At 46.1% G+C, this 144,179-nt stretch overlaps 1 protein-coding gene and 1 pseudogene across 2 annotated transcripts; one reads left to right on the top strand and one right to left on the bottom strand.

Moving 5' to 3' along the window:
• Positions 1-37,091: 37,091 nt before the first annotated feature.
• LOC144115686 (uncharacterized) lies at positions 37,092-130,028 on the bottom strand. 2 transcript variants are annotated; one of them, XM_077650154.1, is made up of 17 exons: positions 129,931-130,028; positions 123,027-123,200; positions 121,851-122,063; positions 108,264-110,142; positions 106,714-106,943; positions 105,248-105,337; positions 97,631-97,808; positions 95,128-95,322; positions 90,955-91,137; positions 84,255-84,398; positions 81,679-81,808; positions 74,946-75,013; positions 69,339-69,587; positions 63,452-63,583; positions 55,613-55,721; positions 43,135-43,676; positions 37,092-42,626 (listed from the first exon to the last, which is right to left on the bottom strand). In XM_077650154.1, exons 2-17 carry the CDS (start codon positions 123,149-123,151, stop codon positions 42,162-42,164), a joined length of 4,932 nt encoding a protein of 1,643 aa, XP_077506280.1. In that variant the 5' UTR covers positions 123,152-123,200; positions 129,931-130,028; the 3' UTR covers positions 37,092-42,161. The 2 variants fall into 2 exon arrangements, with proteins under 2 accessions (XP_077506280.1, XP_077506281.1); XM_077650155.1 differs by lacking the exon at positions 129,931-130,028 and adding an exon at positions 129,343-129,477.
• LOC144116485 (uncharacterized) lies at positions 73,174-74,462 on the top strand (annotated as a pseudogene).
• Positions 130,029-144,179: the final 14,151 nt, after the last annotated feature.

Genomic DNA, 144,179 nt, shown 5'->3' with positions numbered 1-144,179 from the left:
ATCGATAGGAAGAGGCACGGAATGAGCGCATGTGAGTGTGTCTCTTCCTAACGGCCCGTGTCTTCCAGTGCTGTCTTTAAACGATGCTTCAGTGCATACAATCACTTATTCTGCTTAAAGAAACCGGGTAACGCTCGATTCGCATGAAATGAGGCAATTTTGGGCGCACCTACGCATTTCAAGGGCGGAAAAATGCGAGTTGAGTTGATGAAGCAATATTTAGAGAAGCGATGCCCGGGTTGCTGCATCGCGCAGCGCAACACCGCATTCTAACCGAGACACGACTTTATGCGCACATCGAAACTGCGTGCTAAGCAGTTTGGAAAAGGAATGAACAGCTAACTCATCTCTGTTGGAACGAGAGCTGTCCCGATAGAACTCAACAGATTTCCATTTTTCTTGGCACGTGGCTATCGGCCTCAGCCCCAAGACATGCCGACATCGCCACAACGTCTCCCTGTTCTGTGACAGCAAACTGGACGGCGGATATCATCTTTTCTGCAAGTCTACTACTGCCACCAACGCCACCATGCGCCCTCGTAACGTCGTCAGGGGTAGCCGAGCATATAAAAGCTCGCTGGTTCAACAACTCGTCAGTGATCTGGGAAGAGCGTCTACGATGCGGAAGCTTGACAAACCGTTCCGCTTCCTTAGTGTACAGGTTGGTAATGGTTCTTCTTTCGTTCCAGCAACGTTTGTACGCTGCTCTTCCCCTGCCCACTTGTGTAAATTGCAACCATATGTGAATGCGTGCATGTTGTGAAGCTCTCGATGTTAGCAGGCTACATGGAATCAAATCGTGGCCCGGGACCAGCCGAAACTAGCCCAAATGCTGATGTGCTTGCTGCTATTGCTGCATTGTTTGCAAAATCAGATGCCCGCCACAATGAGCTGATGGATACATTATCCCAATATAAGGCAAACCAACTTGAGCTATAGCAGTAAGTGCGATCTCACTACCGTGTAGGCTTAGTGCTGTCGAATCCTATGTACAGTCGCCGGACAGTGAACATAGGCCTGCATTCACTGATGTTATATATGTAGCTGTTCATGCCGAGTCGGTTGCATTAAATTCACAGCTAGGCAATCACGAGGATCGGTCTCGTCGAGACAATTTGATCTTCTACGGTACCCAGGACATCTCTGAAACATGGGAGCAGTCCGAACAACACGTCCGCTAGACTCTTTGAGACACATTGCACCTAACTTTTCCTGATGAAAGTATTCATCGTGCTCACAGACTAGGCTCGTACGTATCGCAGGAGTGTCGACCAATAATTATGAAATTCGGATCCTCTAAATTAAGAGGCAAGATATCATCGCATGGTTACAAGCGCAATAATTCCAAGGTATCTTTTAGTTAAGACTTCTTTGTCACGCCACACGCCATTCCCGCAAAAAGGCATCAGGAGAGACGTATTTCTTGCGATCGAACAAAATGTATCAAAACAAAAAATGCTGCATCTATTGCTTGATCACCGATCGTGTTTATGAAAAAAGATTCCGGCGACAGTCGTTTCAGTGCTAACAGTCACACAGAAATTTTCTGCTTCCATGATTAATATCTCGAGTAATTCATGCACTGCTAGCAGCTCTTCGCAACAGCTCCCTTAACGCCCGCTCGTGAAGCCAGTTCCGGTTCTTTTTTCCAATGTGCGCTGTGTGCGTAACAAACGTAATAATTTGTCTGCAGTTATCTATACGTGTTCAACTGACATTTTTATCTTGACGGAAACTTTGTTCTCGTGTGATATTGCCGATAATGAAATCTTTGAGCGTGAAAATGTGTTCATTTTTTCCCTGTGACGGTATCATGTCCAACATTCTTAGAAAAAAATTTTGAAAATTGGAAAGCTGTAACATACTGGTAAAGAAATATTGGAAGGTAAAGGTCTATTCTTCCGATATGTATCAAAATTTTTCTTTTATATTGTCTACATCGCAACATCGAGCAGTTAAGACTGTCATACAAAACCAATGGGAAACGCTTTTGATGACAGCAAAAACGTTAATAGAAAAAAAAATGAAAGCTTGCCGGTGGTAGATCTGAGGATATATTTATCGTTGCAGTGAAACCTTACAGCATATTAAAAAATTTCGCTCAGACTTTTTACCCTTCAAAAATGCTTTTGTCCACAATTGTTGGGTATACGGTGGTGTGCTGACCGCTGTACGTGACGGTTTGAGTTCTTGTGTTTTAGATATCTGCGATATCGCTTCCTATTTAGAAACAGTGTCTGCACGTGTCACTCTCGAATATCGTGATTTCATTTTCTGCGTGTCTTATCAACCGCCAGATTAATCCATGAAGTTAAGTTCCGAGCTACATGATGCATTAAATGAGTATGTCCGGTTCCCTTCAAGTACACTCTTTCTTCTTGGCAATTTTAGTTTTCCAGCTATTAACTGGCATGACTCCTTCCAGGCCCTCCTTTGACGGTCCATCTGAGTGCTCTCTCCATCAATCTCTGCCTAGAATTTAATCTTAAGCAACTTGTTCTTCAACCTACACGATCTACGCATCAATCTGCTTATATTCTTGGCCTCATTCTGACTGCCACACCTCAGCTTCTTTGGTTTGGTTTACGGGGGTTTAACGTCCCAAAGCGACTCAGGCTATAAGGGAACCGTAGTGAAGGGCTCCGGAAATTTCGACCACCTGGGGTTCTTTAATGTGCACAGACGTCGCACAGTACACGGGCCTCCAGTACACGGGCCTCCACGGGCCTCGGCCGGGATCAAACCCGCGTCTTTGGGGCCAGCAGATATATGCGTAGTTTAAGTGATCATCGTCTCATTTGCTTCGAGCTGCATACTTCTGTTCCCGCTACCAAAACGGCCAAAGTGTTCGTACTACAAAAACACCGACTTGAACTATATAAAAAGTGAAATTCGGAATTTCATTGCTGACTTCATTCCAAGTTTCCAAACTCGTTGTGTTGAAGAGAATTTGGTCTCGTTTTAAAACAAAAAGTCGATTTTTAAATTAACGAATTCATCCCTCGGGAACACATGCCACATTCTCGTGTACCATGGTTTAATATGCGCCTGCTCAACAGAAAGAAAAGGCTGTTTAGGCGGGCCAAGGTAACGCAAACGGCCGAATGCTGGCACGATTATACTGCTGTCGACGCTCAATACAAAAAAAAATTCTACCCGATACAAAGAAGCAATTCTATCAGTACACGCTCCCGCCTCTTCTTCGAGATCACCTGGAAAAATTTTCGAGTGCGGCCAGCAGAAATAACGTGATCTCTCTGATGACAGCAACACTCCAATACACAAGAGTGACTGTGCAAAGTGTTAAATGAATTTTTTGCCTGACGTTTTTCATTCACAATGCCGGCCTTTTACCCTGATCCTTGTACTTCCTTCCCGCGGATCTGATAATTGTTGATTTCTTTGGCGTGTCGCGTTTGATTGAAAGACGGAAGATATCAGCCTCCTCAGTCATCAACGGCATAACAACGCAGTTTTTGAAAAGTACATCTACCTGACCGTCAATGATTCTTCGTGAAATCTTTGTACAGTCATTACAGAGTTGTTACGTTCACCATGACTGGAAGCTGGTTCCTGCACATCAATCAGGTATTACTGTTTCAGCACTAAACTATCGGCCCATTTCATTAACCAGTGTACCTTGCAAACTTTTTGAGCACATAATTTACTCTCACCTTGTTGCCTTCCTCGAATCTGACAATTGTTTCAGCTGTCAACACAGCTTCCGAAATTTTTTCACGTGCGAGGCACAGCTCCTATCTCTTACTAATGATTTATTTCGCGCTATAGACGCTAACGTTATTGTAGACAATATTTTTTTAGATTTTGCGAAGGCATTAGGCACTGTTTCTCACGACTTACTGTTCTTCAAGCTATATAAGCTATATTTTAAGCAAGCTATATAAGTGCTCTTAATATTGACGATTAGGTATTAAGCTTGGTTAAATGTTTTCTTTCAAACCGTAACCAATATGTCTCAGTCAAGGATTATGACTCACCTCCTATTTCCGTGACTTCTGGTGTACGTCAAGGTTCTGTGCTTGATCCTCTCCTGTTTACAGTTGATATGAATCACCTTCCTTGCAATGCTAAATACCATATAAAACTTTCCGCAGATGGTTGTGTTTTACATCGTTCAATTTCTGATCCCTGTGATGAAGCATGTTTACAGTCCGACTTAGACGCAGCTTCATCGTGGTGCAGTGACTGGCTTATGATGCTTAACACTACTAAGCGCAAATACATGCACATTTCTAACCGCACTCATGATAACACCTCTCGGTATCTTCTTAATCACAATCCGTTGTCGTCTGTTTCCTCGTGTCACACAATCTATCTTGGAAAATGCATGTGAACCACGTATCTAACCAGGCTAACCACAAACTCTGACTCTTCCGCCATCATTTCGATCCTGCAAATAGTTCCGTTAAGCTTCATTCGTATAGGACATTAAGAAGATAGGACCTTGAATAAGCATGCTATATTTGGGATCCTAATCAGGTACCTTTAATTAACACTTCAGAGCCCATCCAAAACCATGTCGCCCGTTTTATTGTTTTCAATTATTCTCGATAAGCAAGCGTATCTGCAATAAAACCAACCCTTGGTCTTCCAGTTCTTTCTCAGCGCTATAAATATCTTTGCTTATGCCTTTTTTGCAGGATTTTTTATGCTAACCATATTTTCAAACATCAGTTATTCCATCCTTCATATTGTATGCTTTCACGCATTGAACACAACCGCAAGGTAGGTATTCTGCACTGCCGAACCAGCCCTTTGTATTAATTCATTAGTTTCATGCACTGCAAATGGCTGGAACCACCTCCCTGCCTTCATCGCTATCATCAACAACGTCGACAAAATCAAGAAAATTGCTGCCGATTGTATATGCCCCTCCTCTCAGTAACGCCTCCGGTCCCCGAGATTATTGAAAATGAAGAAATAAATATTCGTCGGCTGCCCGAACAGGAGGAAGAACGCTGTCGCGACGTCCGACATCCCTCCTTTGCCAAGTGTGCAGCTTCGTATACCTATACGCTTGGCCACACACGCTGCCCTAGAGGTGCTAAGCTGTTCCGCGTTAGATTCGAACCCACGCCGGGGCGAACTCAGCAGCTTGCACAAAAAGGCAGCCGTACATGTCACTAACAACAACAAAAAAAGCGGACGAAGATCTCACAACCTCAATCGACAAATGCGCGTGTACAATCTCGCCGAGACTGATTCAAAAGATCGCGGCCCGACTATGACCCGACTTAGAATATGCCTCTATAGCGTTTCAGGCTGTCACCTACCTTCAGCGATAAGACAGACCTAATTTCTTTTCTCTCTCTTTCTTTTTCGGAGCGACGAAAGAGAGGCAATAACTCCCCCTCTCGGGCGTGCTTTCGTAAGCGACAGCTAGGTGGCTTTCAATGGCGCCTTTATAGGCACCACTACATAGGTGTGTAGGTGTGTTTGTGCGGAGACCAACTGCGGTTGGCATCAGCAGCGTGCCCATGGATTTTTATCAGCGGAGCGATCTGAGGTTATGCACATTGCCGAAGGTTTTGAAGGAGAGGAGAAAAGTTAGCCGAGTCGAGCAGAAACCTTAAAATGGCAATTGAAAATCGTGATCATGCCGTACACGGTTATGCTCAGGGTATCATACACTAATGAAAGTCCACGCTTAGCAAATGGAAGTATGTTGATTTTTCACACGCTTAATCATGGCATGACGTTTATTCGCGCTTAAAAATCGCGCTTTTTTTTTCTAGCCGTTAACAGCCGCTCTTGACGCTTTGCAACCCCCTCCCCGCTCCAGTCGAGGAGGTTTTATAGTTTATGAGGGTTTAACGTCCCAAAGCGACTCAAGCTATGAGAGACGCCGTAGTGAAGGGCTCCGGGAATTTCGACCACCTGGGGTTCTTTAACGTGCACTGACATCGCACAGTACACGGGCCTCTAGAACTTCGCCTCCATCGAAATTCGACCGCCGCGGCCGGGATCAAACCCGCGTCTTTCGGGCCAGCAGCCGAGTGCCATAACCACTCAGCCACCGCGGCGGCTCAATCCTGTCGAAGAGGATAAATTTGTTCATGTCCTTCAAGGCTCCAGATTATTTCCTCCAAGCGTCAGAAATGGGCGATGCCGTTGATAGCTCCTAACGCGAGTGGTGGGCTCGCTCGGCCAAGACGGGTTGTGGGATGCAAAGTTGTCTTCAGAACACGTTGTATTCTTAAGTGAATGGGGTTCATTCTCAAAAATGAGCATAGAAAAAAATATTCCGATAACGCCACCATTTTGCACGTCGAAATGAATACGGCTAAATAATGAAATCATCCCGAGAAAGTATGCTATCAAAAAGATCGAACACGCACTTCCAGTGCTGTGCACTCCAGGTTTTGCCACTATAGATATTTTCTGTCGCAATATGTAGAAAAAGAGAGAACAGAGAAAGGTGCATACGCGCCCTGCTCCAGACGGCATATCAGCTGCGCGAAAATGTAAAATTTACGCAATGTGCAAAGCCTTGTGAGGGAGAATTAGTGTGCGCACTCTTGTTAAGTTTACTTACTACTGCAACAGCCACGAGCCACCATCATCACCATCCGATTTTATCCACAGCAACAGTATCAGTGTCCAACCCTGCCCGCACCTGCCGCGGTCGCTTTATACGAGCCAGCTGCGTATCCCCGTCACACTATACTTCATTCTTTTTTTTTGAAGCGATGTTTATTGCCTCGGGGCATAAAAACTATGAAGTGAGAGATGAATAAGATATTTAAATAAATGAAATAAGGTGGGCTGATTTGATGAAATCAAGAAGTGAACGATGATATGGACCCTGTGTCCAGGCAATATAGCAATCCGGATTTTCCAGTGAGAGTCCCACTGCCGCCAGGTGCCGAATTCTCGTCGGCTTCAGCGCCGGGCACTCCCACAACAGGTGGTGGATATCCGCCTCACAGTCTCTGTTCTTGCAGACTGGACACCCGGGGCGGGGATATGAATCTTTGAAATGCGGCAACTTGCGTGTCACAGCTGGAGTTAGGGCAACCCCGACCCGTATCCTCCGAAGCGCAACCTCCTCTGCACGTGTAAGACCACGGGGGAGGGATACCGCACACGGAGGGATTAGAGCACGTGTGCGGTGCCGGGGGTGTTCCTTTCTTTTTAAAAGGAGGGTGGTGTCACCCAGAGTGAGGACTCAAGGCAAAGGCGAGGTTGGAGTCGAAAGGCGGGTCGCAGAATCTGCGCGGTTTTGTGCGGTCAGGAGGTCACGCGGGACCCACTGAATGCGGATTTGCTGCGGGATGCGTGCCGCTAGACGATGGATGTCTTGGCAGATTTCTGGGGTGTGACTGACTTGTCGTAGTAGGCGTGTGACGTGAAGGGCGTCGGTGCGAATGACAATGCGGGCCGTGGGTAGCATGGGAACGGCGGCCACAGAGCAAAGTGCCTCTTGAACCGCAAGCATCTCCGCCCAGAAGGAGGAAGGAGGTTCTGAGAGGCGAAACCTTGACGTTTTGTTCAGGGCAGGCTTGCAAGGACAGTAAACTGCCGCTGTTTCGCAGGCCTGGATGCTTGCGTCAATGGAGTCATGCGGCAGACTGGCGTCTTGCTCTGTAATTCGGTCGCGAAACGACGATGCCGCGCGGGTAGATGATGGCCGACGTAGATCAGTTGGCTTGTTGTCGCTTAGCTGCACAAAACGCCAAGGAGGAAGAACTGGCGGGGGCGGCTGTAGAATGGAGTGCGATGAAGCATATGCCCTGAGTGCACACGTTGTGTGTGTAAGGCTTGACTTTAGGTGGCGAGCATCGCGTCGTTGCTGCACCAGCTCATCTAGTGTATTCAGCTGCGCATGTTCTTGGAGTAATGCGATCGGAGTAATGCGGGGAAGGCAAGTGATGACCCTCATTGCCTCTCGATTAACAGCTTCTAGACGATACCATTGAGCCCTCGTCAAATGCTGGAATTGGGCTTGGTAAACGAGGCGCGGTTGCACAACCGCCCGCACCAACTGTCGTGCAACATAAGAGCGGGCTCCGCCTGTTTTAGAAGCAATGCGTCTAATCAGACCCAACGCCTGAATTGCTTGCTTTTTAGCCCGAGAAAGCCAAGCAGTACCTGTTCCTGACTCGTGTACTGTCAGGCCCAAGATTTTTACGGTCGAACTTTCTTGAATTGGAGCTCTGGATAGATGGAGACGAATTGGTGTTGCAGCCAGTTTACGGCGCCCCCAGCGGTTGGCGATTGACACGAACGTGGTTTTGCTCACTGAAAGCTGCAGACCAATTGAAGAAGCAAAACTCGACGTAATATCTATGGCTGATTGTAGGCCTGCTGCTTCAGTCATCAGGTCGTTGTGAGTGCTCCACACCGTTATATCATCAGCATACAATAAGAACTTAATCTCAGAGACATCATGTAAGCGCCAAGCAAACGGGATAAAAGCAATATTAAATAATGTTGGGGATAACACCGATCCCTGGGGAACGCCGCGAAGAGGCACAAATGATCCGACGGCTTCACCACCGAGGCGTATGGCAAAGTGTAGGCCTTCCAGGAAGGATTTAACAACATTGTGCACTCTTACGGGTAAATGGAGCATGTTAAGCGATTCCAGGATGGCAGCATGATGATATTATCGTACGCCTTTTCAACGTCCATGGCCAGTACAGTACGTACATTGTGGCTGCGAGTTGAGGCCAGAACTGCTGGCGCCAAGACAGCCAGTCCATCTTCTGTACCTATGGACGTACGAAAGCCAATTTGGGCGGGATGGTAGAAACCATGGTGCTCAAGCCACCATGACAGTCGTGTGGCAAGCATTTCTTCGGTAAGCTTGCATAATGTTGGCGTAAGCGATATAGGCCGGAAATTTCCGAGGTCTGTCGGCGGCTTCCGCGGCTTTGGTATGGGGATCACAATAGCCGATTTCCAGGTTTCTGGTACGACGCCTTCTATCCATACCTTGTTAATGGTGGCAAGGAGCTGAGGCAGTACAGCGGAACTTAAGTTCTTGTAAACCTCGTACGGTATGGAGTCCGGACCGGGCGCAGTCCTACGGCGGGCCTCGTCTATTGCTGCAAGCAACTCGGGCATTGAAAATGGGCTTGCAATTCCCTCGGCGTTGGCTGTAGATGGGAGCTTATCGACATATGCTGGAATGGCAGCCAAGGGGGCTCCTATGACCCTTGGAGGCAACACATCATACTTGGGGTAAACTTCCGCGCTGCCTCTCTGGCGAAATCATCCGGAGCTAAGTTAACTGCGAAGCATGATGTGGCCGCTGCGTCAGGACAACGGGAACCATGTTCCATTGCACGAAACGTTCGCCAGAGAGCAGCATTCGATGACTTTGTCGAGAACTGCTCACACCACGCATGCCACTGCCGTCACGAGAGATCGCGTTCATATCTGCGATTCTTGGCAGTAAGGAAATTCAGCCTTGTCCGTGCTTGCGCAGAAGTCGGGTCTCGGGAAGCTGCCATCTCCGCTTGTCAGCGAGAAGCCCACTGGTTATGCAGACCCACATCCGGCGTCGGGCGATTCACGTTCGTCCAGGTGACAGCAGTAGCCTTATTCAGCGCAGTTTGTATGCAGTCCACAAGTAGTGTAGATGATTGCAGAGCGAGATCTTCGACGGTGGTGCGAAACGTGTCCCAATTGACCACAGAACACCTACGGCGTAATCGGCGGGCCCTTGATGGATGGAGACCAATGATGATGGGATGGTGGTCACTACCCCAGCAGTCTGGCTCCAGCTGCCACGAAGGAGTCCCGGGTCCTGATCACCACGTAAGGTCCGGAGCATATGTTGGACTGCCAGCATGCGCACAGTCAGCGTTGCTGAATCTGGATGGTTGAGTAAAACAAACAGCGCATCCGCGAATGCGTCCCGCACACGCCTACCACGGGGGCTTGAAGTGAGGTACCCCCAGCCCGGATGAGGGGCGTTAAAGTCACCACCGACTAAAACAGGCCACCCTGGGTGCTGTCGTCGTAGAGTTAATAACCACCCCAGATTATTGCGGGAGGGAGCTCCACCGGCGGGTCTTACATAGTATGACACGACCACAACAGTTGCCTTGGGAAGCTTCACAGCCACTTCGACTACCTCTTGATATGAGGTGCACCAGTTTTCTAGAGAAAGGCGAACTTGAGGAAAACGCGCATCAACGTACACCGCCGCCTTTCCCGGAGGGGCAACAGTGTGCACACGACGGTCCTTCATGGAAGGAGACATGCATCCATTAAAGCCCGGAATGGATGGAATGGCATCGGTCTCCTGCAGTAGCAGGGCCCACACCTGGAGCTTGTTCATGCGAAGTCGAGATTTGAGCTCTCCCAGCTTTGTGGAGAGGCCTCTGCAGTTATATTAGAGCACACCAGAACTACGTGTACTCGCCGTTTTCGAGTAGGCTCCCAAGCGTTGTAATAGAACGGATGTCAGGTTAGATAACTGCATGGTTTACCATAAATCGGAGGAGGGATGTTGTTGAGTTATCCTGCAGTGATGCAGAATACCTGGTAGAGTCGGCGAAAAACGCATGAGGGCTGGACGTAGTCGAAGGCGCTGCAGCATTTATTGGCGTGGAGTGGGATTCCACTGGTTGTCTACGGCGAGCAAGCAGTTCACGGCGTTGCCGTAGCTTAGAGACCTCGGCAAGGCGTGCAATTTGGTCGTCAACTGCTGCCATGTCCTCACGCAGAGGTTCCAGTATGCTGTGCTTTTGTGTAGCTTGAAGGCGACCGCGATCCTTGCGCACTTTATCACTGTACGACTGTTGGGCAGGGGCTGCAGGCGGATTGGGCTCAGAAAGCTCCGGCCAGTCGTCTTCATACCACTGAAGAGCCGCAAACCTTTTGGATGTCTGTATCGGGGCTCTGTTTTCATTAGGAGGCACTTGCTTACGGATCCCACGCCGAACCTTTTCAGTTGCTTTCTGTTTTGTTGCGCAAGTTGGAGAGGTGATCTCGTGGTCGTCAGTCTTGCAAAGTCCGCACCTGTAAGACGGTGTGCCTTGTGGCCGAGCCTCATCTTGCGTTGCAAAAGGGCATGATCGGCGCATGTGGCCAAGTCTGAAACAGCTGTAGCAATAGACAGCACTCGGTTTGTAAGGGCGAGGCCGCAGAATACAGCCACAGTAGTAAAGTCGTTCTGGGAGAGTTGGCAGACCCTGTAGTGTGACAATGCACGAGCGCCCCTTTTCCATATACCGCGCTTGGATGACACAGTGGATTGGACAGTACAGCTCACGCTGAAGGGTCGTCTGGTCTTCGGCAACGTCGACGTTGTAAACAACACAGCGTTGTAGGTCCGAACCTTCTACTAGGTACACCTGGACCGGCACCGAGATCTCGCTTGTAATCGATATGCCTTGAGCGTTTGCAGACGCTCGACAGCAGCCACAGTCGGGAGCCACACAGCGATGGTTTTAGATTTCGTTCTAGACGTGAAGCCACGAAACCGTTTGGTCCCAAGACACGTGTCCAGGTTCGCCTGAAGAATCCTGTTCGGAATGTCTGTCAGGCTTTTGGCTGCCAGAGCTTTAATGGCACTTTATACGATACCTATCACGATGTCGGCACAGCCACCTGGTTGGCATACCCTGGGCAGGAACGCTTGCCTTGTGAGCTGCAGTTGGCCGAAGACGAATCCTGTGCAGTGTCTCCTGATGGGCGCTTTTGAGAACTGCGGGAAGCCGGTTGCACGGATGGAGGTGCTGAAGACAGGTCCATTGGAGGGCTCTCCTCCTCACGCTGCACGGTTGAAGCCCCATCCAGCAGTGGAGGCTGGGCAGCCATTGCCGAGTTCCGCCCAGAGGGCAGGTCGCTCACGGGCTGAGGTGCATTTGGAGAAGGCGGGATGTGCGCTGCAGCTGATGGACCGGGAGCAGGGACCGACGCCGGCGAAGCCACCTCTGCCAGCGCGTCACCGGTGGCTCTAGGCCTAGCCTCGGAGCCCAGTCCAGCTGCCGGGATGACTGAAGGACATGTGCTTGCTGCCACCCAGTCAGAGATTCCTCGATGGTGCTCGGGAGCTTCCTCAGATAGTGCGAAGTCAGTTCTCTTGATATAAGGAACGTATTTACGCGGATGGCGAGATTTTTCACTGGAGCGATGTGCAGCCACCTTAGCAGGGACACTTCGTCTTCTTCCTTCATTCTTTTTCACCCTGGGTACGTCCTCCTGTCATAACATGCCATGTTACGGCACCGTACGTTTCGCGTTCAATCACAACCAGCGAACATTAATTCCCGCACGACGGACCCGCACTTCGACGAGAGACGGGCGCCAGGCTGCAGTTATTGGGAAAAAATACACCAGAATTACTACTGAAACTAAACCATGCAGTGAAAGATAAACAGAGGTGCTCTTCTTATCTTGATGTCCAAAGCGGCCATGTACAGCTTGGGAATATCGGCGACACAGGCATCCAGGCGGGAAGCATTCCCTGGGCTGAGGCGCGACACCTTTGTGCAGAACTAATCGTCCGGGCAGACGCATCATAGGGATAGCAGAAAGCGCCTTCACCTACGTGAATCTGGTTCAAACAACTGACGCTCACCACCACTGCTACAAAGCTCACACAATGGTTGTCACAATTCGAGTTTTTTATAAGTGCTTCTTCGCTAAAAAATGACGATGGCGCTCTCTGAACAACACACTTGGAAACTAACAACATCGAGAATGAAAGCTCCCATCATCGTTGTCGTGATTATTATCATAATCATCATAACTCTTCTAATCTGCAAAAGCCGCCGCGGTGGCTCAGTGGTTATGGCGCTCGGCTGCTGTCCGGAAAGACGCAGGTTCGATCCCGACCGCGGCGGTCGAATTTCGATGGAGGTAAAATTCTAGAGGCCCGTGTACTGTGCGTTGTCCGTGCACGTTAAAGAACCCCAGGTGGTCTAAATTTCCGGAGCCCTCCACTACGGCGTCCCGCATAGCTGAGTCGCTTCGGGACGTTAAACCCTCACAAATCTAATCTAATCTAATCTGGAGGAGAAAGTACTCTCTCATATCACTTCAATTAACCCTAACCTGTGCCAGATGCAGTCACCTGATAGCTACCTGCAAACTTCCTGATATCACAGTGAGCCTGACTTTCTGTCCCTACTTGATACCCTTAACTTCTCTTGGAATCCACTATTTTGCCCTTAAGGACCATCGGCTTCTTGCCTTCGCACTATATGCCCCGTCCATGACCATTTCTTCTTCTTGATTTCAACTTGGATATCACTAACTCGTGTTTGCTCCGTTAGCCACTCTGCCCTCTTCCCGTCTCTTAAGTTCTTAACCGTACACTTGTCATTTTCCTTTCCATATCTTGTAGCGCTGTCCTCAACTTATATTCAAGCCTTTTCGTTAGCCTCCAAGTTTACGCCTTATAGTTGAGTACTGACAAGCTACAACTCTTGTGTACTTTCAATTGTTAAGATCTACTGAGAGTGCCTGCAAAATAGACTCCACCCCATTCTTATTCACCTAGTTATTTCACTCTCGTGGTCCGGGCAAGCGGTTACTGCCTGTCCTAAGTGTATTCCCAGACAGCTTCCAATGCTTAATTCGCTGCTTATCGGGAACTGTTGCGCCCTCTGACACTATTGAACATTTAATTTTCTGCATGTTAATATTTTAAACCCATCATTCTGCTCTGCCTGCCTCCATTATACTTTGAAATTCGTCTCCCGAGTTACATAGCAAGGCGATGTCATCAGCAGGTGAGAAATTACTAAGATATTGTACATAAACTTTTATCCCCTACAGATGTATTCCCAAACCAGTTCTCTGAATGCCTTCTCTAAACACGCGGTGAACAGCACTGCGCGAAAAGATCGTGTCTTCCTTCCTGATTGGGATTCCCCATCAAGCTTATACATATCCGAATACTAAAATATGCGGTCGGCAGCACGGCAGGGCTGCCGACAGCCTATTTTACTATTTGGATATGTAGGTACATGCGTGACGAGGAAAAGGAGCACGCGTGGTCGCAACGATCTAAGCGTGTGTTTTGCGTTTCTCGCGTTTGTGCCGCCTTATGAGGCTCGCAAGAAAGGGGAACGGGCTCTGCTAACGGTTAGATTGAAAAAGTGGCAGACGATCATTTCGATTGATGCGGATAAATATGTGTAACTTTAAGACTCCGATTCCATGACCGGTTTGCGTTGATAAACTGATGAAGCCACTCTCACCAAAGACACGTGAAGTGCCGTTTTTAACGTTTTATTTATTTGATGTTTTTTCAATTATTTAAACCAGATGCCCAGTAGCCATCAATGTCCCCTTCAGTGGAGGTTCTGAGCTTTTCACTCGCTTGCATATTGTCTTCAAACCGCCAACGACGTCAGGTTTTGCCACAATGACCTACTAATGATAGCTCATTAAAGCGTCATCCTCCTCTCCACTTTTCTCATCTTCACGGTGCGGTTTAGGCGTCCAATGAGAAGGGAGAGAGGCACTGCTGATTTCCTTTCCGTTTCTTTTCTTTTTTTTCATTACCTTCATCATCTATTCCCTCACGGAGTGGTTGAGGTCTGCGCCTTTCTTTTCCTTTCCATTTTTAACGCACCACGCACCTGACCGAGGCTTCGGACGTCCCCGGGACAGTAAACTTTTGCGAATATATTGCAGTCCTAAAGCTCACGCATTAAAAATATTACGCCTATTCTTGGTTATGTGGTGCTCAAAAGTTATCATTATGACGGGAAGAATGACGTCACCAGAGCATACGTACATGACGGAAGCCAATAGTCAACTTTTTTCCTTTCTGCTCACCATAGCATGTACCAGATGGCCGTCCCCTTGGAAGCGTGCGCGAGACAGTGCAATATGCAGTTACTCGCTTTTTGACAAGTAGTGCTGAAACACAAACTGATATCCATCGGTAAATGGAGGAACAGTATGAGGCCACCGGTGCGCCACGTCAGTAAGTTTAAAGGGGACAGACACAAAGTTTATTGGTGTCCGTTTTTTTTTTTGGCTTGAAAATTTGTTACGGGCCTAGTAATCATGAAATTGGCTCAAAACGCCAGTGCGCAGCGTTAGTAATCAATTGCAAACGAATTTGTACTGGAAATTTCGGTCTCGGTAGGCGCCAGCGTTGAAGTACACCTTGACGTCACCGTAGGCCTGCCGGTGCCTGGACTACCACAATACTGATGACGTCGGCGTCGTCAGCAAGCACCGGTTGTTGCCGAGAACAACCACTGGGTTCAGTGACATCCCAATAATTGAGGCAAGTTCACCCTGACATCACTCGATGTGGGTGGGAAAGCCAAGCTCCTCTTCGGACAACATTCAAAATCATATTAAATTGCCTGCAACTGAAACTTGCTAGCGGGCATCTCCTTACGCTCATGAAACAACTAATATCGTTTGTTTGTTCTCGAAATTTCGTGTATGTGCCCCTTTAAGAGGTACGCAGCAAGTTAAAATGCGGAGCTGTAGTTTCTGTAGTGCTCACCAAAGAGTGCACTGTGACATCTCTAACAGTGACGGTGATTGTTGCCATCAGAATCACCTTACTAAACTAATAATTACCACCACATACAGAGGCTTGCTATTCTTCTGAAGACCTCATAAATAAAACCCAGGCCTTCGGCTCAATTGCTGATTTCGTTCCGCGTTTGTTGGCAAGGGCAGTTCGGAGTAAAAACTAATGACAATGGGTTCGCGGTTACTAATGGAGTCGTCCTCCTTTAAAATTTGCAGTACAGATAAACAGCAGCAAAGGTTGTATTGAAAGCTTTGTTTATGGTTATCCCGGGATCATCGTGAAACATCGATGCACTCTCTTGTCGCACAAGTTACTTACGATGGCTTCATATGCTTAGGGGACAGCTTATATCAGTTTCATGAGCATGTGATGTTAATATAGCTGAAAATCATGCACTTCCAAAGCACCGCATCTTGCAGTCACTTAGAGCAAACACATCTGATTTCGCAGGATACCGCGGTGCCACAGTGGCACCTTGCTTCAAATGTTTTCAAATTTAACTGCTTTTTTTCACATTAAAGGGAAGGTGAATTGTTTTTTTTAGAATTTGAGGTCATTCAAGAATTCCAAACTATCAAGCTTCTAGGTAAAGTATGCAAAGTAGTTTTACGCTAGCGTTTAAAATGGCGACGTAATCACCGATTAAAACCGCTGCGATGTTCAGGCTTCTCCTCACTGCGCTGGAGGAGTGCGGGTAAACTCTTACTGACGACATTGTTGCCGAAATTTAAGATGTTCGCTGCCTTCGTCTACATGCTGCCGTATGTCTTGCCATGCCGCAAAACAATGCTTTGTGAGCTTCACCTTCGATGACATTCGTTTTCTTCCTTAAAACAACCGCCCATTCGCTGGAATCTTAGCGCCGCCGCACATGACGTCATCGTTGCGGCCTCTGCCTGTCGCTGTACAGTGCAGAGAAGCCTGAACGCCGACACTGCTTTAGTCGGCGATTACGTCACCATTTCATATGCTAGCGCAAAAAGATTTCGCATACTTTACCTGCGAGTTTCACTCATTCGCCCGTTTAAACTCATCGAATTCTAAAACCTCTTCAGTTGATATGCGCAAGGATAAGGTTATCAGACGTGAGGAAAGATTCTGACGCATTGACGCCTCAAGGTCTTACCTCCGTAGAATAAGTGCGGAAATAAGACAAAAAGGCAACGTTCTCGAGAATTTAGCGGTGCTAAAATAAGTGACGCCACTAAGCGTGCGTTCTCTCTACTGAGGCACTGATGACCGGGGCAGCGCTTGCTGCTCGGCATTCCGGTAATCGTCCGCGCGAGAGCGGAACCGCCTCGTCATTTTTGGCGTTCCTCGGTAGCCGTTTTCGGGAGCTGGTTTTTCGCGCTGACCGTATCGCGACGCCGAGTACCCAGCGAAGCACCGAGGAGATGGTCGTATACGATATCCGAACCGTCTGAAGGGGATTTAGCCCTCGACTGAAAACACGAACGAGGCAGAGTAGGTACTGCAGCGTTTTCGCGTCGAACACTTGTGTCACAAAGCGTCCTTTTGAGAGCGGCCATTAGGGCCGCCATCGTCTCCCTCTTGAAGGGGCCGCTCCCTTGTTCTCCCGCGAGGCCCCCTCGCTCTGGCGCGATAACGAAGAGACGGCCGTTGGAAGAGCATTGCAACTGCATACATCCGCCGCGGCGCTGACATCGTTTCCGAGATTTCTGCGCGAGTGCAGTGGGCACGTCTGCAGCGCGCGAAACCCATTAGACTCGAATCAGGCCGCAGTGCAGTACTGCGCGCGGCGGCACTTTTTCTTTTATTCGGCGAAACACAAAATGGACGCGGAGCTTGCGAGCAGTATTTCGACTGAAAGCTCTGGAACGCAGCCAAATGATATAATAGTGTCGTTCGCAGCTTGTTAAGCGGCATGCTGCTATATTATCGAAATTCCCATTACGGTCCCTTTACGCTAACTGCATCTTCGGCGTGTGCGCCTCCACTCACGGCTGTCATTCAGCGTCTGTCAAAAAAAAACGGCAGTTACAAGCCCCATATGTGCACCTGTGATGATGGTGATGATTGTCTGATGTTCCTTTTATGCGTTTCTTGTGTCTTTCGTAATCTTTGCTTCTGTACCGCCGTCAGCACGCTTAACACTAACGGTTGATTGCGCATCCTGCACTGATATCACAGCTTCTGAGCGCTGGCTGCCAAGTCCGAGACCATGCGGCACAGTGCGTTTGCGGCGTTTCGAGAAAGCTCGTGCCCTTCTTCCGCTCTCATATTGTCTCAGACCCAGCGGGCGACGCCCAGCGGCGCTAATGTCAGTGGAAGACACGCGCTTGAGCGTTCGTGTTAAGCGTGCTGACGGCGCTGCATTCAATGACTGCATTGTTCGCCGGCATTCCTGTTTTGAAGCGATAGCTACATTACGGTAGCATTTCGAGCCTTCAGCGTGGCGGCGCCGCCCCGCTGCACGTAGTCGGTCACGTGGCGCGGAGCAGCTGCCGGCGGGGCGGCGCCGTGGCTGGTCACGTGGTTGGTCACGTGACCAATTCCTACTCAGCCAGCTGTAGCTATCGCGTCACTCCGGGTTTAACGAGACCTAAACCACCGCCAATTTTTTTCGTTTCTGCATTTCTTCATCATATTTGTGACAAAATTGATGTGTAACAATTTTTTTGAGATATTTTTCTCTGTCTTTCTTAAAAATCAACCCCCTTGCAGTTTTTTTTTTCCCTGCTGGTTTTCCCTATGTCATTCCACCGATTTTGCAGGCCCTATAGTCCCTCGAGCCATTTTTGACTTTGGCAGGACTCCAACTGAATATGTAACATGGAGACTGGCAATAAAGCTTATTCTTATGTTATAAGAAAACATTTTTTTTATTTCCCTGCTAAATTAGGACAATGACATGCTATGTTCATTAATTTGGTAAGGTTCGGAAAGTGTGTAATATACTGTTGTGCCTTCGCAAGAAATTTTGCATTAAGTGTTTGAGTACATTTTCAACCGCACAGCCAACGTTACAGCAAGTTTCTGGCGTTGCCGGGCCCAGTCACGCAAGTCCTAGTAGGCTTTGACTGGCCCGCAGTATTCTGTATTTCTATCCTCTGGTGGTAACAAATATTAATGATTATTAAAAAAATATTGACGAGGGGGTTTATTAACCGTGCACAGTGACCAACGCAGCCAGCAGGACAGCACAGCCAGCGGGCGGCACTAGCTTCAGCGCGACACTCGCACACTTGCCACCAGCGATGGCGATGAAGTGCGGCAGCGCTGATTGGTCCTCGTCTTCTTCCTTACAATGGCCACGACGGGATGGAGAAGCCACCCTGGCGACTAGCGGTGAAGAGACGACTTGAGGATTTTATAGTAGGGCTTAAGAGCTTTCTTTGTAGGGACACTAACAAATGCGCACTGTAATCATACCTGCTCAGTCGGCCACCCTGCTGGATGAAACTAGAGACCATGGTGTGCTGGCAAGAAATGCGTAGTTGAAACGCAGGTTAACAATCGCTCTTTATACGAGCTTCGAGTGACCTGACTGATATGGTAGCAGAGGCTTGTTTCTCTTGGGCTCATACTACGCCCAACAGGTGTGGCTTTCTGAAAAAGGAGTTCTGCGGTCAAGAAACCGGAGCGATTCCTCCTGGGGGGTCTCATGTGTAAGGATGAGCTTCTGGAGGCACCGTTTTAAATCAGATAAAGAACTTCGTTAAAATAATGAAACCGTTTATCACACATGCAATCATAAAATTATCAACAAACCGAAAATGTTTCAACTGAGTTTCCCTCTGTCGCATTCTAAAGCTTTCTTTTCCAGCTAAGGGTAGCGCAAAATCAGTGCTAGGCCAGAGCCAATGCATATACCAGATTCGTGGCGATAGAAGTCATTTTCCTAGGCTGCAAGGATAGGTTCTAAGTTTAATGACAACAAGCCGATGAAGTACTTCTCGGTCCGCAAGAACATTTTACCATCAGAAGTTGTCGCGCTCTTTGGAGGATTCACACCATCTCTAGGCTATGGATGGCGTTGCTGCAAGATCTTGAAAACTCAATGTGTCGCCAGGCCTGCTTTTAGGAATATTTTCAGCTCGCCCATGTCTTTCAGGGTGCAGAGAAACCCAAAGAGACATCATCGATCGCATACTAGAGAGACTGTTTGGGGCGCAACGTACGATGAAGACCTGCGAGCTATTGTGATCCACATTGTGAACCAGCTTTTTTAATATAATGCGCCTCGGTCGCATCACATGTGGTTTGGGGTCTGCTTCTGCTAATGATCTTCACACTTGAAAATGTGTGTACAATCACTGCAGTGCTCGACAAGTTTGGAACCTGCCCTCGTTCTTTAGATCTTTTGCGTGCAGATTACATTTACGGGCCTCTAGAATTTTGCCTTCATCAAAATGCAACCCCCGAGGCCGGGATCGAACCCGCGTCTTGCAGGCCAGCAGCCGAGCACCATAACCACTGAACCACCGCGGCGGCTCATGTGTACGTGTACTGTTGCACTGGAAAACTATTAACTTAAATCGGTGATGTTAACTAGCATGCAATTAACTTTACTGTTCATAATACCTCTGCTTCTTGTTGCTGGATGGCCAACTAAGTTGTACTCCTACTTTTGTATATTCGTTGCAAGTTTCTGCTCAAAATGAATGTCATATATTTGTGAAGTACGAGTCCAGGTGGTACATATTATCAAGGTGTGCTATTGTGCTTGTGTAAATAGTTTGCTGAAGTGTTTTATATTTGAAGCATGCAAGTTGAGGGGTGCGTGTGCGTTTTCATTCTATGCTAAAGTGCCTAGTAACTGTTCAAAACATGAGCTCTGGTTCTTGTTCCTGAGTAGCCGAATAGGCTCTGTGCTGTTTTGTATATTTGTTGCATTTATTTATAAAGTAATTAAATAAAATAAATCATATCTGTGAAGTGTAAGCCCATGTGGCGCATTTTCAAACTGTGCCAATTTGTTTGTGTAAATGTTGAGTATATGATTATATCTGCTTCTTTTTCTGAATCGGCTGTACTGCTATTTTGTATATTGTTGCAAGTTTCTGCACTGGATAGTTTACTGAAGTGTCTTATATTTGTAAAACATAACTTGAGGGGCATGTGCATTTTGAAGCTATGCTAATGTGTTTAGGAACTGTTGACATTTTCTGTGCTTCCTGTTCTTGAGCAGATAAATAGGCTGTGTGCTATTTTGTACAATTGTTGCGTTTCTGCATAAAATCATTGTCTTCACGTAAATGTATTATATTGGGAAACGGTTGCATGCCAAGCTAACGTGGAGTAATACAATAGTCTGAAGCTTGTTGTAAGGCTAGTTGATTAAGTTATTGACGAAAATAGTGCTATAGAAACAAATGACGGCTATTTGTAAAGAGCATGCATATATATAAATCATTCTAATGGTCAAGAATAAGATGCAGTGGCATCTTCAGGTCATGGCAGCTTGCAGCATCTAAATGATAAGAGCAAATTAAGAGCAATGCTACAGAGCTGATGCATATTACATTTAAGGACCTTGGAGTAAGCGGTCTGAAAAGTATGGAAAAACAATGTGCCGTGCAGTGCAGCCTTGTATTTGTATTGTACAGCAGAGGCGTAATGCTCGGTTGCTCATTCTTGTGACCTCAAGCTGCCGTAACCATTGTGGTATGACGATACCATTGCACACGGTTTAGCCTTTCACGAGACCATTTTATTGAACAGCAACCATTGATAGCTAGTAGCCATTAATGCGGCTGAAATATTTCAGTAGTTTAGAATGTTGCCTGAAAGTTTCTGAAACATTATGACAGCATTTCAGCAAAATTGCAGTAACATTCCCATGGGAATGTTGCATGTGAGCAAGTTTAAAGTTGTACCAATATTAAGAAAATGTAGCCATGTTGCATTAATATTGTTTCCAGAAGTTGTAACATTGCAGCAGAATTGTTTCAGCGTTGTCTTATGTATGTTGCGTTAACGTGGCAAAAAGAGGACACTAGCCACGTAAAAGGTGCACTAAAGAGGAATCTGAACTCGTCTTTTTCCTGCGGGAACTCCATCTGCACGTTCCAGACATTCTTAGAAACTTCGAACTTTTGTCCTGTGCGGCCGATTACCCTAATTAAATAGGATTAAACGTCCCGGCTACCGCCGTTTTTTGAACTCAATGCTGTAGGTAGGAGGAGTCAACCAACGCGTCAGCCAGTCCCGCGGCGGCTTGCCGCTCTGCTAGCGGCGGAGTAATACGTAAATCAAAGAGTCCCCGTGTATTTTTATTCTCGTGGGCCTAATTTGCGGCTATATTGCCTGTGAATGAAATTCTTTATTCACAGAAACCTAAAAAACAAAACAAAAGCGATAGCCAAGCCGCCACTGAACTGGCTGGAAGGCTCTCCACGCGATGGTTGACTCCGCCTGCCTACCGCGTTTAGTTAAAAAAAAGGCGGGAGTCGGGGCGTTTATTCCGTTTAATTAGGGCAATCGGCCGCACAGGATCATAACTTGAAGTTTCTAAGAATTCCCAGGACGTGCAGATATAGTTGCCGTGGTAAAAATACGCGTTAAGATTCGTCTTCAGTGCACCTTTAAGGCAACGTTAGCATCTATACTGAGGCAACAAAGTGTGCTACTAGGGGTTTTGCGGTCATTGCCAAGACTGTGTTCCTACCGAAAGCCTTGAATGATGTGAACCTTGATGGCCATGACGTGTTAGTCCTTGCCAGGGCCAAATCAGCGGCGGAAAAAATATGTCAGGGTCTACAGTTTCATTCATTGCCGCATGCAATCGAGTCCAAAAAGAGCAGTTTGAATAATTTTTTACGGCTAAAACGTACAAGACTGATTTCCCTTTGCGAGTAATAATTTCAGAGAAGGGAACTTGGCATAGAAGATTGCTTTATTTGTACAAAAAAAAACTAAAACTACTGAAGGTTGATTATCTTTTGCATGCCAAGTTCTGAATACAGATTTACAAGACAGTAGAAGTGAAACTTGGCCGCCTTTTTCATCGAAATCAAATATCATTATTATTCTATTCTGCAGGATAAGCTACTTCCTTGTGTTCAGGCAGCTTCACAAATGCGGAGCTATGTCACTTCAAAATGCTACCGGAATCAGCACACCAAGGACTTCATCGATTTGCTGTCACTATAATTAGAATCTACCTTTTCAGTCTGAGACCATGGCTTCTACCGCAGAGAAGCTGCATGGTACATGCATTCGCTCTTGCCTTGCACCGATTTTGAGCGACCTTTTCGCAGCTGGAAGAGAGTCTTAGAACGTGTCCTATGAAGGGTCCCGCAGTCAAAAAAGTTTTTTTTATGATATTGATTGCATGTTCGATGAACGGGCCCGTTATTTTAATGAAACATTATCTATTTTTGAAGGGTGCCTCCATGCAGCCGCTAATCATTGATCGGCAGAACTTCCTTTTAGGATCGGCACGCAAGCATATGGGCGTACAAGCCCACGGGAAAAACGCCTCCGCTTCCAAATCAGTCGGCTCACTCGATTCTCATGACAATATCGATTGCTAACCAGTGCTTCACCAACGCACTTAAGAAGTCTTACCAGCACACTATTATTATTATTTATTGATACCTTACAGGCCCCGAAGAGCATTGAGTGAGGGGCGGATCAAGGAAAAGGAATATAGAGAAATAATAAACAACAATAACGGTACAATGGACGCGGTACAAGGAAAAAAAACACGAACACAGATTTTTTAAAACGGAGCAAAAATAACATCTGAACAAAACAAAATACGAAAAACTGCGAAACGCGAATATGCGAACTATGGCCTCTAGTTTCAACCAGCAGTCTGGTCGGTTAACCAGGGCTCGTTACTCTGCCCATTTTTGTGTTCGTAGCCAAGCGCCGGCCTACAAAGGAAGCTAAAACATGAACGTGGTGACAGCAGTACCCCCCCCCCCCCCCCCCCCCCCTGCTGTCAACTTAGTAATTTCTAGAAGTACACTAGCTCGTGGCGGCCACGTACGGCGTATTCAGGGAAATATAGTTCGCCATTGATTTTTACGCGAGGCATTGAATAAGTTTTTGACACTGCATCAGCCGGGATGGCTTTACTTCGGGATAGTATAGAGAGGGGAAGGGCTGGCGTTGTTTCGGCAGAGTCGCTCCGACACACGTATCGCGCAGTGCGAAAAGTGGGGACAGCGTCGCGTCCCCGATTTCCTCTGTCACGCGTAAGCGCCGTTTTTAGCCGCAAGAGCGCAAGAGCCAGGCCGACTTCTCTCCTTCCCAACAAACACAAAATCTCCTCAAAATCTCCCAGAAACATCTCATCAGGACATTTGGAATCTCCCCAGCAGGTCCTCATTTTTCCGAATACATCCAAAAAACGTCCCCACAACTAGCCGTCTCCAAAAAGTTGTGCGTCCAGGGACAGCCCCAAAAGGTTAATGCTAGATTTCTCGGCTCTGGCTCAATAAAATGATTTCTTTTTCACGCAGACTTCGGGCATCTAAGCGCACATATGTGCCAAATTTCAGGCACATGCTTACGTTACAGGTGGTGTAATACATGTCCACTCGCGTGAATGCTTGCTGGCTAGGCCATTCAGACGCCTGTTTGCATGAAATGTGCTTTAACAAGATGAAAATTTGGACTTCTTGGTGCATGATCTTGTGACGGGAGCAGCGCAGCACGAGACAAAGAGAGAGGCGGGACACGACGCTGAATAACAACCACGTTTTAATGCACGTTCGTCGGATATATACATCTCGCTCGTATAAGAAGGAAAAGAAAGAAGCATGAAAAACGCACACGTGGTGAAATATTAAGACATCGCACGCAGATAATCAATTTCTCTGAAGATAATCAATTTCATCATGAAGTTCAAGGCAGTTTTGACACCCAGAACCTTCGGCTGAAAGCAGCAGGTTGCCCGACGAGACTGCTATCCAGTGTCGCAGAAGGGATTCTGCAAGCACTTAGAGGCAGAAAATATGTCACAACCATGCACATCAGAAGAAAGGAAGCCGTACGCGGTCATTCCTTACATTAATGGCATTTCCCACGGTCTCAAAAAGGTAGGAGCAAGAGCTGGTGTAAAAGTGCTCATGTCAGCACCCAACAAGTTAAGGAGCCTGTGCGCCGAAGTCAACAGCGAGCAAAGAAAAATCAATGCAAGAAAAAGCACCGGGAAAAACATGTGAAATGTGTGAAAAGGGGGTTTATAAAATACCTCTGTCATGTGGACGCACCTACATTGGTCAAATAGGGCGCTGTTTGAATGAACGGCTTCGAGAGCACAAAAGATCCCTCAAGGGCGCCATCAGCAGTGAAATAGAAAAACATTGCAGAGAGCATGAATGTGACCTGCAGCTTAGCAACACAACGGTCATCACGTCATATTTTAATCAACGGACCAGGGAGATTGAAGAAGCCTTCAACATCCGACAAAAGAGCGACGTATGCGTCAGCATACTTTCCATAGCGTTTCGTGACAGCGAAATTGATTATCTGCGTGCGTTTCCCTAATATTTTACCACGTGTACACCTGATGCGTTTGCCATGCTTGTCCTTTCCTTACTGCACGAGCGAGATGTATATATTCGACGAACGTGCATTAAAAATCTGGTTGTTAGCGTCGATTCCCGCCTCTCTCTTCTTTGTTTCATGCTGCGCTGCTCCCGCCACAAGAACATGAAATGTGCTAGAATTTTACAAAGGAAATATGAATTCAAAAAGTTGCCCGATCCCACCCATATAACTGGAAAAAGCAGCGCAATACAGATGTAATTTCAGTTTATTAGATGTGATCTTTGCATTTAAATGAATACAAACGGGAGACGCATATGTATGCACCGTTTAACAATGTACGGAGCACCACGGCACCAGCATATAATAATAGCGAAATTTTTCTCTAGCTCTGAGAAATCAGTATGAAGCAATAAAAACATAATACAGGCTGAAAGTTGATGCGCCTTAAGCAAACTTTCTAAAGGGTACAAAAGCATATATGCACACGCAAAAGCAAACGCATGTAAAGAGCAACCTGGGTGCCAAAAGAAAAGACGATATGGGCGTACGATACAGATACGCGGTTTCAGGTTACGGATATTCTGTAGGGTGAAACTTCCATCTTGCTTTTCCTCTCACACGAGCCTCGGAGTAAGCTTGAGCGTGTTATCAAAACAGGAAAAAAAATTAATTCTACGAGGCGAAAATAAAAAACGAGCATAAACTAACATACCTTGACGACGTGATGAACCCGGGGATGAAATAAAATGCTGCAACCATATAAATTCAACGCAGCCTTCTGTCCTGCGCCTTCTCACGGCACAACGAACGCTAAAACATACGCGTTACATCCTCGTTACGCCCCCGTTTTATTTCTTGTGACTTAAGTGTGGAGATAAGATTGCTTGGAGCCGGATGGAAAGGGTGGACGCCTTGACGTAGGAGCCCTGGCGCGCCGCACCCATGGCACAGCAGACCGCGCGTAAGGCACAATACGGCATGGGAGGCGAGATCAAGGTGATCAAGGCACAAGTAATCCGGTGGGGGTGTGTTGAAAGTCAGCGACGCGAACGCAACGCAAACTATACCGCTGCGACAGGACGGCAATGTAGATAGAGCAGGTTAATCCATGGACACTCGCAGCAAGAGTCTGGTGGGCCTCCGAACATCTCTCCCGCCTATGACCGCAGTGGACGGCCACGCTGCCACCAACAACACGCCACAGTCGTCGGAGGCGCTGAGGGATGCAGAGTGCGCGCAAGGAGTTGCCAATTGCCTCGAAATTCGCTGCCGCGAACGACGCCTGCAAGGGCGCCATTATGGTGTAGGGCTATGAAGCTGCGCAAAAGACTTGCGATGCGCCGCGCGCCGCTGCACCAGTTCCAAAAGGAATTATGTGGGCACGCCGAGGTGCGCGGGAAAGCTGCCATGAATCCGCAGCTACGAAGTTCACGACAGCCCAGTGATGAGAGCAAGAGCTGCCGTGCGCTGGGGCTTGCGCGCGAGCGGCTAGGGGCTGCACGAATACGTGTGCGCAAGATCGCTTCCGTCCAGCGAGGAAGCCGGGCGAGCGACGGGAGGCCATTACTGCGCCTCTGCTAGACAGCGGTGCAACGAGGACTGCTGGTATATAGTTGGAGATGCCTGCAGGGACCGCCGCACCGTGCTGAAGTTGGAAACACTATTGAAGACGGGCACGTTGGTGACCGCCGCTCCCAGCGGTGCGATGAAAATTCAGACCGCCGTCGCCTGCCTGCCAGCAGCATGGAGCCGACGGCCCACGAGAGAGATGCGGGGTGAACTGCGATTCCTTCGGTTGTTCGAACAAAACTGCTTGATCTTTCAAAACGGCGAGTGCAGGAGCAAAACCTTCTCTACCCGTAGCTTTTGGCGCGAGGGAGAGAGAAAAGGTAGCGAGGAGTCAATTTGTATTTTTTGTTGAAAAGCATTGGTCCCAAAAACGCTCTCCCAGTTACCTTTCTGGGACCAAAATGCTATGATTTGTTTTTGTTTCTGCTTAACACCCTCGGAAAAACGTTTCTAGGCCATTAGTGGGCGCACTGCCCTTTTTCTTGTGTTTCTGTGTCCTGCCTCTACGGCCTGGAAATGTTCGATAAACGTTGTACAGGGACTGGGACATTCAATCCTTCCTGGGCGCACCTGGGGAGGTACGTTGTTAGCTGGGTTGTTAAACTGGCCAGTTTGGTGAAACTTTTTATTTCTGAAATTATTTTCTTTCCAAGCCCTGTGGTCTTAGATATGTTTCGTGACAAAAATTATAGCAAAATATTCAGTTGTAATTTATAAAATTACGCTTTTTTAATGTGTGGTCGTCCAAAATTGCGAGGTAACTATACACTTCTGATGGTCCAGTGTGTCGCGAATTCCGTGGGTTTCCGACGACGGAGTACCGTCTTAGTATCACTACGGAGGAGATCAGAGGTTTCTTTGATATCAGTGCCGCATTTCTTTGACCAAAGCAAAAGCGCAGAGACCATAAACGCGGGAATAAACTTTAATGTTCGCTTTCTGACCTTCCACATTTTCTGCGGTTGGCATTACTCACCCCGTCGTAATTTCGTAACGAATAAAATAGAATGATTCGATCTGACGCGAACGATTGCTGATATATTGAGGAGTGTAATAAATCTCTTGGATTTTTTCTACACGTGCCCAGTGTATGTTAGTTATTTTTGTAAGAAACGTTTTCATGTAACTATGCACGCAGAAGTACTGAACATCTATAAAGGAATTAATAGCGTCATCATACAGAACGGCTTAATGAACAGGCCTGCATAAAAAAATTTGCGCACTTCCAACTCAATTATTCAAGACCCAGGGGTAACTGACGAGGATGTTAATTATATTTACCCAAAAACTCTACCAGGTATAGCTGAAAATAAAATTCATTACTAAAATTAGCATAGCAGTTTCATATTTGCACCTGATTTGGTTAAATATCTCATGCCTAAATAAAGAAAACACTTTTTCTTTGCCGCGTCGCCTCTCAATCTCGCTACGTGTCCTTGTTAGTAGCCCACCTGTGGCTGCTCCAAACAAGCTTCGCGATTATGTACTACCTCATGGAACAGCATATGACACATGCATGATGCAATGAAAAAGCATGTAGCTTTTAGCCCACTAAAAGTACACTATTCTAAGCACGCCAACGTGACCTCGCAAGATTGACACAACTTACCAGACTTCTTACTCGAATCAAATAATTATGTCAGTAATATTAAGAAATCGTTTCGTGAATTAAATGCCATAAAACGCGCTGCTATACGTTCGTATAACTTCTACACACGTTAAAGGGACTATGCAATGAATAAAAAGTCCCTTGTAAATGTTTTCAATGCTTAGAAATGATGCTAAGAAGCATTCACACCAAGTATGAGTCTTCGGAACTGAGCCGGCAATTTATGAATTTTTAAAAATTTTAAAATTCGCGGGCCGATTGGTGTGCTCGTAGTGAGCGACTTTGAAACTAAAATCGTGAAAAAAGACGTCACTGTACCCATGACGTCGCCAGGCCACCACACGCTCTCATTCGTTGGAGCCACGGCAGCCACGGCGTCACGGGCACACTTCCGGTAGCCGTGAAAATCGTCTGCTCGTGCCGCCGCGCGACCCTCTCGGGAAGCACGAGCTCATAGTAACAGTTTGTATTAATGTATGTTTCTCATATAAGTTATGTGTATTGCAATGCATTGTTGTTGGGCTTGTTGGCGCTTGCCATGATTAAAGCTTTGTGTTCTCACTATAGGCAGGTCTGCATGGTTCTGCAGGGTGACAAATTCCAGTGTAGGTTGCTTCTATTTTCCTCAATTTTTGGAGTGTGCTTATTACCATTAAGCAACTCTTTAAAACATTTTGTAACTTGTCAGAAAGGTTAGAAATCTAAGGACATATTACAACGATGCTTTATCCAAATAAATGTTCCTGCTATCAGCATGCAATTACTGGTTCCAGTGGCTACTGGTCCCAGCAGCTACAGGGCATGAGCCAATAAACCATTTGAGCTGGGACACTAAAGAATCCCATTTGGAAATTTTCACCTGGGAACCCTGTACTTTGCCAGCTATGCCCACCCTATGCCTGGCAACTTCTTAATCTCATCTGCCCACCTAATCTACCGCCCCCTAGCATGCTACGCTCGCCTTCACTTGGAATCCACTCCGTTACGATCAGCGGTTATCTGGCCTTCGCATTACATGCCCTGCCCAAGCCCATTTCCTCTTGATTTCGACAGGGTGTCATTCTGCGTTTGTTCCCTCACCCACTCTGCCCGCTTAGGGCCTCTTAACGTTACACCTATCATTTTTCTTTCCACGGCTTGCTGCGTTGTCCTTAAGCTGAACCCTTTTCATTAGCCTCCACGTTTCTGCCCTGTAGGTGAGTACCGGTGATACAGCTGTTGTACACTTTTCTCCTATCCTTTTTCTTTCCACGGCTCGCTGCGTTGTCCTTAAGCTGAACCCTTTTCGCTAGCCTCCACATTTCTGCCCCGTAGGTGAGTAGCGGTAAGATACAGCTGTTGTGCACTTTTCTCTTGAGGGATACTGGTTATCTGCTATTCATGATCTCAGAGAACCTACCATATGCGCTCCACCCCATTCTTATCCTTCTAGTTATTTTCATCTCATGATCCCGATCAGCTGTCACTACCTGCCCTAAGTAGACCTTTACCACTTCCAGCAACTCGTTGCCAATTGTGAACTGCTGTTCCCTTGCTTGACTGTTGATCGAACATTACTTCGGTTTTCTGCGTGTTAATTTGTAGACCCACCATACTGCTCTGCCTGTCAAACTCATTGATCATGATTTGCAGTTCATCTCCTGAGTAACTTAGTAAGGCAATGTCATCAGCGAATCGCAGATTATTTAGCTATTTTCTATTGACACCTTATCCCCAACTGTTCCCAATTCAGGCCTCAGAATACCTCCTGTAAACAGGCGGTGAATGGCATTGGTGAGATCGTGTCTCCTTGTCTGACGCCCGTCCCTATTGGAATTTTATTGCTGACTTTATGGAGGACTATGGTAGCTTTGCAGATGCTATATATATCTTCCAGTATTTTGACATAAGGCTCTTCTACACCCTGATTAAGCAATGGCTGTATGACTGCTGAGGTTTCCACTGAGTCAAATGCTTTCTCGTAATCTATGAAGGCTATATATATAGGGGTTGGTCATATTCTGTGCATTTGTCTATCACTTTATTGATAATGTAAATATGAACTATTGTGGAATATCCTTTACGAAAGCCTGCCTGAACGCAGCACCTTCCCTGCAATGAAGTACATTGACTGGCAGTGCCGATCGGCACCCAGGCTTCGAGCTTTACAACCACGGCCTATTTCCTAATGCAGTATTTATTTGCGAGAAACCTATAAAGGCTAATTTCTTTTTCCCGTTTTGTGCTACTACGAGGATCCAACAGTGGTGTAACTGGTCAATACATGCTGCTTCTGCAGTGCGAAGGCATCACACAGCCGCTGGTAGCTGTGGCAGCTGCGGTAGACATAGGCAGGCGGAACGTGTTTTGCCTACCGTGCGAAAGTCTCTACTGACATCAGCGCCACCGCATCTTCGTGACGTCGAGGGGCAAAGGATGTCTGTACAGTACTCCAACAACATAATCTGGACAGGATGTAGGAAGCTTGAATGATGCTGTGTGGACAATTATGGATAACCACGAATGTTCTCAATGTCTGGTGTCCTAGAAATAAGTGTTTAACAGGGAACAGTGCAGTAGTACGTCTTAGTTGGCCAACTAGCTTTGCCTGTTTTTTTTTGGGGGGGGGGTTACTGTATTCTATTTCAACTTGTCTACTCCTGCACCCATTGCTTTACAATGAGTCCTCGGTTGTTAGCACATACTGTTATGAAGATGACTAAGTTGGAAGTGGCGCAATACGAAGCGCTCGCGCTAGGCCAGCAGCCATTAAATCATATCTCTACCATCATACATCACGCCTCATTTTTCGGCTGGCCGCCACGTAACGTTTGGTGGAGGTGCTTGGTGATCATTAGCATCCTGGCCCTGGAGCTTCGGCATCCTCCGCCTGCCGTGGTCATTGGCCGTGTGTGCACCTGGTCCACCCTGCCCGGCTGTGCCCCAGCCTGCCGGACCTGAACAGACCTAGCCGCTCACCCCCGACCACAATACACGAAATGACGATGCTGCCACGACCCAACCGACCCGAGATGCTGCCCACACGTGAAAACATATCGCCCCCCCCTGCCCATGCCATTCGGTGAGTTCAAGAGCCCCGGCCATCTGCTCCTGGCAACCTGGGCCCGAATGCTTAATTTCGTGGACAGGGAATCATTCGCCCATCTCCTCCATCATGGCGGCCAGCACCTCATCACTTTCTCCTTACTGTTGAAGCATCCTCTGATACTCATCACCATTTCGAGCGTCTCTTCGTCAACGATCAGGAAGACTGTCCATGGCCCCGGGTAGTTTTACGAAGACTACGAAGTTGGCAGTAGCGCAGTACGGAGCACTCATCACGAAGGCAACAACAACAACAACTAGCGTTAGGCCAGCGGCCATTAAATCGTCTCTACCATAGTTCATCACGCCTCATTCTTCAGCTAGCCATCAGGCAACAATATTAACTTGCGACTACAGATGCTGATGTGCGCAAGACAAACGAAATCTGCCTAGCATCTACGATAGTAATTGCCACTGTCTGCCAGAAGTGATCATCCACCTGCACTCTGCAGGAACGCATGTTGAACTGATATTTGCCAGTTATGAAACAGATCTTTCTCACAAAACTTTCTCGCTGCACTAATAACAGTTAGCAAACACGTTTTCAGTCTATTCATAGGAAAGCGCAGTTCATACTTCTGGAAGTGGAGATAACTGCTGCATAAATGCCATTGAGTGCAATGCTGTCTACCAGCTTGAATATTTTAGAGTAAACCTGAAATATTATTGGAAATAATGAAACAGCTTCATACGTGCAGAGTTGAGCTTTTTGCCATTCATGGGTTTAGCCAGACATAATAATCAGAATGCAGTGTACACCTCATTTGTGAAATCACATAAATATGTTCAAGAAGTTTATTCTGGAAAGTTTTCTGTATGGAAAGCACAAACAAAAATTCCAGTCACTAGCATTTTGTCTTGTTTTTATCTTTCATTTTATAAAATTGATGAATTTTTATGGCGCAAGGGTAGCTGGCCAAAGAGCACCATTGAAGTTTTTTTCTCGAGGTGGGGTCAAAGACCCATTCCCGAAGCATTTTATCCTAAAAGAAGCAGAGCACCAGGCGGGGGAAAGCTTGTACCCATTGTATCACCGCCGGTTACCCGGCGGCACTGGGAATCAAACTCCACACCTCCAACAGGCGAGGTGGATGTTCAAACGACTAGGCCACTGCGACAGTGGCATTTCATAAAATTTTGAAAACTCCTTCGCATTTGGCATAAAGCTTGATAAAAGAGTGTATATATATATAAATATATATATTGTTTACCACTCACTGAGGTAAAGGAGCTATTTGTCCAAGATAAAGCTCCTCTATGAAAACGTCATGGAGGGGCTTTAGTCCAAAAACACACACCATGTGCATCCAGTTTCGGCCTCTTGCAACTCCTGCATCAATGGCATTGAGTGAAATGCTGTCTACCTGCTTGAATCTCAAGCAGGTAGACAGCAGGTATTTTTGCAATATGCATTGCAAAAATAGCGCACGAGTTGACAGAGCTCAAATGCCACTCTCAATGTGCCTCTGCATATTTTATTGAAAACACAAACGCATACATGCAAACAGCAGGAGCAATAATTGTTCACACAACCAAGTGCACTCAAAGTGAGGTCCATACCTGGTGGTGACAGAGTTCGTGAACACAAATGTAAATTCACATCAGCTGAAGATGCGAATTCACACCTACACAGTAAAAAAAAATGACTAGCAACTAAAAGACCATGTCGCTAACACACTGTGCTGAAGCCATAAAAATACTATGCGAGGTTGAAAAGGCCAGGCTTATTGCATGAGACTCCTGTGCACTCTGGCCTCTTAGCATGTTGGGCATTACAGCACCATACATGCTGCTAAAGACAAACAAAAATAACAGGAACATAATGGGCAGGTAAGTGAGCTTTTTCAATTATGTGAATCGCTTCACTTCTGTACCAACTGAAATGCATAGTTTTTGTCAGATAATATTGCCCATGTTAGCCACTGGGCCATGCAGTGTTGCTCATTTTGCCTTGTCAGTATTCCAAATCTTTTCAGGTTGGGATGAACTGTTGCCCCGACCCCTAAAGCTACTATACACTCCACGATTGCAACAATAGCCCCATTAAATGACTTAAAAGCAAACTATTCGGCTGCATATTTTTACCAAAGGCTACATATTTTACGCAGCAGTTGAGGTGGAAGTTGAGAACTCATGGTTTAACTAATGACAGAAAACCAGACAGAACACTTTTGGGAAGGGAGCAATACCAGTTGCCACACTTAATGGTCTGGGCTTGACTTCATCACTTTGCTTTTTATCCTGGTATAAAATACGTGGTGCCGAGATAAAAAAAAATACAGGAAGAATAAACACATCAGCTTTCTTATTAACTACATTCTTATTCTCTCACACTGCGGCTGGCAGCAAAGGGAAACCACTCCCCTCTAGTAGCTGTCAAACCAGAAAGTGCACGTGACCATTATGACCAGTGTTGTAAGCAAGAGTTTACATTTCCATTTGATGGTGAACTTTTTCCATGACCAGAACCAGTGCCTTTTCTCAGAGTTTAGTCAAATATGTGACAGGGTTTGGCCCATGAACTGCAACAGATCATTTGAAAAGTAAAAAGTATTGCACTATGCAGTGCACACAGCCACAAAAGTACCACTCCAGCCAAGGAACTGTTTTCTAGTTTGAGTGCATCACACAAGGTACTGCTGAGGTACTGCTTACTCCCCTCAAGTAAATTTTAAAAAATGGAAGCAATTAACGAGCATCAGCTTAAATGAAGACTTTATAAAGTTGCCTCAGGTCACAAGTGCACTGCAATTTTCTGATTTGTTTGTCTCAGTGGAAACAAAATTTGAGTAGCATTGATACTACTTTGAAAACAACATTACTGGTGCAAGCTGGCAAACATTTTTTCACGCTACTGCCAGGTGGTGCCATGCCCTCCGGCCCATTTAGTAATATCCTATGGAAACTAGCAATGACCTCAATGGCAGCTGTTGCACCACTTGTACACCCAAGCAGAGCAAATTTATATGTGCCTGTACATTCTCCAAGAACATCTGTGCAATATCCTTATCAGCGGCGTAGCAAGGGGGGTGTTCCAGTGTCAGAACACTCCCCCCCCCCCCCCCAATTTTCAGAGTGCTGCATCCCCCCTCCCCCGGCCTTTTTTCAACCATTTTATTTACGCACCGCATCGATACATTAAAATGTAAAAACGAAGAGTGTCAGTTTATTCTTGAAAAGATTGATGTACGTTGCCACGGCTCTATAATAGGAAGCAGAAGTTAGTGCAGAAAAGAGACTCTTCTTCGCCACCACATGACATATGGGACTCCTTTTAATTGTAGACACAGTTCACCCAATTGAACATACCTTTTCACGGCAGCTTACTTTTTCATCCTTTGCATTCTCCTCAAATGACCATAAACTACCCCAAAATAAAAAGTGCATATTTTTTAAAGCGCCTCTGCAGCCGGACGCAGGTTCACATGAATGAAGTCGAAGTTCTAACTTCTGACCAATGCCATTTGTTTGCGGTTGCATTGTTGCAGAGCAGAAGCTTTTGTGGTGTTGTATATTATGTGAAAATACTGTAAATAGCCACAGTTTTTCGTTGAGTGCTTTTTGTGAGAAAATAAATGTTCTTTATGAATCAAGTCCTTGGAGTCCTGTGTGCACTTGTATATTTATGCAGATATTACAGTGAACAAAACAACTAACCACAAAAGGGAAGATTGTTGGGCCAGTTAGTTTATGATTACTGTCGAAAACAGCGGGAAACACGGGACAGAGAAGAGAAAAGTGCACTATGTCAAGTGGTTTGATACAGCTGAAATTTGTAATATAAAATTTCGTTATAAACACACGCCAGAAAAGTGCAATTTAGTCAGTGAAGGGGCGGCAACTCAGGTTACCCTTAATAGAGAGTAGGGAGACCTGAAATTTTAGCGCCATTTCGAAGGTGCTAGCTGTGATCCTGGAGGCTGCAAAAAAACCCAGCGCCATTTAGGTTGGCTTCCCCGTGCAGCATAGCCAGCACGCAATGCAGCAGGCCAAACACTATTTGGGTGGCTTCCCCGCATTACATTTGTGAAGCGTGAAAAATAGTATGGAAGAGAGAAAGCTATCAGCGTTTTCACTGCTTCCGTGTAAGCCAACATGAATATACAGCCGCACCACAGGCTAGTAACTGCAAGGCTACAACCGTCCACACCACTACTTCCGAGACGGTGTTCATGGGCCCGAGAGGTGGGAACGTATGCCGGCCGCCCGGCTATTAACCGTCCACTGGTGAGTGCGACGAGATAAAGAAATTAAACATGCGCGAACGCTTGGCGCACCACCACTCGTTACTGATGTAGTGCGGAGAAGTCTGCCGTCTACCATCCAAGCGGGCACCACTTGGAGCTGGGGAGTTTGATATATCTGTTTCAGGGCTAATCGTGTTCAGTATATGAAGTTAAAAATTTTACCTTTGCTAAAAATATTTATGAAGATTTCGATACAGCCAATAATTAGTGATATTCGTGTTCGTTATATTGAGGTTCAAGTAAGGGTGTTGGAATGCCTTTCTAAAGACACCCCAGGGTTAAATATGAAAGGCAGGTGCTTGATTCGTGCAGTCAGATTGCAATTTAAACTGACCTTTGGGGCTTTTTAATTCTCCTCACTATTCTAAGCCACATACTATGTCTTGCACCAAAAGACCACCTCAAACACAGTAATCAATTATCTCTGCATGCCATGCACAAGCAACACCAGGTTCTCACTATGAAGGAAACATCAACCCTTACTGCGACTTACGTGCTTCAAGGGCTGCCTTTGGCATCCACTGACATCGCAACAATTGTTATTCAGCTTTAACCACAGCATTCTTCTGACAGCCACAGCCAGCACTGCACAACACACTTGCTGGTTCTCCAAGCAACAAAAGCATCACAGCAGAAACAAATGAATCAGACAACAGGCCTGCTAGTCAACACATGGTGCCAGCACAGTGAGCTGGCTATATGAGTGCACTGACCTGACCTCAACGATAACCAATTCTGAATACAGACAATATAGTACAATGGTTGAACACCAAGCAGCAGCATTTTTTCACACCATATAAAGAAGTTATAAAGGAGAATGAGAATGCAACGCTACACCATCAAGCCCACAAGCCCCCAGGCAGCTTCCTCATAAAACCTCTGGGATGTCATGTGCTGTCAGGACTACGGCAACATACACTGGGGAACTAATCAGAGCCGTCACAATAAAAATGATGTCTCCATTATGCCTCCCAAATTTGTTTTCTGAAATGAAATGTACTAATGGCTTTTAGTGTCAGATGTTACAGAATCCTCTGGAAACATCCTGCGCAGAACTAATGTGATGCTTTGGAACTGGGTAGATGTAGTGTAATGTTGAGTCATCTCAATTTTGCAACATTTCATAACACATGCCACAGTCATGCAACACAGCAAGATCAGCCAGCATTGCAAACAGAGCCATGTGGTGACAGCTGATTACAATTTGTAACCTAAGTAGACAACTGCACTATTCACTTCGCAAGCACAGCCAAAATTTGCTCCAGTGTTCTCTCGGGCAAACAGCCACAGAGAAAAGCCTGCTTGCTAGCACAACAGTGAAAACAGTTCGGCTGGAATGGTCCATGACAATGATGCCCTCCTTTTCATTCTCCAACTGCAAACTTAACTCCTTTGTTCATTTCTCATACGTGCTACATCAGCTCACTGGTTAGTACTGTACTAAGCAGTACACTTCTCAGGTAGAAAATAAAACGCGTGGCGCTGATTCAATTAACCAGCCAGGGCGGCATTATAAAAAATGGCTTGAGCTTTAAGTTGGTTGCATAGCAGGCAAGAGTGCAAAAATATTCATTGCACACCAATAATAAACTTATACAATGGGGGTTATGTTTTTTCTTTTTTTGTGCCTATCTTGAACAATTCTGACACATATACATGCAACAAAGCACCTTACAGGTTAAAGTCAAAAACAGCCCTTGCCAGTCACAGTAATAAATGTCTCTTTTAAGTGCACAGGAAATATCTGGAACACATCAGCTAAGAAAGGGGGAAAAAAAGACCGAGCGCAACATGATTTTTGGTGGCAAGTCCAATTATTCCCACAAGCCTATATTTGAGTTCATTGCATGCCACATCTAATATTTGCAGGTGTGTGATGCTCATAAGTAGTGCCTGCAATGTCATTTTGTTACCATCTTTGACCTTGAACTGGATTCAACTGGCAAGAAAATCAGCCATAATGTGCCTCTGGTTCAGATTTTGTGCACACACATGCATGCATAACATGTAAGCCTATTCAAAGTGCCATGCACATCCAAGTTAATGTTTGCATGTCACACTTGTTTCAATTATCATCTTTTAACCATTACAAATGCAATCATTCGTATGTAGCATTCTTGAAAATAACGCTTAGACTGTGACTATACTTCACAGGCACATATGTGTTAGACTTAACGAGACCTAATTACACACAAGCACACACACACCTTTATGTGACAAAAACCAGTGCTGCAAGTTCCATAGCACAAAGGCAAACCCTAACACATATTGGTCAGATGTGCTACCTGTGACCTACAGGAAAAATAAAGACCGATTTACAGCGCACAACAAATACACTCCAAAGGCACAATGACTTAAAGTGCAGCTCTGCTTAAACAGTATCCTTCCTACAGGAACAATTGCAAAATGTTGCGAGCATCGTTAGAACAGTGTGCTACGATCCTGCAATGTTCACAAAAACTGAAATGAAAAAGGAGGAGTGGGTGCACAGCAGACAATGAGTTACTGTAATTTGTGTTGCAAGGTTCCCACCTTCTCTCTCAACTGCTCTCTAGAATTGGGTTCTCTGCATGCTTTTTATGAACACACTACATCGCAATAACTCTCACTTTTTGTTTTAGCATTCTGATAAAAACATCTTACAAGGTACCTATGATGCTATGTAGCTACTATGTACATCTCTTTGTAAATAGCCTGATACACGATAGATGTCTGAGCAGCAATTTGCTGTTCATACTTGAATGGCAGTTCAAACGGAAAGTGGTTCAGCTTGCTGCATTAAGCATTACTACAGTGAACATAACATTTTACTTTTGTAGCAAATAATGCTTTCAGAGTGCACAGGAAACTAGTGCACATCACCCCCCAAAAAATAAAACAGAACAAGAAGCAAGAAAAAATATGCTCACTTACCCATATCGGCATTAAATGAATGGCAGGCACTGTGTGGGCAACAGCCGATCCTTACTAGGTCCCACAGTGCTGCCAGCATGCTTCAACACATCATTTTTATCAAATGAGGGCTAAATAAATGCGATTTTCACAAAAATTACATCTGCATGGTAACAAACAATATGAATATATGGGTTCAAAGGGTTTGAATCTTCCTTGCATAACCACTACTTGAAGTTTATTCAGAAACTGGCAGTTATGCTCATTAAATAAATCAAACACTACAGTGTATAAATACACTTCACTTTGAGAAATGACTCTGCAATGAAACCAAACATTGTTCACTGTCTCAAAAGACTAGAAACTGAGTTATCAAAGATGACAGGAGCATTTAAGACCTGGCCAGTGACACAAGGTCAGCAACAGGCTATTTTCAAAACCAAATTTAACACCCTGCCATTTCATTCCATCAAGCACTACACAACACAAACATCATAAAACATGTAATGGACAGAAACTAACAGACAACAGGAACTGAGAAAAGCAAACTTTCTCATGGCTGAAGTATGAGGCACATATTTTAAATAATTTTATATTTGATGCCAGCACTTTTCCTACTATGGAAGAGAAGAACATGTTTTTGCATGATGGTGCTGAAAACAAGTACATGTAACAATTCTGACATCAGTCTTGCTCATTCAGATGTATACAGCTGTTGCAAAAAGTAGCAAGGTACAAAAAATATTGGGTTACTGAATGCCACACATCACCAGTTCATGTTCATTGAACCTTTCACTGTTGTGCTTCATGTGTGACATCAATAATAAATGACTACGCCCCAAGAAACACTCCAACTAATCTACAACACACTGAAGACTAACAAAAATCTTTGGTCTCGAGCAGCTTGCTCAAAAAACAGAAAAGAAACCTGCACAAAATGGCAGCACGCACAAAATAGTTGTTAATTAAATCTAGATTACGACAAAATAAATCTCAACATATATTAGAAATTCCTGCATTTGGACCAGCATGAGCACAAGTTCCTTAATGAAGAAACAATACTGAACACATTATTAAATAGTATAACTTAGATAAATATAAAATCCTTTCCAACAACAAGTCATTGCAGCAGAAGGTGTTAATGCAAAGATGAAAAGTGAATGACATAAGCACCTGCACTGATGACTTTCACTCTTGATACTGGTGGTAGAAAACTCCAGGAACCCAGAACCGATACATGTGGTAGGTGTTCCACTGGAGCCTTTTTCATGGGATCATCCAGTGAACCAATTATCAGCCAATACAGGGAAAGGGAGTAGAAGGCATTACCTTGTTCTTATGCTTTCACTCTTTGTACAAAGAGCCTCTATAAAAAAAAATTGCTACGAAATAGGCATGTGCACAAAGATGACTGTAGAAATATCATTTGCTTAGGTTTCACTGAGAAAGAACACCCTTTATGTTGATCAGCGCAACTGAAGCCGTGCAATGAATGACATGTTTAAAAGATGCACAGGGCATGGAATATGCTGCCAGAGACTGCAACTGAACTTGGTTGGCACATGTGTGGGAGGTCCTTCATGTGCATTACATGCAGACTGACTAAAGATCTGTGCTGATCACACATGTGTGTGGCCCTTAAGCCCACCGCAGCTGCACACTTTTGCCATTGCCATAAGTGAGCTGATCACATGACTAACATGTGAAGCCAAGCAATACACTTTCACTGCACTGTGCCTTGACTTGACTACAGTGGAGGTGATGCACCTTCCTTTAGAACCCAAGTATTGAAGATACCTGATGTGTAACCATAATAATACTATACAGTGCTTAGTGAAAGTTCCAGGTTTGTAATGGTCCTCTGGCTAACCTAGTTTAAAAGTTTCTTCTGTGGTCATGACATGGTGAATAAAGAATTGAATTGAAAAAATTGAATTGAAACCAGTAGATTCCTATCACAATGAAGACAGCCTTGAATTTACACAAACCTAAAATGACGAAGAAAAAAATGCAAGCTGAAAACACTGATAAATGCAAATAAAAGAGATTCTCTTTGAGATAGGCTCTATTAAGCTGAACAGTTGGGGCAACTTGGTTCAGTTACCCATGGGCACAATGCAAAAGAAATAGTTATTATAAAGCATTTTGGAACAGCGCAAAGGATGGCACAGCGGACAGATATATACTGGCACTATCGATTGTCTCTTACCTTGCAGGCCAAGTATGTGTCACCTGCAGCATTATGCACCTTCATGCTGTTTTTGCACATGGGTTCTGATGTTCACTGAAGCCAATATATTACATGCCTCTGGAAATAACTCACCAACTGATAGTGTGTGCTATCTGCCTGTTGTCCCATCCTTTACACCCAACTTCTCCCACCTGTGTAGTAGCTTGCATACGCTGGTTGATGCAAACTGTTGCAGTGCCACACCACTGAATGGCCACTTGATTTGCATTTTTGTTTTGCACTCTGTGAGGAAAAACACTGCAACAGACACAGCAACAATGCATAGTACTGTTGCTGTCTAAATAATTGAACATGAGTGATTGAACATGTTTGTATGTACAAGCATTCTTGCAGCCAGTGGATGCCCTTGCACATGGCATGTAATTAGACAGACCCTACTCTTCGAATACATCAAGTTTTGTGAAAGCATGAGGACTATGAGCAATTTTCAGCAAATACTCGTTACATGTCCTCCTGGACAACGATAAAGCTGCTGTTGTAATAAAGGCTCAAATGCAGAACAGCATAAACGCTGACCTCAAGTGATTCGTACGAAAACACTTTCACAGAATGCTCGATTGTTTCCATACAGGCTCCCCCTCCTTCATACTTTCCTCATTTCTGTTCATTAATAAAGCCCATATGCCTAATACTAGTACTTCAGGCACTTTTGTTAAGCTGAACTTTTAAACTGAAAAGACTTACATGGACCGATCATATTCGTCTTAAAGGGAGACTACTGTACATGCACATAGTTCTTGTTCATGTTGATAAGCAAGGTGCAAAGCATGTGCTTAATAATTAGGGATGGACAGGACTTCACTGCAACTACTTCCACAGATGCTGCATATTCTACACAGAGATGCACATCCACACTGCTTGCTGATTCCAAATGAGACAGCAGCACTTAGTACTAGCACTCTATGCCTCTAAAACTCTGCGTGGTTTAGACACACAGAGTAGGTACACATGTGCCATGGCTTGCTAGCCTCTGAAGCAGAACAGACATTTATGAAAGCAGTTCTACAGCAATAGGATCATGCTTTGTAAATGTTTATTCTAAGCATGCTCTAAAATGCTGATCATTTCCTCCAAAGGGAAAGTGAATTTTTAAACTAAAGGCCTTTTCCACAGCTCACAAGCCTATGTGCACATCAATTTAAAAGGCCCACACCAGTCTTTCTATAGACTGACAAGGTCAAAGTGTATACGCACCAAACAAAACTGATTAAACTTTGCTACAGGAAAAAAAAGGGCTGTTCTTTCAGAGCTTTGCAAAACTAGTACACAATCACCCTCGCTGCTCTGTTATGGCACTGACGTAAACTATTCTGAGGCTGAAAAAAACCACTGTGCCAATGCGACTGAGTATATCGTATTTCAACAGCCTGTTTGGCAAAGATGCAGTGAAACAGCTGCCTTTCTGAAAAGCTCAGATTGCACTAAAGTTGCCCACGCCAGCGGGGATGGGGTGCAAAGAAATATATGCTGGAGACTTCCCCAACAAAGCACTCCCTCAGCCAAAAGTACTGTGGGAACAAGGCCCCGCTAAAAAATAAGTTTGCAGCATTATCACCGGCGAATGGCTGGCTTTGTTGACACGGCGATGCCGGACACTTTATGTGGAGGCCGTGACTCTGATCCAGAAACTGCCCGACCCTGAAGGTGCATAGAGGGAGTAGCAACTGCTCCAGGAATCCTAACAACCATCGCTGGACCACCTGAGCCAGAAGATCTAGTCATGACCGCAGACGACCTTGCTGCCGAAGAGTTCCTAGCAGACGGAGGCAGGGGGCCATGCAGTGACGCAGCCCGAGTGTGCGCGGTCAATGCCCCGCCGCTGCTTGGTTTGGCCTCTGATGTGGAAGCAGCACGGCGTCGCTGAGGGAGGTTCCCAGATGCTGCACCAGGTACTGAGGCAGCAGTGCCACCACCTCGAAGAGCTGGTGGCCTGGTGTAGGGGACAGCATCGGGGTCAGGGCCTCGTTTTTGCTTTCGAAGTTTCCGCGAGAGCTCACGCTCCAACAGCTCTGCCTCCTGCAAACATTAGTACTACTCAGCACAGAATACTTAAGCACCCCGGTACAGTGTTGTAAAATGAAGAAAAAAGAATGCAGCAAACTGCCATTTCAACTTGAGTGTTCACACCTACAGAACACAATCAGTGTCTGATAATTATCAGTATGGAAAAAAAATTTGAAATGCGCCTTTTGCTGCACAGGCATTTCTCAGTCTCACCATGCTAAAGCAGAATCAGTGTAATATATACCTTTTGTGCAACAACATCAGGGTTAATTTATAGAATATGCATCTGCAAAAATAGCTACAGTGAATCACCCAATACACAATTTTTCTGCCTGCCTATCCTTTAGGACCAGCACAAACTGCCAGCTTTCTTCTAACATTGCCATCCCTACGGACACAGGCTGGACAGCACATTCACAGGCAGGTAGACAAATTACACAGTGAAAACTGCATGCACTGTACGTGGCTCTCCATCACTTTCTGCACAAGTCTTGTAAATCGACACTATGCGTACACGAACCTGAAGGCAGTGGCTGACCAGATTGGACTCTGCATCTATCTCTGCCATGAAGTCTGGTGAGGCATCTGGTGAAGGCTCGCCCGTTGCTGCCGACGAGTTGTCACATGCTTCATCCTCTTCCTCATCCCCAATGGCACCGCCATTGCCGACCTGATTGTTGTTGTTGCTGGCGACACCAAGAGTGCCAACCTGCTGGCGGCTATGGTGCTGGTCAGATGGTCTCGACACATCTGTCTCCATGGCACCGCTATCTGTGGCGGCAGTGGCTGTTGGCACGTCACTTTTGATGGTGAACGGAGGCACACGCACAACCTGGCCCGAGCAGCGATGAAGGGGCCGACCAGAGTCCACTTTCGACTGAATCTGTCTCAGGCTCTGAAAGTACTGGGTCGGCGGTCGTGACTGCGGATTCGCCCACACAGTCAGTGGAATGGGTGAACCTGAGCCCACAACGCTGCTCCTCTCGGCTGTGATGCTGCCGCCATTTGGCGAGCTGTGAGACACAGGAGCGGCCCAAGTGGCCACTGATTTTGGCCGTGCACCTGCCATGAGTAGAAGTGGGAAAAAAAGATTATGCAGCATTCTTAAGAGGAAATCTGTAAGTGCAGTTGTGTAACCTTAGAAAATACAAAAAAAAAAACACCCACAACAGCCTCATGCATCCCTTTTCAAATTGAAGTATACAAAGCAGTTGCCAGCGTTAATTCCAGGGGTGCCAACAAGTCACTCTAGACGTGTCCACATTTCGTTGGACTGCTTATTGTTAACCAGCAGACAAGCAATTGAAAGAGGTGCTCGTTATGCTAGTAGTTCGTGCTTCCATCATGCTTGTAGTTAAGTGTGCCAGCATTCAGATCGCCTGCTTTATCTGACTGAACCCAGTGTTCTGGGAACACAAAGTAACCTACAACAGATGAGGTTTCTTATAAATAGAATGTAAGCCAATGTGACATATATTAATGTGAGAGCATTAAGCAGCTTGTGAGGTGGAAAAGCCGGCATTGTCATCACCGTCACCACAGTCTAAGGCTGCCGTAACTCAGTCGTGTTGTTAGTGCAGGAAAAATCCCAGGAGCAGCAGCAGCGGAGGCCTTGCACAAGCTTTCCACTTCTCGTGAAGGACACCAGGAGCTCTGAGTGGGCGTGGCATCACCATCCCTCCTTGAGGAAGTGGAGTCGAAAGCTTCGATTGCACAAAGGGGCCTATAGGAGCAGTGTGGAGCCATGCAGTCATGTGGATAGTATAAAGAGCGGGTGCTTGCTTGCTCCTGACAAACGTATGTGATGGAGCCGGTAATGTCTACTAGTGCGAGGCTTTCTTCTGAGTCAGCACCTTCCCTGAATGCTGATGTCCATCCACATTGACAGGTGCTTGACCACGAGAGAACGCTTTTGCATTTTACTCTTAAGGCAGAGCTTAAGCATCTCCAAAGCTTTTTAATACAGTATGCCATTTCAAAAGCAAATATGATAGGACGCTCTGAATCTACTCACCTTACCAGAACTTCAGCTAAACACAAGCGACTATAACATCAGACAGTGTTAGAGCCCAGATGCTATTTGTAAGCTAGGAAGAAGACCAGCATAAATGAGGTGAAGTTTGCAAGGAAACATTTTTTCACAAATTGTACCACCATTCCACGCTAAGTGAGCACCTAGTTCCTAAACCATTTTATGCATCCCATTGACCATCGTCACAAAGTTGGCATCGATTCATGCAGTACTAAATACTTCTATCAATCATTTTTTCTGCGCACCTTACGTGAGTGGAATCACCTTCCCACAGATATGTATGCATTAATAACAATGAGCAGTGCCGAGTTGCAATAGCTAACATTGTATACTAAGGTGCTATTTAATTATTTATGTAACTACTGTTTTCATTTTTCTGTTTTTACCACTCCCTCCTTGAGGAGCACAATAGATGAAATTAAATTTGTAAAAAAATCTGAAAAACTAATATGAGCAATCACACGCTCTTCAACAGCGTTAAAGGTGCACACGCTCCAAGCATTCTTAAAACTTCAAATTATTGTCCTGCGTGTCCAATTTATCTATTAAATTGGATTAAACGTCCCGGCTCCTGTCTTTCCTTTAACATACCTCCGAGCGTAGGAGCAGTCAACCATCATATGGAGTGTCTTTCAGACAGTCGCATGGTGGCTTGTCGCTCTGCCATCGGCGGAGTGATACAAAGTAATACACGGAGTGATCTACGAAAGCAAAGAGCCCACGTATATCTTTATTTCCGTGGGCCTAATTTAAGGCTATGTTGTCTGCAACTGAAACTATTCATTCATGAAAACCTAAGAAACAAAATAGAAGTAAAGGCGAAGCCGCCCCCAGACTCGCTGAAAGGCACTTCATGCGTTCGTTGACTCCGCCTACTCTCAGAGGTCAGTTAAAAAAAAAAAGGTGCAAGCCGGGACGTTTAATCCAATTTGGTAGTGAAATCGACCGTACAGGACAATAATTAGAAGTTTCTAAGAATGCTCGGAGCATGTAGATCAAGTTCCCGCGGTAAAAAGGCAAGCTCAGAATTCTCTTCGTGCACCTTTAAGTTCAGGAGAAGAGTGTACACTGCAAAGCATACATTGAAGAGCATACATTCTGCTTTTCTACAGCAGAATCTGCCTGACTGTACTGCATGCAAGGCTCCGCACACTATTCACTGGAACAACATACTAGCCCATTCATTCATGCTCTCAGCTTCCTTCCTACTGTAGTTCTCTGTGTTGTGATCTCTTTTGTATGTGGCACAACAGTGACACAAACAAATGATGATAATGGTGGTGATGAAGAATTTTAATGGCGCAAGGGCCACTGGCCAAAGAGCACCATGGCATAAGGTGTTTTGGTCTATACAAGATGCGGTCAAGGACCCATCTTCCAAGCATATCACTCCCAAAAAGCCAAGCAGCAGGCCAGGGAAAAGCTTGTGCCCATTGGAAACCGATGAAACACAAAGAAATCATTTGCTTGGTACTGTAGAATGCTAGTCACCATGGCACTACAAAAATTCGCATTAACCAATATGCACAAGTTAAACAGTTTGTGCTAATCCAATTCTTTATTTTTTTTTTGTTGCTGAAAAGTTTTTACTGAGATGCAAACAAAGGTCCCCGACCGTTCGGCTTATCAAAGAATTCAACTCTACATAGCTTGCCTTAAAGAGAGTGAATTGTATTGCAATCAGTAAGGTGTGTTCAGCAGAAAGTGAACCCCTCTAATTAACTTGAAGTCATAAAAAAGGAAAAAGATTTTGGGATAAAAAAGATTTTAGACAAGCAAAGCAACAAATTTTTTGGTGTACTGACCATGTATTGCAAAAATTACAGCCTTCGACCAAGCTTTACATTGCAATGCAAGCATCACTACACAAACTGAGCACTTATTTACAATCAGAGGTGTACTCTGTAGTGGCACAGCAGCGCACGAAGCATGATCGACAAAGACGAGCACACAGTGGCGTCAATTACAGAATGGCAGCAGTGGCAGCTTGCCACCTCTGCTTTGGTTCAGATAACATCAGAACCAATGGCAAGGGCCGAATGCACTGCCCCTTCCCGCATGCCCTCCCTTGGACTGACTGCCCTGCTGCTGTTCCGTGGAAAAGGGACTGGCTTGCCCTCACGTCTTCAAGCTTTGAAAACAGCAACAGCGTGTATCAGCTGGTATAGTGCGATGTAAGAGCACTAGTCATGGGCATGCACTGCAACGTGCAGGCTTCCTCGTTAGTTTGTGGCATCACACATGTCGGTGTGCAATTCATTGCCTCGCCAATCGCCAGTTGTGCAGTGTGCAATGCGACTAGTGCGCGGTAATGTGCAGTCTGCACACTGCCGACGTCTCAATCAACAGTCCTGCAGTACATACCCCGACCAGACAGCATATGGACTTTTCGTTTCTGATGACACAAATTTCGGTTGATACAAATATTTTTCGCAGCCTCTTGAGATCTGTAGAAGCGAGATTCTACTGTACATCATTTTTAAAACCAGAGGACCATTCTGCAAGTCGAAATGTAGCCTCCAGTTCAGCCACATTCTCACACAGCTCCTCACTACTTGCAGGAGCTGAACATATGGCCAAATGGGTCATCTTCATCTATTTTCCCAAGCCTGTGACAGGTGGCAATACTTGGAGAATGCCCAGATACAGCATTCCCTATTTGTCAATGCAGGGCTCTACAATTAGAGATAATGTCTGGATCAGAGCATTTATCAGAACCAGGTGCATTAGAAGTCCACTCATAACAATTTTCTCTAGTTCAAATTACTCAGAATTTAATACTCCAGCCAAATACAACAAACTTCTTCCTCACAGCAAAAGAACTGCACCTGTTGGGGCTTCTGAAAGCACTTGAACTGTAGGAAAACATGAACTGTCCACAGTACGTTAATGCATGGCAAGTGCGCTGCACTATACTCTCAGCAATACTCTAAAAAGCAAACAGACCAAAAGCTCAGGAATGTAAGTCATGCAGCAGGCCAGAAATATTCACATAAAGTAGAAGTGTGAGAATGTTCGAATACGAATCGAATAGCAAATTTTCTAAATATTTGATTTGCGAATCGTGTACCAAGTATTCGGGTGACTGAATATTCGGTATTCGGGTGACCGCGCCGATGAAACATCTGCCAATCCTCCTCCTTCTCCCAATTCTCCAGTGCAGTCATTTGTTTTCTGATCGTGCGACACACATTTTTAATCTGCAGCCACAGCACAGCAGGCTGAAATAAATTCTCAATAGCACAAACCTGATAGCACTCGTGACGCAACCAAATCAAGAACAGTCGAAGAAAAATCTACCACTTCACGCGGTCGGAACATCGCTAGTGGCACAGGTTACGAGCGACAGCAACCACAGCATGACACAAGCCACGGTAGGTGTACACCTTTAAAAAATTTATTTATCCCGCTGTCAACGCGTGAAACTAATTTTCCTGTGAAATTTTGTGGTGAACGCCAGTACGCCGGCCTGCGAGGTCACTATTAGTGACTACAAAAAGAGCAGCATCTACTCCTATTCACCATTTAGTTCACTGACCATCCTACTCCAATAAAGATTCATTCATTCATAAGACAGGCATTTATGTAGAAATGTTTAGTTTTCAGAAGAGACAGAAGCATGCCGCAACTAGAAAACAACAGCACTGAACTGAATACAACAAATGATGGTGATGGATGGATGGATAAGGCTGAACACTTTAAATCGGGCGGCGGCTCAAGCCACCTAGCCATGACTTATGAAACTTTACTCTTGTCTTGATTTTAGCCACCAATCAGATAACCTTTGCTTGGTTACTTCTACTCGCTTAAAATCTACTTTCCCTTCACCATCCCTAAACCCCAGTGCCTTGGATATATCAGCCCCACTGCTTTCCACTGTAGGGTGAAGCCCTTTACAGAAAAGTATCAAGTGTTCAGGCATTTCCTCTTCCTCTCCGCATGCAACACACAACATGTCTATCTCGTGATGATGAATGCACGCAGTGCCAACTGCCGAGTGCAAGAAGAAGTTTTCTACTCCTGGTTGCAGGCGCGCCCACACCGCGGCGCTGTCAGCGTTTCACTGTTCTGTCTCTCTATAGTTCTGTTTTCCGCGTCTCCGCGCTGTTTAGTTCAGCGCTGCGGACCAAAGGCGCGAAAGGATTGTATTGGCCTGTGTCAGCAACATGGCTGGTTGCACGAAAAGTGCGATCTGGAAACATTTCATCAAGGATAATCCGCAGGAAGCGACATGCAAGATGAGCAACGCCAAACTTTGGATGTCGTCTGGCACGACACCACTGGCGAACCACCTAAGGAACAAACATTATGCTTTGCAGAGCGCGTTTTTGGCGGAAGGCGGGAAGCAAACAAGTTTCGGCAGCGCATCGCAGCCTTCTATCAAATGTAAGTTTGACACGGCCAAGGAGTTGTCGCAGCGCCAAGGACAAGAAATCACGACGCGGATTGCTTGGATGCTGGCACTTGACCTGCAGCCATACGGCTTTGTTGAAAACCGAGGGTTCAAGGAGTTAATGCATGATGTGGAGCCATTGTACAAGATCCCCTCTTGGACAATTTTTTCAACAACAATCATCCCCGACCTGTACAGGGACACTGTAAGCGCTGTCAGACACCGAATTCACGCCGACCTACAGGAAGGTGTACAGTCTTTGTCGTTCATCAACATGTGGACGTCGAGGTCAAACTAGAGCTACATTAGTCTCACGTGCCATTACTTGACCTTGAACTTCAAAATTCAGGCATTCACATTGGGCAACCAGCACGTGATTGAGTCACACTGTGTGCAACACCTTAGCACACCTGGAAGCAATGACAAGTGAATGGGATCTACCACTGCAAGAGGCACCCATTTTTGTTGTGACAGACAATGCTCGAAATTTCCGTGGAGCTCTTTGGGACTTTCAGTGTACCCCCATGCAGTGTCTGGGCCATACATTGCAATTGGCCATCAAGGATGCCAAGGAAGAAACTGCAGGAGTGCCCGCAATTCTTAAGAAATGCCGTGCAATAGTGGGCCATTACAAGCACAGTGCCCAAGCTGCAGCAAAACTGAAGGACTGCCAGTAGCGGACGGAGCTACCCCTCCTGGAGCTCGTCCAGTATGTAGACACCACGTGAAATAGCGAGCATAACATGCTCTCATGTCTCCTTCAGCTTAAAGAGGCAGTTTGCCTAGAACTCCCTACCTCTAAGACAGTGGTATCCAACCTGACACCACATAAATGTAAAACGGTGGCTGGACTAGTCAAGGCCCTTGAGCCAATTGCACCAGCAACAAAAGGCCTGAGTGAGCAGAAGTACACAATCTTGCCTTCGGTGATACCATTCCTTTATGGAACGCACATGGTGCTGAAGGACTGTGCTGCAGCGGATAACACGTCACTGTTCGCAAAAAATTCACAGAAATGTGTGAAGGCAAGGTTTCCTAGCCACAATGAGCAAAAAGAATGCATCATGGCAATAGCATGTGACCCAAGATTCAAAAACATCTTCTGTACTGAAGCTTTACAAGAAACAAGGCTTCTGGAACTTGTATAGAGTGAGCTGCAAAGCTCGTCAACCCCTCCACCCAGACTGCCAACAATGTCCGACGGACGATAGATTAAGGTCCGAACATCCGAAGGAAGAACGAAGCCGATCCAAAAGTGGACATCCGAATCCGGATGTCCGATAGGCTTATGACGGAAATCCTACTTAGGACCAATTTTGAAAATGGGCAGAACGGAAAAATAACTTTCCCATTCGGTAGTAAACTGGTATATTTTGTGTCTGGTTGTTGTGGGAGGTGGGGAGGGCTAAAGAGCTGCCCACTGAGAAGCTCGAATTAGCTCGGTGACCTTTAGTTTTTTTTCTTGTGCTTTCCAACAATGATGCTGCTGAAAAACTTATCTATATTGCAGGCTGTGAGAGCAGCACGTTGCATTGTGTCTGCACTGTATTCTTTAGCACAGCCGCTTGAACATAGACGCCGCACTAACTTCATTTTCAGCATGCCCCCAATGCCCTGTACACCTCAGTGAGCAACCTTTCAGAGGGAAAGTCCTTCTACAAAATAATTTCTGTGGAGCTCCGTGCCTGCATTGAATCCATTGCGTGGACGTAACTTTCCCGGCGGTCTAACTCGCTGTGAGGAGGTTGCACTGAGAATACAAGTGGGTGCAGTGCTGCATCCTGGACATCATAGGCCCTTCCACTAACATGTCCTTTCTGCCATTTTTTGACAGCTTGATCCGGACTTAGTGTAATGCTTGACTGACTATGCTGACACAGGTACCACCCAAACTGCCAGCCAGATGCACGCATGTGGACACAAGCACCTCATATCGAGCCTTAATGCATGCCGAAAGGTTAATCTGTGCAATGAACAAAAACCGAGCCTTGAACAATGCAAACGATTGATTTTGGTTTAGTGCCCCAGTATTCAAGCGCTCATTAATTTTAGTCCAACATGTTTGTTTACATTTATCGGATTCTTGCTAGACTTGAATTGCCTTGATTCTTGAATCCAGTTTTGCTTTTAACCGAAAAGAAATGCCTTTTCAATTTCAGAAATATTCGCTCTCAAGTACAGCCCGATAGGAGTGCAGCCCCGTGCAGGAACAAGCACTTCATTCTTATGCTGCGTAAAATTTTACTTCATTCGCTCTGCATGCCACCACCACTCCAGAGTTCTAGACAAACGTGCTCACCTCTGTATACGCGGACAGATCACCGTTACTGTCTTTGCTGTGATTTTGTAATTTGCCGTATATATATGTATATTGTGTGTCGTGTTTTTTGCATCTGAAGCAGCCCTCTCGTGCAATAAATGATTTTTCGTTGCACCTATTGCTAGTTACTTTTGTTCTTAATGATAACAGTGGCCTGCCGATGTCCTGCGGCAAAAAGCATGCAGAAACTGCTTAAGGGGGGATGAGGGTCTTGAAAACTTTTTTTTTATTTCCTAACATATCTTCCTGAAAATTGGCATGCAGATATATCTTTGAATGCTAATCCCAAATATATATTCAGATTTTATATATTTCATCTAGAAATGAAGATATGGCAAAATAATTTATGCCACTTAGGTCTTTTCTTACGGGCCATTATGGTGATTTTGTAATTAAAAAAACTAGTTTTAAAGTAATGCTGTCATTTTTAAGGGCCCATTGCACATCCTAAAGCTAAAGAAAGTTTTAAAAAGTCATCAGATAGGTCATGAATGAATAAGTAGAAAAAAAAACAATGTGGGAGTAATTAGCTTACATCTGGCCTAATTGCTAGTCTATTGGGTTTAATGAAAATTGGAAAGCTTTGGGATGTAGCTGAGGTGTTGCTGAAAAAAATACCTACTTCAATAAAATCAGTTGATGCAAACATTATGAAAAGTTCCGTAAGGCAAAGGCATTTGATCGAAAAAGCAAAGCTGAGAAAATTGCATTCAAAGTTTTGCTTACTCTGCCATTTTTGTTTACTGATCATATGGAAAAATTTAATGCTTTAGCATGTAGCCCAGTCATCGCTGAACACAATAACACCAAATTTACAGAAATCTGTTCATGTAAAGATTGTGAAAACCTCTGTTGCATTGGCACTTGACAAAAAAAGCTCAGAAAATCACTTGCTATTTTCTTTGAATCTGCCACACATTCACAAAAGTCCTGGGCAGTAGTCCTGGGTGCTGTCAGGCTTGTGCTTCTTGGCCAACCTCTTCTTCACCTTTTCAGCATTGGTGTGACCCTTATCAGACCTGCACAGCCTCTGTTTATCTTTTTCAAGGCTCCTACCAATGAGGCAGCTCCCAGGCCTGTAACCAAGCTGTGCTGCAACAGCTCTGCTTGTTGCTGCCATTCCTTGGTTGAAGCGAGAAACTGCTTCTTGCGAGGTTAAAAACAGGACAGTGAGGAGTGTCTAATGCGAATGTTCAAGCTTCAGCTTAGAGCGCACAACGTCTTGGCGCTCTGCCAAGTTCGCCGAGCGCAGACGACGAAAGCAGACGACGGGAAGGAGCCGAACAACGCGGCCGCGGGGGGCAAAGCATGCGTCACGGCCAATCAGAGGGCTGCGCCTCGAGGAGGCGCCCGGTTTACCCAATCGGCGGCTGTCTCGCGACGTTTCCCCCTTGCGAACGGGTGCTGATGGCTCCGCTGTGCGAGGGTCTACAGCGTGCCAAGAGGCGTCAAAATGGAGAGCGGGAAACCAGCTTTCAAACAAGACCAAGATGGCGCCGATCAGTTCACGTCACGCGGAGCTACGGCAGCTTGAAAATGGGGCAAACCTTCGCGCTTGGCATCCAAAAGTCTGAAGCGGGATAACCCCAATGGGCGTGTGGACACCCAGTGACCGTGCTGAGCCCTCAACATCTACAGCACAAAAGCAGCATAGTGCCAGGATATGGGACAATATCGACAAACTTGCAATGTCATCTGTGAAAAGACAAAACCGTGAACTAGATAACATTGATGAATTTCGACAGTACCTTCGAGAGCCAATTTGCAGCAGGGATGAAGACCCTTTTGTGTACTGGAGGAAAACAGGCAAGCAGAACTCTCCCGGTCTGTGCAGAATGGCCATGAAATCCCTGGCTAAACCCGCAACGAAAGTTCCAAGTGAAGAACTATTTTCTACAGCTGGCAACATTGTCACGTCCAGGTGAGAAAAGCTGTTGCCAGATCACATGCAGCAGCTGCTTTTTTTGCATGAGAACTTATAAATTATAAGCACTTAAGCACATATTTGAATAAATTTGTTACTATTCGATTCGAGAGGTACTACAGTGAAAGCTCGTTAATTCACAACTCGTTAATTCGAAATTTTGGATAATTCGAAATAGTCATCGTGGTCCGGTCCGCAGTGCATAGAAGTCTATGCGCGTAACAGCTCGTTAATTCACTCAAAAATTGGCGCCGCCACCCATAATTCGAACTGCGCGCCTCCAAGCGCTGCTGTTGAAAACCAACGTTGGAAGCTTTCACGGCAGAACGATAGATGGCACAACCATCGGGGCGTCGCTAGGGTGCTGGAACAAGTACTAACCAGTCATTCCTGCCGCGACTGCTTCGAGGAACGACGTTTTAGTGTTTTAGCCCTCGTTTTGCACGCCGCTTGCTGTGAGCTTGTGTCCGCGAGATGTGTTCGCGTGGGAAATACTGCGCCAAGACGGTGAAGGAGAAAGTGGCGATTTTACGCGAGGTGGACGAACGGAAGGCCAGCAAAGTGGAAATCGCGAAAAAGCACGGGATTCCACCAAGCACGTTGTCGACCTACGTCCGAAATAGGAAGGCCATCGAGGATGCCTACGAAGCCGAAGATTTCACCAGCAACAGAAAAAGGCTCCGATTAGCCAAGTATCCGGAAATTGAGACCGCTGTGATCACGTGGGTGAAGGAAATGAGAAGCGCAGACATTCCACTGAGCGGCCCAATTATCATGGCGAAGGCGGCCGATTTCGCCCTGCGCATGAATGTGGAAGATTTTGTCGCCTCCGAAGGATGGTTTCACCGCTTTCGAGACAGACATAATCTTGTCTTCCGGGTGTTGTCCGGAGAAGCCAAAGAAGTGGACGCAGAAACTTGTGCCACGTGGCGAAGCGGTGCTCTGCAGCAGTACTTAGAAAGCTACTCGGCACAAGATATATTCAATGCTGATGAGACGGCTTCGTTTTATAAGCTCCAGCCCGACAGAACAGTAACATTTAAAGGGGACAGCTGCGCTGGCGGCAAGCGAAGCAAAGAGCGGATTACTGTTCTGGTCGCCGCTAATATGACCGGGACGGAGAAGGTCCCTCTTTTTGTTGTCGGAAAGGCACAGAAGCCTCAGTGTTTCAAGAACATTAGGACACTGCCGACAGATTACGCCGCCAACAGCAAGGCGTGGATGACAGGCGAATTGTTTAAAAAATGGCTCCTGAAATTCGATCGGAGGATGGAGCTAGGGAAGCGTCAAGTTCTCCTCATTGTGGACAACTGCTCGGCACACAAAGTCGACGCCGAGCTGAAAGTCACAAGGCTAGTATTTTTGCCCGCCAACACGACTGCGGACTTGCAGCCAATAGATCAGGGGGTGATCAGAAACATTAAATGTTTCTATAGGCGCCCCATGATCGAGCGCAAGATTTTGTGCACTGGAAACCAGAAGACCAGCACCATCACATTGCTCACAGCAATGCACATGTTGGTGCGTGCATGGGAGCAGGTCACGCCGTCCACAATTGCAAACTGCTTCCACCACTGTGGCTTTGCTGCCGGAAGTATGGAAGAAAGTGGCGACGATGGGAGTCCAGAGCCTCTGCCTGCGGCTGTGTATGCTGTGCTGCAGGACGTTAGTTTTGATGATTACGTTGAAGTAGACAGCGATGCAGCAGTGTGCGGTGCCCGAAGTGATGAGGACATTGTCGCTGAAATTGTTGGGGAGCAATCTGTCCCAGAAGAGGCAGAAGACGAGGACGACGACGAGGAGCATGAGCCCGTGCGTCCGTCCGCGGCAGAAGTTATGGGAGCGCTGAATGTCGCGCGCCTTTTCTTCAGCTTTAAAGAGGGGGAAGAAGACTCCCTGCGTCGCATTCGCACGCTAGAAGACCGAGTGACTACGGTAGCCCTCAGAGAAAAGAAGCAGGAGATGATAACAGATTGTTTTGCTAAATAAATGTTTTTCGTGCCCTCCGGGCATCAAACGCGTCCATTTTTGCTCACTATCATTAGTTCGAATTTTGGTTAATTCGAACTGGCCTGGCGGCCCCGTGGAATTCGAATTAACGAGCTTTTACTGTATTCAGTATTCACACACCCCTAACATAAAGTAGTCTAGTGCCACAGCCTTTGCACACTGAGAACAAATCAGTGACACAGTATACAGAACGTGAGAAACTTGAATTCAGAACCAAAATTCAAGCTTGGGTACAAAACACAGGCAATATTCACACTACACCAACAGCAATCCTCGCGTGGACGTCTCAAACCAGGTCTGTGAACATGCCATTCCTCACCAAGATCCCTTGGCACATTTGGAGAAGAGCGGGCACCCCTTGATATCCGTGCTCTGGCGTTTCGGGCACCAACTGCCATCTTCTTCTCGACCCGTGGGGCTGACCGCACCTGTTTTCACATGCAAACCATCAATTAGCATTTTCAGTAGTAGTGGATACCCAGTAATTGGAGTCACTCAAATACAGTAGAATCTCGTTGATAGATTTTTGAAAAACGTATTGTCTGGAAAAACGCATCATACAAACTGGCTAATTTTGAAAAATGTAATGGTTGGCTGAGGTTCAAATTTACTGACAATTTCACATTATAAAAATGTCTATGAGAATTTCTTCGCACACAAGGCCTGAACAGCTCCTTTCCTAGTGCTTGTAGAATTCAGTTTGCGTTTGCGTTGTTCATTCAAAAGGACAAACTTCACAACACATCCAATTCATTGATGGCAATGGCAAAAGTACCCTGGATCTCTTCCTTGTTGTTTACACGTGCTTTGCCCCCTTGCATTAATACAGAGTGGGCAAGCCACCGAGGCAGCTGACTGCGACAATGTTCTTGCTCTTCATGCTGTGTTCCTCAGACGCGGCCCGCTCTTGTATGTACGTGCGTCATAATTCTCAGATGTTCCATGCGAAATGTTTGCTCGTATGGTAGCGCACTAATCTACATTTTTAAAGGGGGGAAAAAAAGGAGGATACTTCGCCTCCTTGTACCTAGGCACTGCAGAAAAGCCTGGTGAATAAATTGCGTTCTCTATTGTTTGCCTCTCCCGTGTATTAGGGCACTTTAGGTGGAAGATCTCTCTTGTATTGTAGCCTCTCTCTCTAGTGTTACTTTGCATGTGTTGCACTGTTTTGTACCAAAAAAAACGGACTATAGGTCGGCCCCCCAACTAACCAATTCTAAAAATGAAAAAAAGAAATTTTTTTCAATAGAAAAGTACCAAAAGACACCCTTACCTTGAAACAAATGAGACTCGACAAGTTCCACAATAGTGACGGCATTTATTTTAATTTAAATGCTGCTGGTATGTACACCCGGCCAATTTTTAAACAGTATCGCACGCCTATCGACCTGCGTGTTTGTTTCTGGCACACAGAAGCACAGCGCCGTAGAGCAAAGCCCTTCCTCTTCATGAATCGCCGCACCCAGGATGGCGAGCCCTTGAATTGCGCCCTCGTGAGTCTAGAGGCACGCGCGATCTCTACCACTTTCACGCGGATGCATTCGGCAGTCACAGGCAGCGATCTTGCACGAAGCGCAACCTTTCCTTCCAATTCTGGATACGCTGCGGTCCGCCCACGAAATGATGTTTTCTTCTGGTTGCTGCAAGTTGTAATACGCAGCAGCTTCTGCCTCCGCCAGTACTGAATGCTCTTTTCGGATACTCCAAATTCGTGCTGTGCCAGCAGGTTGCCGTGAGCTTCCGCGCACTCAATCGCGTTTTTCTTGAAGGTGACGGTGAATTGCCGTCGGCTACCGCTCATTTTGAAACAAAATGTGAAAAAGCAGCCTTTAACCAAAATAGCTTTGCAACTACAGAAATGCAAAATGGCAGCACTGCTGCTGATGGCGATGATGATGGAGGCTGTTGACTTCAGCCGCCCATTGTTGCAAGACTCCTGTAGTTTTTCCTCCAATGACCGGTATACAAGACGGGGGTCGACTTTTAACCACGGTTTTTGAAAATAAGTTCGACCTATATTCCGGTTTTTACAGCAGATAATTTTGTATGTGCTCTTATGAGTGATTAGAAATTCCTCTATATACAGTTGAACCCCTCAACAACGAAATTCTCGCGGCAACGAAAAATTCTGGTGCCCCCGGCGAACTTCCATAGAGTTCAATGCATTTGCCCCCTCTCAACAGCAAAGAATTTTTAAAAAGCAGTCCCGCATTAACGAAAGTTTGAGGTAGTGATCTGTAACATTTTTTTCAGCACATCAAAACTGCAGCAGTACACTCATCTGACAAGTCAGGGCCGTTCATTTCTGCCAACAAGCACAGGCGCAGCCACTGCTGTTTACTTTCTGTCGGTTCGGTAATGATGATAATAGCAACGAGATTTTTTTTTTGTTCACTGAAAACAGCCTTTTGCTAGCCCATCTGATGGCAACTACGCACGCACGTGACGTTTCATGTGACGACACGACCGGCCAACCGGGGAAACATTTAGGCAGAATAACGAACCCTTCTTTTTCTTTTCACTAGCACGCCTCGTGCACGCCGGCAATGCTATTTCACAGTCCGCCACATGAATGCCGAATTCACCCGTGACTTGTTTGTGCCCAGTGTTTTTTTTTGGCTTGTCGGATATATGCCTCCTCCTGTTAAAAAGCGCAAGTTTTTGACGCTGCAGGAAAAGTCTGCAATCATCGTCGAAGCTGCAAAAGGCAGAAAGAAATCGGACATTGAGGAGGAATTCAGTATCCCATGCAGCTCACTTTCTACGATTCTAAAATCCAAGAACAGCATCATGGCGGCACTTCAGAACGGCGCGCACATGCAGAACAAGATGGTGGCAATGCAAGTCTACGAAGACGTCGACAAAGCCGTGTTCCAGTGGTTCCTCGACAAGAGAGCGAACAAGATGCTTTTGTCTGGAAGCCTTCTGCAGCAGAAGGCGATTGACTTCACGTGCATTCTGGAGCACAACTTTAAGGAGAGTGCCGGATGGCTAAGCCGATTTAAAGCACAGCACTGCATGTCGCCAAGGTGTTGTCGGGGGAGTCTGCGAGCGTCGACGCTGAAGCAGCATTGTCCTGGATGCAGGAAAGTTACGAAAGCAAAATGGACGAATACGAGCCCTCCGGAATTTATCATGCGGATGAAACTGGATTTTTCTATAAAATGTTGCCATAAAAACGCTAAACGCAAGACCTGAAGGGACAAAAACGTCATGGCGGCAAGCTGAGCAAAAGGCGGATGACCATTCTTTTGTGCTCAAACGACGGATCCGACAAGCGTCCCCTTCTCGTAGTCGGCCAGAGCAAGACGCCACGGTGCTTTAAAGGTACCCGAAGGCTTCTGGTAGAGTACACTGCTAACCAGAAAGCTTGGATGATTTGCGCAATATTCTACAGCTGGCTGGAAGCCTTTGATGCGGATATGCGGAAGCAGGGCAGATCCGTCTGCCTTTTTTTGGATAACTGCAGTGCCCACCACATCGAAGACGTTGTCCTGTCAAGCGTCCGCTTCATTTTTTTTTTTCTCCTTCAAACTGCACATTCATTATTCAGCCTCTTGACCAAGGAGTTATTAAGAGTGTCAAGTCTGCGTACCAGGGAAGACTCATCCGACGGATGTTGTTAAACATAGAAATGAAGTGACTGAGGAAAATTGATCTTTTCATGGCACTGGAGACGCTTGCCAAGGCATGGATTGCTACTTCGGCCACCCTTGTCCAGAACTGCTTCAGGCACGCCGGTTTCGCGGCTGGTCAGCACGCCAAAATCGGAAGCGAGTGTTCCTGCAAGCAGCGACGATCTGCAGAAACTAACTGAAGCATGGGACGCGCTTCGCAGTGTTGATACAATGGTGCCAGACGCTGTTGAACTGGATGACTTTTTGCGTGCGGACGCCAACTTGATTGTGCACAAGGAATTCCGCAACGAAGCTATTGTCGACAGTGTGCGCGAAGGAAATGAGGAGAGTGATGACGAGGATGGCGAAAACCAAGCACAAGGAAGGCAAGTAAGCTCGCATGATGTGCATGGCACTTTTGATGTTATCCGGACTTTCCTCGGCAACCACGACGACGACGAAGCTATGCATAGCTTATCAAGCTGCAAAGCCCGAGTCGTGAAGCTCCTGTACAGGAGTGTGAAGCAGAGCAAAATAAGCGACTTTTTTTCATTAAATTTTGGTTTTGGAAAGTAATGGGTGTCCTTATTCGTCCATTTTCGCGAGAACGAAAAAGCTTTCCTTCCCCGGCGGTTTCGTTATTGCGGGGTTAGGCTATAGTCTCTTTGCTATATGAAGTTTGTTTTGTTTGTGAACCTTTGACTCCGGCCTATTCTCTGACTTGCGACTGACGAAAGTTGGGCACCAAACGACCACCTCCCTCTGTCACTTGGTAACTGGTTTCTGGCTGAGCATGCGACGCTGGGTCGAGGGCATCTCCTGAGAGACCGAAACCGCCACCCCCACACGCTTCTAAGGGTGTCTGGAAGTGCACGGAACCAGTACGCATTGGTGACAATTAGACAGCATGACAGCATGCAGCCTGCAATGTGGTCATGCAAAATGAGTAACAAAATGGTTGTTGTTGGGCTAGTTTGTTCATAGTAACTTGCATCATAGTGCGAATAACGTTAATGATGGGACGACGATAGAGAGAGTGAAAAGAGCGCTGACTTCCCAACTGTTTACAGTGGAACCCCGTTCATACGTTTTTCACCGGACCACGAAAAAAAACGTAACAGCCGGGAAAACGCAACAGTGAGGAAAGGTCCAAAAATTAATGAAAACAGTGCAGCTTTGCCTTGAAACAATTTATTTCGACATCAAGTGAGCTTAGGTCTTAAAAAAATCGAGAATGGTCGATTGCCGTTTTTTCCACTCGCTGGAAAACACCACGCGTTTCTCGATGGCCTGGAAAGCCGCACTGCTCTCAGCGTCGCTTTGAGGTGCGATGTACCTGCGGAGGAGGTCCAGTGCCGCGACGGCTTCTCCAAAGCTCGGGTCCGCCAACTCCCCGGAATCATGCGGCTCGTGCTCCTCGTCGTCATCACAGTCTAAGGCTTCACTCACGACCGAGTCTGCAACGATCTCGGCGATACTCTGACACTCGGACGTCACGACAGCAGCATCCACAGTGACGTAGTCATCATACGTGATTCCCGTGGCACCCAGCGCATTCAAAGCTTCACTCAGCTCTTGATCATGAGAGGCTGCTTCCGTCTCTTCAGCTTCCGTGGCAGTTTCCTCTCCGCCGTCCATGCAAAAGCCACACCGCGCGAAGCAGTGCTGTGCAGTTGACGCGCTCACTGCAGTCCACGCTGAAGCGGCATTCCCTTGTATCTCGGCACGCTTCGAGACGATGCTGTTAAGCGTCGAGGGTGGCAGACCAAGATCCTTGGCGATGTTGACTCTTTTCCGCGCTGGCTGCCTGTCGACTGCATCGAGAACATCCAGCTTTTCCTCGAGGGAAAGCGCCTTGCGCTTGCGCGACGCCACCAAAGGACGACAAATCGCTCGCGGTGTTAGCGAGGCCCGACGAGGCGTAGGCAGCGTAGGTGTTGACGGGAGGACACGGACAACTCGGATGGGTTGAACCGCACAAACAAGAAAGACTGGATTAGCGAGACCTGACGAGGCGTAGGCAGCGTAGCTGTTGACGGAAGGACACGGACGACTCTGATGGGTTGAACCGCACAAACAAGAAAGACTGGATTGCTGCGGGCCCGCGGGTTTTACTCGCTTCGGCTGACGAGGCAGTGGCCATCTAGTGGCAATATCTCCAACTCGCATGCGGCTTTTTATGGCCTCCGAGATTACCCACACGCGTGCAAGGGGGCAATCTCGGAGGCCATGGTCTTGTAGCCAATTCTGTAGCCAAGCCTTTCCAAGACTCGTCAAAATGGCGGTTGGCGCGCGTTGCCCGGCCGGGTTCGGGGTGCCAGGTTGCGACGTATCATGCGGGAACGTTTTCACAGCTGCAACGTAACAGCGGGGTACCCAATACATTGGATCCTATGGGAGCTATGCCGGGACCGGACGAAAATGACGTAACATCCGGGAAAACGCAGCAGTGAGGAACGTAACAGCGGGGTTCTACTGTATTCTGCTGAAGATGCTACGCATGTGTACAAATAGGAAGTGTCAGTAGGAAAGAAAAAAGAAAAAAAAACTCAGCATGAATGACACAAGGTGACAGCACCAACATTCTAATCACCATCCATCTAAAAGTGTTGGCTCTTTCCTCTTTCTTGGTTAATGTATGCGACGGCATGCTTATGCACCCCTCTCCTGCACATGTAATCTTAGCCGCCTTGATTACCTTCCTAACACATTGATCTTTGCGTTGAGCAATGATCCTGCTTCTTTTGAATGCAGGCACACATGGCTTAGTACAGCCAGGTTCCTCTCCACATTTACGGCACTGCAAGCTAAGCTGGCCCTGGTGACTGTCATTTATACAGTATTCTTTTTGTGCTCTTTTAGTCTGGTGTTTATGCATTTGCCTGTCTGCCCAATGAAATATGCATCCAGAAGGCAATGGCACGCGATATACGACACCCTCACCACGGGTGACAAAATGATTTTGGTGTCGAATCGTGCAAGAGTTTTGCTTTTGGATATTGCACGGGCTTGTTTTCTTGCAAAGAATTGATAGTTTCAGTGGACAGCAATGCCAATGCATTTTCCAATCTTTTTCGATAGTGGGAAGCCTGGTGGATATACGGAATAACAGATAATTTCTTGCGTCCATTCGGACCTGTCAAATCTGATCTCAGATTGCCGGACTTTTTTCATTTTTTGGAACAAGCCCTTGGCCACAGAAACCGCAAGGGGTTCCGGGTATCCCGAGCTTCAAGAAAGTCTAGCACTGCCAAACTGACGGCCGTCTAACACAGGATACCCCGAACCCCTAGTGGTTTCTGTGGCCGAGGGCTTGTTCCAAAAAATAAAAAAAGTCCGGCAAGCTGAGATCAAAGATTTGACAGGTCCGAATTTATGCAAGAAATTAAGTGTCATTCTGTATATCCACCAGGCTTCCCACAATTTGAAGAAGATTGAAAAACGCATTGATGCTGATGTTGTATTTTCGGCTCCGCTAAAACTGTCAATTCTTGGGTTGGGTTTGTTTGGTTTGTGGGGGTTTAATGGCCCAAAGTGATTCAAACTGTAAGAGACGCCATAGAGAAAGGCTCTGAAAATTTCGACCACCTGGAGCTCTTTTAACGCGCACTGACATCACACAGTACACGGGCCTCCAGAATCTCGCCTCAATCGAAATTCGACCGCTGCAGCCGGCATCAAACCCACATCTTTCTGGTCAGCAGCCAAGAGTCATAACCACTGAGCCACCGCGGTGGCGGCAAAGCAAATGATTAGTGGTGCCAATCATGCATGTAGCCGTTCCCTATGACACATTCTGAAATGACAAGCAACAACAGCCCCTTCGCAGAAGACTACATTTGGGATGAAATTGGGTCAACTACCAGCAGTGATGACAACATAACCTGCAGGCATCATGAAGAAGAAGCAAGAGGTACTCAGTACATGTGACTCATTATGGAATATTCAGCCATCCACCTGCCAGGTACCAGGACTGAACTTTGCCAAGTGCTGTGCCCACTCTGCTACTATCATTCAGAGGTGTGTGTTATGCATCAATCCCTGCCTGCCCTACTATTGCAAAAAAGGGTAGGCCTGTACCAGTACCTCCCCCAGTAGCAATATGCATGTCACTCAACAGCCTCAAGGTACCACATCTTTCAATGCATTCCACTCACACAACAGAACACCACCTACTCTTCAACTGAAACTGAACAACTGAAGACTCGGTTGAGCCCAGCACACATGGTATGCATGAGGAACTCGTGCACATCATTTTCAAATGCAGTTATTTCAGGTACTTATGCGAGTTGCTCAAGACTGCATGAAGACTGCATCATGGCTTGTGCCTGCTAACAATCTAGGACCTTGATTAAGTGCTGCCTCAATGCTGCACAAGAAGTTGGCCCTTTTCACATTCCTTAGAAACACAGAATTTAATCAGGACGCATGTCCATCTGTGCGCATGTGTAAGAATTTTGAGTGCATGCAGCCAGGAGGATCTCTCTGGTCACAATTAAAAACAACATGAGAGAAGACAGGAAATGGTGAGTAACGCTTGCCTGTTCCTTCCCAGAGTCTGATGATGACTCCCGGTAGCTCTCGATGCTTTCAGACATGGCACCCGTGAGCACAGCTTTCGAGTCACTAGGCGAAGCTGCAGGGTGCTTGCTGTCCACTTTGTTGGTTACACCCTAAAAGAGAGAAACAAAAAGATGATAATGTAGCATCAACAGTAGCATCAATTTCAAACGAGAGTTCTGGATGCCTCGTCTAGTTGTAGCATAACCTGGCCACTTACTTCCGTGCCCATATTCCTACCTGCTGTACTCTTTTTACCGAAATGTGAATTTTTATGAACGACGATATTTATGATTCTACCAAACACCTCTTGAAATCATTCCCAGTTTTGCTTGAAAAACCATCACCAAAGAGAATGAGAGCAAAAAATTTTGTGGGGAAAAAAAATATGCTCAAAGATGAGGTGAGGTCTAGTTGCCCACAAACCGGCTTTTGAAATATTACTCTTTTGCTCAAGGTATAACGTAGCACTATAAAGCAAACCCAACGCTGTGGTGGCACACCAAGTGTTTCACTTGCACTGACTGACAAGTAAAACACAGTTCAGTACGAGTGGCCATAAGAAATGCCTGCTTCTCTAGGCAAAAATACAAGAGTTGGCTTATACAAAATGGTGCCAAAGTACTTTGTAAACAGTGCCTCCAATACATGCAAAGCCAGTAGCATAGCCATTCGGAAGAGTGCTTCAGTCGAACCCGCTTATAACGAACATGAGCGTCACGCGGGGTCCGTTCGTTATACCCCGAAGTTTGTAGTAAGTGGACCACAGCTTTAAAGACAGTTGCTTGTCAAAAAACGAAACTTTTCTTTATGAAAAAGTCCGTGATGGACGTCTGTTTTTGCAGCACAGATCCGATGAGGGACGTTTCCAGTTTATTTAAAGCAGAAGCATGCTCTTCACCGAGGCCCTTGGCATAGACAAGCTGTCTGAGGCTCTCTATGTAGCTCATTGCTACAGGCGCGCTTATGGGTGCTGGCTCTGAAGTTTCATCCTCATCCGATTCCTCCGCGTCACTCTCGTCCCACACTTCAGAAATGATGCCCTCGTCCGTGCATGGTTCTGTGGTGTTGGCGTCATCGACAGAAATAAAAGCATTCCAACCAATGTCACCACCTCCATGTCGGAGTCGACGACGCGCTGCCAAAAATTGCCGCCGGGCTGGTCATCTTCCGAAGCATTAGGCTGGGCATCAGACATTTGACGAAGCCGGCCTTGCGGAAGCAGTTCCGCTCGCCAGTGGCAGTCACCTCTGCCCAGGCTGCTTTCATCATCTCTACAGCTGAAAACAATGGAAATGGGCACAGTGTTCCCGTCCGCCATCCCAAATTACAACCAAGGCCCGAGATTTGAACGAAACCAACGAAACGTCCACACTGCAACAAGAATGACAAAAGCGCGCGATGGGGTCATCGTGCAATGCACACAGGCAGCAATCAAGCCAATCAGGCTAAAGATACAGATGCACAGCGCCAGCGGAGAGACCAATGAGGGGCATCCGTGAGCGTCAGTGCAGACACCTCTTGGCTCCCACGGAAGGTCTGCTTCACAGAGCGTGGCCTCCGCGATCAGCACCGGCGGCGGCCAATTGATCGCGGAGGCCGTGCGTGGATTTGCAAAAGAGTGAGGAGAGGGAAGTGGGGTTGCAAGGAGGGGCGGGAGGGCGATCTTGGAAGGCACGTTGGCGGGGAAAGGGTAGCTCGCTTGAGAGCGGCACGAAACGGGGCGGGCATTTCGCTTGGGATGAGGCTCGGCCCGAAAACATACTGCGCGCCGGGCGCACAAAGGGGTCGGAGACGGGTTATCTCGCATCGCGGCGCCGAGTTTACGCTGTCTGTTCGCTGTAACCGATCAGCAGGGCTTAATGACGTTCGTTATAGGCGAAAGTTTGTCTTAAGTGAGACCGTTATATGTGGGCTCGACTGTATTCCAATCGTTTCAGTTAAGGGGGACACCCCTCTTAAAACTATTTTTCTTATTTCTTGATGGATATTCATAAAACTTGCCTAGGTTATGTATTTCAGTATGCTGATTTCAAATATGCACTCAGTTTTCCTGTGAAACAAGTTGTTCTCAAAATATTATGTAATCTTTGTTTGAAACTTGCAGGTAATTTAATTATGTAACAGTAAAGGCCACAGTGAAGTTTAGCATACAGGCTTGCTCTAGAATGTCCACTGTGTGAAATAAGGTAATATGAATGTTTTAGACCCATTTGGACAAAAGACATGGCATATTAAACTTTACCCTGGGAAAATTCAATATGGCAGCTCAGAAAAATTGTATTGTTTTAAAATTATACTAATTGCCATTTGGTCTGGGTTTAGTCTTATTTCACTCTCTGTGAGTTTATGTTTCCACCAAAAAAGGAATTATGAAGCTAGCCCATCTAGAACCAGAGATATCATCCCTGCACTATTGGAAATGTTTCAAAATTGTAGTTTTGAGAAAATGAGAAAAAACGTTTCCAACTATGTTTATGCAAAAGTAATAAGTTAAAATTCATACAAATGCACCAGGGGCATAATCTGGATGCATGACATCTCTGTGTCACCTTTCTGCCATCTTCCTGATGCCCATAGCTGACTTGCTTCTTGGTGGAGCTGGAGCTGCAGCGCAAGTCTTTCTCGTTTGCTCTCCTGGAGGCGGTGCTGCTGGCGTTCATGTCCAGCTCGTTCAAGATTGCAGTTGTGGTATATTCACTGCCAGTGTTGAAGCGGAGTACTGCTTCAGCAATGGCTGTTTGCACTGCGAACAGTGATGAATGTTTTTCCTTAGAAATCAGGCTCCAAATAACAGAGTGCAAGCTCTCATTCGAGTTTTGTGTCTTGCACCGTTGGCACCTCTCAAGTAGGCTCTCTCAGCCAGGCGTTTGTACACAGGCAAAAGACCTTCTGCAACATGCCTTGGTAGGTTGTATTAATGCTTGGGCTGAGGTTCACCTTTTGCCTCCGCAGCATTGTGGCGGCACCAAGAGCCCTCACCAGTCGGGCAGAGGCTGTGGTTTGGGCAGTCATCAGTTGAGGTGATATGGTAGTAAGTCGCCATAACTGCCCGCTGCGTAGCGTCTACATCGCCACCGTGTGACTTCAGGGCGCGGCCATAGTATATGCTGAGTCTGGTGATGAGTTCTGCAGTTAACCTGCCTTTTCCGCCAAGGCTTTGTTTGCCGTCTGCTTTGTGCTTTTGTAGCAAGTTGCGCAGCGCAGTCCCCATTCTTTTCTGAATGTGGTTAATGCAGTCCTCTTTCACGACTTCAACAAATCGATACACTTTTGCATCCTGTATAGCATTGAATGTCCTGCTGTCTCCATCACACAGCATCGTTGTGTAGCGCATGTTGTGCTTTTGAAGCGACCCCTCAAAAAGGATTAGACCGGCTTCAACCTCCATCTGCCCGGCTTTACTTTCAGTGTTTTTCTGGCACTGATGGCTTTTTTTCCATTCAGTATAACCCACACTGTCAGGCTTTGGGCCAGTTTTACAGCCCAAACAGAACTTTGACAGTACAACATAATCAAGGACATAGCCTGTAAAAAGCTCCATGACAGCCCCAATGCCTATGTGGGAGGAATAACCTCTAGTCATACATGAGCCATCATAGCAAACAGCAATGTTGCCCTTGTGCCCGAAGCACAAGTCATCATACAGAGCCTCCACTTTTTGCGTACACTGGCTCACGGCAGCTCCGGCCGCCCGTGAAGCTGCAGGCTTCAGTGTATTCTTCAGGTGGCGTTTAAATGTTTTGTTATGCATTCCTCGATGTGAAACTCCCATTCCCGCAAATATGTCATTGAATGCAGTCTGACCGTTGCCGGTCGAGAGCATCGCGCGACATGCTAATATGTTGATTTCGAACGGGTTGCATTTCTTGTAGCCATCCAATCTCCGCAAGCTCCAAGTTTCCGCGAACTCGTCGCACGTATCACACACGATGGTCAACGTTGTTGCGAGCCCGTAACTGCGATCACCACGGCGCAAATGCATGGGGCCACAACAAATCTTGCACTGCACAGCGCTCAAAAGTGAGTTCAGTGCATGTAGGTCCGCAATCACGTACGACGCCGCAGGTTCCGATGTAGACGCACGTGGCGACGCCGCTGGATCCGCTGCAGACGCCACAGAAACAGACGCAACGAAAGGCTCCATCTTCCGCGTCGTCGCTGGCGTCAACTCAAGACGATGAAGTGTCGCTCGTTCATGGGCTCTAGCTGCGACAACATCACTAACGGTGACAGTTCGAGTGTCGATGCGTACGTGGTTGCTGTCGACTCGAACTGACCTTTCGTCATTCTTGACCAAGAGCGTAGCTTATGACGGCCCCGGCGATGCGTCGTCGCTCACGCTGCCCGGGAGCGAAGCTGGTAACAGCTCCGGCGATGCGCAGTCGTTGACGGTGCGGGTGTTTGGCGGTGGCAACGCGGCAACCGCACTTTCACCATCGCCCTGTGGAGGTTGTGCTGGTCCAGGGCCGTTGTGCCTTTTGTTTTTCCTCCGTTTTTGGGCGCCGAACCGATTGAGCGAGTGCTGCTTCGTCCAGCCTCCCGGCATCGTAAACGTCGCGAGGCTAAGGCTCTCTCAAAATGGCGCCGCGCTTCGGGAACAGACAAGCCTAACCCAAGGCCTACCCAATCGCAGAGCGCCATTTTGATCACATGGCTTTTCTAACCAATGACAACGCGGTGCGCACGTTTTCTTTGTGGCTGCTTTGTCCTCGAACGGAAGAACCGCCATGTTGCTTACAGATTTAAAAAAAAAGCTGAAGGTGCGAGCTTTGAAACGAGACCAAAACAGCGTCGCGAGAGCACATAGAAGCCGAGAACGGTGGGGCATAATTTGACCTCAATTTAAAGGACCACGCGTGCGCCTTCAGATATTTAAACACCTATTACGAAGCAAATATTGATTCTTCCTTTCTAAAAATTCGATGACAGATGCAAAATGGCCTCAAGAATCCGAATATGGCAAAACTGAAAAACCCATTTTTTTTGTGAATTTTCGGCCCGAAAGAGCCGTGTGCCCCCTTAAATAAGCATATGCGAAGTTCTGAGAAAGGCATCAGCATCAGAAGATGAGAAAGCATTTGTGCTGCACTGTGCATTTCTTCCCAGCCTCACTAGATGGCACTGGCATGCAGCAGGACACACCTCTCATGCTCCATTTACTTGTGTTCGCATCTGTACACCTTAGAATGAACAGCATGTGAAAGTGAACATTATTTTGAAACTCCTCTTTAAAAATGCATGCAAAAAAGCCGGAGTTGTCCCCAACACCTCGAAGCAAAGGGAAACAATTTCAAGTTCCTGAATAATCGCAGTGCTAACATGATCAAAAGGCAATTGCAATTAGTACTTCAGTTGATTCTGGACCAATATCTGCAGTCAGAAAAATGCGAATGGCACCTCTACTAACAAACATGCTTCCCTATACCAATGATCAATAGATTTTACAAAACGGCAAAGCACTCTGCACACAGGCAACGTTGCTGCCTATGCCAGCACTCTCGGCTCTAGAGCAGCCCTCATCAGTTGTAACCTCCAATATAAGCGGCCACTTTATTGCATTGAAAAGTCCTGCAATGCCCAAGCAAGCTAAAAGAACAGGACAAGTAGCTGCGTATACAGTGATTTAAACTGCAGAAATGAAGATGCTGCTCGCAATCATGGCGGGGTGTGGGACAGATTTTTGCGTCACCCGTTTGGTGCTTCAGCTTTTACTTCAAGGTACTCACTCACAGCAGGAACCCTTTCACGGTTCTCGCGGTGACACACAACCGGCGCTCGCCCCTGACATTGTATGTGAGATGCCTGTTCAATTTTCACATTTAATCAGTATCAAGCTGCATCAAATGTGCCCGGAATCACTGATACCTGGCCACTTGTACTGCCCGGTGTTGCCCTCCTGACAGCAGCAGTTGGTCGTGCAGCTGCTGCAGCAGACAGTGGGGCTGGCCCATGCAGCTCGGATGAATCACTGCCTGATGTCTTGGGCGAAGAAGACGAGACACCCCGGGCAAGTGACCTTGGCCTTCGAGCAGGCGAAGGCGATGCACTGTCCTTTGGGGCATCGCCGCAGGCATCCGCTGTTCCAGCACCTCCAGCAGACTTGCGGCGCGGCTTCTGGCATGCACATCACATGAGACAGGTCATGAACGTGTAACAAAGAGAAAAAGAACAAAAATAAAAACAGCAAAAAGCACTCGTCACCTCAGTGCAACAACACATAACATTCTTAATTACAGTAAAACCTCATAATTCAAACCTTGTTCATTCAAACCCTCAGATAATTCAAAGGATTTCTCATCATCGTCATCCTCAGCCAGACTACGTCCACTGCAGAACAACGGCCTCTCCCATACCTCTCCAATTAACCCTGTCCTAAGACAGCTGCGCCCACCGTATCCCCACAAACTTCTTTATCTCATCCACCCACCTAACTTTCTGCCGCCCCCTGCTACGCCTACCTTCTTGGCGGTCCCGTAATTTCTAATGTAAATTTTACTGGATAATTTCAACCAATGAACTGCGCCAATACAATTAATTTGAAGATCTGGGGTGCTATGCAGGAATGTTCAATCCCGATTTCGCTGCAAACCAGGGGAAGTGATGGCCCTTCGAGCTGCGAGGCAACACAACTGAGCGGTGCTGAAGTCTGATAGGTGAAGCGCCCCAGCACCAGTAGTCCCAGCACAAAAACCAGCCCATGATACAGCTCACAGACCACTGAAGCATGCACCTGTAGAGAAGCATGCGCCTGTAGCGAATCTGGTATGCAGCCGTGCATACCAGATTCATCATCCGCTTCGCCAAGACAATGTATAGTGGACGTGTTGGCATCAAAGCACCCCCCCCCAAAACTAGAAACATCCACGCATGTCCCACGAAGTGACCATTCTTGCTCTGTGCCTTCAACAGGTTGACTGTGTGCCAACCAGCCTGCGCCGTTTCTTTGTGTACTGCATCGTAGCTAGGGGGGGGGGGGGGTTGGTTACCAGCATCTCTGATTAACTGGCCAAAAAGCACCATGGCGCAAGTTATTTTGGTCTACTCAAGGTGGGGTCAGAGACCCAGTTTCCAAGTATTTAACCCCTGAGAAGCCGAGCATCAGGCCAGGAGGAAGCTTGTACCCATTGTATCCCCAGTGGGTGGTACTGAGGATCGAACCTCACACATCCCATATAAAATGCAGGTGTTCAAACGACCAGGCCACAAATACGGTTCCATTGGGATGATAGTGTTTGATACAGGAGCAGACAGGCAGAGTAACAGTAGGGTTTCCTCAAGACGTTGCATAACGCAGGTAAGGAAGTAGACACTAGTAAGACATCTTGAAAAGCTTGCTTCAAGCTCGTGGTTTCACTTCACATCAGAGAAAAAGGCACAGCACAAAAACACCCTTTTTGCAAGCTCTGAGTATTCTGGTCACATGTTATCATTCACATTCTCACTACAGCCACCCTGGCTAATTGATTTAAGTATACACAGAATCAGTAAAAGAAACATTACAAAGCAGTTAGGCAAAGGCTCACAAAGTACCATATTAAGTTTCCACAGGCATAATAAGAGAAGCTCTTGGAAGAACTCTGGTCTTTCCTTTTGTGACTTTGGGCTTTCTAGAGAGTCCTCGTGCAAACTTACACTGGAGAGCTAGCGAGCGACTGGGCTATTCTTCTAAGACTTTCCATGTGCACGCAGGCCTATTTTATTTTTCACTGCCCTTGTGTCACTTTACATGTGCTATAGTACACCTTGCCATCAAGGTCTGAAGCACTCAGTCATGGACTAGTAGAAATATTGTGCTGGCACCCTAGAGGAACAGATCATGATGCAGAAACAAGCAGCCTTATGCCAGGAGACAAGTGCTTGAGACATGTACCAACAGCATGCAAGTAAACATTGCTGGTACTTTCAAGAGGGGGACTGCAAGCTTGTCTGGCAGCAGTTGTTATTAGTTGCTTCTTAGGTCGGCAGGTTCCACCAAATATTCTCAGCTACACTGACCATCTGCTAATGTGGCCATGCTGAGAAGGACCTATCGATGTCAGGCAGAAGTGCTTTTGTGCAAAGGAGCACATCCAACATTTCTTTCCCCATGAATAAGTTTTCAAGGGATGCCAATGGTGCAAGCAAACACTACAGTGGGGCTGCCGCCCATAAATTTTCACATGCAGCGAATGCCATCACGAACAACAAAGCTAAGCCACCTCAAATGCCAGGGGAAGCAACAGTAAGAACTGTGGCTCATGCAGCATGCACACAAGCTTTCTTATCAGCAGGAGCTATTGCATGTTCTTTCTGCGCTGGCAAGGAGTACCTCCACAAAACATGACTGATGGCAACCGACTTAAAGGTGCACTAAAAAGGAATCTGAACTCGTCTTTTTACTGCGGGAACTCAAACTACACGTTTTGGGCATTCTTAGAAACTTGAAATTATTTTCCTGTGCAGCCGATTGCCCTAATTAAATCCGATTAAACGTCCCGGCTTCCGCCTTTTTTTGAACTGAATGCGGTAGGTAGGCGGAGTCAACCAACGCGTCAGCCAGTCCCGCGGCGGCTTGCCGCTCTGCTAGCGGTAGAGTAATACGTAAATCAAAGAGTCCCCGTGTATTTTTATTTTCGTGGGCCTAATTTGTGGCTATATTGTCTGTGACTGAAATTGTTTACTCACAGAAACCTTAAAAACAAAATAAAAACAAAAGCGAAGCCGCCACAGGACTGGCTGACGCATCGGTTGACTCCACCTACCTACCGCGTTCAGTTCAAAAAAAGGCGGGAGCCGGGACATTTAATCCTATTTAATTAGGGCAATCGGCCGCACAGGACAATAACTCGAAGTTTCTAAGAATGCCCGGAACGAGCAGAAAGAGTTCCCACGGTAAAAAGACGAGTTCAGATTCCTCTTTAGTGCACCTTTAAGTCTGAAGCCTGTAGAATTCAAGCTAGCTAAAAAAGCAAAACCTTCCCCGATCTTTGCTATCATGGTGATACTCTTGGCACAAAATAAAATACAGTAGGCTCTTGATGATTCGAACTTGCTTAATTCGAACGTGTGGTTAATTCAAAACGACACTTCGGCCCTATCGCTATCAAGCATATTGACAAGGATCTCATTCATTTGAACTCCACATAATTTAAACAAATTTTCAGTCACCCTCAAGTTAGAGTGCCCTTGCAATCAATACTGGCAGAACAAACACGAACTTACTTGCAGCTGTGCAAGAGGCTTAGTGTTTTGTCATTCTGTTATGCACGGATTATTGGCGTAGTTATTGTCAGTGCGTTGCCGTGAGTGAAACTACATGTGCTCGGATGTCAGCGGCAAGAAAGTGCTCGTTTAATCCCGACTAGACAAACCCGAATATTTCTGAGCATGTGAGGGTGATTAAGCCCGTGCAAGATGACCCTTATAGTGCGCAGTGCACAATATGTCTCAAGAGTTTTTCTTTGAGCAACATGAGCAATACGGCGGTCTGCAGTTACTCTTGAAACAAGAAGCATCTTGCTGCTATAAAGTGCTTCGGACCCCCTCCCATGCAGAAATCTCATCATTTTTCACGAAGGTAACAAATGTTTTGGCCAAAGCTGCTAATGACTCGTGCTGCGCTCCTGTGGATACCGCACCGGCAATGAAGACATCTATAGGAGGCTTTTTATTAAAGAACAGTGTGACAAAAGCCGAGATCATTCGGTGCATGAACTCCATTATGACGCATGGATCGTTTCGTTCCACAACGGCTTCAGCCGCACTCTTTCCTTTGATGTTTCTTGCATCTGAAGTCGCAGCTAAAATGCAGTTAGGGAAGGACAAGGTGGGCTACACGATTTGCTATGGTATTGCCCCAAACTTTAGAAAGAATCTGCTTTCAAGCCTTACTAGTGTGTCACACATGTTGTTGCATTCGACGAGTCACTAAACAAGGTCGGCCAGAAGCAGCAGATGGATGTGCTGATCAGATACTGGGATGATGCTGAAGGCGCTGTGAGGACTCGATACCTCACTTCGTGTTTTTTGGAACACACCTGTGCAGAGGACTTGGCTTCCGCTTTCAGAAAGGCCACCCAAGAATCAAACAGGCAAAAATTCTTCAAATTTCAATGGACGGACATAATGTGAATTTGAAGTTCTTGAGGTCCCTCCAAGAAGAACTCAGAAAATCTGATAACAGTCATCACATTATAGACATCGGATCCTGTAGACTGCATGTTATCAATGGTGCGTACAAAGCAGTCCATGGTAAAACAGGTTGGGACTTGGTTGTATTTCTTAGCAGCATATACTATCTCTTTAAATGTGCACCTGCACAGCGCGCAGATTGTGTCTGTAGCACAGGAAGCACACTCTTTCCTCTAAAGTTTTGCTCAGTGAGATGGCTGGAAAATTGCAAAGTGATCTCTATGGCACTAGAGGGTCTGCCTAACTTGTTCAGATTTGTTGAACATTCAGCAAAAGCAAAGAAGCGGCCAGCATGCTCCAGCTATGGTATTGCTGAAAAGGCAATGGCAGATGAAATGTCAGCGAAACTCTCTTTCATGTTGTCAAATGCTGACAAATTGGAGCCATTCCCAGCTGAATTCCAAGCAGAGAAGCCGATGGTTCCCTTCCTGTCAACTGCATTGGAGGGCATTGCAGTCACTGCCGGCAACAATTGCAAGGAAAGAAATTCTAAACGCTGTTGACACACCCTTGAAGTTGTGAAGAATTGATCTGCACAAAACTGAGAACACTGTACTTGTAGCGTCTTTTGATGTCGGGTTTTCCACGAAGAACAAGATCCACAAGAAAGACAAAGTGCCACAGGTCACCCATCAGAAGTTCAAGAAGGACTGCATACTTTTTGTGAAAGCCTGTTCCCAAAAAATCATGGAGAGGACACCATTAAAGAACAAGCTAATGAGAGGTGCAACCTGCTTGGATCCGACATGTGCGCTGACTCACAAGGCTGACGCTAAACGACAAACTTTGGCGCTTGAAGTGCTTTCGGAACATCAGTAGATGACATGCCTAGAAGCAGAGCGGGCCCATTGTTCCTATGTCCAGTTATGCTCACAGGAATCTGCATATGCAAAATTTAAACATTTTAACAGAAATGAACACAGGCTAGATGCTCTGTGCTGCGAGCTATGTCCATAAAACCACGAAGAGCTACTTCGATTTGTGAAAATCATCCTATGCTTGTCCCATGGCAATGCTGCAGTGGAAAGGGTTTCTCAGTGAACAAAGAGTGTCTGGTTGAACAATGCTGCACACAGCTGCAGAGAACTGAGATTAAAATCTGCCATAAAGTTCATTACGCAATGATAAATTCTTTGCTGCATGCTTGCTTGCATGCATGATGGCTCTTGCTAAAATTTCTGGGAGTCTGGGCTTAATCAGCCACACAAAATTGCAAGTTGAAAATCTGAGACCACCAAATAAGAGCTACAGGAGGGCAAGATGAAAGCCACAAAAGTACTAAATGAACAAGCCATTACTCACTCGTCTCAAGCTGGACAGTCTTGGTGGAGGGGCAATTGGCTTCTCAAACTCGAACACAATCACGGCAGCTGCAATTGGAATATCACGAAACAAATTGAGTTGTGAATTGTAACCAAACATATTGTCCATGGTGCTCTTTTGGCAAAGCTGGCCTTGTGCCATCAAAATCAAATTATCATCAGAACCCAGTCAATTTGAAGTTCAACAGGCCGAAAGAAATATTTAAATTAGGCTGGGCTTACAAACTGTAGTTGGGCCCGCATATATCGAACTCTAAAAAAATGCATACGAGTTTGATATAACATGTAATTTGATAAAAAAGTAGCAGTAAATTTTAAAAACAAAGAAACACATTGAGATGAAAAAAAATGTATTTCTATGAAAGCCACATACTGCACACAGATTACCGAGTGAAATAGTCGTGAATTTTTTATGTTTCTTAATCGTCATTGCCTCAGAGAGAACACATTTTTCAATGTCATCGCTGGACTGCAGTGGAATAGCCAAGACTGCAGCCTTCTATCGATGCGCAATAGCGATGAACAATGCTGAGTGCACAGAGCACGTCGAAGCACGTGGGCACAGGTTCTTTCAAGTCCTCATCACAATTCGTATCAGTGGTGTCCTGGTTGTCCACAAAGTCATCAGTGATGTCTTTGTCTGCAAGCTCTCCCGCGGTCTCAATGTCATCGTCCGTGGAGACAAAGTCGCCTACAGCTACCCCATCTCAAATAGCACCAGGAAATTCACACAACTGGTTCCACAAATCATCAAGACCCACAACAGCTTCGTCGAGCTCACCTGACAAAGAATTTGCTCAGTCTTCTCAGAGAAAGCAGAGACCAAAATGTCGGAAGCAGATCTGTATAGTTTCATTTTCCACGAGCCACTTAGCATAGCTAGGGCGCTTAAGAGGTTGATTCTTAGGTCTCTTTCAGCCCTCGGGTTCTACAGGAGCAGTTAAATCAGACATTTCTGAAAATCTGCCTTCACTGCGCGGATTATCACCTGGTCCAAGGGTTGAAGTATTGACGTAGCGTTTGGCGGCAAGAAGCGAAGTGCAATGTTGCTGAACTAGCACTGCAGCGGCGGGCACAGCCATTGTCTACGATGAGGCAGACATAGCAATCTTGGCCTAACAGGTCGTCATTCCAAGACCACGGCTCACTTGGCAAAAAATTTGCGGGTCACCCGCACTCTTCGATTCGGCCTGTAGGTCACTAGAACCGAAAGGGTATTGTGCAAGTATCGCAGAGACTTGCTTTTTCTGATCATGAATGGTAAAAGCTTTGTCGATCCATTCATGATGGTGGCGAGCAACTTCTGAGTCCTTCTCACCTCGTTCAACTCTCTTGATAATTTAGAGTTTCTTGGAAAAGGACAGGTTCTGCCATTTCGTGGCTGCCATCGCGTGCACACACAGTGACAATAAAAACCACACGAAATTACTGATGGCAGCATGACTACACGACCACAACTGATGCAACATGCTAAAAACGTATGTTTTGGTTGGCTCGGTACACATCCGCCACCTACGTCATGGAAAATCTGTGTCATTGGTCTGTGCATGCTACGTAGCACCAATAGCAACCGCAAGTCCATGTGGAAAAGCTAATCTCAGGAGTTCGACAAAAGCATTTGTTGGGCGAGTTGGTGTTTACGATGATCCATAACTACAGCGCAAACGACAGGACAGAGATGAAGAAGGGACGCCACACAGCGCTGTGTGGCGTCCCTTCTTCATCTCTGTCCTGTCGTTTGCGCTGTAGTTATGGATAATCTCAGGAGATGTGCTGAGGGAAAGCCAGTTTCTTGAGTCAACTGGAAATGTTCGAAGTTTGATCGGACCTGTGAGGAAGCTAAACCCTGGATGTGTGTTGAGTAGGTGTGTGCGAATATTGAAATTTTCGAATACGAATCGAATACGAATATGAAGAAAAAATGGCTTCGAATATCGAATCGAATATCTGGTCAGCACAAAAAATAAATTCAGAAAAGATAAACAAGCAAACATTGCTGCTCATATTTTTTTCAAAATAGTGTATGGCCTTTGCAACTGAAATAAACGAAACTAGACTGCCTGAGCACCGTATAAAAAACAATCATGATGTGCGCAGAAATGTACACTACTTAAAGGGACACTGAGGAGAACTCTATCAATTTTTTTTTGTTAGCAAAATCTGATGGTTCGGCATTTCATGGCTTTGTTGCCGCTTGTCCGGGAGCAAAAGATGCATTTATTTCAAAGAAATTTGGATTCCAAGATGAAAAAGTTTTTCCCGCCGCTCCGATTCAAACTCGAGAACTCTTATGACGTCACGGAGAACTCTTATGACGACACAGGACGGAGTGACGTGAAACGTGACGTAAACGCAGACTCCGTGATTTCTGTCGCTAGCGGTGCGGTCTAGCAGCTGCCGAAATGAAAGCTATTGCCGCCGCACGTTGAAGGCATCTATCAGGGGTCGCTACCGTCGCTTCGTTTACATTTGCACAAGCGTCTTGCCAGCGTTACGATAGATCCCGTTCCCGAACCCGACGACGAAGTTGTCGCAAAAACTCCGGCCTGCATTTCAGCGACCTCAGCCCCACGGAGCGTGCGATGCTTTTGAGGGAGCACGGTTAGGTTAGGCGCCAGCGGGTCGTTTCCCCCTTCCTCAGTGAGCAGCCGTTGCTAATCAGATATCATAACGCCAGTGCGGGGAGTCGCGAGGGGCCAGGACCAGGACGGCGCGTTGCGCCCATCGGAGGCTGGCCGGGGCTTTGGGGCCGACGGATTGTGATTCCTTGAACGGCGCGGTTGCACGGTGCAGCAGGCGGCGTCGACGTCTCCCACGGTTGCAAGGGCCAGGTTATTTATTTTTTTTCCACAAAAAACGGATGGGTGCTCAAGGGCGCTCGCGTTTAAAGTTGGTGGCTTGAAACTAAAGCCGACGCACGACGCTTCAACGGCTTCTGCTGGATCCAACGGGTGCCCTGGATCGGGCTCTCTCGGCCACTTGCATGTACCTTCAGATGTGTAATGTGAATGGATTAAATTATCCAAGAGCTTGAAAAGAACAGCTCCGCCCAACTGCCAAAGCTACTGAATTACGTCACAATGTGCACCTCGCCGCGGAGTCGAATCGCTCTGGCCGGGCCGGCGGCGGCTGGCGCACTCGGTGCGAAGAGACATGCTCGAAGCACTCCGCCAGTGCGATCAGTGTGCGCCGAAGCCGCTGAATGCGTCGGCAGTCAAGCGCAGTTGGAGGGTCTCGCTTTGGCCGACGTGACGTCGCCGTGCAGCGTGTGCATTACGCCGGAGAATAAACGCGCCTTAACAGAGCCTGCTCTTAACCGCTAACTAACGTATTCGATGGTGGCATCTATGGGAGCCACTGAAACCCCCAACCCACTCACTGAATAAAAAAAAACAATCCTGTGCCGAGGCTCGGAATCGAACCAGGGCCTTCGGTGTTTGAGGTGGAGACGTTACCACTCCGCCACGACGGCTCAAGGTTAACCATCAATAAAGACGCATCTAGTGAATGCACTCTTCCGATGCAGAAGTCTCCGCGCTTTCACTGCCTATATTCTGGCCTAACAGAGCTATATTCTGGCCTAACAAAGCTAGGCCATCATCAATTTTTCTTAACTGCCTTGTACCCTGTCTCCCGTCCCTAATAAACGATTTCCGTTAAGTAGTTTGAAGTTGACTGGCACAGCCGGGAATGTTTTGCCGGGCGAGCGTGCGAAGACACAAGTGCTCTTTATACTGCGAACTGCCTTGTACGATCACCGACCATCGTGCCATCATAGTTTTTTATCGGCCGTGGCGATCATCTGACCAGCCTTAACAGGCTCCTTCAAAGGTTAACTAGCACTTGAAGCGGCACTTGGAGTTCCTCTGCTGTTCGGCGCTTGTAAATCGAGGCGCGTCAAAAACAAAACCACAGGGCACGCAAAGCTCATAGACGCGAAGCGCCATAACAAATCGACTCTCTCCTGGCCGCCTGTGGCGCCGCCAAGCATCGGTTTTCTTTGCTTCCAACATTCAGGTTGTCTTTTGTCTGCCTTCCTAGTGTGATAAAAGTGCACTATCGGTTTTAAAACAACACTTACTTCAATACTGAACCGTGCAACCTTCCTTTGTCAGCCTGGGAGATTCGCGCACTCCATGTAGGATGGAAAATTCCTCCAAGGTGGCGTCTCTTGTCCTATGGCGTCAGCACGCTTGTACTTGCGAGATTGGCGTGTGGCGGCGATACCTGTATTTTGGTTCCTACCTTTTTTTCTACCTTACAAGAGCATTGTTTTCAGTAAGAGTGGCGTTTTTGTGATCAGGAGCTGGTATTCTATCGATACAAGCCAACTTCAATTTCTCCCAGTGTCCCTTTAATTGAACAGCATAACAGTATCCAACCTGCAATGTGGTCAGGCAAAATGAAATCCATAACATGACAAGACTGGAAACAAAAATAACATGATAGCTAGCAAAACCTCATTAATTCGGAGTTCAAAGAACGACAGAAATGCCCGGGTTATTCGAAAGTCGATTTATAAGATGCCCCGCGGACCCGAAAGAAAAAACTACCGAAAATGTGGTAGTGTTATGAGGCGGCTCTGTTGTGCAAACACCTGTAATCACGTGACGAGCACCGAATTTCGGCGTGCTGGAAGCCATCGCGAATGTAAGCAAGATGGGAATGCACGTTGACGTCGGAATGGCGAGACTGCTTCTAAAAAGGAAAAAAAATTGACCAACGACGCATCAGTCAGCATCTGAAAGCGGCACGGTGCTGAGATTGGACTACTGGCAAATGCGCGGGCCGAGAGCTGCCATTGCCACGGGCGAGTGGCGAAGTTCGGAAACCAAAACTACGCGGCCAAGTTATTTTTTTGACCTAGTGACCGGGGCCCTCCGAACGTTGTCACGCCTGCCGTGCACCATGCAATAAATAGACGGGATTTTTACAGGATCACTTGCCCTGTTGTGACACCTCGACTTGCCCCTTCGGACACCTCACGCGAAATTCCGCAAGTAGGCTTTCCCGCATAGCGTAGTTGACCAAAACAAGACTGCGGTGGTCACGCTCAGGTAGTTAAGATGACAAAACGAATGCCATGAGTGTGGGCATTAATTAGATAACATATTACGGAAGGATAAAAAAATAAACGTGCTTTCGTGTTGCAATTGTTAGAAGCGGGCCGTCCCCCATCTTGTTCGCAGCACGTTTAGTATGTGGGAAAGCCCACTTGCGGAATTGCGCACTAGGTCAAGCCTAGCGGCATCGGAATGTGATCGGTCCACGCGATAAACGATGGAGAAGAAAGAGAACAGGGCCTTTACATTGCTTTCCTAGAACTTTAAACTCTATATTCAGATAATTTGCCCAGATACTGCGCTTTTGCCACAATCAAGTTCACGAAAGTCGGCGCGGTATACGATCGCTGCCGAGTATTCGAGAATTTTCTAATATTCGGAAATTCACGAATATCATTTCTCGAATACGAATATGAACCGAATATGAAACATATTCGATTCGTATTCAAAATTTCGAACATTCGCTCACCCCTAGTGTTGAGGGAAAGTTAGCTTTTTGTGTCGTCCGGTGTTACCTGAAGTTCGATCTATCGGATGCGACGGCTAATTTTTGCATGATGTAACTGTACACTTTCCCATAGATTCATGTTGTAGCTTTATTATACTCAGAAATTACTACATATAAAGTAATTCGATCGAACCGATTCGATATAATCAGGTTCGACTGTATACATAAAAGAATAAAAACGGAACAAGTAAGCACAAATTATCGTTTGACTCCATGCAGCTCTTTCAAGCCACCACTACCCCACTTAACAAACTGCTGCTGGCATTTTAATGATTTTTTAACTGCTGCTACATCAAGAGCTCTCTGGGTGCAACCCAACATAATTGGCAAAGTTTGTTGCCATTTGTCAGCAAAGCTCACCGGCAGGCTTCCATCAGTTGACCTTATACTATGTGCAGCACTGAAGAGTTCAATGAAAACCGTGCAGCTTGAAGTACTGCATTTTCAAACGCACCAATTACTCAGCATTACTCCTTGGGCACACATATAGGCCTGTCTTGAGGAGCAAAGTTTAACTCCTGTGGAGCAGTATTTTCTGCAGCGTAGCCACACATATAGCTAGAAACTTTCACTTAAGAAAAAAAAAACACATGCACACATACTGCAAATACATTTAAACCTAAAATCTTGACGAAATAATACCTTGATTCATATCAGGATGCAGGAAAACATGGCATGCCTAGAGTGGCATGAGCTATTCTACATAGTAGTTTTTCCGTTCAATAAGCTAGTTGTAAGTCGGCGCCTGCTAATGCTGTCCTTTCCTTATTGCAGTGTTCTGTCTTTTTGTGGCACTGTTGGTTCACTTTCATAAATGTGCCCAGCAGCTGAACACCACTGCCACTAGGCCACCGCAAACAGTTCACAAAAAAAACAAAACAAGAAGCTCTATCTTTTAAAGAACTCACAGACAATAGCACAGACAGGAGGGTGATTTCAATGTTCATCTGTGCGTGCCATGGCCACACTGCACACTTCAATGACTACACACACAAAACTCAATGGCAGAAGTTAGAAATCAAACTAATGACACTGAGATCAGTAGCAATATTCTGTCACCATGTCACCTGTCACACATAAATGATAGCAACAGCATTAGATTCTTTGCCTGTACTTTGGCTGCCAACAAAGGACACACTTACCATCCCTGATCTTCTTTTGAAGCTGAGGGGAAAGAGATGACCAACTCTGACAGTGGACCACTCGGTTCGCATTGTGGATCAGGAACCGCTCACACTGCCGCTGGATCTTCCGCAGCAAGTCGGTGAAGTTCTGGAATTGAAATAAAACCTGGCAGTTCTTCACGTGAACAAATCACCTAAATAAGACAAGAGCTGCCAATCTTTTGGCCTGTGGGCAGCTCACCAACTTTTAAAAAAAAAATTTCAAGGACTGCTCCATGTTCGTGCATGCCAGAAGCACACACTGTAAGCAGTACAGATGCACAACTTTTCAATTCATGTTTGCACTAAGCTAACCAAGTCATATCTTAGAATTCATTACACAGAAATAAAAATGACAATGAGGAAACATGCAAGCATTAAAGACATTTTTTTCGTTTTAATCAGAGCTCGGTAACTCTCGGAGCGAATGAATTCCAAACACCTGGTGTATGCAATAAATTTAGTAACAGTGATCAAATTTAGTAACAGTGTTGTTGCAGCAGTGAAGAGAAGGCGAAAGGGGACGAAGCGGACACTTAACTCTAAGACCACATCCTCACAGCCAGCCTGCTCTAAGGCGCGGCAGCGACTGAGGTGAAAACCGAGGCAGCAATGGAGCGGCACGGTGTTCTAATCGAAAAAGGCGCCAGACATCGGCAAACCAGTTTGGGCGGGCGCTCGCTTCTCCCACGTGACTCTACAGTGCCATTTTTTTTTTCTCCCGCGTAGAAAAAAAAAAAAACAGCGGCGGCAGCGACGGAGTCCGAAGGAGATCCGAAGGTGCGGCGAAAGTCGTCTGTCGTCTGCTTGCGTGTTGCTTTGCTTGACTATTATCGCAGGAAAAACAGCGCGATCTCGCAAGCGGTGGCAAAGGTTTGAAGTTAGTTGAATAACTTCGCGCAACTCCACAGTTTTTACAGCGAAGCACCACGCGTACAGCACCAAAGCTTATTTATACGAATACAGCAAGCTACCATCAAAGCGCTACGTGCACTGCAGTCACATTATTCTGGCCAATATGAACGAAATCGAACATATGTAGGGGGTAATGAAGTCTGTTATCAATACAGAAATGGTTTGCCAGGGCTTGCTAGATTGATCTTTATACTAACGTTCGAGAATTAGGCTAGCAAAACAGTTTGAAGAATATTTTGCCAGTATCGGCTAATACACATGCAAATTTTCAGATTTGTCTTGATAGCAGAACTCAATGAGTGTATGAAAGAGATAAATCTGTCATGCTGGTATCATTCCATACCGGATCGTTTTGCTGACATTCCTGCCTGTTTTAATGCATTTTATTCTGATATGCATCTGTGTGTACAACCATATCTATCGCAAATGCTTGTATTTTACAGTTGTGTATTTACTGTATATGCTCGAACTAGCCGATGTTTTGTTGAGGAAGGGTATGAATTTTTGCCCTACGTTTCTCTCTCCCTCTCTCTCCATATAAATAGAACAGGTGTCCTGGCTGACAACCAGGCAAACCTCTCCTGTTTCGTTAAAGTTCTTCTCCTCCTCCTCCTCCAGCTAAATGTAACCACGTAATTTAACAAATGAAGGAGTGTCCTAGGCGCGTAAAATGGGCTCAGTACTGATGAGGGTCGTGTGGCCTACTCTGCAGTATCACAGAGATAGCTCTCTATTCAAGGCAGAACTGGAGTTTCAGTCCGGTGTGCATATACTATGACACTGAAGTGACCTTCGCACTTAGCGATCTCGTAGCAACAGCTTTAAGTCAGATGACAAGCATACTTTGACTGTGGCCAATGCGATGGTGTCTCTAAATTAGACCCGGGTCGTTTCCAAAATGTTGCCCATCCCACCCCCGAAATTTGACCTTTATTGATTTGGACCAAAATCAATTTTCATGCTAATTTCAATGTGCTCGATACAATGGCAGCCAATTTGGCCCAGGCCAGCCCCGAAATTTGACCTCGGCCTATTTGGACCAACCATAACTGAGCATCCAACCATAATGAGCATGCAACCATAAATGAGCGTGCAACCATAAATGAGCGTGCCAGACACGATGACGACCTCCAAATCTGGTTTGGGCCATTGCCAAAATGCTTTCGCTTGACCTTTGATATAAAATTTTTTTCCAGGTAAACGTGCGGGTTATACGCAAGTTTTTTTTTTGTTTTTTTTTTTGTGGTGTTCAAAGTTAAGGGTGTACGTTATATGCAGAAGCGGTTATATGCGGGTAAATACAATAAGATCTTGGGATCAGCACCTGAACAACAAAGCCAGTGGGCCACCGTGGTAGGACCACCATCAACCTCAGTAGTCAACAACATTATACTAGAAAACCCACTGATCATGTTACACCACCACAACTTCATTGTCCCAAATCCACAGGTGCAACTACGCACTCAACTACTCACGATTTTTTTTTTCCAATATGTCTGTCGACAAATCAGCCTACTCATTTTTTTTACCCTCTGATTATACCTGTACACAGTTGCTTACACTGCAAGTCTGCCACAGCTGCAACTACATGAAGACATTACCAAGTGCTTCCATCCCAGCCAAGAGTTTAAAGTACCAACCTGAGTCCATTGCACCTGCTGGCTGTCATCTTCAGGCAGCAGCCATGCCAAGGCAATGCACGACAGACAGGCCGCATCAGGGGTTAGCCCTTCCACTGCGGCCAGCAGGGTGTCCTCAAGAGCAGTGATGTTCCAGCTCTGGCCCTGGGCAAGTGAGGCAATGCGGCGCCAATGTCAGAGTACAGGTCAATGGCACTGTTGCACCACTTTTCCCCGCGACAGCGTAGCTGCTGCAACTAAAGGAAAGTGTTCAACTTTTACACACTGTTTGTCAGTAAACATGTCCTAGCTTTCAAAGCACCAATACCCACCCACACTTTCCACTGAAGCTATCAGACAGATTATGCACAGCAGGTTATGTTGTCCCCAAGCACTAAAAAAAAGAAACAAACATCGTGAAATTCAGTCTATCATTTATATTGAAGACTGGGCCCAGTGTGGAGGCATGGGAGATCTGGCAGGTGCAGTGCTAAAGAGTGAAATTTAATCAAATGACTAATGCATTAACAAGCAAAAACTATATGGAGACGCAGGAAAGTAAACTTCATACATTACGTAACAACCCCCCAAGTGCAGGACCACTTTCAACATGTTTTTTTCAGCCAGCAATTTGCTAGAAAACTGAAAATTAGTTTTTGAGGAAAAGAAATGGTGCAGTATTTGTCTCGCATCTCCGCAGAACCTGAACCTCAAGGGAAGGGATAAAGGAGGAAGTGAGAAAAGAAAGGAATAAAGAGGTGCCATAGTGGAGGGCTCCAGATCACGACCTGGGGATCTTTAAAAAGCACTGACATTGCACAGGAAATGGGCGCCCTTTACATTTCGTCGCCATCGAAACCCGGGAACCCCAGCTCAGTAGCCGAACGCCCTAACCACTGAGCCACCGCAGCATTGGCTTCCCGTGAAGTTTTGCATAATAAACTACTACCTAAAGTCTCGAGGCACTGTCAATGTCTGCTTGTTTGGGTTTATGGGGGTTTAACGTCCCAAAGCGACTCAGGCTATGAGAGACGCCACAGTGAAGGGCTCCGGGAATTTTGACCACCTGGGGTTCTTTAACGTGCACTGACATCGCACAGTACACGGGCCTCTAGAATTTCGCCTCCATCGAAATTCGACCGCCGCGGCCGGGATCGAACCCGCGTCTTTCGGGCCAGCAGCCAAGCACCATAACCACTCAGCCACCGCGGCGGCTTCAATGTCTGCTTGTGTATCAGCCCACATCATCCTGAAAAATGAATGAAAATTGGTTTTTGAGGAAAGGAAATGGAGCAGTAATTGTCTCACACATGTCTGCACATTGGAACTGCACCATAAGGGAAGGGAGAAAGGTGGGAGTGAAAGAAGAAGGAGATAAAGAGGTGCCGTAGTGGAGGATTCCAGAATAATTTTGACTACCGTTAAACCTGGATGTAACAAACCTCCATATAGCGAATTCCTCGATGTAACAAAGTTTTTTAATTCCCCAACGCCGCCCCCCCTGAAGTGTGTGTTTGAGACCTCCATGTAACGAACGCATAGCCGCGGTTGACCTTGATATGAAAAACTCGCTAAGCTGACCATCTGTTAGCTTGTGCTGAATTACGAAATTTGGGAGAAAAGTTTCACGACAATAAAGCACGAACTGACATGACAGGAACGCCAAAGATCGCAACGAGCGACCACAGATGACTCAACGCGTCGTGCTCCAGCGTAGCTGGTGCATGCACATCTCCGCCACCACGGTAAGGTTCAAACCCAAGTCGTCCGCTCAGCAGACGAGCACCCTAACCACTGAGCCACCGCGGCGCCAAAAGGGGAGTGGCATGAAGCAGATCAGAGGTACAAGAAAAATTAAAAATCACAAAGCCACCGGGCCAAGATTTACAGGTGTCCATAAAAGTTTAGTTTAGTTTAGTTTATGGGGGTTTAACGTCCCAAAGCGACTAAGGCTATGAGGGACGCCGTAGCGAAGGGCTCTGGGAATTTCGACCACCTGGGGTTCTTTAACGTGCACTGACATCGCACAGTACACGGGCCTCTAGAATTTCGCCTCCATCGAAATTCGACCACCGTGGCCGGGATCGAACCCGCGTCTTTTGGGCCAGCAACCGAGTGCCATAACCACTCAGCCACCACGGCGGCTAGGTGTCCATAAAAGGTTTTGGAACACAAAAAAACTCACAGGATGGTCACGACTGTGTAACGCGAGGTGCAGCGATAGCTGTTTAGGCGTTTAGTTTTGTGGATATTTGGCTGGTGCACTGGTATAGTGGTCACGTGATGCACCCCTGCACTGGCAGGTGGCTGTTCCAAACAAAGCCACCTGTAGGCTTATGCGACCCAGGTTGAGCGGCGCAACTGGTGGGTGTTAGTGCACCCACCTGTTATGCCGACGGCGACGAAAAAGCCAGGGCAGGCACCTAATAGCTATCACTGTAAACACAAATATTCTTAAGTGCTTGACTGCCTAAGCATGCAAATTTGAACTAAAGGATGTGCTCTCCACTTCCCTGAGGTACCTGCACACTGTAACCCTCTATATCAGGATATGCCTCCAGGTAGTGATTGAGCTTCTGTCAAGGCATCTGTATTCCAAAAACTTCTTTGGGCACCTGTACTTATAGGTCAAGAAAGCGTTCCCTCCTGGAAACACCAAAGCACTATTAAGGAAGCAATTGCGAGACCAAGAAGTGACAAGTGGCATATTGATACAATCGAATACTTTTGCAATAGGAACACATTTTTCATCGGCAGTTTTTATGATGCGGGATTAGCACAGCCAATCCAAAGAAATCCCTTCCAAAAAGATGATTTGAAAGCACATACTTTAAGTTACAATAATGTGCATCTTTTTTCCTTTTCCTTTTAAAGTAGTGTGTTGGTTTAGAGAAAACCCAGCGCAAAAACATGCAACCACAAAGACAGAACAGATGAGACACAAGCGCTAACTCACAACTGGCCTTTTATTGAAGCAGGATGCAGTTTATATACGGTGAAGCTTCAAGGGGAGAGAAGGGTGACAAGGAGGAGAAGGTGAACAAAGGGAACATCGCTTCGCAAAAAACAGGCAGGCAGCCAAAAAATCATACAAGAAAAAGAAAAAGTTACATGATAACTGAATCTAAAAATTGATACTCTGAATCAAAAAGAGATAAAGAAAGGGTACTGATGCACCTACTGCCATATCTCTTGATGTAGAAAGCCTCCAGACTAACACGCGCCGTCTTATCTGTGCTCTTGCCAAGAATCTTCGTCTCACTCAAAATCACCTCGCACCCGTCGCAGCTCATTACGTTTTAGATGCTTTTGACAAACATGGACTTGGGCTAACTTTTACGCATGAACTACCCGACAGTAATGTTTTACAATTTTTAGATTTGAAACTAACATTCCTTGAAAGACATGTTTGCTGGGGCTATTACCCACGTGCAAAAAAAGATCCTTTGCCTTATGACTCTAGGCACTCCAAGATTGTTAAAAGGGCTTTAGCGTCGCATTGCCTGGAGTCTTCTCTCAAGAAATCGTGCCCGCATCAGTTGCAAGACAGCTTTCACAATCAGATGGGCCGACTTTCGGCGGCTGGGTTCCCCTGCTCTGTGTTGGTTGCTGTTTGCGAGACCCACCTCCAAAAACTAAAACACGGAACCCGAAGAAAGTCCGGAGAAGATCGTGCCAGGACACAAAAGCCGCTAGTTGTGCCTTATTTACACAAGACCTCGCACAACTTGAGGAAAGTGGCCAACAGGTATGGCGTGAGTGTCGTTTTTTCGGCTCCCAACAAGCTGGGAAAGTTGTGCCCCCGAATCGCCAGCTCTAGGAAGCGGGGTTGCCAGATAAAGCATGACACTCCGTTTATCAAGTGTTCCGTAGGAGTGGTCTACGCTATCCCCTTAGCATGTGGGAAGTTTTATGTTGGTCAAACTGGCCGCTGCATCAATGAGCGCTTGGGGGACCATGCCCGAAATTTGTCAGACTTAAACGACAAGTACGCACATTTGGTTGCGCACGTAATGAGCTGCGACGGGTGCTAGGCGATTTTGAATGAGACGAAGATTCTTGGCAAGAGCACAGATAAGACGGCGCGTGTTAGTCTGGAGGCTTTCTACATCAAGAGATATGGCAGTAGGTGCATCAGTACCCTTTCTTTATCTCTTTTTGATTCAGAGTATCAATTTTTAGATTCAGTTATCATGTAACTTTTTCTTTTTCTTGTATGATTTTTTGGCTGCCTGCCTGTTTTTTGCGAAGCGATGTTCCCTTTGTTCACCTTCTCCTCCTTGTCACCCTTCTCTCCCCTTGAAGCTTCACCGTATATAAACTGCATCCTGCTTCAATAAAAGGCCAGTTGTGAGTTAGCGCTTGTGTCTCATCTGTTCTGTCTTTGTGGTTGCATGTTTTTGCGCTGGGTTTTCTCTAAATCAAGTATGCACCAACTAGCCCAAAAAGAGGTATAAATATAGTGTGTTGGGCAGAGCACACAGTGACATACTGCCCACAACGACCACATCACTCTGTATAGTTGTGTGTGTACCGTACTTACTTGCGTATAGCCCACCACTGCATAGAACCCGCGCCCCTTACTTTGAACTCCACAAAAAGAAAAAAAAAACTCGAGTATAACCCGCACGTTTACCTGAAAAAAAAAAAATGACCGCTCGAAAGATGCAACTACACACTCAGTGATCATTTCGTTTTCAGAACATTTATTCAAACGACCACCACCATGTCACTGGTTAACCCATCGTCAAACATCGCCGCTCTCAGTGCTGCCATCCGAGGCATCATCGTCACTATCAAAGACGTAATCATCCTCAGAACCATCCAAGCTTTACTGATGGTGCATTTTTCAAAGCATTTAAGCGCCAAGTCGGCTGGTATCGCTTTCTACGCATCCACAATCTACTGGCACAGCAATGAAATATCATGCCTTTGCATGCGTTCCATCGGTGTGGGGGCGTAAAGGCCGTCGGCCATCCACTGGGCATAAAGCCCATGTGTGCCTTGAACAGGCACACATGGAGTGTTCAGGCACATGTTGAGTGGCTGTACCATGGATGTTATGCCGCCAGGTATTATAATTATTATAATGAGGTCGGTGCCGGTCTCAGTGAGGTGAGCCTTCACCACATCAGTGCAGTGGCCTCGGAAGGAATCCAGTACGAGCATCGACCGGCGTGCCAGCTAGGCACCTGGTCTTCGTTCCCAGATTACTCGAAGCCAGTCACCGACTAGGCCACTGTTCATCCAGGATTTTTGTCCCACACGCACAACGATTCCTGAGGGCAGTGCTGTGCTAGGTATAGTCTTGTGTTTGAAAATCACATACATGCGCAGTTTGGTGCCATCAGCCAAAGCACATAACATGACTGTGCAGCGCAGCTTGGCATTTTCGCCGGTCAGCACGCTGACTGATTTGGAACCCTTTTTTTCCATGGTCATGTCCATTGGCATCTCAAAGTACACAGGTGTCTGATCAGCATTTCCCGCCTGAGAAAGCAACTAGCTGTGCTCCCACCGAAGTACGATGGCATATCGTTGAAAGGTGAACAATTTTTCCTTGTACGCATCAGGAAGCCACTGGCACATGGTTGTTCGCCGAGGCACATAAAATCCATGTCTTCGCATGAAGTGCTGAAGCCAACTACGGCTCGCACGAAACTCGCGTGGAATGTTTTTTTCCCGGGCCAACTTCAGGGCTTTCATTTGTACCATCTCAGTCGAAACTGTGTGGCCATGACTTCTCTGCTCCTCAATGAACTTGGCAAGCTGCATCTCGAGGTGAGGGTATGCACCAGTCTTCGGACCACGAAACGCTCGCCTGTCCTGGTTCGTTGCTTCAAGACTCTTTTTTCTTCCTCCAGTCGCGAATGCACAACTAGTCGATGTCATGCTGACTCTGTTGCAGCTCTGTTGCCAATTGCTTCGGCAGTGGCTATAATCTTTAGCTGCTCTTTCACTGTGAAAGACTGCTGCCGAGTCGCACTCATGATGCCAAAACAAAGCAGGCAAACAGGGTGTAGTACACAAAACAGAGCCTGACACTAGACTCAACAACGCTGGCTGAAGAAAACGTGGCCAATGGCGTGGGGAAGAACAAACAGACTATGAATGTGGATTTAGCTATTTGTGGGTTTTGGATTTGTGGTTTGGCCCCTCATCGGCTTGACAAGTGTCAATGATGATGAGGATGGCGGACTACACGGGGGAGGCCCCTGCGCATTGGCGTGAAGCCGACCCCCCTCCCCCCTACAAAGAAAAAATTCGCAGATAACCCGCACCCCCACTTTTTAAACGAGTTTTTGCAAATTTTGGTGCGGGTTATGTGCAAGTAAATGCGGTATGTACTTGTGTTTTTCTTCACGCCAGCATTCCCACACCAACCCTGTCCTTCCCACCATTTCTCTCGACTCACAGGATTGCCTTTGCCTGCTCTTTCCCTTGCAAGGTTACAATGAAAGGAAGCCAACCCCAGATAAGTGTGAAAGAGCCCAAAAACTAGTTTGGCCTGCTGTGAATAACTGCAAAGGGTGCAGATTTCGCTGAAGAACACCAATACTACAAGCACACATATTCACACATCCCTTACTAGTCAGCTATCCCATCAACAGCAGTCATTTTGTGCCTCATACCAGCAGGTGCCACAGCTTCTGTGCCCAGCTAATTTATGCTACTTCTATATGAAAAAACAAATGAAAGAGGCAGCCAGTGATGCACGCACCTTTCCGAGGTCAAGGAAGCCTTTACTCTGAAGCACTTGGTCAAACTCTCGCGACATGAGGCCAACGCAGTCTTGCAGGAGGCGGTTGGCCAGAGAAAGTGCCGACTCTGCCCATCGCACTCGGGGCAGTGTCACAGAGAGGCGCTCACAATTGAGAGCCATGTCAATGGCCGTCTCTGCTGTCTGTGCATTGAGAAATAAAGACAAGCGAAGTCACATTGTCCACAATAACAATAAGTGCATGCTGATTCTGTCCAATGCAGCAATAGTAATTTTTTCTCTTACCAAAAAAAATTTCAACAACTGGTAAAGAAAGAATACAACAAGCACATGAGGTAAAGAAAATGTGGCAAAAATATGAAGCAATGACGCAGCAATTTTGAAAAAGAAAAAAAAGTGAAGAATAAACAAGCAGTAGCATGAACTTTCAAGACGGTCGCAACAGAAAAAAAATGCTTTCCGAGAAATTAATTGTTTAAAGAAACTGACGGTGCAGCATGTACGAGGGGGTACCCAAAAGAAACCGAACTTATTTTTGTTTGAACTCGTTTATTCAATTTTAAGCACAGACTTTCAATTCCCTTCCAAGTATTCTTCACTTGCACTAATACACTTGTCTAATCTTTCATTCCATTTTTCAAAACATTGCTTAAATTCATCTTTGTGACACTTGACAGCGTCTCAGTCGTTTTTTTCTTCACCTCCGTAACATCAGCAATACGCTTTCCTTTCATGCGTCTTTTCATTCTAGGAAACAAAAAGTCGCACGGGACCCCGTCGGGTGAGTATGGCGCATGAGGAACAGGGGTCATACCATTTTGGGTGAAGAATTGTCATACAGACAGGGCTGAGTGAACAGGTGTTATCCTGATGGAAAAACCAGTCCCCCGACTGCCACAAATCAGGCCGCTTGCACCACACACTGTTGTGCAACCTTTTCAAAACGTCCAAGTAGAAAACCTGGTTAACTGTCTGACCCTGTTGAACAAACTCTGAATGTACGGCTCCTCTCACATCGAAAAACAAATCAGCATTGTTTTGAGGTTTGATTTCACCTGAAGAGCTCTCTTTAGGCGAGGCAATTTGAAGCTTTTCACTGGCTTGATTGTTGCTTTGATTAAGGATTTTATTCAGGAACACTTAAGTTTTCCCCATCGCATCGCCCTTGTACGCCGTGTTTAACATTTCAAGAGTTCCTGTTCACTTTTGCTAAGCAAAAAGCAGAATTTCACAGCCGCATGCTGTTCGTGAAATTAGCCACTGCAAAAACGACACTCACACAAAACAGTTGGCACTATAAACTCTGCTGAAACTAGTGCCGACCTTCTTCAGCGATGGCACTCAGTTCACCGACTCTGGAATGTTCGCTCTATGTGCTCCTACAAAAGCTCTGCCCACAAAAAATTTGTTCGGTTTCTTTTGGGTACCCCACTGCATTATTAACCACATGAGGTGGCTATGCTGAATGATATTACCTACAAGTCTTAATGAAGCTCTCAGCGCTCACGCACCACTGGACTAGACAAACGGTCTAAATGCGTGTTAGGGTCATTAAATTTCGTTCCTAGACATCTGTCAATGGCGTGGATGCGATGCTGCGCGAACACTGACACTAGAACCGTAGAATTAGCACAGTGTTGTCGACAACAGTGCACCAAAAAACTCAACTGCAAACTTCACAGCTGCACACCTCGGGAAAAAAAACTGCCTGTAATCATGCGAAGCTCCAACTGCAAAACCGTTCACTTTTCACGATCGCGCTGCGTACCTACAATGAGCGGCTAATCGTTTTTTGAGCACAACAAACACAACCTCAGACTCGAGCCACAGCATATCCGTGACCCTTCCTTCGCATGAAAGCGGCCACTGTCTTCGTGATTCGAAATACCCCAAAGGTTGATTGCATGGGCGTGGCGACCGCGGCCTCATGCAATGCTTGGTCAGATTAGAGCAGGGGTTGCACGCGCCCGGTAAGAACTTGAAACAGCCAAAGCTCACTGCCTTTTTTGCACCTGAATAAAGTTTTGCTTCACTGAATACATTGTATTTTGACTTCCTCGCCGTTGCGGCACAATTAAAGCTCAACCGCTTTAGATTTTCTTGGGTGGTCGCTTATATCGAATTACTGCTTATAACGAATTTTTTCGCCATCCCGCTGGCTTCATTATAACGAGGGATTACTATACTTCCACGCAAGCTTATTCCACAAAGTTAAATGTAGAGCTAGTTGGTATCAGAACATGATTGGAAGCACTAGGTGGTTAAGTGGCACAGACAGAACACAATTTGTAAGGTGCCACATGTTATATGCGTGGGAGTCATCTATGAAACGGACAGCAGCTGCTCTTTGTTCAACTCGTACACTAGCTTGTTCAAATAAAATGCCCAGCCTGAAAGGCGTTAAACAGCACTGCTAATGATGAGCTTGGAGCAACACCACGAAATAGCACTTACTCTCAGCTCATTTCTTTTATTGCAGAATCTATTAACTAGTACCTCAATCTGTGAACGTCTTTCAGATTTCTTACATTAAAAGTGCATTCTCCATGCTTTGCACATAAACATGCTATTAATTTATGAAGCAATAAAGCGGTATACACAGCAAACCTTCAGTAACAGACAGTCTTAAAGGTACCCTGAAATGATTTCGATGGCCACATTCTAGTGCAACTGATCTGTAGATGTGGTCTTTGAGGGTATTCGAGCCAAATTTGAGAGCTCTACATGGACCCTGTTGTTTAGAAATAATTTTTAAAAATCGTTGCTAACAGTAGCTCGCAACCAATTAGGGCGACACACCTCACCGCGTGTCCCCTACCCCGATGACGTCACTGGGCAGGAGAGCCAGCCTTCAAGCTCACCCCATCTGCCCACAGACGCCACCAGGGAAGGGAATGCACAGTGGTGAGGCATCCCCCTAATCGGTTGCGAGCTACTGCAAGCAGCAATTTTCAAAAATTTTTTAGAAATAACAGGGTGCATGCAGAGCTTTTAAATTTTACTTGAATATCCACAAAGACAACCTCTACAGATCTGTTGCACTAGAATACACCCATCAAAATCATTTCTGGGTCCTTTTAAAATGAAGAAAAGCTGAAAGATAGATGGTGTTTCAAGACAGTTTTATGGTTTTGTGGGGGGTTCAACATCCCAAAGCGACTCAGGCTATAAGGGATGCCGTAGTGAAGCACTCCGTAAATTTCGGCCACATGGGGTTCTTAAATGTGCACTGACATCGTACAGTACATGGGCATTTCGCTTCCATCGAAATGTGACCACCATGGGTGGGATCACACCTGTGTCTTTCAGGTCGGCAGCCGAGCGCCATAACCACTGACCCACCATGACAGCTTGTTTCAAGAAAATGAAGTACTGAAATTTTTAGTATCCCAATTGTGCACTGTGAAAATTTAGACATTTTGTCAAGCTTTAATTTTTAGTGTGAAATCACCGTTGCAAGCTGAGCAAGCTACTGCAAACTATTGCGCAAAACTTGCAAACCATTCAAAGAGTCCAGTGTAGCAGCACAGCAGCACAAAAAACAGAGCAGACAGAGTGTGTGATTGTGTTGATAACACGACAGTGGTGGATTCAGGTAAAACTTTAAGGCTGACTACCAGTAAGCAAATCTCTGAATAGGCCCACCAAATCTGGCTTGACATTAGGTAACTGATGAGATAAGTACGAAACGCTTAGAAGAAATGGAACAGCACGCCCATTACATTATTTTGGTAATGTTTGAATTCAGTCACTATTAGCACCCCTATTCCATTACTGTTTCTTTTAACAATAAAATCCTTATTTCATTATTAACCCAAAATAAGTTGTCCACAGTCTGAAAGGTTAATTGCCATCAAGGTGTATTTTTTTGCAATGGAACAAAACAAAGCCACCAACTTATTCACTAAATTAAAAATACATGAAGCGTTCTTTCATTCAGGTGTAACGATTTCAGACAAACTGCTCTCATTGAATGGGAGCTCAATGCTCAAATTGTCATGCATGGGTAACCATCCCTTCGTGTTGATGCTGTTCTGGTACCTTGCGTTTGGTATTCAGACATGCTGCGTTCTACAGTGGACTCCTGAAGGAAAAAAGAGAATCTGCTCGCAAAAGCAAAAATGCACAACTCTGCCACTGCCGTGCACAGTGGTCAAATGAGCAGCAACCCACCAGTGCCTGGAGGGTGGCTGCGTAGCACTGCTGCTGCCAGTGCTCAGGAACGGTGGCAAAGGCTCGGTGAGGCCACACACGAACGTAGTGGCGTCCCGCCCACTGAACCGCCCGCGCTTGCAGCTCTCGCAGCCCACTGCAGCAAGGTGCCATCTGGAGGCACTCGGCGACACCCGCTATGCACTGGCTGCATGGCTGTCATAGGGAGTAAAGAACACAGGCATGGGATATTGAGGCCCTCAATGAGAAATATAGAAAAAAAAACAGTGCACAGTCTGACTGTGATTGCTAGAGACTGAACCTTTAGACAGTAAATTTTAGAGTGGCAGAAACAAGTGCCTGAAGACACATTATGACACCAAATGGATAAAAAATGCAGGCACTACAAATTCTGCTGAAAATGCAACAGATTTTAAGAAAAGCGAGCCTAAGCTATCTCTGTGCCAATAAAACTAACGATGTGCCTTTTGTAATGTGGAAAGAAAAAAAAGAACTGCTTTAAGCAACCATTCATGCACGATCCTTCTGCATGACTGATACATGAAGAATTGCAGCAAAGCCTGTGGACAGATTTCAGCTAGCCTGTTGCTTGCATTACAATACCTTGAGAGGAACATGAGCATAGAGACAAGGTTTAATAACGACACTTTCCGGACCACAATGTGACATGCAGTCAAAAAGGCATGAAAACATAATTAAAATAAACATTAGGGTTGAGTAGCATGAAATGAACCAAAGGCACTAACATCAGCAACAAGCGCACACCATCAGAAACAGATTTAATTGAATGCTCAGCAGCATCATGACAAACTGGCAATAGCCACAAAGAACATGTAACGGTGGGCTAAAGTACCCTTTCAGGCTCCAATTTTACGGACAGAACTCACAGTAAAAAAAAAATTAAAAAAACTTGTACTCTGTCCCACTAAAAAAAACATGGGATGTTCCAAAAACACAGCTGCAATCAAGCAACAATCGAAAACCAGTTGATTCCTTCATATCTGTAAAACTTCCAATTTTCTAAGTATAGAAAGCCTCAGCTTTTATATTTTTTTTCTTCAGCCTGCATGTAAATAATAAAAGTGTAGAAACATTTACTAACTACTACAACCAAATGCTAAATTCATATCTTGCAAGCATTCAGCACTATATAAAAAGAGCAAACAAGTTATGAGTGCCATTAGCGTGCTAATTGAGAGAAAAAAAGGATTAACTTCTCCAATAAACTTCCAACTGATGAGATGCTCAGTCACAGCAATCACAATTTCCAAGCAAAGAGCATGCAAACATGCCCTATGAACTTTAACAGAATTGTTTTGTCGAGAGCTATACCATGGTATGACAAAAGACATGTGCTGACAACTCAGCCCAGATGATCACTGAAGTAGACACAGGCTGCGCCTGAGAAATGTCAGTCAGACAGCACAAGAAATCCTGCCTCACATACACTACACCTTCAGTAACGATGCCATAGGATAATACACTCAGACCAGAATGGAACACGAACACTCATATGCCATAGTTTTCTACTTTGTTATACCTGGAAACGATGAATCAGGCAAGCTGTACGCTGCAGTTTAAAGTAATCAAGCAAAACCTTTTGTTCTGTTCAAAGGCGGTGTTCGAATTTCATGGCCTGACTGTACAGACTCTATAAAAACTGCCTTCTCCTTGGCACCCTCCCGCCCCCCTTAAATAAAACTTTCATTATGCATGTAGAAGAAGGCACCTAAGACACTAAATCTGCACACATAAAGTTGTACGTGGCAGCCATGAAAAATGTGGGGCCACATTTTGGCCAGGAACAATGAACAATCACTATGTCAGAACACATGCCCATGCACACTTATATGGCTTCTATTATCTATACCATTGAATAAATGGTGTGATTTATGTTTCAGGAACAAATCATACAAGTTACCACACTAAACATCATACCTAATACATTCTAGCAACAGCTTACAATTTCACTGCTGCAACACAGGCTTGAATAATAGCACATTAAGTATGCTCACGCTATATTACATCAAATCATGCTTCGTTGCAGTGTGGTATGCTGTAATTTATACCATACAATCATCACACACCTATAGTGATCCACAAGTGCACAAATAACTTGAGTTACAAATTTATAAAGCTGACAGTAAAGACTGACAGTAAAGACTGGCATTAAAGCTACAAAAACCCATGAATGCTTATCTGCGACAGCTAACTGGTGACAGTCAGACCTAGCTTTTTAATCGTGTTCTCATAGGGGATCAAACTGTTGACAGCCAGTGAAAGCTATGCATGCATGTCTTTGTATACAACAGAAAAATCACGGCAATGGTGACGCCAATCTGCAAGGTCCTGCCTTGATACTAGTACAAAGCTAACAAGCAAATGACCTCCACAGGCATGCCTGAAACAAATATTGCATACCTACTACTTCCACAACTATGTGCAACAACAGAGCAGGAAACACAGGCTGGGCAGCCAGGTCACGTCACACACACACACATACCTTGTGAAAGAAGTGGCAGTAGTAAGTGCGCACATGGGAGAGCACCACTCGACGCAAGCTGTCCACACCAAGCACCTCAGCCAGGAGTGCCAGCTCCGAGACATGCACTTCCCGTGGAGGACTGGCCGTGCCTCCATACAGGTGGTGCAGTGCAAAGACCACTGCACCATGCGTGAACCTGTAATGTACAAAAAGTATTAATACTGATTCAAGGGTTGTTCACCCATAAAGTGTTGTATTCCCTAAGCCTGCGTGAACATGGGATAACTCCTATTCCCATCTGATGCTTTGGGCAGCTTCACGATACACTATTCAAAGACACCATCACTTGCTCGTTCCCTATGAGAAGGCATAGGTAAGGCAACTAACTTTCTGCAATGAAAAATTTTAAATTCCCCAGACTGAGAACAAAGATTATGCAATATTCTCTGAGATGAAATAGCTGGTTTAGAATGCACATCATGTTATATTTGGATCCAAAAAATAAGCATAGTGTGAATTTTTTTTAATGTGATTGCATTTAGGCTGTCATCATGCACTTTCTAGTTCCTTCATAACAAAATTTCCTGATTGGTCAATTGGGGTCACATGAATGATGATGACATCATCAGGATCATGTGACCCCAACTGACTAATCAGAGAACACCGCCAAATTTGAAATTCCCTAATGATCAATTGAGAGCTGACATCATCAAGGTCGTGACTCCAAAGGAACCAATCAGAGGGCACTATCAAATTTTCAATTCCGAATTACTGGCCGAGAGAGGTCATGTGACCTTGCGACATCATCACAACCTGGCTACCATGGCACGTGACAACCTGTCCACCGGGTTGTGAACTGCTTGGCACCGGTGGCCCATGAAAATGAAATTATTTCAAATAAATTCAATGCAGTTGCCACCTGCCCACCACGGTGCTGCCCATGAACCTTACAGGACCTTGGGAAGAACAACCTGGGTCTCACAAGCACCAACAGTGGCTGGTTTAACATAGCCACCTGCCAGGGCAGTGACATGTACAGCTCTTAACCCCTGCCCCACTGAGTCAGCAGTAGTATAAAGACTCCCATGAACTATGAATGCAGTTTAGAGGGCCGTGACATTGTCAACATGACATGACCACTTGTGGACTAATCATAGGGCACCGTCAAGTTTGAAAATCTGAGGACCCCCAAAATTATGGAAGTAGGCTCACCTCAAAAAATGAATTATGGTGGATTAGCAGGTATAAGTTGGTGCATTAAGGTGGATCAGTGGGTTGGATTAGTATAATCCCATATTATAACCCAATGGAAGGCACTAGAACATTCTGGGTGGTGATGACTCATGTATACAATATAAGGGCAATGGAAGCAATTCCAACCAGTTTTGGGAAGAAAATTGCAAGCAGAACATTGGACACTCATTGTAGAAACCATAGCACGCAACCTAATACTATCGCATTTTCTTCGTTAAGAATGTGGTTAAGAAGGCCCTCAAGTGTTTTTCTGAGCTTTCAAAGGCAGTGAAAGCTGCTTTGGCCACCACATTTCGGAGAGGGTAGGAGAAGCCAGCTTTTTAATTACCTTGGGGCAAAGTGCGTGGCGTGCGAGTACAAAGGAAAATATAGCTATGGGTGTGGAATGAAAATGGGGTGGGTCACTGAGAAAGAGAAGGCACTGAAAAAGTTGAGCGAGTACCACTGAGTACCTAGTGGCAGCATGGCACGCTGATGGCGGCTGCTGTTATGAGGGAGACTGCGTGCATTAAACCACTGGAGGCCTGGCTTCACTCCATTGTGGCACATGCATCTGAAGTGTTCCCTCTTAAATAACGTCGACATACCTGTTGCTTCTGTTTTTTAGCGTCCTGTCTGCATTTTTTCATTAATTTGGGAGGGGGGGGGGGGGGGGGGGGGGCTCGGCTACGGTTGGCCTGAACGTTTTGAGATTGCAATATAATCATCATAATGCTTCTTATAAATTTCTCCTCAGTTTTCAAACTCCCCCCTCGCATTATATTCGTGCAAATAAGGTCGTTCTACTGATGACCATAACAATAGCATCAAAAAGAATGTGGCTGCTAGCATATAATGCCTTGAAAAACACTTAAATCTGCTAACTTAAGCTGCGGGAAATTAGGCCCCTTAGGCATAAAGCAAGCCTGGCTGACTTCGCACAGCTCTTTCCTACGGCTCAAGGATTTGCCTTAATGAGATCGAATTTGAGCAGCTTATATTATAAGACCAGCTCAAAAACCACATCATCAAGCTAGAGTCCATCTCAAAGGTTCATTGCATTCATGATCAAGGACACTCTCCACCCGCTCCCCCTCCAACCCCCCCAAAAAATAACAGTGCGTAAAAACGTGAGGAATAAAGCATCTCACTGAGATGTGTACTTGAACTGACACCATTTGGCACATTTTCTTATTTTACTATGAGTGCAGGAAAACTCTCCTGTGTCCATGGTTTAATTCCCCCACTTTGCTCACTTACTGATTTGATTCCCTTAGAGATCATTTCAGATTTGCAAGATTTCTGTTCATGTGTAAATATGCACTGAGCATGCATTCTGTTAAAATACATAGCATACAGTTACATGATGGTGCACACATTTCACGAAGAAAACTAGGAATAGTTGCTGTAATGGCATTTGAAGTTTTACTTGGGGGAAAATAAGATACTGCACTTATCACTGCTCAGCTGAACGAAACAAATATTCCAAACCCTGCCACTGTAACATATGTTTCTCTCTTTTTCCTTGGGGTAGTTTACTCACAGTAAACTCATGCACACTTGAAAATAACACAAGAGAATCGGCTTCATATAGCAAAGGCCGCAGGAAGCGGGCGCAAACCATTTTTCCCCTGGTGGCACCACTGCCATGCCATGGAACAATGCTTGCGCTCCTCCTGCCAGTCGGCACACATACTCAATTCAGACACCACAAGTCCAAGTGATATCGACTTCACACCGGAGTTCCCGGGTTCGAACCTGGCCACAAAAGCCCCATTTCGATGGAGGCAAAATGCAAAAGGCGCCCGGCCCTGTGCTGTGGGATGTCACTGCACGTTAAAGATCCCCAGATGGTCGAAATTATCCCGGAGCCCTCCATTATGGCATCTATTTCTCTCTCCCTCTTCTTTAACTCCCATCTTCCTCCCTTCTCTTATGGTGTGGTTCAGGTGTCCACTGAGATTTGAAACAATTACTGTGCCATTTCCTTTCCTCAAAGACCAAAAACCACAGCCCTCTTCAGTTTATCTACAAAAACTCCTGTCTTGTCCAAGCCCAAGCCACACTATCCCACTAAATTTCCTTACTTAACCACTCTACCCAATTTTCTGAGCCAGTTTTCTACCTGTCCTGTGCATTACATGCCCTGACATGTAATGGCATTACAAGAAGTTCATTTCGTCATCCGAGTTTCAGCTAAACTACCCTCAACTTGCCCTTCTTCTCTGTACAAATAATGTCCTGTCCCTTGCTGCACAACATTTTCTTTCCCATTCTTTGCTGGACTGTTTTCAACTTCAAGTTTTTTGTTAGCCTCTGTTACTAAGCCTCATGGGTGAGTACTAGTAAGGAGCATAAGTTATATATCGTATTTACTCTCCTACTGGAGAGTAAACTTCGGAATAAAACTTTGGGAACAACTTTAAAAAAAGTTAACAACTGAAAATGCTGCACAGATTGAAAAACAAGTCTCAAGCCATCAGCATATGGTTCAGGCGACTGGTACAGTGCGTTACATAGAATAAGTAGCGGCGGTGCTGTGAGAAACTGGTCACTGAAGACAATATATCTGAGTTCTAAGTGCGAAGATTCTTAGTGCCGAGAAGCACACAAGAGAAGATGCGAGGAATAAATGACTTCATTTCGTCCTTTCGAAGTTTGGCAAACAATTTTAACTGATGCTGTCCCATAACGGTAGAAAGTTATCAAACAAAAAAGCAATGATCATACTTTTACGTGGATTTGCTATGCGGCCATACCACCTCCATCAGGGACATGAGTGTGCTCGTGCTCATAGTTTGAAAGTGTGTGCTAAATGGAAACAGTTCCAAGTGTTTTGTTATCGTTGTTTCTCAAAACAACACTGCGAAGTCAAAGGCTCATTATATGCTATTGCATGTCCTCAGGTATGTGAAGGACACAACTTCTTTTTTATGATTACAGAACCAAACATTATAATGAGTAAGTGCAAAAATTCTATGCCTGATAGTAACACCAGCAATGTATACTTCCTCCTTTCATCTTCTCCTCTCCCAGTTAAAAGTTGAGAAAACATGGGAATATCAAACTTCATGTCTGTTTTCAGTGATCATCCTTAATTTAAGCCCATCCCAACTCACTCAAAACATTCCAACTTTTTGATTTCCAAGCATGTGAAACTAGTTTCTCAATCTGTACAGAACACCTGTTTGTGCTATTCTCAACTCTGGTGAGGTGCAGCCTGCCACGTCTAATGCCCTGCATATGACACAGGCAGTAGAATGCCACTCATTTTCTTTCTATCACACATATCTCATAGCCTTGGCATTCAAGGGTTTAACAAGCTTTAGGCCCCTTGGTAGTTAAAGGACCACAGACACCTAATTTTAGTTACATGTTTTCTTCTCTCAAGTGATGCGTTAAACATCGGAATACTACATTGTTCTCCACGTGGTATTCACCTATTACAGCTAAATAATTTATAATTGGATTTCTTCTCTCATGATGTTTGTTTCAGTTTCATCAACCGAACAATGGCTGTGACGTAGTTGGTGTTTAGGTCACATGAGTCACTAAAAATGAAATGTAATCATCGATACATAGTTTTAATTCACTACAGCACATAAGCCCGCCTGTTTCAAGATTTCGAATGACAAAAATGATGTACCAGCAATTATATAGCAGTTTTTTCATGGCTCACGTGACCTAAACACCAACTACACGTCACAGCCATCATTCGGCTGATGAAACCAAAATTGAAAGAGCATCAAGAAGAAATTAAAATATAAATTATTTTTATGTAATTATTAGTAGTATGATAAATTATTAGTCTATGTAATAAGCTAGTGCAGCATGTCAGCTACGTATATATGGTTCATATGTACAAATTATTATCCGGCCGCCGCCGCGGCTCAGTGGTTATGGCACTCGGCTGCGGACCCGAAAGAAGCGGGTTCGATCCCGGCCGTGGCGGTCGAATTGTCGATAGAGGCAAAATTCTAGAGGCCCGTGTACTGTGCAATGTCCGTGCACTTTAAAGAACCCCAGGTGGTCGAAATTTCTGGAGCTCTTCATTACGGTGTCCCTCACAGCCTGAGCCGCTTTAGGACATTAAACCGCCCTAAATCAAATCAAACAAGTTATTATCCCAAAGCGGAACACAGGCTACGAGAGATGTCATAATGAAGGGTTCTGCATACACTTTGGCCATCAAAGGGTTCTTAAAGTGATTGCACAGCACATAGGAATTTTTCAATTTAACCCGCATCAAAATGTGGCCGGAATTTATCTCACAACCTCATGTTTGCTCAGCAGCAGAATGCCTTAATTAACCACTGTGCCACCACAGCTCATCAACCTACGTGGAAATATTAATCGTCTATGACAGTGAACATATAAAATGGACACTGCACAATAATTTAACTACCAGCAGTTATTATATATGCACCTCAACTTCGGCAAAAAGGTAATAGACCAATTTCACAAAGCCCACTGCGCATGTGCGTGTTTACCAGAAGCAGTCAAGCGCCATCATGGTTGTAATCCTTCATGGCAGGATCTGCATGACAGCCCACCTTATTTGACGCCTTGACTGGCATTATAGATCCAATCGCAGCAGCTTTGCGCCGAGTCATTTATTATGGTCGGTTAAAGGAAACAAAGGTGCCACTACATAGTTTCAAGGGGTGCAGTCCTGATCGCAGCTGATGCAGCAGTGAAAGGGTGTGTAGTTGCTGCACAGAGGGGGTGGCCACGACGGTGACGCTGCGCTTGTTACTCAAACCTTCATGTTTAAATGTTGCAAGCAACGATGGAAGCGTGCTTGACCGTCACTTTTGCTCATTCTGCCAGCAGATCATTTCTATGCATAGTGACGCATGTGTTTGAGTGCCCTCGTACAGTGCTTACAGTTCTTGCCATCTCATTTTACCCTGTTAATTTTCACGGCATCCATCTAGGCATTCACTAGACATGCCATGTTTTTTGTCTTTATTTCTTCTTGTCTAAAAATGACCATGCGGTTGTTTTATTTGCTCAAATAAACATAACTATATTCACAAAGTGCTTGGTGGCTTACCAGTAAGAAAGCTGAGGAGTACAAATAATCTATGCCATTTTGCTTAATATGTAGAACCGTGACAAATGCGCGTTTAATGTAGAATAAAAAAAACGAGAAGCAAATCGGGGAGGTTTTCAGTGCACCAGATTAGGATAGAATGTTTTTTATAAGACTTGTGACCAATAAGTTGATTTTTCAGCGGATTGTTGTACACTGATTTCGTTTTTATTTAGGATCATGTAATCTTTGCTGCTAGGGCACCTGCCATGTGATTTGCTCTTGCTATTTACTCAGTGCAGGACTGAACACGCTAATTGATGGGTAAACACTACATGGCCATTTTTTGTTGCTAAGATGGAATGGTCAAAGACCAATCTACAACAAAAAATCACAAATTATTCTACATTTCCATGGTTTTATAGACATGCTTTCTCATTTCACAAAATAGAGAAAGCACTATCGCTACTATGGCAGCTTGACGGATCAGGAGAGACTACACACATCAAGCATACAACATTGTGGACTCCTGAATATAACAATAAAACTTCGCACAGTTCTTCACCCGCAACCTTACACCAGGCAGAAATCGCTGTAAAGACGGCTTGACGAAGCAGCACAAAGGTGAACCTGACCACCTCCTTTTGTTGGCAGTTGAAGAGCCTCCCTCAAAGTTGAATGGCGCATAAAAGGCTTTTTGGAGCTTCAGACCTTAAAAATTCACCACTTGCCAACCTACACTGATTACAGTGACATGATGGCTAAATATGCCGAATAGGGCTTCTCCAGCTGCATCTTGTGATCAGCCTCTGTGCTCTATTTTGGGGACCTTTTCATCTTTCCAAGAATAGAAAAAATCCAGAACCCTCTGCTTCGCGCAGCTGTCGGAACACCTGACACCCCTCAGGTGAACCCACTTGTCCCACAAATTCAGCATTCAGGCAGATAAACATTGTCTGGCGATGCAAACATGACTGCTTCTCGCAAATACGCCACGCACCACGGCGACGCGGCTGCTGGCTGGAGTGCCAAAACTCTCAGAACGCATTGTGACAGCGGTGGTGGCGTAGTGCAACTGGTGGTGAAGTCGGCGTGTTAAAAAAAAATTAGCACCCATGGCCATGAACAAAATGTATGGTTAAGTTCTGTACACAAAAAATATTTACGCGCACTGTGCAACCATAGTGCACCTCCTCAGAAAACAAAAATAGTGTGCAAGTTTTTCTTGCATCCAGCCTATCAGAGATGATCATATTATATGCTAGCAAGTTGAAAGTCCAAATTTCTCAAGTAGGAGAAACTTGCATGAAAAGCTGCATGAAAACCTGCGTGAAAAAAAAAAGAGGAAGAACACGAGCCTTTCTCACCCATCCATGCTGATGAACTCTGTCTCCTCAGCAGCAAAATCTTCCCTGAGAATGAGTGAGAAATAGTCAGACCGCGAGGCCAAAATGAACCTGTAAGGAAAAAAAAAGCAATGCAATAGACTAATTAAACTTTTAGGCTCAATGAAGCCACATCAGCGCCACCTCTCTATTGCCAGAGCCACCTTCTACAGGAAAATGCCGGCACAATAAACCTACTGGTAGTGTATACCTTGAAGTACTACCCCGTTGCTAGAGCTCCATCTATTGGCTCAGGGCACTGCAACATGTTCCAGTAAAATACTATACCTTCTGCACTGTCCAACAGCCCATAAAGAGTCCCCAGCATGCTAGATGGCTGATCAGCAAATTAATTTATGCTGATTTTTACGCATTTGCACACTGTGCATCCTTTTCCACAATTCTTGCATGGAAAGCGAAAGCTACACTAATGTTTCAATGCTGACATAGGAGCTCAGTAGAGGTAATACCCATGCAGAGTGCCACCACGCGAGAGTTTACGGTGCTTGTGCATCCACTGTAACTGGGTTTCATGTCTACAGACATTTGTGCTGTTTGAAACTCAAGAGCTGCAGCCCTAGAGTACATCATGACAGTCAAGTTGCCCTCGTCTGTACTAAGCAAGTGTCTGCAGCAATTGACGCTGTCGTAAGTCGTAAGTGATCACAACTGTATTCAATTTCCTGCATACATCTTGAAGCTTTAAATTCTATGCTCTGCACTGTACTTATTTGTAAGCTGAATGCACACTATGAAGAAAGCACTGCCCTCGGCTTGCAGAAGCCAAAGAAGCTCAGGAGTGACCTAAGCTCTTCATCTTCAGCTCTCAACAAAACAGCAAGGAAAGCAAGAAGGCAAACAACAAAGATAGCATCACTGCTCCTGCTGAAAAAGCCTTCAGCTTAGACCCCTTGCCACAAGCTTAGCCCTCCAGTTCAGCTTAATGGAACAGAGCAGGTCCCATGGCCATATGGGGATGCCATTTGTCAAAAGCTGGCAGATGCTAGTGAGAAAGCCTGCTGGTTTTACAGGAAGGCCAAAATACAAGAAAGTGCAAGGTGCAACATGCCATAACGACCCTCCGGTTATTGTCCTGCGCATGTGCATTGGCGCCCCGCAATTCCACTATGCTCCTAACCGATAGGGTCTCCCTATTATAAAAGTATTTACGGCAGCCGAAATGCTGGGAAGAGTAGGCTGGTTGCCGCACTTAGCGTACACAGATTCGCGGCTCCCCACTAAATCCCGCTGGGAAAAAGCCACTTGACATTTCTCTCTTGACCGGTCCGCAGGCTGATAGCGTGCCTCGCGTAGTCGTGACGTGTGAACACATGATGCATGCGCATGAGCCGCGGAGGGGCCACGGACCGACAGTCCGTCGTGTGAATCGGCCTTAAGTGGTACATTGCCTGTGCAGAATGTGACAATTTGTTGATGGGTATTCATACCTGTGTGCCCCGATGTCTTTGCCTTCTACACGAATTGTGATGTCCGTCTCCACCTGGCCAATGAACATTCTGAGCAGGTCGTCCCCCAACTTGGAGCAAGCACCTAGCCTCTCTGGGCTGCAACCTGACTCCTGCATCCTCTTGTCGATGCTTGACAGGCAACTCACTTCAGAAACCTCAGAGTACACAGTCTCTGAATCATCATCGCCATCTCCAGGAGAGAAGGGAGGCTGCGGTAGGCATAAGTAGCACATAAAGAAAGACGTAAGGATGCCAGGGCACCCATAAACACTCCATGAATGATTGCACTAATTACATTACACTGAGATATGGATCAATTTCTAGTTGTTCACAAACTATTCCCGCAAGAATATCTGCAACCATTTAATAAATGCTAGTTAATGAAGTTACCCTTGGAAACACCTATAAAACGTATTATACACCAGGACTTGACATCACGTAAGTGTCACCAGCGTAGTGTTCACCTTGCGAGCAGCTCCCTGATGCCAATCAATCAGTTAGAATGTCCCTGATTCACTTCCCATCAAACACAAAGGAGCAGGAGGATATTAGAAGCCTACTACACTGAAAATACAGACAGGTTTAGGTATCACCAGAATGAGCATTCCAAGTGGCATGAAACAAAATCTGAAGTCTGAGTCCATTCTATTAAACCTGACACTTTATGCAGGTCTGAGCTGCTGTGCTCGGATAAGGTGGTGGACCCTTTGGTCATCAATATCATGCCTGGGCCACCAGCATCATATTAATGGCCCATGTTGCAAGATGCACATTATGTGTGCCATTAACTGTGCCCATAAAAGCTCCAAAGAATGACATAAGAAGGATTTCATAACTAAGGGGACCTAATGAGGCCTGATCATTTCAAAGGATGGTATATTGTCACACCAGCAAAAAAAATTACTGCTCTACCCCCTTAAGGCACAAAATTATTATCCAAAGCAGGGAAATGCTAAAACTTTCAGATTTCCCCAAAAAAGCATGCCAAGATTGCACATGAAAATTTTCCATTCTCCCAGATGCCTAATTACGAAATTTCTGTTCAAACCTCCTACATCTCCACATCGTGCAAAACTAGTTATAGGGTCCCTATTACATCTGACTGGTTCTACCATAAAGAGTTGTGCTACAAACAAATCGGCACATTTTAGGCATTTTAAAGTAATCATCCTTGCAAAACAAACAAAATAAAATGCGTATTCATCAGATCTTTACCAGAGCTATTGTAAAATGTGGGAAGTTTTGGTTTATGGTTTATGGGGGTTTAACGTCCCAAAGCGACTCAGGCTATGAGAGACGCTAAAATGTGGAAAGTGTCTACCTTAAACACAACTTTTCAGTTAATGTCACATGCCTGTCTTGAAACGGTTGTATGGAACATTTTACACATACAGTATCAGCATTTTCTTTTAGTGCGCACATTAGTGGACATTATGCCTTGTAAAAAAGGATTTGACAGTGCTCAGGTCAGTTGAACAAATGCAGGCGCAGTGCATGAAGGGGCTATACTATCTGAGGCATGTACGCACCCTGGGTATAGTTTCCCTGGGCATGACTGCAGGAGACTCTTGAACCAAACTTGTATCAACCTTAGTCACAAGAGCTTCCATTTCTGGTTTCTTGGGCAGCACTGTTGACGACACTGGACCCGCTGATGGCACCTCCTCAGCTTTTGGAAGCACATCCTTTTTAGGCACATTACCTTCCCGGTCACTCTCATGCTCGAGGGAATCGCTGTCCTCTCCATCGCATACCTCCGACCTGCGGAATGTCATGGCATCAACATCCTGTGGCCGTGTCGACGACTTTACGGGCAATGCCCTGGGTGCTGGTTTCACAGGCTCTGGCTTCACCTTGCGTCTAAGAATCGGGCTCATTGGCAGCAAGCACACTTCGGGAGGCTGGAACCTTGTCTGGCATGCAGACACCCTCCTTGGTGAAGAGACGTCCCCTTCAGCAGTGGGACACGGTGCCATTCGAGTAGGCTGTTCCATAGCTGGGATCTCCTCTGACACAACCAATATCTCTTCACGCTCAAAGTGTTCCCACATGCGGTGTTCAACAATGCTTCGCTGCCTCTCTACAGTGTTTGCACCATCCTTTGTAGGCTTTCCTTGGTAGTTACTATAGGCTTCTTGGGCACAGACAACGCTTTCACTGTGGTCATCATTGATGTCAATAAACATCGACAGTGACAAGGTACGGGGCATTGTGCGAGAGGATGGCTTCTCATCAGGATGAGAGTCATCGTGGTGAGCTGTATTGAAGTCGACATACATGTAGCATGACTGAGGTCGTTTGGATGAATCACTATCTCCTTTGGGATTGTTTGCTGGTGACCTTTTCTGGGCCTGGCCTGCATCCGCATCTCCGCCGGCATCTATGTACATGTAGAGAGACGAACCTTGGTTTGACGGCTCCCTGTGCTGCTGCGCTTGGTTTTCTTCCGGTCTTGTCTTGTTTATGTCGATGTAGAAGGGGAACAGTGCCCCCGATGCACGCCGCTCTTGGTTTGACCCCGGTTCAGCTTGGTCTGCAGCACCCTGTGAGGGCACTTCCCCCATATCATTAAGGCTGTCGTATGCCACTGCCTCGGTAACAGACGTGTTCTGGGACATGAAGCCAGAATCATTCATACCAAAAGCAGCACAAGAGCCTCTCTTCTCGCCAAGTTGCCCACCGACCTTAGGTGATCTCGGAAGGCATTGGTACGATACTGGCATGGGAGCAGGAGATTTCTCGTGCAGGAAGAATGCAGGCATTGGTGCCAGAGATTTTCCATCCTGCTCTGTGGAGACTTTCAAGCCTGCTTTATTGCACTCATCTACAGTGGTAGATTTGCTGCTATGCTGCTGCTCCTCATGCTCCTGCACGCCCATTATTGCTGCTGTCTCTTCCCCATTCCACTTTTCAATGGCTGCCTCGAGCGGCATCTGGCTCTGCAGATCAAATGTTCCACTTCGCACCATGCTGCTGCTCATGCTCACAGAGCACTCATCCCGGTTGTCTGACACGTCATCGCAGGCTTGGCTTTCCTCATACACTTGGCTGTTATCGCATAGGCTGTCTAAAGGTTCTACATTTCCAGTCGTTGCAGCATGGTTCTTAGTGCAGTTGGTGTCATTGTCATTCACAAAGCATGAGCGGAAATTTTCTAGTGAGTCCTCAGCACCCGTCTGCTCGAGTGACCCAGTAAACAAGCCGTCATTGTCCCCACCTGGTTCATTGACTGAGCCGCTCTCGGTTACTTCCCGAGTTCCGTCTCTGGTGCCAGTCTCTCCGGTCATGTCCTGAAAATCATCATCGCCACCATCTTCATCATCGGTAGAGGCAGGACCATCCTGGGAGCGGAGGGCTCGAAGAATATCATGCTCCTTCTTTCGAATGTCATCATCGGAGTACACGCTCCTGGGTGAAATGCCAGACAAGACAAAAAAATCAATCAATGCACCAGCCCCCAACATGAACAGGATGTTAAGTGTTTGCTTCAGTAATCAGACACTTCTGCACAAATAAGCACATTGGTAGACAGGTCCATAAGAACCCCTTTTTTCCTTCCCTTCCTTCGTCACCTTGTGTCAGTTCAGTGCAAATGGAACAGCACACAAAGGGACGAGCACAACAGAACAAGCACTGTCCTCCTACAGTTTTCCCTTTATGTGCTTGTCTGCTAGAGCTGAGATATATTATAACTATAACAACTATTTTCATTTCTTCCTTCTTTCTTTCTCATCATGCAGGCAATACTATGCAATCCTGGCATCTGTATTCTAAGCTCATTACTCGTAAGGAATGTGAGCCTGCAATGCACACCATGCGACTACAGTAGCAAAAGCAGCTGTAGCAGACCTACCATATAACACACAGGCATGTACACGAGCCATGCTCACTCCCCCTACTGCTTTTGCACAGATCACATGGTGTTAATTTTCGCTGAGAACCAAAGTGCTACAATATCAGAAAGCATGTCTTACAGATTCTGTTCATGCCCACAACTTTAAAGCAACTACAGTAGCCTTCATTGTTCCCACAGTGCTCGCATTCAGGTACTGCACTGAGAGTACAACTGCAAAGTATTGGCTTCACAAAGAATGAACTCAAAGTACGGGCAATGTATGCCACTTTGTAGCAAAGGCAAGTCATGTGATTTTGCAGCTGACATGATTCAGGAAAGCAAAAACCATAAAATAAATTCCCACAAAAACCCACAGCACGGACAACACATCAGTTGCTATCTACCCCCTAAATTCAGTTTCCTTCACATTTCCTTTCCCAGATAACTTAAATGACTCTTAATCAACATGGCATGCCTCGCACATTCTGATATGGCCAGAGTGAATCTAGAAATCAACAAAAATGGGAACTTGTCCGAATCTATGTAATTCAACAACACGTACACAAATTGCAACCAAACGAAGCTGCCATAATTTCCTGCAGCACTTGCAATCTGATATAGCCCATGAACTCCCCAGGCAGACAAAGGCACAGTTCATTTTTATTTTAAACATTTACCATAGGTTTACACTAAATGTAATGAGCTACTAGAAATAAAAATATCTATTTCACGCATAGCTGCATATGCATGAAACAGCATGCACAACTAAACATTAACAGATTTAAAATAATGCACGTCTCTCAACAAAGCGAAAGTGCCTCTGTGTACAGACTGAAAAAACTCTGTTTCAGTTCATGTCATTATAGAGACATGGAATAACCATTTCTTCTACTTTAAATTGGAAAGCTCACACCGACCAAATCAATAGCAATGCTTATCATATATCAGGATACTTACGACATAATTTCAGCAAAGCCCCGATTTCATCGAAGTTCCTTTTCTACAAAACCCTAGCCTGCCCAAAACTAGAATATGCTGTTGCCATCTGGGATCCTAACCATAATAATTTTTCTCAATCTGTTCAAAATGGTACAGAATAATTCTATTTGCTTCATACTATCTTATTATAACTAGACTGCCAGCATAACAGCAATGAGGTCTAGCCTACATTTACCAGGTCTGTCATTAGGTCGCAAGAATTTTTCGTATATTTGCTGTTTCATAAAATCTACTGCCATCAATCTTTACACACAGACAATTCATCGTGTTGCCTAGCAGCTACTCTTCACGTGCCGATCATCAACACAAAGTCACTTACTCACTGCCATATAAAGAGCTTTTATTGTTCATTCTTACCAAACACATCCAATGACTGGAACCGCCTTCCTGCAGATATCGCATCTATGTCAGATTATTGCTTTTTAGGTATTATGCACTCTCTTTTGAGATGTCATTTGAATATTATTTTATTACTATACTTTTCCTTCTTCTTTGCACCTTAAGGTATCGCAATACTTATTCCTTCATTTACCTTTTATATTGTATAGTATTTTGCTGCTTTTATATCGTGGTATTTTTGTTCTTGTAATCCACTCCGCTCTCCAATGCTTCGCCCATCGAGGATATTTGAAACAAACAAAGAAAAAAAATCTTTATCTGTTGGATGAAAAGTCTGTCAACAGCGACCTCAAGCACAGGTTCAAGAAAAATGCTAGGATCTATGACTAAGTGAAGCCCTGGATCTGTCTAAGCAAGGGGTCCTCAACCTTTTAAATCTTAGGGGACCCCACTGGCTTTCAAAAGGTGCTGAGAAATCCTGCCTAACATGCATGCAAAAAAAAAAGCGCACGGACTTGCTGCCCCTCAAACAATTCCCCAAAGTAATGATGACTGAATATATAGTGAAACAGTCTGCATTCAGAAATTACTGCTAGTCTGATTAGTGCCAAACTAAGTGGATAAAAGAACGTGAGGACTGAGGCATGCATGCATTTATACTCCGTCTCGGTAGTTCCTAGCAGCACTGCCAAAGCTATGAAGCATGCAGGGCCGACGCTATCTTGCTGCGGAATATAGTGCCAACATAAAAGTCTCCTCCTTGAATACAGAATGGTGTTATGTACAGTTATTATATTTGCATATTATTATTCTGACCACTGCATTTACAGCGATTGTGGTAGGCTTCTATGAGCACAGAAATAACAATTAGATGCGATAAAACAAACTTTGCAAGATTTTTTTTTCATTCAAGAGTAGTAACATTAAAACATAGTTCTCTGCTTTCTTTTGTATATCCGAACAAATGTCATTAAAACTGCTTAAGATATAACAGATGTCTCAGCTAAATGTAACCAAGATTTTAAGAAAGAGTGTTCTAGGCAAGTGAAACCAGCTGAGTGCTGCTAGGATGCATGAGGCTTAGTCTTCAGTATTTTTTTCGTTCAGCTAAGTTAGTTACTGCACACTAATTAGCTAGCTTCTTAATAACTTCAGGAATAAGGTGTCAATTCAGAAGTTGTAGATCATATTAAAAAACAGCAGACTCAGTGGTTCACAGCAAGGTACTTTTTATGTAGACTTTTTTAACGGCCTAAAAAGAAAGTCTGCCAATTGGTTAGCAGTTGCTGACACATCTTGCAGCCACTGCAAGCATAAAGCTGTGTCAAGGACAGAGCCCCCGAGATGAGCTGATCCTCACAAGCTGCTTTTCCCCTTTGCATTGAGTGCAGCACATATGGCAGGTTCTCTCAGATCATCAATGGCCATTTACCAATATCCCTCAAGGAAAAAGTATACCATAGCCCTCCATAAAGTCAGCAACAAAATTCCAACAAGGAAGCCTTGGGGTGCTGAAGTAGTACCACTACCACATGATAGTTTGTTTCTTGGGAGTTCTCTTTTTAGGGCCATAAAACATAAATGATAACTTGTTGTAAACATTTCAAACTGCTGTTTTCCAACGCAATCTACAACTTTTGAATTTACACTTTACTTCTGAAGCCAATATTCAGGAAGTTAGCTAATTAGCCTGTACTAATTAACTAAGTTTGCAGAACGGAAAAATAAATACTGCAGACTAGGCCACAAGACTCCCAACAGCACTCAGTTGGTTTAAACTGCCTGCACACTCAGCCTTTTAAGAAAACTTGGTTACATTTAGCTGGGACACCTTGTATTATACTCAGCTAAAATTTTTAGGCATCAGAACAAAATGTCATACATTTCTATAAAATGACCAGCAAATGCTCGGAGCACTGTGGAGGACTGCAAGGGGATAGTGCTATGGCCTTTGCAAAAAAGGCTTCCACTGTTGTGCACAGAAGCAACAGTCATGTGGTACATGTAGTGTACAGCTGACAACTTAGATAGCGCACATGGTAATAAAGTAAAATGGTTCAATCGCTTTCACAGTGAAGGCGATGTATGCCTTCAAGTGCGGATGCAGGACGTATAATACACACCTACAGGAAAACACCAATGTTTGGCGACAAACATGGCTGTGCCGTTCCTATTTCCACACCACATCGCTGCTTTCGTAAAGCTACGGCCTTTTGACCCTGCTATTGAAGCTTCTGACCCCCGCTGCATAGTTAGCCAGAGTTCGTAAATGCTCCTGTTATAAAACCACTACTACCACTTTAATGTTCTTTGGGCGTTTCTTTATGGTTGGTAGACGGCATTGTTTTGTACCTATTTCCACTTGCAGCGTTTCTGCAAACAATGCACCGTTTGCAGAGACGCATCTGCTTGCGGCATTTCTGCAAATATAACAAGATGCAAATATAACAAATATAACAAGATGCACAGGAACATATTTAAGACCTGTGCACTCTCCTAATTGGCTGAGGAGGTCTGTAGCTTCCATAGCGTTGCAAGGAAGTGATCAGATGGAGTATAGGTGCTTGGGGAACTCAAAAACCCCTCCAAGGAACAAAAGGGCTCTGCACAACACAGTTTGACAGCCCTTGATTTAAACTAAGCTTTCACCATAACAAATACAGAATCTTAACAAATGTAGAGATGAAAGGTACCACATGGCGGGCATTCCAGCAAGTGCCAGTTATTTTATGTAGCTGGGGCAAGAGTAGGGAAATAGAAGGAGCTTGCTGGCTCAGCGTATTCTGATTCCACATGGCTGTCTCAGGAACACCACAAAACACTTTTGAGCAAGCCATTAACTTATGGAACAATTCCCAGGTGGTTCCAACTGGGACCAATTCAATTCTCAGTAGGTTCCAATTGGAACCAATTCAATTCCCTGTTCATTGCAACTAGTACCAATTAGCAGCAGCTGGAATCAACTGCGAATCTTAAAGCAGTTGGACCAGTCCAGTTCGGAATTTTCACCGGGGAATTCACTCTTTTACAGAACATGTGGCGCTGACAACCCGAGCCAGATTACCAGCACTATGGCTTTTGGCATGACACAGCACCACTGCTTCTCAGTACAAGTATTCCCCAGTGCTGCCATCCTGTCACCAATGTTCCACCAACTGTGGCATGCCGTGAGTGACACAGTTGTTAAGATATACTTTTGGCTGTTCTGAAATGCCTCTTCGTTTTGCATTACTTTGCGAGCTCAGAGCTTGGCAATAAATGTATTTTGTGGACACGGCCACACCTACAAGCCGTAGTGTACGCTCTAGCACACTAATAATACCCGTCACACGAGCACTGCAAAGGCCTTTGAGAATAAGGTCCTTATATCCAAAGGCGTAAGGAGTGCAGCTACACAGCACAAATGTTGCGCCTCTGCCACTAAGGGCCTTGGAGGCGAAAATGCCCGCCCGCGACCTTTGGAGCCCAAAGGTGCAGCCTTCGAGAGCCTGCGTTCGCAGTGCCATCCAAAGTCAAAAAGTAAAAGCAATAAAAAAAATAGATGTAGCCAACAATGTTTGAAAACATTTTAAAAATACAAAAGGTGTGTCTGGCGTTGCTTTTTGTATGTGTTGTAGTGTGGTAATCTTCATCGATATAACCACTGACATGCGTCGCGTGCTGCCGCTCTCAAGGACGAAGAAGTTGTTCGCTGCCTTGCTCTTTCGCCACGCCTGACGCTTCGCTGCGAGTCTCCCCTGAGCGGCTGGAATCATCTGGGTTCACCGAATAAACACACCCCTACAATTGGTGCAGGTGCTGCTGGGTACGTTCCCGTCCACCCTGGAACTAAGAAGCCGCACGTTACCCTCTGCTTCCAGCATGCCGGATGACACTGCCACGACATCGTCGCCCCTCCCAACCACCGTGCTGTGTTCTGGAGCTCTACGGCAGCGTGATCCGTGCTTCTTCAGTGGCACAGCCGACCAGGACGTCGACGATTGGTTGGCGGCATATGAGCGCGTCAGTAGCTACAACAGATGGGACGACGCTATCAAGCTAAGCAATGTAATCTTTTATCTGACTGACGTGGCGAACCTCTGGTTTCGCAACCATGAGGCAGACCTGCCATCTTGGTCTGCATTTAAAAAGAATTTTGCAGAAGTGTTCGGCCGCCCTGCAGTTCGCAAGCTCCGGGCAGAACAACGCTTGCGTGAGCGCACTCAGCAAGTCGATGAGTCGTTCACTAGTTATATAGAGGACATCGTGGACCTATGCAAGCGTGTCGATCCGCTAATGACTGAAGCGGATAAGATCGAGAACATCATGAAAGGCATCTCTGACGACGCGTGCCAAATGCTCTGGGTAAAAAATCCTGCCACGGTGAGTGACGTGATCAAGCTTTGCCAGAGCTACGACGTGCTTCGTAAGAAGCGCGCTTCTACCCGGCGGTCCGGTGTTAGAGACGACGCCATCTCTACACTTGCGCTGGGCGGTTCTACCCCATCAGAGGACAGCCCTTTACTTCAGCAAATCAAAGCCTTCGTTCGAGACGAGGTCGCCCGCCAGCTATCGCTGGTCCCTCAGTTACAGGATAGTGGCCGCCTTGTTCCTGACATGGCTCCGTCTTTGGCCCCTACCATACGGCGTGCCGTTCAAGATCACATCGCTGACGTTCTTCCTCCCAGCTCCATGCTCCCGCCCAGCCCTGTGCTGCCGCCCAGCCCCGTGCCAGCGCAAGTAACGGCACCACTGACTTACGCCCAAGTTGCGGCCAGGCCGCTCATGCCATCAGCATCTCTTTCCTACCAGGCCGCTCCTTCCAACCTTCCTTCGCCTTTGCCTGGGTCTGCATTCCATGTCCCTATTCCAAGGGTACGCCAACGCCCTACGAACCCTTGGCGTACCGCGGACAACCGACCAATCTGCTACTCTTGCGGGCTGCCGGGCCATGTCGCACGCCTTTGCCGCCAACGCCTTCCACCTTCTCGACCTGAACTATGGAACTACTCCTACAATACAGACCAGCCCTCGCCGAGAAATCCGCCCAGTTCCGAATTTGTATCTCGTGACAATCAAACGTACACAGCTCGCCGATCACCTTCCCCTCGTCGCCGTTCCCCGTCCCCACTCCGACGTTCTACCGGCACCGTTGAGGGAAACTAACAGTCGCAGTTCCCGGGGCAAGAACTGCGCTTGGTTCGAACTCTTCAAGTCCTCGGTGTTCTCCCACTAACGTAATTCAAGTGTTTGTCGACGGCGTCGCAGTACTCGCTCTAGTCGACACGGGCGCTGCCGTATCAGTCATCAGTGAAGCTCTTTGCCGTCGTCTTCGTAAGGTGACCACCGCACTTTCCGACTTTTCGCTTCGCACCGCCTCATCACAGCGCATTCATCCCTCAGCGGCGTGCACGGCCCGTGTTCTCATCGAAGACGTCTTATACACCATCGAGTTTATTGTACTGTCTCGCTGCTCACACGACATCATCCTGGGCTACGATTTCCTTTCCACTCATCATGCCGTTATTGACTGCGCCCGCGCGGAAGTTTCCTTTTTACCTCTTTGTGATACCGTCTTGTGTGACGTCCCTACCCGGCCTGCAAAACTCCTCGTCGCCAGTGACACAGACATTCCTCCATTTTCTGCTGCCCTCGTTCCACTCTCCTGTGAAAGCGTTATTAGTTCGACTGTCTTCTTCACACCTTCCGACGCCGCTTCACGCCATCCCTGCCTCCTGCTTCCATTTGCGGTCCTCAAGATCGAAGATGGCATTAGTGCAATGTACGTCTCAAATCCATTTTCGTGCCCGTCCGTCCTGCTACGCGGCGAGTGTCTCGGTCGTATTGAAGAACTTGATCCCGCACTTGTAAATACTCTTCCTGCAACGCCTACTTCATTAGACGTTAATGTGCTCAGCTCTTGCGATACAGCGACCGCTTCGACACCACCCGATGTTCTTCAACAAGCTATTGACGCAGATCTCCCACCCGCACAACGCGATCAACTCGCTGCTCTTCTACAGAACTTCACTTCTGCCTTCGACCTTCCTCACACTGCTCTGGGTCGCACGTCTGTCGTTACGCACGCAATCGACACTGGTACAAACGCACCTTTACGACAGCGTCCTTATCGCGTGTCGGCCTCTGAGCGCCAAGTCATTGCTGACAACGTGGACGACATGCTTCGCCGGGGCGTCATACAGCCATCTAACAGTCCATGGGCTTCTCCGGTTGTTTTGGTCACCAAGAAAGATGGTTCCATCCGGTTTTGCGTCGATTACCGTAGGCTTAACAAAATCACGCGCAAAGATGTCTATCCTTTGCCGCGAATCGACGACGCCTTGGACTGTTTACAGGGAGCCGAGTATTTCTCCTCTTTGGATTTGCGCTCCGGCTACTGGCAGGTACCGATGGCTGATAATGACCGCTCGAAAACTGCCTTTATAACACCGGATGGATTATACGAGTTCAACGTTATGCCCTTTGGCCTCTGCAATGCCCCGGCTACTTTCGAGCGCCTGATGGACACTGTTCTTCGTGGACTCAAGTGGCAGACCTGTCTTTGTTATCTGGACGACATCGTAGTTTTTTCTGCCGACTTTTCTTCTCACCTTCTCCGCCTAAAGGATGTCCTCACGTGTCTCGCCGGCGCTGGGCTTCAGTTGAATTTGAAGAAGTGCCACTTTGCCGCTCGAAAACTCACAATTTTAGGCCACGTAGTTTCTAAGGACGGCATTCTTCCCGACCCCACCAAACTTCGCGCAGTTGCAGAGTTCCCGAAGCCAACCTCCCTGAAGCAGCTTCGGAGCTTTATCGGCCTCTGCTCCTACTTTCGACGTTTCATCTTGAACTTCGCCTCTATCATCGCTCCTCTGACCCAGCTCCTTGCCGGCAGCTCCGACCTTTCCGCCTGGACTCCAGCCTGCGATAAAGCCTTTGACACTTTACGCCGCCTTTTGGTTTCGCCGCCCATTCTACGCCACTTTGATCCGGCTGCGCCTACGGAGATCCACACTGATGCCAGCGGTATTGGGCTTGGTGCCGTCCTTACCCAACGTAAGCCTGGTTACAGCGAGTATGTTGTGGCATACGCCAGCCGAACATTGACAAAGGCAGAATCTAATTATTCAGTCACAGAAAGGGAATGTTTGGCCATTATTTGGGCTATCGGAAAATTTCGTCCTTATGTGTATGGTCGACCGTTTTACGTTGTGACCGATCACCACGCTTTGTGCTGGCTTGCCTCTCTGAAAGACCCATCCGGTCGCCTTGCTCGCTGGGCTCTTCGTCTCCAGGAGTTTGACATTCATGTCATTTATCGATCAGGGCTGAAGCATACGGACGCGGATGCTCTTTCCCGCTCGCCATTGCCTAGAGATAATTCGTCTGACCACGTCTGTGCCTACGATATGTCGACTCTTACAACTATCGACATGGCTACCGAGCAGCGGAATGACCCCTGGATCAATGCACTTTTGAATTTTCTCTCAAGTCCTACTCCCGGTCATTCCTCCAAAGCGCTCGTCCGCCAAGCACACCACTTCTCCATTCGTGACGGTCTTCTCTATCGCCGCAATTATTTGCTTGATGGACGGAAGTGGCTTCTAGTCATCCCGCGTCATCTCCGCGCCGACATTTGTGCTGCGTACCATGGTGACCCACAATGTGCTCACGGTGGCGTATTGAAAACCTACACACGCCTACGTCTGCGATTTTACTGGCGTGGAATGTACCGCTTCGTAAGACATTTCGTGCGCGCTTGCGAATCTTGTCAACGCCGAAAAACTCCTCAGAAGTCCTCTGTTTCGTTGCAGCCGTTACCCTGCCCTGCTCGTCCGTTTGACCGCGTTGGCATAGATCTCTATGGCCCTCTTCCGACTACTCCTGCTGGAAACCGGTGGATTATTGTGGCAGTAGACCATCTGACTCGCTACACTGAAACATCACCGTTACCCTCTGCCTCTGCAAGAGACGTTGCTTTGTTCATTCTCAACAACTTGATTCTTCGCCACGGGACTCCGAAGGAACTGCTCAGTGACCGCGGACGCGTTTTCTTGTGCGACGCTCTCGAGGCCCTACTGAAAGAATGTCGCATCATTCATCGCACCGCTACTTCTTACCACCCTCAGACGAATGGCCTGACAGAACGCTTCAACCGTACTCTGAGTGACATGCTGGCCATGTACGTCAACGACGCTCATTCCAACTGGGACCACGTTCTTCCCTTCGTAACCTACGCGTACAACACTGCGATACAGACCACCACTGGATTCTCTCCCTTTTTTCTTCTTTACGGGCGCGAGCCAACCTGCACAATGGACGCGCTTTTTCCCTACCGCCCTGATGTTTCTGAATCGACGCCACTCTCGGACGCCGCCCAGTATGCAGAAGAATGCCGTCAGCTCGCTCGTTCGCTCACAAAGGAAAATCAATGGCAACAAAAACACCATCGTGACACTGGTGAGGCGCCTTCATATGCGCCCAACTCCCTGGTGTGGCTCTGGGTTCCTGCCACAACCGCCGGCCTGTCAAAGAAGCTTCTTGCTCGGTATCACGGTCCATACCGAGTGCTTCAAAAAACATCTCCTGTGAACTACGTAGTTGAGCCCGTTACGCCATCTGCGGACTTGCGTCGCCGTGGACGCGAAATAGTTCATGTGGACCGAATCAAGCCCTACTACGATCCGTCTGTCCTTTCGGCACCATGAGTCGCCAGGATGGCTCCTTCTCTGCCCGGGGGGAAACTGTAGTGTGGTAATCTTCATCGATATAACCACTGACATGCGTCGCGTGCTGCCGCTCTCAAGGACGAAGAAGTTGTTCGCTGCCTTGCTCTTTCGCCACGCCTGACGCTTCGCTGCGAGTCTCCCCTGAGCGGCTGGAATCATCTGGGTTCACCGAATAAACACACCCCTACAGTGTGTTTATATTTTATGCCCAGATTTCAAGACAGTGAAAGCGTTTCAGCAACACCAAGTGCCCCTGGTGGCCAGGGCAAAACACAAAACCTGCTGCTGCTGATGAGAGTAGCTGTTGCAGTTCTTCTAAGGAAGCAATGAGAATAAAAAAATTGTCTGAGCTGAACGAATGAACAGAATTTCCCTCTTTACTTTTAAAACACTCACTTCAACCACCTTGAGCACAGCAATGGGTGCTAAGCCTCAACGACTGTTTCACCTTTGAGCTGCACCGTATAGCTGCGTCGCTGATCCTTTAAGCTTTCACTGCTTTGGTGAAAAAAGGTGCCTTTGCTGGAAAGGCCTTCGAGGAATGCCGTGTAACAAGTGTATAACACACCCCTTTCCGCCCCTCTCAATCCCAAGTGCTGGCTCCCATTTCCTGGCTCAAGTCGTAACACACGTGGCAATAATCTCATCAGACAACATCTTCACTGGACAGAGCAAAGACTTGGGTTGCATTCTTTGGTGAGGTATGACCAACAAGGTGTTTTTTAGTAACAGAACACTTTGCCAGCAGGAGCCTTAAATTAAAATACACCTATACCGATAACAGGCAACAACATACTTAATAATAATTGGTTTTTGGGGAAAGGAAATGGTGCAGTACCTGTCTCATATATAGTTGGTGTCCTTGGACACCTGAACACGGTAAGGGAATGGGATAAAGGAGGGAATGAAAGAAGAAAGGAAGAAAGGGGTGCCATAGTGGAGGGCTCCGGAAAAATTTCGACCACCTGGGGATCTTTAACGTGCACTAACATCACACAGCACATGGGCACCTTGGCGTTTGCCTCCATAAAAACGCAGCTGCCACGATCATCGGGTTCGAACCCGGGAACTCCGGATCAGTAGTTGAGCGCCCTAACCACTGAGCCACCGCGGCGGGTCAACAACATATTACCTGAAAAAGAGCTGCTCGCGTGAAACCCATTTCAGGATCTGTGTAGTGCACACAACATACAAAGGTATGAACACTACTCCTTTTCTTCCCTGCAGCAGCTCACCTGAGGAAGTCCCGGAGCAAATCCTTGTCAAGAGGTACAGCAAATTCATTTGCACCTTCCCCTGAAATGGCACATCTCTCAGTGAGAAGCTTCCAGAAGGCAGGCACCCTCACTAGAAGAACTGCCTTGTGGGCCTTCAGTGCCAGGCCATCGGGAGAGTTGTCTGACAACGACTTGATGGTCACGTCCGAGAAGAGGCCATCTTCAAGCAAGCTGCACAATAAGGCATCTACTATGTACTCAAAACGAGATAGGTAGCATTATTACAGTACTGAAAACAATGATACAGATTCGGGTTTGGCACTTGAGACACAATGATGCCACAATTGATGTAAGGTGCCCTAGTAAACACTTCAGAACACCAGACGTTTTTAGCTTCCATCAAGAACTCACTCCATGACCTTTCTTTTTTTAAATCAAATCTGACAACCACAATGAAAAATGTTCTCATCTGCTCAATAAGAACAGAACACCCAAAAGTTTATAGGTGTTTGCACACACACTGCACATAATTAAGGCATTCCAAACAGCCTGCATTTGGGCTACAGTTGGCCTGCATTTGGGCCTGCAGTTGGCTTGTTTCGATAGATTACCATGTTTTAATGATAACGATGTTGATTTCACTGAAAACAGAACTTTTATAAAACGGAAAAGGCCAATAAATGGTCCAGAAAGTGTGTTGCTGCCACAGGCTGCTTTCACAAACAAACTGTGATGGCAGAAAGTGCTTCTGTGGATCTCTGAGGATAGACCACACTGCCATCCACTTTCAGCTGGTGGCCACAGAGTGTCTAATGCGTTCAATGACACTGTCAATGTAGGGAGTGTGAATCAAGTGGTGGGAAAAAAAATCTTCCAATTTAATGCACAGATTTTTCAGAAGTGAATATATCTTCTGCTGCTGAATAAATATCAATGGAGCCACAAAGAGCCAAACAATCAAATTTTACTAAATAAATAAAATTGAATGATGTTCGCCTCAGGCTCCCTTTTATTAAGATACTACAAAGGAAAGAAAGCAAAGGCTGACAACAGTGCAAATCTTGCCATTTCTGCACTCTCACTGGCTAATGCTGCCTGACAGACACCAGCCATACATGTAATGCATACAAACCAAGCTGCCACTCAACCCACGACACAGCTGGCTGCAACATGCAGCAGCAAAGACTGCGCTACCTCAGCATGTGGCTCTGCAGCTGTGCGCGGATGCGGAGCTTGAGTTTCTCGTGCTCCTTGCCACACTTGAGCAGGAAGCCTGGGCTCGGATGTAACGGGCTCCAAGCTGGGCTTCCCGCCGCCATGGGCGCATCGCAGCAGGTGCTTCACCCGCCGCAACGCTCAGTTACAGGCCTGCACATAGAAAGTGTACCCCTTAGCAGACTGGAGCCTCATACGAATGGTGCTGGAACAAAATGAGACGTACTGATGAATTCATGCTCGAAATAATGCAGGGACTGAATTACAACTGTGGTGCCTGAACTAGCCACTTTCTGTGCATCTAAAATGCAACAAGAAAAAGAAGGCTGTCTACCATGGGTAAGTGATACAGTATGCATGTGAACAAACAAAAAGTGTTCTGTAGAAATGAAAGCAAGTGAATATTGTCAGACAGTATGTGAAGTACTGTTCTTGAGAACAGAAAAGTGCACAAAGACTAAGGTGGAGAGACAACAGGTACCATGAACACCTTTCTGTGCTTTCATGTCCTCAGAAATGCAACACGAACTTGCCCAATCAATAAGGCAACGCCAGTTAATGAATGTTTTAGATGCCAACCTTCGGTGCTCAGGTTTCAATTATTAGGCAAGTTGTAGGGTGTTGCGAGAAACTGACGATTCAAGCGTTTCTAGCATATTCTAGTGAAGTTCCTCACCCCTTTTGTTGCAAAATGCCATCATGACTAGTGATGTTTCCACAGAACTGAATGAGTTGCATCCTCAAAGAAGACAATGCTGACCAGCTGAAAACATCATGCACTGTGAGGATGATGAAAAAACTGGAGGGGACACTTAAGCTCCACCGTAAGGGTATGGTGAGATAGCGTTAGTGCATTAATACCCATATATGTGGAATTGGCCGTTCTCAACCTTACACTCATATGTCCCTGGGAGTCCTCATACTACTCCTTGCGCAATGGTGGAGCGGTTAATACTGTGTATAGAAGACAATAAGCTACTGGGTCTGAGGTGCTTCAGGTTTCTGAGGTCATATTTCTTGTGAGTTACGATATTCTTCCATGTCTATAGTACACTTAAGGTCATGGTGCATGGTGCAAAGAGAGTTGCAAGCTTTCGAAGAACCATATCCTCCCATCTTTCAGGAAATATGTCGCAACATTATTATTTTATGCCATTTTTTTTATTCATGATTATTTGTAAGACTAGCTCACCTCTTTCTTAGGTTACAATCAGATTTTCCATGAACAGTTGTCTGGATGCCTTGACTACTCTACAATGCAGCAGACCAACACTGATCTGTGAAGTAAGCAAGATGTGGTGGCGCTGCTTTCACTGGTTGGAGGTGAAAGCTGGGGTTACGGCCCATAAGAATACATGCAAGGAAAGGTTTTCAAAGCAGTTTTCCCATTGTACAGAGTACGTATGATGTCATCCCTTCATGAAGAAAAGCTGAGTACATCCTAGAACTGAATGTGGAAGTATGAAATATCATTACAAAGACAATACGTTTTTAAAACCCCACAGCACCTGCACGTGGAACTCATCCCCGTCTGGGAGTAGAGGGTGGGAGTGCAGCCTACAGATACATATGCAAACAAAAATTTTTCTTGTTTCACGGAGAAAGTACCCATGGAGGCGGCTATTTATTACCAGTAGACGAATACTGTGAAGAAGAGCATGACAATGTACGCTACGCGACGTCATTTCGAGGCAATGTTTTTAAAACTTAACTATGAATGTGTGTTGTAAAGCCAGACGTACCCACAAATGGTGCTCTATCCACTGGGTGTTTTTCCGAATTGTGCAAGCTTCTCGTGGAATCTGACATGCTGCCATGTATACTGCAATTGCTCACAAATAGTCATTAAACTAGCCAGCCTAGACAGCTCTTTACGAAAAGCAGTTCTCAAACAGCATGATATGCGAACGGAAGCAAACCACGCACTGTAGCAGATGACAGCGCAGATGATACCCCCAGCCACCTCCGCTACACTCTAGCCTCCGCAGTTCATGAGCACCACCTATACAATATGAATATGGTGTCGGTCTATAAAATTCTTTTGTTAACCAATTTTCTCAGACAATTGCAGCTTCAGGCTCCCTCCGTGCTTCAGCGTTTCTTCAAACTTCTCCACGGATGTCATTTACCTGCTGCTTATTCATCAATTTTGACAGCTGTACTATAGCTTCGCATCATCTTTAGGGTTCCAGATGTACCATTGGCAGGAAAAGCAAGAGGACCACACAAATGTCACCGAGGTTTCATTGTAGGTCAGCTTAACACTGCACTCCAAAAAATTATGAGCACAGTATGTGTGGCCTCCTATGCTTAGCATCTACAGAAAGAGTGAACTCATACTAGTATACCAGTTTCAAGAAATAAAACTAACTCTGTGTCCACGGTCCATTCATTTTTTCTGTCTGTTGTACATGCTGTCACATCTCCCAATAAGATCAGTCATTTTCCGTGATGGTCTGCTTGTGCCTGTCCTACCTACCTTACCTCCTGCTTTACTAAACAGATTGGAATTATTTTGGTAAGGTTGGTGTTCAGGCTAGAACCTTATCAAGAAGTTCTATAACCAGAAAATTTACCAGGAAAGAGAGGGGGAGGGCTCAATGCAAATGACTTATGAAGGGGAAGGGGGGGCCCTAACTAACTGATGGCACCTTTCACAGCAGCCAAGGGCAGTTTGTTTGTGATGGTGATACTCGCTCACATCTATGTAGGGTTGAAAAATGAACTTTTGGGCTAAAAGGCACTCTTCACAGCCTTGCTAGCATCTAATTTAGTCCGAAAAATCAAACTTTCGGACTCCACAGAGTCCAAAATATCTGTCGTGAATATGTGCACATTCCTATAGTGTCCGACAGTGCCTCAGTAAAGTCCAAACTATCGTGCAAGCCCAAAAAATAGGTCAGCTACTGTAATTAAATTCATTCAAAATCGAACATTTTCAAATACTAGCCCAAACATAAATAACAGCAACCACTGTTGTGTGCTGGCAGTTTTGTGCAGGGAAGAACTGCCACTTTTTGTGGCTTCAGGAATTGTTGCGACCGCATTCGAAAGGGCGCTAAAACTTGGGCAAAGGTCTCCCATTTCTTTTATTAAGGATTGCCTGAGTTATTGTCCCTCCAATTATTAATTTGTGTTGCTCCTGCGCGCGTTTGAGAAAATTTTTATATTACGAATTTTGGCTATATTTAACTATTTCACGATTTTTTTACCTGTTTGTTAATAATGAGATTTATAAGCCCATGCACAAAAATGAAGTCAGGATAACGAGACAACCACAAGGCTCTGTTAGGATATTAAATCAGCAATTAAAGTAAAAATGTGCCACACTATATCGATGGGTGCTTGACTACAGAAACAGGGAAGAAGCTTGGGTGACCAGGGATTTTGAAAATGTGGCATAAGACTTCAGAAGTGAACAATTAAGAAAAAGAAATGGCCATGAAAAAACAAAACAGGCTTCATATTGTGCACCAAATAGCATCATTCAAAGAGCAGAGCTGTCAGTCAAGAGGAGTGGAGAATCGTAAGACCATGAAACTAAATTCATGTAACTAACTGACCCTGCACATAGTTTGCACCAAAATAGTCAAAAATGTCCCCCAGAACTTTTATCTAGGAGCAGAAAGGCACCCACAAAAACATTTGCACCAACTACACGCAACAGCTCGCAGCAGATCCTAACCTGATTAGAAGGTGAGCACATATGAGTAGACGTGAATTTTTCACTACAATCGTGGGACAAAATGACAATTCATGCCCTTGAAGACTAATGCAATGAGTAAAAGCACAAAAAAGCAAAGAATAAGCAACTCAAAAGTAAAGGTAATACTAACTGCTTTTTGTTTATCAATGGTGTGGTCACAGTGGAATGGGTACAGCCAGATTGGAAAAATGAATAGCAATATAACCTTGAAAACTGTATTCAAATAAAGTGTAAAAGATAACCTTGAGGTTCTCGTGAAGCCGACAGCACAAACAAGGTAGACCAAGGCCAGGTTGTGGATCAGCAGAGCTTGGATTCTTTATCAGGACCATGCCTCAGCTGACAATGCTCGGTCTGTGAAGCACTGTCTGGCCAACAAGGTGACCCCAGTACTAGGCACCCATTTTACTAACCAGATTTAGCTCCATGCAATTTTTGCATAGTTTCTAAGCTACAATCTGCATTTACAAAAATATTCTAGAACTCTAGATGAGGTCCAAAAAAAAAAAAACAAAATAGTGCTGCTCTCAAATGAGCCAACATGTGATGACCTAAAACACTACTTCCAAAAGCAAAAAAATTTGTATTTGAAAGAGCTGAGTATATTCCAGGTGAGAACAATTAAGTTACAAGAAAGCAAAAAAGAGGGAACAGGTTTGATGCATAGCAAATTTTATAGCAACAGCTTCCTCCAGGGCAACAGAGTTTGAATTGTAATCAATCTGAGCAAACTTATGATTTTCATGGTGTTGAACATGTTACTTTGCAAATACACATTTGATTCCTGTTTTGTGTCGGTATCTGTAATGAATTCATGCAGTGCCATATTGTAATCCACTGGAATTTTCCTGAAATTCGGGTGATAAAGATCAGGTGATACTCTTTAAAAATATTTGGGTATGAATAAGGTTATTCATCAAAAAGTTGCACAATTAGTTTTTTTGGGTCAGTTTGCACAGTAAAAGACAAATTGATGTTGGTGTTCATTTTTAAGTGGGAAATAAAGTTTTTTGCTAATTACTTTCATAAACATGGAAGGTGCAGTCAAAAACTGATTTGTTCTTTTTTTTTTGCCTCATCTATTACAATTATTTTGCCAATGTGCTACCGTGCCCTAAGCAACACTCTCGTGTCTGCACAAGACCTGCCTGCCTTTGTTTGTATACTGTGACAACTTTAATTCAAGATCACAGTAACCATTTTAAACACACAAGAGCCTTATAATGACAGATGTGCATTGTATAGCAGTGGTTAGATGTGTGCAGCTTTTTGGCTCTTAGACATTCAGAAATTAACCTAATGTTAAGTATATACTGATAATATTCATAAATCTAGCATAATTTTGCATTCTTGCACTGCAGGGGCGAGTAATGAATAACTATTCCATGATATTTCCACAAACAATATAGTGTTATTAAAGCCAGATCATACACAAAGCAGCCATAAATAGAAATCTTGCACACTTCTTCAAATACACAGTATTTCTGCAAAGAAACACTCAATGTTCAGGCATTATTTTCCTGCTCCAAGGTCTAACTGAAAATTGGTTTTAAGGAAAGGAAAGGGTGCAATACTGTCTCACTTCTCCATGCATGCCTCAAATGCAAGGTGAGAGATACAGACTGCAAGTGCCAGAATTATGAGGAAAGGCAAGTATAATGGTACTTGCCTTTCCTCATAATTCTGACACTTTCTTCTAACCATGCCACTCACAAAAGATGCCATTTGAACAAACAAAAAAATGGAGAAACCACAGATGAAAAGCAAAAATTTTATTTCCCCCATATGCAATATGCCTCACTAAACTGCACTGCTTGTAAAAAAAGAACTGTTTGTGCAATGACAGAAGTGAGATATATGATAAAATGCTGCAATTGCTTAAAGAAAATTATGCAGATACAATAATTTCATAACTGCTGAAGCAAGTTGAAAATCCTAATTGGTCCACCTGGTTTAAGGAAAAAGTTTTCCACTTGATAAACTAACTGCAACCAGTTAATTAGAACAAACTAGGAACTTGTTCCCTGAAACACTTTGACCATAGTTAATCTCACCTAAGCCGGAGCTTTTTGAAGCAACATCTTCTAGCAGCAGCAAAATAAACAGCTGCGGAAAAAGCACCAAAAACGAAATCCACACACAGCTCCAAGAAAAGTGTGTCACGTATTTATACACACCACACATATAGACCGTGGCAGGCAAAAGAGAGGCGCTTTGCTTTTTTCTTTGGATATTTGCTTACGTGTAATGAACACATTGCGTATACATATTCCTTTAAAAGACATACGTTTGCAACCTTAAAGCCCACGGCTTCAAGTTTGCAAAGAAACAAGTAGCCTTCAACAGAGTCAAGACGGGAGGAGCTTTTATCTACCCACGATATGAAACGCAACCGAAAGCGACATACATCACAACTTCGTATAAACTATTTCATAGACTGGAGCGTAATTATTGTGATCGACGATCAGTGTACAAGATTATTTTTTTTAGCACACTTCTGTCTTTCAGAGGATTGTCACGTATTCTACGCTGGCAGCTATTCAGAACGTGCTCCAACAGACAACGCGCGCAAGAAATGCCACAACAAACCTGAGGAAACAGCTGCAGTCGCGCGCCGGGGACAGCACCGATTTTTGCTCTTCCCTTCAAGCGGAGTGGGCGAAGCGGCACCGCACTGCCAAATCTGGCACCCTAGCGCCATGGCCTTGTTTGGAAATAGCTACGAAAAAGGATGCGGAGGAGATTTCCTTCCTAGCCGGCGCGTGAGGGGCGAGGCGCGCCCGACGGAGCACTGCAGCGAAGCCTACCCCATCTCGGAACAGCCAGCCAAAACATGCGGAGGAACCAACATGCCGCTGGTACGCGAGCGGACGTGTTAGCTCACACAAACGCTCGTGTACAAGTGCGCAGCGTGACCTTCGAAGCTCGCGTGTCAAACGCTCGGCAAGCAACAGCTTTCAAACCAGACGCGAACACAGAAGAGAAAGCCAGCGCTTGGCTCAGAGGATGATGGTTTATCTCAGCCGTCAAAAGCTGGCACCAGCGCAACAGCAGCAGCAAGCGCGGCACAAACGGCGCGGCATTTTGAGTAGCGCCTCTCCACGCGCTGGTGTCCCCGCGTTTTCGCCAGCATCCGGCCGCAATCAGTGGTACACAGTTAATGTCGCGGTACATTACCTTTCCGGCGACTGCCTATGACCAACTCCACCAGTGCTGTCGACCGCCTAATTCACCCATTGTGAGCAAAGCGAGGCCCGCAGGGAGAGACAATCGCGGGAGAGACGGAGAAGCAAAGAGCGAGAGAACCGACACGCGTACACTAGCGTCCTCTTTCGCTTGTAGTAGAAAATGCATGTAGTTTTTGTTTCGGTTTTGGGCGCCAAATACTTTCATAGGGTATGTGTGTGTACTTTTGTCCTTCGTTCACGGTTTTCGGTTAAAATACAAGCTCTTTTACATAATGCAGACGCATGCCAGTAAGAGACGAAGCTGGAAATTTCAAAATAAGTACTGCGGCTCTCATGGTGAATTCCAATCGCAGGCCCGGAGCGGTCTGCACGCTCTGTGACAGAGCGCCTGAATCCGGCGCAGAGCGCGCGACCTGAAATTGCGATTGGAGTACACTTGCTCTGGCCAGAGCATGCAGGCCAGAGCATGTAGGGCGCCGCTATCGCCGCTGAATAAGAACGTCACGCAAACTTCCGGTCGGATCCGCCGATTTCGGCGGAGCAGTCCCGACTGCTCCACGGAGCAATCTCGGCTCGGCAACCGCTCCCTGTCTACGATTGGAAGACTCGATCCGTGCCTCAGATCTGTGTTTCGAATACAGTTGCTCCGAAAAGAGCAGGAAACGTTGCTCCAGAAGTGCTCCAACTCTGCGATTGGAAGTCACCATTAGTGAGTAAATGAGTGCGTCTTTACTGCCATAGGATTGCCCGAAGCATATGAGGTTTCCCCAGGAATTGAAATTAAGGGCGGGGGAGGGGGGAGGAGTGTTGAAGGTGGAGGAGAAGCGGTAGTTATTTATTATATCATCGGGTCATATTTCAATAGAACTCTCTAACTTGACGCTTGATTGCATCCGGCCGCCGCGGTGGCTAAGTGGTTATGGCGCTCGGCTGCTGGCCGGAAAGACGCGGGTTCGATCCCGGCCGCGGCGGTGGAATTTCGATGGAGGCGAAATTCTACAGGCCCGGGTACTGCACGATGTCAGTGCACGCTTAAGAACCCCAGGTAGTCGAAATTTCCAGAGCCCTCCCCTGTGGCGTAGCACTTTGGGACGTTAAGCCCCCTTAACTCAGTAGCTTGATTGCACCCTGTTTCAAGTAGCTAACCAGCCCACCCGCGACACTAACACATTGGATCTGATACAACATGCAGCCCCGGAAACGAGAACAGACGTGACACACTTGGATAGATTCCGTGATCATCATTTATTTGAACTAAATACAAACATTCCGGTTCCGTTCATGGGTTATGTGACAAAGAAGATTCACGATTACAACAAAGCTAATTTCACGGCCGCTATGAACACAGAACTTGAATTTTTTACTATACGTTTCTGCCACCATTTAAAAATCGAGGCGTTGAAGAAAACTGGGTACTCTTTAGAAATAAGGTTTAATATTTGGTCAGCCATTATGTCATTCTAATCACAATCCCTAATTATCGACAACTCTAAAACCCCTGGCTCACTAAAAGGCTCTAGCAATTTAGGAGCAAAAAAGGCGGTTGTACCAGACTGCTAAGCGGGCAGGTACCCGCTCTGCTTGGGATAGGCACAATGACTGCCTGAAAACTAACTGCTCTGCTTTATCTGCCGCGAAAGATAAATATTTATTACATGAGCTGCTATCCCTTATGAAGACTGATCCTAAATAGTTCTGGCAACAAATATGCACTGATCATGATCGTAGTTCTATTTCTTTGCAAATTAATAACACTCCAATTCTAGACAATGAGTGCCCCGCAATATTTAACACTTCTTTTTCATCCGTGTTCCCTTGCGATGATCCCTGCAAAACTCCCCATCTTCCTGATCTTAATTACCGCTACATGACACCCATCGAAATATGGGAAGAAGGCATCATATGTCTTATAAAAGCCTTAAGGTATCTGCTTAAGCTAGTGTTGGTGGCATCAATTCTAAAGTATTAAAAAATACCATTTCTGTGTCAAGTAAAATTTTGTTTCATATTTTTCAACAGTCTTTAACTACAAGAATACTACCTTCTGACTGGAAAATTGCGAAAGTATCACCAATTTTCAAGTCTGGAAATCAAAGACCTGTCCGCTGAAAATTACCGTCCAATTTCACTCACATACATCTGCTGCAAAATGTTTGAACATCTATAATCGCGTCACATGTTTTCAGCCATCTTGAGCACAATAACTTTTTTTATTCTAATCAGCATGGATTTAGAAAAGGTCATTCTTGCGAAACGCAGTTATTAGAGCTAATAACTGATCAGTATTTTATAAGAACAATAACCTGCAAACTGATTGTATATTAATTGACTTCACCAAAGCTTTCGACGCGTAGCACACTGCCGCATGATTTCAATTATCATCCCTTCGAGTAGACTCGTCGACCTTATCGTGGCTTCGTAACTGCATCGCCAGCAGTTCATATTTCTTCTGCTCTTTCCGCGATCAACTATCGCAGGGCAGCGTGCTCGGGTCTTTATTGTTTCTTATCTGTATAATTGATCTACCTGACAACATAAGTTCATGTATGCGCATTTTTGTGGATGACTGCATTTTATGTCGCCCTATTAACACTACTGATGACCACCTGGCACTCCAATTAGATCTTCAACTTATTAACGATTGGTGCAAAACACATTGGTTAATGACCTTTAACGTATTGAAGTGCAGTCATCTAATTCAGCCACTAGCGTAATATTTCTAACACATACCGTATTCAAGATAACTTAATTATTGTGTCACGTTTAACCTTTCTTTATATCTTTTATGGTCCTTCCGTATTACATCCACAGGCGCCATCGCCTCAAAGTCTTTAGGGTACCTTCGCCGTAATATCGCAACTTCTACTAATGTTCGTGAGCTAGGTTATTATACTTTTGTTCGTCCACAACTTCAGTTCGCTTCGCCCTTTGGCCTCCTTATCATATATAAACATGGTCAACAGGTTAGAGTCCATCAAGAACAGGGCTGCACGTTTCATTTCAAGAAACTATAACCACACTTCCAGCATCACTCAGATCAAAACCGATCTTTCAATAGCCTTTAACCACACGCCGTAACATTGCATTATTCCACAAGTATGTCCACGTCCATAGATCATGACCGCTTTACCTCGATGTTCCATCTCGCATGTCTAAAAGATTGCACAATCACCTCAGCTTCACAAGGATATACGGCGAGACATTAGCTTTTAATTCATCGGAACTTCCTCGAGCGATCAGACCATGGAATGATTTACCAGATAACATCGCTTCTCTGTCTCATCCACATACGTTCTATTACCGGCCCAGAGCATATTTTAGTGAAGTCATCAATTAACATGCCTTCAGTTACATCTTTTAATATCGTTTATGCTTTGTTGCAGCCGTGTCATTTTGATTCAGTTCTTGCACTTATGTTTTTCTTTTATGCTTTGCATCTTTTTTTCATATCCGTTAGTCATATTTTGCTCAGCATATAATGTATTGTACTCTATCACCACTTGTTTGATTACGCGCTGATGATGAGCTACGAGCATTTCATACTATTTTGTTGTAGTGCTTCAACATTTATTACGTATCTGTTTTTTTTCTTACTTTCGTGTTATTAGGTTTATTAATCGGTTCTTTTTTCATCTGTTCATATAATTTTGCTATGTACTACGTTTTACTTTTCATATCATCCGGCCTATTCTGTTAGAAACGGTGCAAAATGTGACGCCCCTCTTACAAAGTGCCTTACTGGCCTGTAAGGTATTTCAAATAAATAAATAAGGTGTTATCCTTGCTTGTGGAGCTATGGCTTCCAACTTAGCGCATTAATCAGTGAAAGGTGATTGGCATTGGCTGATTGCCACACCACGTTACACGCTTCTACCTGCCGGGTTGTTCCCGTGGCAACCACCCTAAGGTTGCGCATTCTTCAGACCGCGTAAGAACCTTCTCCGTCCACGGTACCACCCGGTTGTTCCCGTGGCAGCCACCCTCAGGTTGCGCATTCTTCAGACCGCGTTAGAACCTTCTCCGTCCACGGTACCACCCTCTGGGTTGTTCCCGCGGCAGCCACCCTCAGGTTGTGCATTCTTCAGACCGCGTAAGAACCTTCTCCGTCCACGGTACCACCCGGTTGTTTCCGTGGCAGCCACCCTCAGGTTGCGCATTCTTCAGACCGCGTAAGAACCTTCTCCGTCCAAGGTACCACCCGGTTGTTCCCGTGGCAGCCACCCTCAGGTTGCGCATTCTTAAGACCGCGTAAGAACCTTCTCCGTCTACGGTACCACCCGGTTGTTCCCGTGGCAGCCACCCTCAGGCTGCGCATTCTTCAGACCGCGTAAGAACCTTCTCCGTCCATAGTACCACCCGGTTATTCCCGTGGCAGCCACCCTCAGGTTGCGCATTCTTCAGACCGCGCGCAAGAACCTTCTCCGTCCACGGTAGCACCCGGTTGTTTCCGTGGCAGCCACCCTCAGGTTGCGCATTCTTCAGACCGCGTAAGAACCTTCTCCGTCTACGGTACCACCCGGTTGTTCCCGTGGCATCACCCTCAGGTTGCGCATTCTTAAGACCGCGTAAGAACCTTCTCCGTCTACGGTACCACCCGGTTGTTCCCGTGGCAGCCACCCTCAGGCTGCGCATTCTTCAGACCGCGTAAGAACCTTCTCCGTCCATAGTACCACCCGGTTATTCCCGTGGCAGCCACCCTCAGGTTGCGCATTCTTCAGACCGCACGCAAGAACCTTCTCCGTCCACGGTAGCACCCGGTTGTTTCCGTGGCAGCCACCCTCAGGTTGCGCATTCTTCAGACCGCGTTAGAACCTTCTCCGTCCACGGTACCACCCTCTGGGTTGTTCCCGCGGCAGCCACCCTCAGGTTGTGCATTCTTCAGACCGCGTAAGAACCTTCTCCGTCCACGGTACCACCCGGTTGTTTCCGTGGCAGCCACCCTCAGGTTGCGCATTCTTCAGACCGCGTAAGAACCTTCTCCGTCTAAGGTACCACCCGGTTGTTCCCGTGGCAGCCACCCTCAGGTTGCGCATTCTTAAGACCGCGTAAGAACCTTCTCCGTCTACGGTACCACCCGGTTGTTCCCGTGGCAGCCACCCTCAGGCTGCGCATTCTTCAGACCGCGTTAGAACCTTCTCCGTCCACGGTACCACCCTCTGGGTTGTTCCCGCGGCAGCCACCCTCAGGTTGTGCATTCTTCAGACCGCGTAAGAACCTTCTCCGTCCACGATACCACCCGGTTGTTCCCGTGGCAGCCACCCTCAGGTTGCGCATTCTTCAGACCGCGTTAGAACCTTCTCCGTCCACGGTACCACCCTCTGGGTTGTTCCCGCGGCAGCCACCCTCAGGTTGTGCATTCTTCAGACCGCGTAAGAACCTTCTCCGTCCACGGTACCACCCGGTTGTTTCCGTGGCAGCCACCCTCAGGTTGCGCATTCTTCAGACCGCGTAAGAACCTTCTCCGTCTAAGGTACCACCCGGTTGTTCCCGTGGCAGCCACCCTCAGGTTGCGCATTCTTAAGACCGCGTAAGAACCTTCTCCGTCTACGGTACCACCCGGTTGTTCCCGTGGCAGCCACCCTCAGGCTGCGCATTCTTCAGACCGCGTAAGAACCTTCTCCGTCCATAGTACCACCCGGTTATTCCCGTGGCAGCCACCCTCAGGTTGCGCATTCTTCAGACCGCGCGCAAGAACCTTCTCCGTCCACGGTAGCACCCGGTTGTTTCCGTGGCAGCCACCCTCAGGTTGCGCATTCTTCAGACCGCGTAAGAACCTTCTCCGTCTACGGTACCACCCGGTTGTTCCCGTGGCAGCCACCCTCAGGTTGCGCATTCTTAAGACCGCGTAAGAACCTTCTCCGTCTACGGTACCACCCGGTTGTTCCCGTGGCAGCCACCCTCAGGCTGCGCATTCATTAGACCGCGTAAGAACCTTCTCCGTCCATAGTACCACCCGGTTATTCCCGTGGCAGCCACCCTCAGGTTGCGCATTCTTCAGACCGCGTAAGAACCTTCTCCGTCTACGGTACCACCCGGTTGTTCCCGTGGCAGCCACCCTCAGGTTGCGCATTCTTAAGACCGCGTAAGAACCTTCTCCGTCTACAGTACCACCCGGTTGTTCCCGTGGCAGCCACCCTCAGACTGCGCATTCTTCAGACCGCGTAAGAACCTTCTCCGTCCATAGTACCACCCGGTTATTCCCGTGGCAGCCACCCTCAGGTTGCGCATTCTTCAGACCGCGCGCAAGAACCTTCTCCGTCCACGGTAGCACCCGGTTGTTTCCGTGGCAGCCACCCTCAGGTTGCGCATTCTTCAGACCGCGTAAGAACCTTCTCCGTCTACGGTACCACCCGGTTGTTCCCGTGGCAGCCACCCTCAGGTTGCGCATTCTTAAGACCGCGTAAGAACCTTCTCCGTCTACGGTACCACCCGGTTGTTCCCGTGGCAGCCACCCTCAGGCTGCGCATTCTTCAGACCGCGTAAGAACCTTCTCCGTCTACGGTACTACCCGGTTGTTCCCGTGGCAGCCACCCTCAGGTTGCGCATTCTTCAGACCGCGTAAGAACCTTCTCCGTCCACGGTACCACCCGGTTGTTCCCGTGGCAGCCACCCTCAGGTTGCGCATTCTTCAGACCGCGTTAGAACCTTCTCCGTCCACGGTACCACCCTCTGGGTTGTTCCCGCGGCAGCCACCCTCAGGTTGTGCATTCTTCAGACCGCGTAAGAACCTTCTCCGTCCACGGTACCACCCGGTTGTTTCCGTGGCAGCCACCCTCAGGTTGCGCATTCTTCAGACCGCGTAAGAACCTTCTCCGTCTAAGGTACCACCCGGTTGTTCCCGTGGCAGCCACCCTCAGGTTGCGCATTCTTAAGACCGCGTAAGAACCTTCTCCGTCTACGGTACCACCCGGTTGTTCCCGTGGCAGCCACCCTCAGGCTGCGCATTCTTCAGACCGCGTAAGAACCTTCTCCGTCCATAGTACCACCCGGTTATTCCCGTGGCAGCCACCCTCAGGTTGCGCATTCTTCAGACCGCGCGCAAGAACCTTCTCCGTCCACGGTAGCACCCGGTTGTTTCCGTGGCAGCCACCCTCAGGTTGCGCATTCTTCAGACCGCGTAAGAACCTTCTCCGTCTACGGTACCACCCGGTTGTTCCCGTGGCAGCCACCCTCAGGTTGCGCATTCTTAAGACCGCGTAAGAACCTTCTCCGTCTACGGTACCACCCGGTTGTTCCCGTGGCAGCCACCCTCAGGCTGCGCATTCTTTAGACCGCGTAAGAACCTTCTCCGTCCATAGTACCACCCGGTTATTCCCGTGGCAGCCACCCTCAGGTTGCGCATTCTTCAGACCGCGTAAGAACCTTCTCCGTCTACGGTACCACCCGGTTGTTCCCGTGGCAGCCACCCTCAGGTTGCGCATTCTTAAGACCGCGTAAGAACCTTCTCCGTCTACAGTACCACCCGGTTGTTCCCGTGGCAGCCACCCTCAGGCTGCGCATTCTTCAGACCGCGTAAGAACCTTCTCCGTCCATAGTACCACCCGGTTATTCCCGTGGCAGCCACCCTCAGGTTGCGCATTCTTCAGACAGCGCGCAAGAACCTTCTCCGTCCACGGTAGCACCCGGTTGTTTCCGTGGCAGCCACCCTCAGGTTGCGCATTCTTCAGACCGCGTAAGAACCTTCTCCGTCTACGGTACCACCCGGTTGTTCCCGTGGCAGCCACCCTCAGGTTGCGCATTCTTAAGACCGCGTAAGAACCTTCTCCGTCTACGGTACCACCCGGTTGTTCCCGTGGCAGCCACCCTCAGGCTGCGCATTCTTCAGACCGCGTAAGAACCTTCTCCGTCTACGGTACTACCCGGTTGTTCCCGTGGCAGCCACCCTCAGGTTGCGCATTCTTCAGACCGCGTAAGAACCTTCTCCGTCTACGGTACCACCCGGTTGTTCCCGTGGCAGCCACCCTCAGGTTGCGCATTCTTCAGACCGCGTAAGAACCTTCTCCGTCTACGGTACCACCCGGTTGTTCCCGTGGCAGCCACCCTCAGGTTGCGCATTCTTCAGACCGCTTAAGAACCTTCTCCGTCCATAGTACCACCCGGTTATTCCCGTGGCAGCCACCCTCAGGTTGCGCATTCTTCAGACCGCGTAAGAACCTTCTCCGTCTACGGTACCACCCGGTTGTTCCCGTGGCAGCCACCCTCAGGTTGCGCATTCTTCAGACCGCGTAAGAACCTTCTCCGTCTACGGTACCACCCGGTTGTTCCCGTGGCAGCCACCCTCAGGTTGCGCTTTCTTCAGACCGCGTAAGAACCTTCTCCGTCTACGGTACCACCCGGTTGTTCCCGTGGCAGCCACCCTCAGGTTGCGCTTTCTTCAGACCGCGTAAGAACCTTCTCCGTCTACGGTACCACCCGGTTATTCCCGTGGCAGCCACCCTCAGGTTGCGCATTCTTCAGACCGCGTAAGAACCTTCTCCGTCTACGGTACCACCCGGTTGTTCCCGTGGCAGCCACCCTCAGGTTGCGCATTCTTCAGACCGCGTAAGAACCTTCTCCGTCTACGGTACCACCCGGTTGTTCCCGTGGCAGCCACCCTCAGGTTGCGCTTTCTTCAGACCGCGTAAGAACCTTCTCCGTCTACGGTACCACCCGGTTGTTCCCGTGGCAGCCACCCTCAGGTTGCGCATTCTTCAGACCGCGTAAGAACCTTCTCCGTCCACGGAACCACCCTCTGGGTTGTTCCCGTGGCAGCAGTGCTGCCAACCTCGAAAGCCACTTCTCCCCCAAATTTTCACTCAAACTTCCCTAGATTTCCCTAGATCCGAAAATTAATATTCAGGCATGGAAAAAAGGTGCGTAGTTGAATTGTGAACTCTTTTATTTCGCAGAGACCCTCTTACCACACTTTGGCAGCAACTTTGGATACAACAACACATTGATTTCCCATGCAAACTCGCGTACCACGTGATCACGGGTAAGGAAAACATTAGTTAATACCAAAACCTAATAAATCCTGGCCTAAGCCCTGAAATGAATGAAAATCTCGCAGTGAACACTTACGCTCACCGGCTGCAGTCAAAGAGCGAGAGAAATCCACTTTGTGCCCAAATGTGGGCGTGAACAAACAAACGCTAAAACGTAGGACACGTCATTCGGTTGGCATCCCGACTGAGTTTCACTCCTGTATATACATTTCTTTTTTTCATGAGGCCAATTAAGCGTTCGTTCACTGCAAAGTCATAACAGTTGGCCCCTCCTAGAACCCGCTTGGTGTGAAGCGTAGCTGCCAGGGTTTGCGTCACCAAGCTGTTTCTGGTCTTTGTTTTCATCAGGTTGATCAGAGAGAAAACTCTCTCCACTGTTGCACTGAAGTGCGGCAAACAGAGAAGCTTGTAGACGAAGTCGCTCAAGAGAGGGAACATTGGGCTCCCGTCTCCTTGCCTGGCGTTTCTCACTCGTTTCCAAAAGCGTTGAACGCTCGCATCTGCCGGCAGGTCCATTTCTGTATTGCGGAGCAGTCTCCATTCTGCGTCAATTTTGTTCATTTCTCTTTCTGGCACCAGAGAAGGAAATGAGGTGGCAAGTGGGGCTATTGAATAAGTCCGCTTTTCGATGACAACTTGCGGGTCAATTGCCTCCAGTCTCTTCATCTGGACGTTGTCCAATGGGAATCTGGTTAATATCTGGCTTGCCGTACCTCGTACCTCCTCCCGGCCCGACCACGCCACCTCGATCCAAACAACGCTTTCCCCTCGTGCACATGGCGCATAGCCAGATTCTCAAAGTCAAGGTGGTGAAGAAACAGTGAATAAGGAACCGATTCACATCGAAAAATAAAAAGGTCCATGCGGAAAGTAAAATTTCCCTATATTACAACAAAAATCCCTTTTCCCCTAAACAACGTTCAAATTCCCTAGATCTAGGGGAAAATCCTTAGGGTTGGCAGCGCTGCGTGGCAGCCACCTTCCGGCCTCTCCTGTACCAGTTGAGAGGGGGAGTTCCCTCTCACTATAGTTTGCCACGGTGGCAACTGTACACAAACAACACTACGACGGACGACGCCTGGCAGTTTTTCATCATTGGGCCTTCTAATGCTAACGCAGTAATAATAATAATATTAATGATCATGGCAGTAATACCAATTATTATTATTATTATTATTATTATTATTATTATTATTAACTTCAATTACCTATAGAAGCACAGTAACACAAATCAAGCTCGCTTAAGTCATTAGAGCCGCTTGCCGTGCGAAACATGACAGTCAACTGCACAGCTGCCACGAAATTGGGCTGCTTTAGAGAAAAAAAATGCAGATGAACAAATCGAAGTACTAACCGCAAAATGCAAGGCGCAACACAAGTAATAACCACAATAAAAATTTTACAGTGACACCAAAAACAACCCATAATTAGTCAATGTATAAATGCTTTCGTCTTTCACAAATATGATTTAAAGGTTTTCTATCGGGATCAAAAGTTTACGGGACACGAATTCTAGAAAAAAAGTATTGTATCTATGCCTCCCGACACAGTCGCGTGTTATTTTGACACATTTCAGAGGACTAGATTACGTGACTAACGATATATATATATATATATATATATATATATATATATATATATATATATATATATATATATATATATATATATATATATATATATATATATATATATATATATATATATATATATACGCGCAGTCGCGGCCCGTAAACTTATCAAGCGTAGGCGAGAGTGCATCCACGCACCCTATTTTGATAGCGGTAGTACAGGAACTAACTTCCGAGAGAAGAGCTTTAAATATGTCTGGAGCATAACAGGGTCGTTTGTATCCGGAAAATTTAGTATGTGTATGAGAGATTGAAAATGTAGGTGTATCTCGTATGACGCGCACGCCGATAATTCCCAGAGGGTAATTTAAACGCATCACTACACAGATGGTTGAGTACAATTGTTTGAACAAAAAGTGATCTGAAATTAGGCCGCCTTAGCCACTGAAAAAAGTTCACATCTGGCGGACTACATACAACATAACTTCATAAGTAACGCTTTTTAAGATAAATTTCAGTGAACGATTAACACGCTCATGCCAGATATACTTGAACAGTTGTAATTCTGTATCCGAGCATACTGTGTGCTAAGGAATGATCCAATAGTTTGCTGATAGACAACAATAAAAGAATTTTAGCACGCTATAACAAACAAACAATTTTACTGATTTTGGCAGGGATATAGGATAAGTGGGTGGAGCAAAGAAGACGGAATAAAACCACATGCGTAAACACTTCACCGAGTCAGAAAAATTAATACGTGATCAAGAACAAATTGTGCATCGAGAGGTGCGCAAATAAATTGAGTTAAAGTGCGACCTTCTTCAGCGGGCTGCGAAAGCAAAGATGATCAATCTTAGTCTAGCTCGCATCGAACTAGTGCGTTAACTTTATGACGTCATTTTTAAGCATTGCAACTACGTCCGCGAAAACCGCGTCACTAGCTACAAAGGCCTTGCACGCTGAAATAGTTTCGAAGTGGCAGTCACATTACACATGTCATTTACGTACGCATTGAAGAGTACGGACGACAGTATGGAACCTTGTGGAACACCAGCCTTGAGAAGAACACGGGAATTACGAACGTTTTAAATGGAGACAAAGTCCGAAAGATCTGCAGGAAATTTTGCGATAATCGAAAGAAGCGACCTAGTAAAAGTAAATAATAGAGTTCACAAAGGCAAATGACATGTCAAACAAAATCAAATGCTTTTGCCAGCTCTATGTAAAAGAAAATGCCAGGGCTACTAAGTTTCTATCAAAATATGTAAATAAATGGCCACTAAGTTCGTCTGATAAAACTTAAATGCTGCTTTTTTCAATGAAGACAAGGAGTAGAATAAAATTCCATGCGGGGATAGTTCTGTTTCTCTTTCGAACTTTGTTTTGTGAAAAAAAAAAAACTGTGCCTTTTTTATGTGCGTCATCTTTCCTAACATTAAAACTATTCGAAAATATTCGACCCCATTCGTAACCACTTTTTGCCGTTCGCATTAGCTTGAAAACCAAAACTTTGATATTCATTCACCCTTATTCACTGTATTTCCATTGAAGCAAAATTATTTCTTTAGATATTTATTAATACTATCGTTAAATAATTTTATAGTAAAAGAAACTGAGCAAATTACTAACGCTTGTCATTATAATGCAGCTTTATGAGGATACTGAAAGAGCTCCTGGCCCAAATGGAACATATGCAACACCTGGGGAATCCGAATTAAAGTAAGGAACAAAAGGGGACGTCGCGGCAAAAATATATTTGGCGTGCATTTGGTTTTACCTAACATCTCCACTGGTGCAGTCTTTCAAGGACTACCCTCGACGCCATTACTTGCACCTATCTGTAAAATATATCAAAAAATGTGTGTGCACGCGAGAAGAGAATCAAATGCGAGCCTCACTGGACAGGTACTCTATATTTCTCCGTTGCGCACATATCCATCGCGATATTTGCTGTAGATGTCTATGCTTTCCTCAAGCAAAAGTGCCGAGCGAAATGCCTTTTGCAGCCCTCGGAATAAAAACGAAACACTACCTTGCTTTCATTTGGCGCTATTTCTCCTTACCCAGTATAGAACTGACGCAAATGTTGACTGTTAGGGACACGCAATGTATTAGACGGGACGGTAGTATACCTGATTTGGCGCCTCGCACAGCGTGCCATGGCTGCTTCCCAGGCAGCTCCGAAAATTAAAACAATGTTATAAACTTGTTATGTAAGTTGCAGTAACGTCACATGTTACACTGGAATTATTCTCATGCAAAAATTAAGACAACGTCATATGTTCTATCATAAACATTATGTGCAGCATTCAAAGTAAATGTGCTAATGGTGTGTTCGCACTGTTTTAATACGCTGAAAACGACACAAACAATATTATACGTTTTATCGGAAATATAAGTTTAACGTTAAAGCTAAACATTCTTCTGGTATTGTCTTCTGAATGTTATTAAATGCTGAAATCATAATTATAAATCAACATTACAAGTATACAACGTTTGTCCGTAAAGTTTCGAGACTGATTTATTTTCTTTAGAAATGATTCCTCAAAGCACATGTTGGTGCGTATATGTAGCGCCGTCTTTTCGGGCTAACCTGTTATTTATGTAATTGCTGCTGCAGCCGATAGAGGGCACTACATGCAGAAAAATAGGTTATCACTAGTCGTTTGCGCATTCTACTGTGAGTGAGTGTGGAGAGATGGACGCCCACCTCGAACAGCGTGTAAGCATAAAATTCTGTGTGAAGCTTGGCAAGACAGCCACACAGATGTATGAGCTCCTTCGTGACTCTTACGGCAATGACACATTATCTCGGGCGCGAGTTTTCAAGTGGCACAAGAGGTTCGTTTAGGGGAGAACGTCGGAGGAAGCCGACACAAGGCAGGGGCGCCCTTCAACCTCACGGAATGAAAACAGCGTGGCTCGGATGAGGAGGAAAATCGTGCAGCAAGACAGCACCGTTACAGTCCGCATGCTATCAGATGCTCTCGACATTAGTAAGACAACATGGCAACAAATTTTGCGTGAGAATTTTGCGTTTAAACGAAAGCTGAATGCCAGACTTGTGCCGCACACCCTCACACAGGACCAGAAGGACACGCGGGCATCAGTGAGCGCTGATTTGCTCTCCGAGGCAGAGAAAGATGCTGCATTCGTCGACAGCATCATTCATGAAGACGAAACATGGTGGTTTTAATACGATCCTCAAACAAAGAGGCAGAGCGCCGATGGCGGTCCACAAGCTCTCTGGCGTCGAGAAACGTGCTGCGACAGAAGACGAAAACAAAGACGATGCTGATAGTTTTCTTCGATGCCAGAGGTGTAATACACCACGAGTTCGTCCCACAAGGGCAGACGGTGAATCAGGAGTTTTATATCCGCGTGCTCCAAAACATGCGTCATGCACTGCGACGCCGTCTCCCTGACTAATGGGCGTCTGGAAAATGGAGCCTTCTCCACGATAACGCAAGGCCGCACACTGCTGTCAGTGTGACAAAATTTCTCGCCAAGCACAGCATTACTGCACTTCTCCATCCGCCCTACTCACCTGACCTCTTCCCATGTTTCCTCGTGTGAAGAGAGCCCTAAAAGGCCGCTGGATGGAGAGCGTGGAGGCCATTCAAGACGCCACGACAAAGTAGCTGACAGCCATGCCAAAAGAAACGTTTTCCAACTGTTTC

The sequence above is a fragment of the Amblyomma americanum genome, chromosome 1 (genome assembly GCF_052857255.1).
Source record: "Amblyomma americanum isolate KBUSLIRL-KWMA chromosome 1, ASM5285725v1, whole genome shotgun sequence".
NCBI classification, from domain to species: Eukaryota; Metazoa; Arthropoda; class Arachnida; order Ixodida; family Ixodidae; genus Amblyomma; species Amblyomma americanum.
The sequence above is the reverse complement of the archived record's forward strand: the minus strand, read 5'-3'. Positions and strand labels throughout refer to the sequence as shown.

Bases quoted from the DNA above. Each gene is read 5' to 3' on its own strand.
- LOC144115686 (XM_077650154.1), bottom strand. From the start codon at position 123,151: ATGGCGGCGGGAAGCCCAGCTTGGAGCCCGTTACATCCGAGCCCAGGC. The intron at 97,809-105,247 runs GTGAGAAAGGCT...TGTACATTACAG, and splicing joins GAGTTCATCAGCATGGATGG to GTTCACGCATGGTGCAGTGG. The intron at 75,014-81,678 runs GTAAGTGTGTCC...TTCCAATTGCAG, and splicing joins TCAAAAGAAGATCAGGGATG to CTGCCGTGATTGTGTTCGAG.